General features: G+C 38.2%; 7 protein-coding genes, 2 non-coding genes and 1 pseudogene across 14 annotated transcripts in view; 6 read left to right on the top strand and 4 right to left on the bottom strand.

Moving 5' to 3' along the window:
* The window catches only part of LOC149812757 (uncharacterized), a 14,328-nt gene extending 13,171 nt beyond the window's left edge, over positions 1 to 1,157 (top strand). The window contains exons 7-8 of the mRNA XM_089992069.1: positions 1 to 41; positions 884 to 1,157. The exon at positions 1 to 41 is cut by the window's left edge and continues 51 nt beyond it. Of these exons, the coding sequence (XP_089848195.1) occupies positions 1 to 41; positions 884 to 1,017 (175 nt within the window). The 3' untranslated portion in view covers positions 1,018 to 1,157. The remainder of the gene's footprint in view (positions 42 to 883) is intronic.
* Positions 1,158 to 2,924: 1,767 nt separating this feature from the next.
* Positions 2,925 to 5,937, top strand: LOC149812756 (putative L-type lectin-domain containing receptor kinase S.7 pseudogene; annotated as a pseudogene). Its single transcript, XR_016428366.1, has 3 exons — positions 2,925 to 2,955; positions 3,813 to 3,935; positions 4,647 to 5,937. The product of XR_016428366.1 is annotated as a putative L-type lectin-domain containing receptor kinase S.7 pseudogene (transcript).
* A 22,334-nt stretch (positions 5,938 to 28,271) lies between these two features.
* LOC149812755 (sister chromatid cohesion protein PDS5 homolog A-like) lies at positions 28,272 to 84,134 on the top strand. 3 transcript variants are annotated; one of them, XM_089990953.1, is made up of 32 exons: positions 28,272 to 28,460; positions 42,985 to 43,188; positions 43,356 to 43,537; positions 51,582 to 51,708; positions 51,806 to 52,024; positions 54,932 to 55,148; positions 55,249 to 55,394; positions 55,515 to 55,660; positions 55,771 to 55,920; positions 56,042 to 56,090; positions 56,174 to 56,365; positions 56,510 to 56,692; positions 65,626 to 65,780; positions 65,860 to 65,986; positions 66,116 to 66,262; positions 66,387 to 66,446; positions 66,591 to 66,727; positions 66,866 to 66,983; positions 67,165 to 67,299; positions 67,932 to 68,134; positions 78,968 to 79,124; positions 79,299 to 79,436; positions 79,781 to 79,867; positions 79,954 to 80,634; positions 81,331 to 81,410; positions 82,436 to 82,487; positions 82,573 to 82,656; positions 82,788 to 82,825; positions 82,911 to 82,979; positions 83,081 to 83,223; positions 83,575 to 83,768; positions 83,859 to 84,134. In XM_089990953.1, the coding sequence occupies exons 1-32, from the start codon at positions 28,368 to 28,370 to the stop codon at positions 83,892 to 83,894; spliced, it is 4,749 nt and encodes a 1,582-aa protein (XP_089847079.1). In that variant the 5' UTR covers positions 28,272 to 28,367; the 3' UTR covers positions 83,895 to 84,134. The 3 variants fall into 3 exon arrangements, with proteins under 3 accessions (XP_089847079.1, XP_089847080.1, XP_089847081.1); XM_089990954.1 differs by lacking the exon at positions 67,165 to 67,299; XM_089990955.1 differs by lacking the exons at positions 28,272 to 28,460; positions 43,356 to 43,537 and having other exon boundaries at positions 43,150 to 43,188.
* Positions 84,135 to 99,069: 14,935 nt separating this feature from the next.
* On the top strand, positions 99,070 to 105,978 carry LOC149812754 (tRNA (guanine(26)-N(2))-dimethyltransferase 2-like). Of its 2 annotated transcripts, none has more exons than XM_089992438.1 (12): positions 99,070 to 99,457; positions 100,104 to 100,394; positions 100,543 to 100,630; positions 100,781 to 100,902; positions 101,328 to 101,467; positions 101,559 to 101,631; positions 101,720 to 101,808; positions 101,963 to 102,068; positions 103,489 to 103,701; positions 104,784 to 104,978; positions 105,134 to 105,211; positions 105,503 to 105,978. In XM_089992438.1, exons 1-12 carry the CDS (start codon positions 99,317 to 99,319, stop codon positions 105,740 to 105,742), a joined length of 1,776 nt encoding a protein of 591 aa, XP_089848564.1. In that variant the 5' UTR covers positions 99,070 to 99,316; the 3' UTR covers positions 105,743 to 105,978. The 2 variants fall into 2 exon arrangements, with proteins under 2 accessions (XP_089848564.1, XP_089848565.1); XM_089992439.1 differs by having other exon boundaries at positions 99,171 to 99,457; positions 100,100 to 100,394.
* Positions 105,979 to 114,430: 8,452 nt separating this feature from the next.
* Positions 114,431 to 115,633, bottom strand: LOC149812753 (protein ROOT INITIATION DEFECTIVE 3-like). The gene has a single exon (XM_089992293.1). It carries the CDS (start codon positions 115,631 to 115,633, stop codon positions 114,431 to 114,433), a length of 1,203 nt encoding a protein of 400 aa, XP_089848419.1.
* Positions 115,634 to 116,313: 680 nt separating this feature from the next.
* On the top strand, positions 116,314 to 116,407 carry LOC149812752 (small nucleolar RNA snoR26). The gene has a single exon (XR_016428404.1). It is a non-coding gene; the product is annotated as a small nucleolar RNA snoR26 (small nucleolar RNA).
* A 114-nt stretch (positions 116,408 to 116,521) lies between these two features.
* LOC149812751 (small nucleolar RNA snoR27) lies at positions 116,522 to 116,603 on the top strand. The gene has a single exon (XR_016428403.1). It is a non-coding gene; the product is annotated as a small nucleolar RNA snoR27 (small nucleolar RNA).
* An 867-nt stretch (positions 116,604 to 117,470) lies between these two features.
* On the bottom strand, positions 117,471 to 124,701 carry LOC149812750 (poly(A)-specific ribonuclease PARN-like). The gene is given in 8 exon segments (XM_089992292.1): positions 117,471 to 117,879; positions 117,881 to 118,399; positions 118,550 to 118,820; positions 118,924 to 119,050; positions 119,149 to 119,262; positions 119,626 to 119,945; positions 123,518 to 123,648; positions 124,307 to 124,701. Coding segments are annotated over 8 exon segments (2,190 nt in total). The 3' UTR covers positions 117,471 to 117,566.
* Positions 124,702 to 127,786: 3,085 nt separating this feature from the next.
* On the bottom strand, positions 127,787 to 128,617 carry PSB27 (photosystem II family protein). Its single transcript, XM_089991837.1, has one exon. It carries the CDS (start codon positions 128,566 to 128,568, stop codon positions 128,038 to 128,040), a length of 531 nt encoding a protein of 176 aa, XP_089847963.1. The 5' UTR covers positions 128,569 to 128,617; the 3' UTR covers positions 127,787 to 128,037.
* A 7,889-nt stretch (positions 128,618 to 136,506) lies between these two features.
* LOC149812748 (protein C2-DOMAIN ABA-RELATED 11-like) lies at positions 136,507 to 142,766 on the bottom strand. Of its 2 annotated transcripts, XM_089990951.1 has the most exons (4): positions 142,705 to 142,766; positions 139,153 to 139,300; positions 138,445 to 138,540; positions 136,507 to 137,125 (listed from the first exon to the last, which is right to left on the bottom strand). In XM_089990951.1, the coding sequence occupies exons 2-4, from the start codon at positions 139,261 to 139,263 to the stop codon at positions 136,799 to 136,801; spliced, it is 534 nt and encodes a 177-aa protein (XP_089847077.1). In that variant the 5' UTR covers positions 139,264 to 139,300; positions 142,705 to 142,766; the 3' UTR covers positions 136,507 to 136,798. The 2 variants fall into 2 exon arrangements, with proteins under 2 accessions (XP_089847077.1, XP_089847078.1); XM_089990952.1 differs by lacking the exon at positions 138,445 to 138,540.
* Between the last annotated feature and the right edge of the window lie 1,413 nt (positions 142,767 to 144,179).

Below are 144,179 nucleotides of genomic sequence, written 5' to 3'. Positions count from 1 at the left end.
TGGAATTTTCCCTATCCTAAAAGGCTGCAATCTAAGCGAAGGTGAGTGTCTTAATTTCATGGTAGTGGATTGTTTCTATCTCAAGGATTACTAAATGCCAAAGAAAGAACTGTAACTCAGTTAATTCAGGCTAACTTAGCGAAGACCAAGTGTTGACTGGCTCCAGAGAAAATCACAATTCCAAGTCAGATCACATCAAGTTTCTTAGATAGGAAAGTGCTTCAGTCACTTCCAAGCTATAGATTTCAAAAATTCTTCAATTTTGAAATGAAGACAGAATAACTCTACATCAAGTTTCTTAGATAGGAAATTGCTTGTCGCTTCCAAGCTATAGATTTCAAAAATTCTTCAATCTTGACATGAAAACAGAACTCTGAGCATATATAGTACAAGTTGCAGAATCTCAAAATGGGTGGATCATCAGTTATGAATCCTGCATACCATAAGCCCATGAGGGCTCTGCTCATTTTGTAGGGGTGACTCGCGAATGTCACCAAGTTGACGGGACATAACGTATTTGAGTCCTATTGGTGTGTATCCCTTGCTATGAGGTTGAAGCTGGATGTACTCCCTGATGGGCAGGGGGACCTAGTGTTTTATTATGCCTATGCACTTGGTGAGTGAGGCAGTTGTTTTCCGCTCCAAGAAAAAAAAACCCACATCATATGCCACACCGATGAGTGTGCATATTATCATTATTTTTCAACACTACTGTCAACATTTCGATCATCATCCTCAGCAATGGTCTGCAATGCAAACAAGAAGCCTGATCATGGTGTCAAGGTCCTGTTGATCATGGTGTCACATCTTAATTTTCCCTCCTTTTTGATGAGTTGGTTATAAGGAATAATCATTGAATATTTTTTTTCCAATATTTTTACAGTTCTTGGAAGCAGTTCCTTCAGCAGGTATCGTGATCGAAATGGGCGCAGCGAAAGCGGTTGTTGGTTAAATGATAGTTTCACTCAGCAAGAAGAATATCAGTATAGACTTAAAATGGGATACATAAAATTGTAAATCCGCCATACTGACATAGTTTCATGCACTGAAACTACTGTCATGTCATTATCATTGACTAGGCGCATATGATGTTGTATAGCCACCATTCATAACATAATGAAGAAGGGATCTTTCTAGATCTTGCTTTTTTAGCAAAATTTACATGTCTCCATTCTTTACTTTTTCCCTTTTGTTGAGGAAAACTGCAAATTACATGTTCTAAAAATTCACATGAGGACCACAATGAAATGGATTAGATAATGCTGTTTCTCTGTTGAGATCAGATAATTCATAAGATTCCACGCTATGGATTTTTAAAATCTATGCTGATAGTGAATAATTTGCTTCAGTTACCGGATGAAGATTGTGAACATGGTGCTTCTGCATTGTCCATTTTCTTATAAAATTCCATGTTGATAGTTCTTGGTAGGCCCATGCTGGTACTAATGCCAATTTTCTTCATATTGTTAGTTCTTTGTATCACTTATCAGTTCTGTAACAGAAAAAGTCACTCAGACAAGGAACATATGCTGACTAGAGGAGAATGTTCATCAGTCTGAAGATAAGGACTATTGTCAATGGTGGTTCATTCACTAGTTGAATTGAGACATTTGGGGAGAGAGAGATCTTCTGCGGAGCCAGTCACAAATATCGTTGATATTTTGAAAATATTATATGGAAAAAATGTGATATTTTCAAAATGTCCGGTTCTGAAAATATTGTATTTTAAAGTATTTTTTGCTTAGTTGTTAAAGTATTTGTATGCTCATTTTTATTATATATTAGATTTATTTTATATATTTATATATACCGATATTTTCCTGATATTTTTCAAATTTTTGTTTTTTAAAATAAAATTGTAATTCAATAAAAAAACTAAAAATGTGCTAATGTCATGATAAAATCGCTATATCATAAAGTAATGCTATTTTGAAAGCATTGCATTTTTTTTTTGAGATTTCAGCATTTTCTTATGTCATATTGGTGACCATGATCTGGATCCCGATCTGGTAAGATCTCTTCCTATCCAACACCAGACCGATTGGATTTTATCTGTCTATCTGATCATGTAGGATTCAGTATTCCCAGATCATCCATCCGGATCTTGACCCGTTTATATTTGTACGTTATAGGGGTATTTTAGGCATTTCAATATTCAGCTGAGGACGTTCTTGCAGTCCCTCGTGATATGCGATCCGTACGATCGCCAGAGATTCGCGAACGAATGACGTCATCAATCTTGACTCGTAGTTTGACTGCACGTACATCGCATAAAGGGGTGTACGCTCCCTTCATTGTTGATGACGAAAATACCCCTATGATTCTGGACCCTTTTGGACCTGGATAGTGCTGTTCACCGTAGTCAAGAATCTCGTTCCCGGGATAATATCGGCGAGAAAACATATCGCGATATTTTGAAAAGTATAGTATAAAAGTAGTATAAAAGACATTACAAAAAGTGTTTTGAAATTCTGATGTTTTTGGAAATAAGTAATATTCTGAAATTATCACATTTTTTTATGTATAATATCAGATTTTGAAAGTAGGGTGATAAACTCAAGGCGTTGACTAAGCTGGCCCAGTCTTTCCACAAGGCTTTGACCGGACTGGGTCTGATCGCAAACTGAGTCTATGGCATTCAGATTTTTCCTTTAAAATGCCACGATGTAGTTAGGGATGCAAATGGGTCCGATCCATGATGTAGGTTTTGTAAATTTTGGCTGTTCGGGATTGGGCTCCCCTATATATTTAGTTGTTCTGGATCTGAACAGTTTGCATCCCTAGATATAGTCACAACACTTTCAGTTTGGATAGATGAGTGAATCCAATTTCCAAACATAGCATTCATCGGAACTAGGAATATAAACAGTTTGGATTCGGGTTCGATGTGATCAATACAGATTAAACAGACCGATGTTGGCAAAATGGATCTTGATGATGAAAAGCTCATACAATGTGTGGTAATTTACATGTAACCAGAATCGAGATATCCATCAAATTTGGGTATCCATCAGTTTTGGTAACAAAATATCAAAACATATCTGCATCTGATTATAATCACATATACTTAGACCAACCAACTGAGTCTCCGCTTGTCTGGTAGGAGCAGCTAGTGCACGTCACCTTGTGTTGGGATGTTGCAAGTTCCAATCCCAATGGTATCAGTGTATAACTGATAGGGGTATAACCCCAGCTTGCCTTTCAAAAAAACATATACTTAGACCAGGAGAATCGTGTCCCCCCAATCGAGTCGTGTCAGTTCTCACAACCTTGTTTTACTCCGAATCACTTAAACTAAACTTTGAAAAAGTATCCAAAAAATTGATCATGTCTTTCGAAAAAAGAAACTGTAGACTATAGGGGTTTGGCACAGTGGGATTGGGCGGGCAGCCTAGGTTCAAATCCCATAGCAGTCACTCCCTGCTTGAGTAAGCCCTCAGAATTTCCTGCTGACAGGACAGCGACTGTAAGTAAGGCAGGATGAGCCAGGGCGACTAGGTCTCGGCGCTTGGGGGCGGTTTCGCCAAATAAAAAAAAGTAAGGTTGTTATCGTAATTTCACCTTATTCAAAGCGCCACCGACCCCACCTCCCAGTTTCTAACCGTTTAAACCTTTTTTTCCAAAACTCATCCACTGAATTCTTCTTTTCTTCTTCTTCTTTTTCTTTCTCTCTCTCTCTCAAATCTGAGCGAAACCACTTATGTCTCTCTCCTACTGATGATCATTTTCTGCTATGAAATCTCCTGCAACCAATCTCTTGCTTCCCTTCTTTCTTTTCTCTCTCATCTTTCTTTCATCCCCTTCATTTGCAGACAACACAAGATTCGATTTCCCCATCTTCACCCTTCGGAACCTCACCCTTCTCGGAGATGCCTACCTCCGCAACGGCACCATCGGCCTAACAAGAGACATCAACGTCCCCGATTCGAGCTCAGGTAGCGTTCTTTACAACTCCCCCGTCAGATTCTTCGACCCTGCGTCGAATTCCTCTGCTTCTTTCCTATCAAGATTCGCCTTCTCCATCTCCAACGTCAATCCAGGCTCGTTCGGCGATGGGTTTACGTTTTTCTTGTCGCCGGACAATCAGACTCTCGGGAGCCCCGGCAGATTCCTGGGCCTTGTGAACTCCAGCTCTGCAGATGACAATGAGTTCATAGCAGTCGAATTCGATACGTTCTTGGACGCCGAATTCGGCGATCCGAATGCCAATCATGTTGGACTGGATGTTGGAAACCTCTCATCGATCCGAACGATCGATGCCGGCTATGTGGGGATCGATTTGAAGAGCGGGCATTCGATCACAGCTTGGATTGAGTACAGGAATGACCTGAGTAAGCTCATGGTCTGGATGAGCTATACGAGTTTCAGGCCTCTGAAGCCCCAATTTTCGGTGGATGTCGATCTTTCGAAGCATTTTAAGGAGTTTATGTATGTGGGCTTTTCGGGTTCGACTGAGGGGAGCACTGAGCTCCACACGATTGAGGAATGGAGCTTCCAGACAATTGGGCTTCAGTCGAGGCCATTGCCACGTCCTCACAGCGTAACAACGGGGCCGGAGGACAATCCTGTGCTGAGTTTTTCTCAGCCCAGATGCCAGAATCGACAATGCTGGAGTAGAAAACTGATTCTTGGTCTTGAAATCGCAGGATTGAGTTTTATGTGCTTGATCATGGGATTTGTCAGCTGGGTTCTTGTGAGGAGATGGAGAGTCGCAAGGCCTGAGAACAATTTCAAGCAAGAAATGCTGAAAGGTCCAAGGAATTTCAGTTACAGAGAGATCAGAACTGCAACAAGATGGTTCCACAAGGGCAATGTGGTGGGGCACGGAGCTTCCGGTACCGTTTACCGAGGTGTTCTTCCCGGCTCTGGAATCACTGTTGCTGTGAAGAGATCAAAGCATGCTAATCAGGGTATGAATGAGTTCATGGCAGAGCTTTCTGTTATAGTCTGCCTGAGGCACAGAAATCTTGTGCAGCTTGAAGGTTGGTGCTGTGAGAATGGTGAATTATTTCTTGTATATGAATTCATGGCCAATGGAAGCCTTGACAATGTCCTTTACAAAGAAGATGAGAGATCTGTGTTGAATTGGTCACAGAGATACAATATAGCAGGTGGCACAGCATCTGCTTTGAACTATCTTCACCACGAATGCGAGAAACAAATTATTCACAGAGATGTGAAAACCAGTAACATAATGCTGGATGCAAATTTCAATCCGAGATTGGGTGATTTCGGGCTAGCGAAGATCGTTGAACACGATAAGAGCCCGGACTCCACTCTTACAGCCGGAACCATGGGTTACCTTGCTCCTGAATATCTTCAGTATGGAAAGGCAACAGAGAAAACAGATGTTTTCAGCTATGGGATGGTAGTACTTGAAGTTTCTTGTGGCAGGAGGCCTATAGAAAAGAAACCCGAAAGTGGGGTCAGTAATCTGGTTGATTGGGTGTGGGAATTGTATGGTGAAGGCAGGCTCCTGGAAGCCGCAGATCCGAGGCTGAAGGGTGAATTCAATCAAGTGCAGATGAGGAGAATGCTGCTGCTGGGCCTGAGTTGCACTCATCCGAATCACGTAGAGAGGCCGACAATAAGGAAAGTTCTGCAGATTCTCAATGGAGAAGGGCTGGTTCCTAATTTACCGGCTGTCAAGCCCGTTGTGAGCTTTTCCTATAACCTGCCTTTGAGCATTCAGGAAATCTTATCTGACAATGAAAATAGTGCGGTGTTGAGCCCTTCGCATGTATCACAGGAGATTGATTTTGGAGATTCCTCATTTCCCTGAGGTGGCTGATAGTTCCTTTTCTCTAAGGTCTTTTTGTTCTTCTCTACGTTCAGTTACCTTTTTCATTTGTTAGTTGGTGAGAATAATATTTTAAACACTTCGATCATGTTTTCATGATGCTGCAGTTATTGATTTTTTATATGAGACATTGACCTTCCTTTTGTTTGTTCAAATCAATCTTTTAGAGAGAATGCTTCTTTTCTTTTGCTTACCCATTCACTGGACGTTCCCAAAATGGGTACTATCGTGTCGGGTTCCATATTTAGATTTGTTGCTTCAATGTGAGCTGTTAGTATGATGTCTAATTTGCTCAAACTTGTGACTTTGCACCATCCGGTGCTAGCAAGCTACTGCCACTCAAGCTGTAATTATATTGACTTCTGAAGTTAAAAAACTTGAAATCTAGATTAGAGCATGTTATAGCTATTGATCTTTCAAATTTGTCACAAGAGTGAGTTTGCCTTCTTTGAGAAAGAACTCTTTTTATTAAATTAACTGTTTTACTTTTTGTATTTTTCCTGATAACCTGGAATATTATTTGCTTAGAGTATAGCAAATTTCGGTATTGTATGTGCACTTTGCATTCAATTGCATAAACTTAAGCAAGATAATGTGTTTTAGTCGACCAAAGCAACTACCATACTGAAAATGGCATTGCACCATTGCTTATTTCTGAAATAACAAAATGTGAAGTATTGCAATTGTTCCCTTGCGACTTAGAGTCTGTTTTGCTTTTGTTGAGTCTGATGTAAGTTGTCCGGTTCAGGTGAATCAATACCTCGAAGGGGCAGCCCGTATACTTGAACTGTAATAGCCTGCGGGCAAAATTGTGAATAAAGTAAATGCGTTGAGCTTTCTTTTGTTCACCCTCGTTGTGATTGCTTCTTGTGATTGCAATTTCTCTGCCTCTATTCTCTCTTACTCTCTTGCACTCTGATTACAAGCTTCCGCGATCGGCAAGCGAGCTGACAAGTAGGCTTACGGCGGTGAGGAAGGACCGTCGTGCCGCGCTGGCCCATTGAAGGAAATAGGTCCGTGACAAGTGGTACCAGAGCTCATTTTCGTGCAGGGGAAGGGACTCCGGAGTCGGTGTCGACAGACACGCCGACAGACTGCGATTTGTGAGCAAGACGTCGGGGCGCCTTATCAAAACTTGCGCAACACCAAAGGCAATGCAATTACTGAAGCTGAGGAGATGGGTTCACCTCGGGGCCAAGAAGAGTTGGTTGCAACTGTTAACAAGCTGGTGGAAGACGTGACTTCGCATGAGGAAGCGATTTCACGCGCATGTAAATCATTCAATGGACTGAATGATGTGGTGGCGAGCCTGCAAGAGCAGATAACCTTATTAATGGGGCAGGTCACTTTGTTGACGACTACAGTGGCCGACTTGCAGACTGAAGTAGGGGAGCTTCAGTTGAAAAACCATACGTTGCAATGGACGGTGACCCTAAATGACAGAAATAGTGAGAGGTCATCAAGGATTGATGTGCCAAGACCCGCAAAATTCAACGGTTCTCGTGACAGCAAGGTCATTGAGAACTTCTTGTTCCAAGTAGAAGACTACTTGGATATCCAGAATGTGACCCTCGAAGATCTGAGGATTAAGGTTGCAACGACCTTACTTGATGGAGATGCTATCGTTTAGTGGAGGCGGAAGCGCAATGACATGGAAAGGGGTCAATGTGTGATAGACACTTTTGATGACTTCAAAATGGAGTTGCACAACTACTTCATGCCAAGAAATGCGCAGAGGCAGGCTTATCGGATGGTTCATGAGCTCAAACACACTGGTTCGTTGCAAAACTATGTCAGAACGTTCCAGAAGCTTATGTCGGAGATACCTAACATGCCAGAAGACGACATGCTCAACTGGTTTATTATGGGACTTCAGCCATGGACACAGTCTGAAGTGGAAAGGAGTAACCCCCATATTTTGGAGGATGCATGTGGCGGTAGAGCGCTTAGTTGACACTCAGCGCAAACCTTTCACCCCATCAACCAAAGTTGGGAAGAAGCCGGATCACGGAGGCAAGAAGGATGAGCAGCGCAATGATAAAGGTGAGGCGTCGACACGCCATCAATCCAAAAAGAAACAAAACTTCACAAAGCATAACAACAACAACAAGGGTGCAGTTGTGACATGTTGGTTCTGCGGTGATAGACATATCACCAGGCAGTGCCCAAAGCGCCTTGTAAAGGATGACGGGCAAGCCAATGCTGCACAGGAAGAATGCAGCGATACTGAATGCAGTGACACTGAGACCATGCAACCAAGGATGTGGGTCATGCGATCGATTAACACAGCTAGAAGTTACGCAGCTAAGAACATGCAGGTCAGTAAGAAACTTATGTACGTAGAAGTCATTATGAATGAAAAGTCTACTTCAACAATGATAGACTCCGGGGCCACACACAACTTTGTCTCGCGGGAAGAGGCAGAGCGGTTGGGCTTGAAAACTGGGTCAAAGCAGTGGACTATCAAAACAGTAAACTCTGAGGCCAAGCTCATCCTTGGTGAAGCAAGAGATGTGGCTATTCAAGTGGGGAGTTGGGTCGGCAAAACCAACTTCTCTGTGGTGTCCCTGGACGATTTCAAGGTGATTTTGGGTATGGAGTTTCTGCGAAGCCAGAATGTTATGATGTTGCCAAAGTTTAATATGTTGACGATCATGGGGTCAGACATGTCCCACACAGTACAGTGCCTTACGCAGAAAGACAAGTCTTCAGTGTTATCTGCAATGCAATTAAAGAAGGATGTCAAGCATGGGGAGCAGACATTCTTAGTTGCAGTGCGTGCAGATGAAGGGAAGGTAGAAGCAGCAGTGTCGCAGACCCTAGCCCCACTATTGAAGGAGTTTCGAGGGGTGATGCCTCCAGAATTGCCAAAGCGTCTTCCGCCAAGACGTGAGGTCGACCACAAGATTGAGTTGACCCCGGGAGTGAAGTCTCCCGCAATGGTTTCATACCATATAGGGCCAGCTGAACTGAAAGAGTTGCGCAGACAGCTAGACGAGATGTTGGACGCAGGCATTGTTCGTCCATCAAAAGCCTCATTTGGTGCCTCAGTCATTTTCCAGATGAAACATGATGGCTCTAAACGGTTATGTGTGGATTACTGTGCTCTGAACAAGGTCACGATGAAGAACAAGTACCCATTGTCATTGATAGCGGATTTGTTCCATCAGTTAGGCAGTGCCCATATCTTTTCCAAGCTAGATCTGCGATCGGGTTACTGGCAGGTGAGGATTGCCGAAGGTGATGAGCCGAAAACAACTTGCGTCACCCGCTATGGTGCTTACAAATTTCTAGTAATGCCATTCGGGTTGACAAATGCTTCAGCCACGCTCACGACTTTAATGAACCAAATCTTCTACCCTTACTTAGACAAGTTTGTGGTAGTCTACCTGGATGATATCGTGATCTACAGCAGCAACATGGAGGAACATGTCGGGCACTTGCGAACAGTGTTTCATGTGCTGAAGAAGAATGACCTTTGTGTCAAACGAGAGAAGTGTCTCTTCGAGCAGAAGGAGATCAACTTCCTTGGCCACGTTGTGGGGCGTGGTGTGCTGCGTATGGATGGGCAAAAGATAAGGGTCATCCAGGAATGGGTTCCGCCAAGCAAAGTGTCAGAATTACGATCATTCCTCGGTTTGGCAAACTATTATCGGTGTTTCATCGAAGGCTATTCCCTCATTGTTGTGCCCCTCACAGATTTGTTAAAGAAGAATTGGGTATGGCTCTGGACAGGAGCGTGCCAAGATGCCTTTGATGGCTTGAAGAAAGCCTTAGTGAGGGAGTCAATGTTGCGACTGCCTGATCATTCGAGACCCTTTGAAGTCCACACAGATGCCTCAGACTTTGCCATTGACGGAGTTATTATACAAGATGGTCATCTGATCGCATATGAGAGTCACAAGCTGAAAGATACAGATAGGTGTTACGCAGTACATGAACATGAGATGACCGACATTGTGTATTGCCTCAGGACCTGGCGACACTACCTTTTGGGTGTCGAGTTCGTCGTCAAGACGGACAATGTGACCACGAGCTATTTTCAGACGCAGAAGAAGTTGACGCCTAAACAAGCTCGATGGCAGATGTTTTTGGCTGAGTTTGACTTTGCCTTATAGTACAAGGTTGAAAAAACCAATGTTGTGGCGGATGCCCTAAGCCGTAGGGCTGAACTGGCAGCTGTGCGCGCGCAGCCTTCTGAAGTGCATTTGGAGGGTGCATTGCTTAGCCGCATCCGCGAAGGTACGTAGCAGGATCCGACTGCACAATACTTTGTTTCGCTGGCACAGGTAGGGAAGACTCAGCGATTTTGGCTACAGGATGACCTCCTTGTAACAAAAGGGGGGACGCATCTTTGTGTCGCGGTGGGGAAGCCTTCGTCGAGAGCTACTCAAGGAGTGCCATGATACACTATGGGTCGGTCATCCTGGTCAGGAGCGGACCTTAACACTCCTTGAGCGCAGCGGCTACTATTGGCCGCAGATGAGAGACGACGTTGAGGGGTATGTGTGGACATGCCTCATCTGCCAGCAAGATATGGGGACAAACCAGAAGGTTGTCGGTCTCCTTGAACCTCTACCAATTCCATAACGTCCTTGGGATAGTATCTCTATGGACTTTATTGTTAGTCTGCCGAAGGTAGAGGGCCTCAGTTCTATTTTGGTTGTGGTGGATCGTTTCTCAAAGTATGCCACCTCCATCCCAGCTTTCAAGGAGTGCCCTGCAGAGAAGACTGCAGAGTTGTTCGTAAAGCATGTGGTGAAGCACTGGGGCATACCAAAGAGCATTGTGAGTGATCGTGATGCTCGCTTCACGGGCAAGTTCTGGCGTGAAGTATTTCAGCTACTTGACTCTGAGTTGCTGTTTTCAATAAGCTTCCATCCGCAGACAGATGGGCAGACAAAGCGCATCAACGGGATACTAGAGCAGTACCTTAGGCACTTTGTTAGTGCCAATCAGAAAAATTGGGAGAAGCTCCTTGATGTGACACAGTTTTTTATAATCTGCAGAAGAGCGAGTCTTCAGGCCACAGTCCGTTTGAGATAGCCACGGGGCAGCAGCCACTGATCCCGCACACTCTTGCCGCACAAGAAAAGGGAAGGTCATCATTCACCTATCAGTTTATTCGCGACTGGCACGAGCAAAATGAGTTGGCGAAGGCATTCTTACACAAAGCGGCAAAGAGAATGAAGAAGTGGGCGGACAAACACCGTCGGCCCGCAGGGTTTCAAGTTGGGGACCAAGTGTTGGTGAAGTTATATCCTGGTCGCACAGGCATCTTCCGCGGGCGGCACCGCGGACTACTCAGAAAGTATGAGGGACCCTTCACCATCACAAAGAAGGTGGGCAAGTTGGCATACAAGCTGGAGTTGCTCCCAGACTTCAAGGTGCACCCGGTGTTCCACGTGTGCAACCTCAAGCAGTTCCATCCAGATGATGGAGACCCAGAACGAAGTGTGCCACAACGCGCTTCCATCATGCAGAGAGCCTCGACAGCACAACGGGCCGAGAAACACCTCTGTCAGATCCTTCGCCACAAGGTCAACTACTTGGGGCAAACGAATAAATACTTGGTGCAGTGGGAGGAAACAACGGAACCAACGTGGGAGCCTGCATTTCGAATGAACAGTCGCTACCCGGCTGAAGTCAGGGCTTACCACGAAACAGATTGCGCCGAGGACGGCGCATGATTTGAAGGGAGGAGCATGTTCCCTTGCGACTTACAGTGTACAGTTGCGCTTAGAGTTTGTTTTGCTTTTGTTGAGTCTGATGTAAGCTGCCTGGTTCAGGTGAATCAATACCCCGAAGGGGCAGCCCGTATACTTGAATTGTAATAGCCTGCGGGCAAAATTGTGAATGAAGTAAATGTGTTGAGCTTTCTTTTGTTCACCCTCGTTGTGATTGCTTCTTGTGATTGCAATTTCTCTCCCTCTATTCTCTCTTGCTCTCTTGCACTCTGATTACAAGCTTCCGCGATCGGCAAGCGAGCTGACAAGTAGGCTTGCGGCGGTGAGGAAGGACCGTTGCGCCACGCTAGCCCATTGAAGGAAATAGGCCCGTGACAGCAATATTGCCTCATTTTATGTCTGTTTGAATAGAGTGTTTTCTTCGTTATAAAACTACAATTTTTGCAGTCATATATCCATTTAGAGACATATAAGGTTCTATAAATGTGCTTGTGCTTATGTAGTTTGTTATTTTAATTGTTTAAACATCTCCTACATGCATACACCTGTTTGACTCTGTTTGGTTAATTTGCCCTGATTTCTGTTTTCGATATGACATGAACTAGAGCTCACCCAAGCTCCAGCATTTTCTGGTTTGTTGTACCATCAAGTTTACGAAATCTTTCTAATTCAGGAAAGCATTCAGTTGACAGAGAGGTGCAGGGATAAGAGTAATAAGAATTCAGATTCAATATGGGGAGATCATGATCATACAAGTTCCATAAGCTACCATCTTTGGATCATAATAAAATGCGCATATCTCCTGTACTTGGTAGTTTTTCCAACATGGACTGTATATTCAAAGGCAAATTCTTTTTTCTATTCATTCCAGAAGTGAGCGTTTCACATTGAATTCATCCCATTGTGTTCTTCTCGTAGTTCCTAAAATGTATTTTAGGGGGAAGGGAGTTAACCTGTCAGTCTTGAATTCACCTGCAAATGTATGTCCGGATTCATCTGTTGTATCTTATGAATTGGAAAGGTTTTTTTCATGGTGTGTGTGTGAAGCTTGATACTTTTGCATTTGACAGTGATCCTCATAAAAAAAATTTTGAATCGTGCACTTATTTGTCTATCATGTGTGCATGTTGTGAAGTGTGCATACGCCCGCACTTGAGAGAGAGATTCTAACTGCAAAGACATTTCCTAGTACCCTAATTATAACAAAGAAATGAACAAAAAATTAGAAAATTTTAAATGGAAATACCTTAAAAGATTGAGACAAAGGGCAAAAGTTAATCCTTCCTGAAATCTGTTGTAGTGCCAAAGAACTCTGATCACAATTTTTTCTACGAATTTGAAAACGGAGATAGATAGTTGCGGACCGTCAATCTCGGTACGGACGTTGTAGATCACGTGCACCCTCACGATAATAGCTTGAGGGCGGGGCTCACTTTACTGAGCCTCATAGCCTCTACGCGTGTCATGATGAGGCAAGCCACAAAGGGACTCGGGTGTTTGAGCGAACCTCCGCACGAGATGGCAGGTTTAATTACGGAAAACTACCTATCTTTTCAATATTTGACGATAATATCCTTTTTGTGCCGTTTTACCAAAATATCCCTAAGATATTTGACGTGCATCCTCACTTGCAGTTCATGTGTGTGTAGGGGTGGCAAAACCTGACACGACCCGCCAACCCGCCTCTTAGGCGGGTTCGGGTTGGGCTTAAGCCAACCCGTTTAATAAACGGGTCAACCCGCGTAACCCGTTTATTAAACAGGTCGGGTTCGGGTTCGGGTTGGGGGTATGCCAACCCGCCAACCCGGCTGACCCGTTTAATAAACGGGTTAGGTGGGTGGGTCAACCCGCCAACCTGACCCGCCAACCTGAGAACCGGTTTACCTGACCCAACCCATTTATTAAATGGGTTGGCGGGTCGTGTCGGGTTACCCGTTTATTAAACAGGTCGGGTTCGTGTTTGCCACAGCCGACCCGTTTAATAAACGGGTCGGGTTCGGGTTGAGGTATGCTGACTCGCCAACCCGTTGGGTCGACCCGCCAACCCGACACGATTGCCACCCCTATGTGTGTGTGTGAGAGAGAGAGAGAGAGAGATTTCTACTTTTTTCATATGGCAATTGTGAAACTGGGCCTACTAAATCAAACTTTGTGGGTATCAGTTTCAAGAATCATTGAACTTGTATTCACATGTCTATGTCTGGGTATCACAGTTGGACTTAAACATGGTTTTAATTTTCACCTTTATTTTGGCCTTAACTTCATCATCATATTCTTGAATTATGCAGGGTCAGTATTTGAACACTTTGGAGCTCATTGATGTGGTCGCTGCAGAGCTCAAAGCTAGACTTGGTTGCTAAGAAATTATAATCCTCATCCTTAATTTGGTTTCTCTCACTTCATATGAATTAAACCCAGGAATGACCCCCTGCTGCTTAGGAAAATATTTTTTGTTTCATTTGTTCTTGTCTGTGTCAATTCATGTTTGGTTGCGTGCATGCCTACCCCCCAGTCAGGTTAGAAACATAAAGCATTTTTTCTCAATTGACAACTTAGATTCAAAATTCAAGTAAGTGTACAACTCTCAATTATTGAAGATATAGAGCAGAGCTGCCTTTGTGGGACTTTTCTTTTATCATTAATAGTTGTTACATGCCAAGCTTGTTGAGTTTGCTTTCTGCTTTTCAATTTACTTATATCTTTTGTCTCTGTTTGGTTATTACTAGAAATCCATTTTCCTGATTTTGCAGGATGAGATTTCATGAAGTTATTGTTAACTTAGAAAGTTATTGATATCTCTTGTATGTTCGGCTTGATATGGTAATGTTTCATGCCATCTTAAGCGGATTTATCTTAAGTACGCTTATTCTTTGATATAGTGCTTCTTGGATCATGAATATCTAATCTGTTGTCAGGAAATAATGGTATTAAAAATGTCATTTTATAAAGTTTTAACATTTAATTAATATGCCTTCGTTTGTCATAGCTGGTTTCCTATACTAACGTTCAATTGATTAGGATACGAAGTTGAAGCATTGTACATTCTTATATGCTTGAAGTATATCTCAAATTCATTTGTCTTGTGCAATATTTCTAACTTTGTCTGCTATGTGAAATATTAAATATACAATGTCAGGGCAATTATTGTAACAACCCCAACTTATCCTCATGAAAAGTAGAATATTTTTTAAAACAATTGTGAAAATCAAACCCAAGGATCCAGGACCTCGCAGACTTAACAATTACCAAACCACAAGATATCGTGTATTGAATCAACAAAGGAAATAATCAACTTTATTAACCAATAAAATGAATGTCATGAAACAGAAATAAATAAAGTATGTAACATAGAGTCACTTTGTCAAAAACATCAGAAACAGGTCACGCAAACTCGCAGGCTCCATGTAGCAGTCACCCCCATCTCTAAGCTCCTGGTCTTGAAAAATATTTTGAAATATCGGGTAAGAACCAAAGATTCTTTGTGTGAATTCCTTTAAACAGATCCAAACATAAAGAAAAGAGTATAAATGAAATTCATGAACAAATTTAGAAAAATATAACAATAAGTTCATAATCAATTTATCATTCAAGCATTTAAAAGTATCATATAATAACAATTTTCATATGAGGCAGAATAAGTATGAATACATGAAATAATGCAAAACAATAAGGATGCATGATTCAATGCACATGTATAAATAACTTATTAAGTTATTATCAGAGTTTTCTTTTGTATGCATGTCTTTATTAAATGTATACAATTTCAGTTTCATTTTTCATTAAACCCGCAGATACTCAAAACGGGTACAATAATTCTCGAAGTCTAAGATATGTTATCAGTTGTAGCTTAATACACAATTTGTATTTTATTACTAGGTTTCACACTTGTTATTTGACCGATATCAGGAATCAATATCATCCATTGAAACATTAAAAATCAACATTTAATGTCGGGACATCAAAAAAATCAACATTCATTTATGTCACTTTCTTGGTATACCAATAACAACAGTTGTGTCAACAATATTATCCCCAAGCAAAGTGGTTGAAAACTCCCTAAAATCGTGGTTGGGAGGTGAACCACCACATCGGGTTCAGGAGCATAAATGCACACGGAGTTTTAGTATTCTTATTGTTTTTCCAAAACCATCATCTAGCATTTTCACACTGTAGAATGAACATCCAGGAAGATAATTAATTACATCGTTTGTCTCTTTTAACTTTTTAACAAAAATCAAGTTCTTTACACAAGAACCATTTTACAAATCAGCATGCAAAATCCATCTCGGGACCTGGCCCACTACCATTTTAACAATGTAATTAAATTAGAAAGCCAATAATTCTATAATAAATTTTGCAATGTATAAAAATAATTTTTGGAGCAACACATGCTTCTGGCCCAAATGGCCTACAGTGGTTCACATATGACTACAAATGCATTTTATGCAAAATCCTTAGTGAACATGCACACACAGTTGTTTAAAACATATCCACGATGCGCATTCAATTACACACAACAAGAATGCACATATAAAATAATTTTCATACGCATACGAATAGATGCTTACAACATACATTTTCATGATATATTTTATGCATAAGTTCTTAAGCATGCATATGATCATATTCATGCATATAACAAAATAAACTTTATAGTTTTCCATGCATGTGACATAAGCATTTGCAGCATGATGATTGAATGAATACATATTCAATACAAGTACTCTATAGTACATACAACTTAGATTTGAACATAACTACATTGTCCATAAAATATGACATACCAACTATTACCAAACTAATCAAAAACCCCATGCCACACACCATGGAAATTGAGTCAGCTTGGATAAGAGTCGAGTAGGGGTAGACCTGGTTCAGATTTTCCTGGACCAAGCTCCAACCGACAGGCCATGCTTATGCTACAACACATGCATAAGACAACATGTTGCCGCTGGGCATTGGCCTCTTGTTGGCAGCATGTTTCTACTACAGATTCATGTGGCCACATGTTTGGGACAGCAGACAGTGTTGCACAAAAATATGCAGCACTATCATGCCCTATAAAAGCTCACAATAACTCACAAGTACAACACATTAATCATCACTTATAACAGACATGACAACATTGAAAACAATTTAGTATTCAGCCAATCATGACAACATAAAGAAAATATTCCAACATAGTATTGACAAAGGTTGTCAACCACTATCTCAAAGCTATTTTGATGTCAATCCATATGGCAACATCAAACAACTTTGTTGTCGGACATATCATAGATAAAACATAACATCAACAACCTGCTCATAACTCTCACAGAGGTCAATTTAATGTACTCATTCCATATCAATAAAGAATTCAGGAAAATCGGCTCTAATGACAGTATGAACAAAACTTTTATTTTATTCTAGTCTATTTTCATTTTATCAGCAACCAACTGATTATCCTATATATAAAATTTTTGGACAGCCTTCCCACAAAGAAAGTCTAGTGGTCAAGTCAAATTTGATTTCAAAGAAAATCGAATTTGAGGACCAACACACTATTGACAGTCGACCAGGCATCAAATTTAATAAAATTTGATTAAATATGACATCAGTCGATGTTAAGACTAGAAGAGTCCAATAACAGCCTATAAACAGTTTGGTAACTTCTTAAAAAAAAGATAAAATTACAGCAATCACTGTGTCGACATCAAAACAATTTTGACAAGCCTAATGACATCAAATACAATCTGATATCGAACAGTTTAATGGCTTCAAAAAAACTTTAATATAAAACTATGATAATGCTAAAAAAATAAATTTGTTATTCCTTTTAACAAAAATTGGATCTTCTTTTCTTTAACAGACAACAATTTCAGCACATGTGCATGTCTTAATGGTAATTTCAAACACAGCCTTATAACAGTTTATAACAGTTTATAATCAGCATGTTGGGACCTGCGATAGGCATGGTTTGGATCATATTTGATCCCAAACAAGAACCTCGATGGGTCATCCATATACTTAGTCAATCCACACACACACACACACACACACACACACACACATATATATATAGGTGTTGTTGCTGGTTTGGATCAGATCTGATCCCAAACCAGAACCTTGATGAATCATCCAGATTCATGGTCGATCCCTATATATATGTATGTATATGTATTCAACATGTTGTTGCTAAGAAATCATCAATTTAGACATGGAGTTATACATAAATAAACAGGAAAAATGAGGCAGGCTTTCATCAAAATCGAATTACATGTGATCGTACATCAAGGCGTGTGTTTGAATATGTTTTAAAAATCAGGTTTATTATTTTTTTCAGGTAGAATCTCACATGAATTTGATTTAGAACTATTTTCCCCCATTTGAATCAAGAGAGGAACCCGTACCTTGGATTAGAAACAGAAAAAGACTGAAAAATAAGTCGTCGGATGATCGGCACGGGAAATGGACTTCCTCATCTCCTTCTTATTCCTCTTCTTTCTTTCCTTTTCCCTTCTCTCTCTCTCTCTCTCTCTCTCTCTCTCTCTCTCTCTCTCTCTCCCACAAGTTTCACTCTTTCTCTCTCCCGCTCTCTAGAATACCGATTATAGAGGAAGGGAACAATTTTCAGCCCTTATATAGACTTTCTAGATTTTTTCTTATTCTTTTTTTTATATATTTTTAATGGGATCCTCTAGAGGTTGACGCCCCTCTAGAGTCTTTATTCATTAGATGTTCTACAAGTGTAGAACTCTATCTCTCTCTAACTACTTCTCGTTATATTTTTTAATTTTTTTATCTTAACTACTTTTGGGATCTTTCTAGAGGGTGATGCCCCCTCTAGAATCTCTTTACTAGGTAGAGTTCTATAAATGTAGAACTTTACCCTAACCATATAAATAAAATTCAAATTTCTTGATTAATATATTTTTATTAATTATTTAATATTTAATTATTAAATAATAAATTTTAAAAATATTCCAGAGCGTGTCTCCCCCCTCTGTAAGTCCTCTCATAGTAGAACTTAAACTCAATTTAAGCTTTAAATTGATTTTAGAGCTTTATATTGATTACTATTTCATATCTTGATCCAGATCCAAGATACAAATTCGTATTCAAAATCGATATGGATCTCAACCTAGACCCGATCCTAGTTAATATAGGTTTTAGACTGGGTCTAGATCCACATTAACTCAAATCAAACAGATCCAATCTGATCCAATCTAATCTAAAAAATGATAAAAATAGAGGTGGATCATTTTTTAAAAATGCATTTTTTGGCTCAACCATGATCCGATTCCAAAAAAATGAAATATCAGTGTTTTTAAAATTACGGGACACATCTAATGGTATACTTACCCGATTTTTGCCTCCAAATTTTGCCTAAATTTAAACTATTTTTTTTAAAGGTTAAAAATAAAAAGTTTCTTAAATATTATTTGTCTCATTTTAGTCTTATCAGTGGACCTTGGGCCACGCTCAGACCCAGCTGACATCATCTAAAATTGAGGATAATTCTCATGTTTTTTTATCAATTTTATAAAACACTTAACCAAAATTCCAAAAATTCAAATTTTAAGACTATGAAAAAACACACAATATTACAATTATAGCTTTGAATCTTCTATGAAAGTCCTGAATATCTAGAGAAGGTGGACGGTCAACAATTTTGCTTTTTGTAAACATTTGACATCAAATTTTTTTTATAGAAAGGAATTATATATACTTACAAGTTCATGTAGAATGAGATATTGGTCATCAAATGCCTATATATATACATGTTCAATGTCTTGCTACTAGGTGATCCCTCCACTGCTAAATCTCAGGTTAGTAAAGATTTTGAAACTTATAGGTAGTCCATGTTCTAAAATTTTGGGTTGATTCCTTTTAATCTAAAATGATCGATTAAAGTGGTACAAGTCATTCCAATAAATGGTTGCACTGTGTGTTTGTTTTTCTATAAAGTTGAATGAAGTAAGTAGAGTGTAACGTGTGTTCTCACTGATTGAATGCTCTTAGTCATATCTATCTTCATGGACTTCATTGAGGTCACTCGACCTTGATCTGTTTACTTCTAACAACTCTAAAAATATCATTGTAAAACCTGTAAATTTTTTATATTATAAATAAATAAAGAGATTCACTTTATTCTCAAGTTAGAAATGTGTTTTTATCTTTTAACTATCAATCATGGGTATTTTACATTCTCAATTATTATTTTTTTGATTAATAAGGGTAAAATAATTATTTTAAGAATTATTTTAGATAAAATAATTTGTTAAATACTTAAATTATTACTAAAACTGTTTATTGTAGAGAGTCATGAGTTACCAATCTTTTGAAGTATTTTAAGCCTAATTAGATGTATTTTAGTGGTTTTTAGAAGAAAACTCTAACGGAGGGTATTTTAGTTATAAAATAATTTCTAATAAATATTTTAAACAAATAAATTATTATTTTAGAAAGTACCCAAACCCTAAACTATTTAGAATTAGTATAGTTATTTTGGCACTAATAAGATAAGAAAAATGAATTTTAGAAAAAATTATCAATTTTAGAATAGACCTAAAGTCCATGAAGGTTTGGACCCAAACAGATCGACCCAAATTAAAGTTTTTATGGGTTTTAAAATAATAAAATAAAATTATATTTATTTTAAAGTCTAACTTTAAATAAAATAAAAAATAGAAAAAAATGTGTGAATATAACAATTATGAGTATTTAGTTTTTCATTTTCATTTTTAGAAAAAAAATAACTCCGCCTGTGTATAACTGTTTAGTTATACACTGCCGGTCCCAAGCCCGGATAAAGGAGAAGGGTTGCGGTAGGCCTGTGACAGCCAGCATAAAAACTTTGTCATATCCTATGAAAATGAACCAATATGAGAATTTCGTTGGGGCGTTCCCTACTGAGCGACGTGCTGTACTCTCTAGGCCCGGAGGCAGTGATAAATGGGCAAGGGTTGCTAGGTCGTCGCCCAGAAGCGACGCGTCACACCGGCGCCCGGGTGTGGTGTCAAATAGGCAAGGGTTCCCTCACTTTGTTGGACGGGTGGGGGTAAAGAAGTTAGTCCAAGACCATAAAATTAGGTTAGCCACTTGGAACATAGGGTCTTTAACTGGTAAGTTGGTAGAGTTAGTAGATGTTATGTGTAGGAGAAAGATTGATATTTTATGTCTTCAAGAGACCAAATCGGTAGGTGAGAAAGCTAAAGTGATAGAACCTTGGGGATATAAGATTTGGTATACAGGAATAAATAGGAATAGGAATGGAGTAGGGATTGTTATGAGTCGTCAGTTTATAGATAATGTAGTTGAGGTCCGTAGGAAGGGTGATAGAATTTTACTTATTAAATTAGTATTAGGTACGGATATTATTAATATTATTAGTGTTTATGCACCTCAAGTAGGTTTAGATGATTCCATTAAGCATCAATTTTGGGAAGATTTAGATGGAGTAGTACAAGGGATATCTTATGGAGAAAAGTTTTTCATCGGCGGTGACCTTAATGGACATGTAGGCATTAGTAGGGATGATTTGAGAGTATCCATGGAGGCTATGGTATAGGAGAAAGAAATGAAAGTGGAGAAAGGATTTTAGATTTTTGTTTGTCCTATGATATGATCTTAGCAAACACTTGGTTTAGGAAGAGGGAGTCTCACCTAGTAACATTTAAAAGTGGGGTTAATACGAGTCAGATAGATTTTTTCCTACTTAGAAAGAGAGATAGGGGTTGTTGCATTGATTGTAAGGTTATACCGGGAGAAAGTGTAGCTACACAACATAGAGTCTTAATTTTAGATCTTAGAATTAGACAATGCCGCAAAAGGGATAGACATAGGATAGATCCTAGAATTAAGTGGTGGGCACTGAAAGGAGCTAAACAAGGAATGTTTGTAGAGCAGGTAGTTAAGGAAGCTGATTGGTGTCTCGAGGAGGATTCAGAATCAATGTGGAATAAGATAGCGAGTGGCATGAGAAAAGTGGCTAAGGAGGTATTGGGTGAGTCTAAAGGCGGTGCACCACTAGGTAAGGATACATCATGGTGGAACGAGGATGTCAAATTAGCTATTAAGGTTAAAAGAGAGTGTTATAGAAATCTAAGTAAGAGTAGTGATAATGAGAATTTGGAGAAGTATATGATAGCAAAGAAGGAAGCTAAAAAAGTTGTTTGAAACGCGAGGGCTAAGGTATATAAGGAGGTTTATGACAAGTTGGATACCAAAGAAGGCGAGAAGGATATTTATAGGCTTGCAAAGATGAGAGATAGGAAATCGAAGGATTTGGGTATGGTTAGATATATCAAAGATGAAACGCAAAGGGTTTTAATCAAAGATGAGGAGATTAAGGAGAGATGGAAAGATTATTTTGATAAGCTATTTAATGATAGTCATGCTCAAGATCTTGGAGACTTCTCTATTTCTTTTCATGAGATAAATCGTGATTTCATGCGCAAGATTCAAAAGAAAGAAATTGCAGAGGCTTTGAAGAAAATGAAATCAAGAAGGACAGTTGGCCCAGATGGTATACCTATCGAGGCTTGGAAATGCTTGGGAGAGAAAGGTTTAGAATGGTTGACAAATCTTTTTAACTTGATTTGGCGAACAAATAAGATGCCTAATGAGTGGAGGAAGAGTACTTTGGTGCCTTTATATAAGAATAAGGGTGATATACAAGATTGCACAAACTATCGTGGTATAAAACTCATGAGTCATACTATGAAACTTTGGGAGAGGGTGATTGAGTCTAGGTTGAGGAAGGTTGTCACGATATCGGAGAATCAATTTGGTTTTATAACTGGAAGATCAACTATGGAAGCTATACATCTTCTTAGACAACTTATTGAAAGATATAGAGAGAGGAACAAAGATTTGCATATGGTTTTTATTGATTTAGAGAAGGCATACGATAGAGTACCTAGGGACGTTCTCTGATAAACAATGATGAAGAAAGGTGTTTCTCTCAAGTACATTAATATAATTAAAGATATGTATGTAGGAGTAGTAACCAATGTCCGCACTTGTGGAGGGGTGACAACCAATTTTCCGATAACGGTTGGGTTACATCAAGGATCTGCTTTAAGCCCTTTCCTATTTGCGATAGTGATGGATGAGCTTACGAGATCAATTCAAGAAAATGTACCGTGGTGTATGTTGTTTGCTGATGATATTGTTTTGATTGATGAGTCTAGAGCTGGGGTTAATGCTAAGTTAGAATTATGGAGACAGACATTGGAAGCTAGAGGTTTTAAGTTGAGTAAGAGTAAGACTGAATATATGGAATGTCGGTTTAGTAAGCAACGAAGTAGTGATGGGAGTGTAGTGAAGCTTGGTGAGCAAGAAATACCGGTGAATGATTATTTCAAATATTTGGGATCCATCATTCAAAAGTATGAAGAAATTGATGGAGATGTAAATCATAGGATAAAGGTTGGGTGGATGAAATGGAAAAGTGCAACTGGAGTGTTGTGCGATCGTAGAATGCCATTGCGGTTGAAGGGAAAGTTTTATAGGACGACTATTAGACCCACTTTACTATATAGTACAGAATGTTGGGCTGCCAAGAGACATCATATTCAAAAAATGAGTGTAGCTGAGATGCGGATGCTTAGATGGATGTGTGGAAATACAATAAAAGATAAGATTCGGAACGAGGAGATACGTAAGAAGGTAGGTGTTGCACCCATTGAAAATAAGATGCGAGAGAATCGTTTACGGTGGTTTGGACATATTCGGCGAAGGCCTAATGACGCTCCAGTTAGAAGGTTGGAGAAATGGGAAAATAGATTAGTTAAAAGAGGTCGGGGTAGGCCTAGGAAGACTTGGATGGAGATGATCGGAAAGGATATGAATGCTTTGAACCTCACCGAGGACATGGCATTGGATAGAAATGATTGGAGGAAAAGGATTCATGTGGAAGACCCAAAATGAATTTCTTTTTTGGTTCATATCGCTGACCCCAATTGTTTTGGGATGAAGGCGTAGTTGTTGTTGTTGTTGTTGTATTTTTAGAAAAAAAAATCAAACTAGTTTCTTTTTTGGGAAAATAGGATCCAAACTGGACCTGGTTTGGATCCGATTTTGGATTTTCACAGAAAACAAAAGGTCAACACATGGGTGTGGCCCACTAGGGCACCTAACCCTTCCTTAGTCTCTCTTTCTTTCCCTTATTTTCACTCAGTTGAACCCTTCTCCCTCTTCTCTTATTTTTCTCTCTCACCTCTACAACTATTCCCACCAAAGTTGATGCCACCCTTTACCAACGACATTGTTATTCCTTGCCTCTCCCCTCTTGTTCTTCATGCCACCACATTTTGTTGTATTTTTGTCACATATTTGTGTTGTATTTCAACAAATTTCTCATAAAATGTGCAATGTTGTAGCACTCTCCCACTATCAGAGGATGTAAAGCTGACCCTTATTGTTGTGCTTTATTTGGTATTGTGTGCCACACACCAAGTGTTCAGTGAATTACTTAAGCGGTGATTCATTGTGGTTTTTGCAGGACCTTTTAGTTTTTCGGGTTCTACTACTTATTTTCATCGGATTACTAAGGTAGGATTTCTAAACTAAATATGTAGAATATATATTCTTGTTGTTTGATATTAATCTAATATGTTTTAGTGTTATGTTGCTTAAGCATTATAGTGTAATGTCATAATTAGCGATTTAGGTTTAGAAATGCCTAATTCGATGATTTTTGTATGAAATAAATTAGTTAATCTATTAGTTATGTTATTAGCATAATTAGTTTAGCTTAATAGCATTGTTGACCATGGTTTATGATTTCAAAAATTGGATTATGATGTCGGCGTTTCGCCACATGCTAAGTGTTCGGTAAAATACCAAAGTGAGACTAGATTTCAGGTTTGAATGTGGTTTTGAATAAGGTTTCAAAAATATTTTCAAAAGTTGAACATGCATGTTTGAAACTTCGTTTTGAAGTGAGTTTTATATACTTTATAAATATATTCTTGATTATGTAATTTTACATCATTAACATACACTTGAGTGTGCGCGAATATGCATAGTTAACCATGGTAACATGCACATCTCTAGTACGGGATTCGCACGTGCACGTGCATAATTAGTGCTCACAAATGAAAAGTGATTAGAGACACTTATCCAATTAGTTTTTAATAACATAAATGTGTAGGATTATGTATTGAAGTATGCAAATTTATTTGCAGTTACTAAAAGAGAATAAGATGATACTTAATTGCTAAGTATTGTTTGCGGCTAGAAAAGTTATGTGCATTGAATGTAATGCAAATTGCAAACCGGGTAAACACCCGTGGTAAGTGTATGTGATGCAAATGCATCACACAAAGTTATTTTATTGTATGCAACACATACGTGCGTTCATACACCACTTAATTGTAGATATCTAGGACTATTGTGTTTGTAGTCCAGAGATCATGCTGAGCATAATTTGAATGTATGTGAATAGAAGCATTTTTCTTGTTGTGGTTCAGGAGATCATGTTGGTCATGATTTTAAATAGTAGAATATGAAATGTGTTTGTTGCAGATACATGCTTGAGCATGCATTATTGAATAATTGTTGCATACTTGATTTAATGCCATGACTATTATGAATGCCTGTATGAAATGATATTTTTGTAAAGCATGTCATTTATGCAATGAATATATCATAAATGTATATTTTTAAAATAAATGAATCATATATGTGAACATGAATGAGTTCTAACATGTATTTTGTTTGAGAGTTGTCTTATGATGTGACATGTATCATGCATGAGAAATTGAATTATATATGACATGTTTCATACATAAAAGTATATATGGTTAAATCATGCATAAGGCATATTATGAATAGACCATGCATAAAAGGATGTTATAAATTAATCATGCATGAGAACATGTGTAGATGAATTATGGCATGATAGGATTATTCACAAAAGCATAAATAAATATGTCATGTAGTATGCATGAGGATATAGTTACAAGATGACATATAACATGCATGAGAGCATGTAAGATTAAATCATGCATATGAAATAAACATTTTAATCATGCATGAGGGCATGAACTTTTGATATAATGCATGAGGGTATAAAAGGGTTATCTTGTGAGGTAATGATACTAGAATGTGACCTATGACTTAATAATAAAGACAATCCTAGATCATAGGTCCATTTAAAGCACCGGTGAAGTCGAGTTCTTAGAGATTGTTGGGTTTCGTCTCGATCTCATGAGATGGTTGGGTTAGTCAAGATCTCTTTGTCCTCTTGGGAGAGGGAAGGGTGGTATAAGCCTCATGAAACATATTAAGTTTTTGAGGGTTGAAGGTGTCTATTGTTCTCATCCCATAGAAGTTAGGAGATAGGTCTATCAATGAGTCTTAGGTGGTAGTATCACAATTCTACAAAATTAGAGATGTATGCCCGACTTTAGTCCGATGATAATTAGACTATATAGATGTGAACATGTAGATGTGAACATGTAGATGTGAACATGTAAAGATTGTTAATGTTTGTATATGTCATTGCATATGAATTGTACATATAAATAAAAAGGACATGTTTAGCATGATGTGATTGACCTGTTGATGCAAGTTACAAACTTGTTTGATGCATGTGAGGTGCTTGTGTGTATGTGAGACACACGGGAAAGGTCAAATTAGGGTATATTTCTTATATAACTTAAAATGCAAGATTGCATTTGATGTCCGGGGAAGGGACCTCATAATTTGATAATTGAAAGAATGCATACCTTAGTCACAGGTTGGACATTTGTATGCTCATTTGAGAAAAAATAAGGTAAATGCGTACATTTTTATGGACTGTTATATCTTATTTCACTTGAAAGCATACACGTATCAAGTACGCTAAGACAGTTGAATAAATCTTTGACCTATTGTTTATATGCATTTTTTTAGAAGCATATGCTATGTTTGTGAGAAACTTCAATGTCTTAAATTATATGAGAAGCATGTACGTGTGTTTCACGCTGAACACAGTCAAATAAAATTTAGCCTAATTATATTCATGCAAATATATATGAATTGCTTATTGTTATTCATTTATGTGAATAAATGCCAATGATATGAATAATGCAATTATGAATATGAATAAATGTTATGTGAATGCTTAGATATTGATTCTCTTAACCCTCTTTTTATAAATAATGTGAATCATACTTTGATTGTATCATAACAAACTTGATATATATTCAAGTTTAATTTTGAGTTTTCTAAGGATACGTGATTGATGCCTTACAACATTATAGATACCCTCTTGAAAGACTGAGGTGAAGTGTGGGTTGTTGCATGGCTGAAGGCTACACTATTACCTATTACGGTCTCTTGGAGATTCAGACATTCTCAATATTTTTTTATAAACTTGTAAACAGTTAAACCTTGTTATTTATAGATCTTTGCATTTGAGGACTTGTAATATTTTGGACAAGAATCCTTATGAATGCTATATTTTTTCTTATGTAATGTTTGCATATATAATTTCAAAATCTCAAATCTTTATATAACTTCTCAATTGTCTTAAACTTTAAATGAATTCCGTCGACTTTCGCATTTTCTTATGTGTGATGATCCTTATAGTAATAACCTCAAAAAAGTTGTGTTTAAGGTTGATTCCGTACTGAATCTGATATTAAGAGGCTAATATACGCTCATGCTTATGCTCAGGTGGACTATTCAATATTTGAAATGGTTGGAATATTACTATAGATGAACTTGTTGACACATTACTCTCGAGAATCATACAATTTTTCTAACGAATAAAAAGTTTTAAATTTTCTTAAAATTTTGGGTTTGAAAAAGTTTTAAAAATGTTGATTTTTTTTAAAGTTGTTATAATCATCTTTGATAAAAGAAGCTTAATTGTTCTCTTTATATCACTCATTATTTTTTTTATTTTTTTGCAGGTTTATAACCTGTAACGATGAGATCCTTGTCTCGTCATTATAGCCTATAAAAACGAGTCAATTATCCCTGTTATAGCCTATAATGATGAGACATGGGTCTCGTCGTTGTAGCGACGAGCCAAAAATCTCAGTGTTATATCTTATCTCACCGTTAAAGATTGTCATGCCACTATTGGTGTTCTCAATTCCGATGAGATTCATTGTTGGTGTTGGTTCATCCTTTAAAGGCAAGATATAAATGTCGTTATTATTACCAACACATGCTATTTTTTGTGGCGAGAAATCTCGCCATTATAGGCTTATAGTGGCGAGATATATCACCGCTATTGACCTGCATCCTTGGAGTGTATATATTTTTAAGTATAATATATAAAGAAAAAAATACATGAAAAATATATATGTAAAATCTAAACTATTAAGTTTAGTACATAATATATATATTTCATGTAAAAATAATATGCTTTTTTTTTACACAAGTTAAATCGTGTTTGGCTTGAGCTAGGCTCGGCTAAACAAGAGCATGAGTCGAGTCCCAAGCTCGGTCCACTAGTAAATAAGCCAAGCCTGAACATTCCTTGTTAGGTTCACTCGCCTCATTTACCAGCCCTACTGCTCGGCTTGACTCGCTGTAAAATTGAGTAGGTAAAGTTCATTTTGTTCTGCTGGTTTATCAGCCTTAGCTTTCACAACCGAAGAAAGGGCACTTTCGTCATTTCCTCAACCAACCGTGGTCCGTGGAGCCTTGGTGAAGTCACGTCATTTCCTAAAAAGTCTACGTCCTTTTTCGTCATTTGGTTAGCGCTCTGCTTGCGGAACTCGAATGCTTCGGACACGCTACATTTAACTCGATTTTACCCCTTCTTTCGATTCCGTTGCTCTCTCTCTCTCTCTCTCGATTCTGCAATGGCGGAAGAGCGGAGAGGGTCGTAGTGTGATCTCAGGATTGGAAGAAATCGAGAGAAGAAGAAGAAGAAGAAGAGAAGGAGAGGATAGATGGCGCAGAACCATCGCCAGACGCTCAAGGAAGTCGTTTCGAAGCTCGAGAAGCCTCCTCACTCTAAGGATTCTCTCGTCAAGCTCCTAAAAGTAAGGTTTTTCCCCTCCTTCTCGAGCTCCTCGTTGAATTTTTGGCCGATTTTCGCGTTTTCCTGCGAAATTTGCTCAGTTTTCCGCTCCTCGACGACAGCGAAGTCGCGATTCTATCTGGTGTATGCTGAATTCATCCGTTTTCATGATCAATTCCGCTTATCCGCGGGTTTAGTTCTTTTGCTAAGTGTAGATGTTCTTTTTGCTTTGTTTGTTTCTTTTTGTGAGACAAGGGATTAATTTGCATAATTACTTCCTTTTTCTTTTTTCTCCGTGACGATAAAGTTTGGACTCGTTCTGGCGGATGTGGATTATCCTTTATCTTTTTCGAGATTCCGTCCTGATTTCTTCTTTCAAATGGAAGATTTTCGGAAAGTTTGCGGCTTTCGTCGTTCTGGATGATCACTTTGCCCGCTGTTTCCTCTTTGTTGAAAAGATTTTATCTTTAGTTCTCATTACTTTTGCTCTTTTTAGTGGGGAAAGAAGTTGGTCTTGTTATTTTTCGGACAAACAACAAATTATGTGCAAAGAATTAAGTTACTTCTGGTTATTTTCAGAACTTATCTGAATTGCAATAACAACATTAACATTAATTCATGGTTCCTATTATTATCATAATGTCGTTATGACAAACAGATGAATAAGCTATTTTCGAATTTAAGAAAAAAATTGTTAAATTCAATTGGCTTCTTTTTTTTTCCTGAATTTAATGCAAAAATGGACGTATGGAATGATCAAATTCTCAATCAACAGCGTCCTACCTGGGTTTAATGATCGAATTCTTTTGTTTTTCCTAATGATCTGGATGTCTGACATAATATGCTTCCATCAGCTATCTCAACCAACTTGGAGAACGAATAATGTGTCAGTATATTTTCTCAAGCAAGATCACCAAGTTGGCGGAAGGATGCGACGAGCTTGTGCATGGGATATATTGGTGGTTATTATATCTGCTATCATCTCTCAGAGCTAGTAAACTTGAATTTGGCTCTGATACAGTGATTGAATTTGGAAATTTAAAGAGAAGAGTATTTAAGATGCTATAAAAAGAAATATATACTAGTACAAGGACACTTATCGTATCCCGAAAAGGTTCTAGGCATCCTTTTCTCATGGTAGAAACAAATAAATAATCCAACAATAATAAATTCTCTTGGACAAGATTTAAAATTAGAGATCTTGCAGGAAATAGAAAATCCCAAATGGCACTTGAAACAAGTTCAACTATCGCTCTGAAGGAAAGGTTAAGAAGTGATTATGGAAATTGTCAATTGAGATTTGGAAAGAAGTTAAACCATATTTAAGTACCCGAATAACAGTATTAGGTACTTGTTATATGTTGCTATATACAGTATTTCTTGTGATTAGAAAAACATATTTTGGCTGCTCATAAGGGGTTGGATTTGCAGATATAAAGGAGACCTTTTGGCTTATTATAGCTAGAAAAAATGAGAATATTCTCTTGCTTGTGTTTGCATTAATGGTTCTAGAGCCAGATTTTATGTTGATCTCGATCAAATTTGGGAACTTGATAGCACCTCTAATGAAGTATGCGGAATTGTAGGAACAAAGTGCAAAAGCACATACAAGTTCAATAGTGGATAATATAAGGGCACAAAGGCGCAATATAAGCACGAAAGTGCAAGAACACAAGTCCACTATGGGACAATACAAAAAGCCAACAAAGGGAAACACAAAACAAGTAAAAAATATATTCTTGATTGAATATATGCTTGGAAAAGCATGAGAAGAATAAGGGGAGATCACCCCTATATATGTACACAACAAAACAAGAGAGAGAGGGAGACCTTGGGAGCTCCCAACGACTCTATGGTCTGAAAAGACCATAGAGCCCCTATTAGTCTCCCTTAATTACCCCTATTAGTCTCCCTTAATTACATATAAAAAGATAAAAATGCCCTTATAAGAAAAACTATTACAATACAAATTTTATATATATATATATATATATATATATATATATATATATATATATATATATATATATATATATATATATATATATATATATATATATATATATATATATAAAACACTCCCCCTCAAACTTACAGAAAAATGATCGAAAGTTTGCTAAGGAGAAAAATAAATCGAGGAGCAAGAAGAGCTTTGGTGAAGAAATCCGCCATCTGGTACTTCGATATGACATACGATAACGTAATAGTTTTTCTCATATACTCATCACGCACATAGTGACAATCCATCTCAATATGTTTGGTTCGCTCATGAAAGGTGTTGTTGCTCACAATATAGATTACACCCTTATTGCCACATTACATCTTCAAAGGTGTTGAGATGATTACTCCTATATCACTGAGAAGACTTTTAAGCTACACAAACTCTATTGTTGTAGTAGTCATTGCACGATATTCAGTTTCAGTTGAGGATAATGATATTTTTTGTTGCTTCTTGCATCTCTGTGAAATCATAGAGTGACCTAAAAATACACAAAATCGGTAGTTGAGACTCTATCATTGAGATTTTCACCCTAATCAACATCAGTATAATCATGTAAATCTAATGAAGAAGATGAGAATAGAAAAAAACCCTTTTGTTATAGTATTCTTGATGTATCTAACAATTCTCAAGACAACACTCACGTGCACAGTGGTGGGAGCATGATAAAACTGGCTGACCGAGTGAACTGAATGAGCTTTGTCTGGTTGAGTGATATCTAAGTAAGTGAGCGACCCAACTAGTTGACAGTAAGGTGTTTCTATCTTCTTATCATCCATAATGCCAGACTTAGTACAAATATCAACAACAAGTTACATTTGAGAAAGAATGTATCTTCTAGGAGAGTACACAACTTCAATACCTATGAAATATCTTAAAAAACTTAAATCAGACAAATAAATTTTTTTTTTTAAATATTTTTAATATCACTAATTCCTTGTTTGTCACTTCTGGTGATAATCATATCATCTACATAAAGTAAAAGAATAACAACCTTAGAACCTGTACTTTTAACAAAAAGAGCAGAGTCAGTTTAGCAAGAATGAAAACTCAGATGAGTCATTACATTACTAAATTTATAATCTCAAACTTTAGGAGCTTGTTTTAGACCATACAATGCTTTTTTAAGTTTAAGAATTTTACTTTTTTCAATACAAAACCCCGACGGAAAATCCATGCAAACCTTCACATTTAATTCACCATTTAGAAAAACATTTTTCACGTCTAATTGGTATATGGACCATTTTTTAATAGATGCAATGGCTATGAGTATCCTAACACTAGTAATTTCTAGCTACTGGGGCAAATATTTTTCATAGTCAATTTCATATTCTTTAAAGTACCCTTTAGCCACTAACCTAGTTGTATATCGTTCTAGAGTCCCATCATTCTTGGTTTTAACCTTAAAAACCCATCTACATCCTATAGATTTCTTTCCTATGATTTATGAAATTAATTTTTCATGTTTTAGCCTTTTCAAGAGCTTTAAGCTCTATATTCATTGTTTCAACCTATTGTGGAAGATTTTTGTCTTCATTATAATATGATGGTTCATGATAGGAATGTAAAGCTAATAGTCTTGACCTATACTTTGGTGTCAATGTGTCATAAGATACAAACCTACTTGGTGGGTTAAAGACACGATTGGATCTTCTAAGAGAGGTTTCTTCTAACGATGAATTTTGTGAATATTTTTCTAAAGCATTTGTAGAATTCATTTGCTCACGCCGGATATATATTTTTATGGGTTTATCAACAATATCATTATTTCTTATAGATGATTCCACATTTTTATCAATTGAGTGCACATTATCATCACCATTTTCATTATCATTCAAGGTATTATCATTGATATCATTCAAAGAATCATCACAAGAAGTCAACTCTTCTTATGGCAAGAGATCAAATAGAAAAGTGTAATCTACTTCATTGTTTTCCTTTGTTCTCTCAAAATCATTTTCATTTTTCAAAAAGATTACATCTTTAGAAATATATAGTTTGTTACTCTTAAAGTTAAAACATCTATATTCTTTTTGGTTTTCTCCATAACCCATGAATACACATTCAATGCCTTTTGGAGACAATTTATCTCTTTTATGTAATAGTACAAAACACTTACAACAAAAAAATCGCAATTGCTTGAAATCGAGTGTTCTTTCGAATAATTTTTTATAGAGAGATGCATTTTATAAGGATGATGAGGTCATTCTATTTATGAAATATGTTGATGTTAGAGCGGCCTCATCCCAAAAACATGTTAGAATATCTTTAGAAACAAGTAATGTCCTAGTGGTTTTTATAATATGTTTATGTTTTCTTTTGGCTAATCCATTTTGTTGGAGAGTTCTAGGATCTAATAATATAAATGCTGCAATCATACGAAATTTCTTAAAGAAAGAAAACACATCGGATTCGAAATTAAGAAAGTAGATCTATACATATCTAGTGAAATCATCAATAAAGGGAACATAATATGGATATCCTCCTTTTGAAACGATGGGAGAAGGTCCGCAAATATCCGAATGCACTAATTCAAAAGGTCTCTTAGAGACAAAAGTTCTATTAGGAAAAGTAATAGATTTCATCTTTCCAAAGATATAATCTTTGCAAACTAAATCTTTTTCATTACAAAATTTTTTCCCAAAAGGAAGAAGATACATCTTTGAGTAGCTCAGGTGTCCAAGTCTTTTATGCTAAGTTTAAATATCTTTATCTTAGGCATAGTTAAAAAATGAATTTGGAGGAAGATTTAGATAATTCATGAAGTAGAGATCTTCTCTTCTATGGCCTTGCCCAATCTGCTTCCCGGACCGAAGATCTTGCACAAATCAACCCTTAGATGAAGAGATTTTACATTCATGATCGAAAATTTGTGAAACGAAAATGAGGTTTGAATTTAGTTGAGGAACAACCCAACTTTTGGCACAAAAAAACTTTGAGAAGAATTTAAGATTCCAATACTTTTAATTTGCAAAGATGTAACATATGAAAATTTTGAGTTAATGCATAAATTAGATAGACCATTTTCATGGGGTGTCATATGAAAGGAGGTCATTGAATCAAGGATCCAATAAGACATACCAGGAGGAGAAGACGAGGCATGACACCCGATGTAGATGGAGATTTGAGTAACAGTTGAAGTGCCTCCGATGATTGATTCTTCCTTGGTGCGGTTTCTTTAATGAAAACCACTTTATTCTTGGGGGTGTCATATTACTTGGGACAATTGAGTCATATATAACCCGGTTCATGACAATGATGACAAATAGCCTTTTTTAGTCACCATTATAGCTATTTTGGCTCCCAAAGTGTGGAGTCTTGTAAGTTTTCACATGATTATTGAGTTTGGACACAACCAACACTTCATTTCCTCCTTTTATTATACCAAGAGTCTCTTTTTGGCATATTTCGGCAACGACGTCTTCCAAGGGAATAAGCTTAGATCTATGAAGAAGAAAAGATCTAACTTGCTCATATTCCATTTGCTCTCTTCTTAGTTCAACATCTTCACTAGCGACCTACTTAGGTTGAAGAAGTGATAATTCATCCCATAAGGGACCAAGAGTACTAACTAATTACGGACACTCATGTCCCCTTTTTTTATGGTACACATTTTTTCTTGTAGAAAGAATTGCCTTGCAAGGTCATTTTGTATATAGATACTTTTCATAAAAAGCATGTCTTATTAGTCTTGTGGAACTTAGCAATGTTGGCACATATTTTGAGCTCAACATTGTTCATAAACCATGCAATAATTTTTGCATGTTTACTTTTCCAATCTTTTATCTTGGAATGATGGTCTTTAATAGCTTTTTCTTGACCTCCTTCCAACTTTGTGAGTTTGAGTTGAGGTTCCGGAATAGAGTCCGTCATATATCCCCAAAGCTTCTTGCCTTTGAGGTTATTTTCCATGGCGGATGCCCACATCATGTAATTGGTACCATTTAATTTGAAAGAGAGATCAATCTTTTCCTCATTCTTTATTTTTGCTTAATAGAAGATGAAAGAGCCCCTCCACTTGAGTTACCGCAAGCATCACAATCCTCGAATCAAGATCTTTCAATGGTCACTTTTCAAGAGACCAAGAACACTATGGCTCTGATACCATGTAATGAAGTATGCGGAATTATAGGAACAAAGTGCAAAAGCACATACAAGTCCAATAGTGGATAATATAAGAGCACAAAGGCACAATATAGGTACAAAAGTGCAAGAACACAAGTCCGCTATGGGACAATACAAAAAGCTAACAAAGGGCAACAAAAAACAAGTAAAAATGATACTTTGTTGAATATATGCTTGGAAAAGCATGAGAAGAATAAGGGGAGAACACCCCTTGTAATGAAATATGCGGAAATAAAAACAATGTTCTATAATGGACATTCACATATAAAAAGCAAAAGAACAAGTCCAACAAAGGACATACACAAAAGCCAACAATGGCTTGCAAACATAAATTCTTATAAATGCAAGAAAGGGCTAGAAGAAGCCAATACTTTACAAAGGGGGATACCCCACTTATTTATAGGCAAGAAGGAATGAGAGAGAGAGGGTGAAAAGTAAGAGAGAGAGAGACCACATTGGGAGGCCCAACGACTCTTAGTTGGGACCCCCCAATGTGAATGCATTAAATGCATAAAACAGAAAAATAAAAGAAAGAAAAAGGAAAATAAGAAAAGAAAAACAAAAGTGAAAAAGACTACAATGTCCCTATTGGACAAAATTATAGGAATACCCTTATCAGGTAGGATTGAATATATATATATATATATATTGATTACATGTATTTTTACACCCTCCCTCAAGCTTTACGGGGAGATAACCGAAAGCTTATTGAGAAGGAACATAAAACGAGGAGCAGCAAGGGCTTTAGTGAAGAAGTCCGCCAACTGGTATTCGGATGTAACGTAAGGCAGTGTTATGGTTCCTCTTAGGTATTCCTCACGAACGTAATGTCTGTCCATCTCGATGTGTTTAGTATGCTCATGAAATGTGTGATTGCTTGCGATATAGATTGCGCTTTTGTTGTCACAACACATCTTCGAAGGATTAGAGATGACTATGCCCATATCACTAAGAAGACTTCTAAGCCACACAAGCTCCATGGTTGTAGTGGTCATTGCACGATACTCCGCTTCGGTTGAGGACAATGATACTTTGTGTTGTTTCTTGCATTTCCAAGAAATCATAGTCACCTAAGAAAACACAAAAACCGGTAGTTGAGACTCTATCGTTGGGATTTCCTCCCAATCAGCATCAGTATAAGCAGTTAAGTCAAGTGATGACGAAGAGGAAATAAAAACTCTCTTAATTATGGTGTTTTTGATGTATCTGACTATCCTTAAGACTGCACCCATGTGCACAGTTGTAGGTGCATGTTGAAAATGACTGACTAAGTGAACTGCATGGGCTATGTCTGGCCGAGTGATAGATAAGTAGGTCAGAGACCCAACAAGTTGGCGGTAGGGAGTAGGATCCTCGAGGAGTGTTTCATTTTTTAACCTTAACTTTGCATTGATAACTTCAGGGGTTTCTGTCTTCTTATCGTCGGAGATGCCAGACTTGGAACAAATGTCAGCAACAAGTTTCATCTGAGAGAGAATGTACCCTCGGGGAGATTACACTACTTCAATTCCTAAAAAATATCTTAAGAAACCAATGTCAGACATGTCAAAATTTTCTTTTAAAACTTTTTTAATATCATTGATTCCTTGCTCATCACTTCCAGTGATGATCATATCATCAACATAAAGTAGTAGAATAACTACTGAAAACCCTGTACTTTTCACAAATAAGGCAGTGTCAGTCTAGCATGAGCGAAAATTCAAACTTGTCATTACATTGCTAGATCTATCATGTCAAGCCTTTGGAGCTTGTTTCAATCCATATAATGCTTTGTTAAGTTTGAGAATTTTATCTTTACCAATACTTACTCTTGGTGGAGGATCCATGCAGACCTCTTCATTTAATTCACCATTTAAGAATGCATTCTTAACATTTAATTGATAAATAGGCCATTTTTTAACTGACGCAACCGCAATAAGAGTCCTAACACTAGTCATCCTAGCTACGAGAGCGGAGGTTTCTTCATAGTTTATACCGTATTCTTGAGCGTATCCTTTTGCTACCAACCGGGCTTTATAGCGTTCTAATGACCCATCACTTTTAGTTTTAATTTTGAAAACCCATCTACATCCAATAGATCTCTTTCCAGTGGGTAAAGAGGTTATTTCCCAAGTTTTTGCCTTTTCAAGGGCACTAAGTTCTAAGTTCATGGCTTCAACCCACTGGGGAATGTTTTTGGCTTCATTATAATGTGAAGGTTCATGAAAAGAGTATAACGCAATTAGACACGCTCTATACTTTGGTGTTAGAGACTCATAGGAAACAAACCTATTAGGAGGATTGGAGATTCGACTGGATCTCCTTAAAGAGGTTTCTTCTATGTTGGACCCTTAAGAATATTTTTCTAAGGCACTCATGGGAACTTGTTGACCACGCCTAACATAGGTTTGGATGGGTCTATCATTTTCATTTTCAATATTGTTAAGAGGAATATCCTCTAGATCATTCAACAAATCATTAGAGATTTCCTCTTCTTGAGGAGTCACATCTTCTTGAGAGAGAAGATCAAACAAGAAAACATATTCGCTTTCGTCAATGTCTTTAGTTTTCTCAAAACCATTTCTATTTTCTAAAAAGGTTTATATCTTTAGATACATATAGTTTGTTATTTTTAAGGTCGAAGCATCTAAAACCCTTTTGATTTTCTCCATATCCTAAGAAAACACATTCAATAGCTTTAAGAGATAATTTATCTCTTTTATGTATAAGGATAAAACATTTACACCCAAAAATTCTTAATCTATTAAAACCAGGTGTTCTTTCAAATAGTTTTTCATATGGAGATCTATTTTGTAAGGATGAAGGTATCATTCTATTAATCAAGTAAGTTAAAGTTAAAGCGACTTCGGCCCATAAGTTCTTTGGAATTTCTTTGGAAATAAGAAGTGTCCTAGTGGTTTTCAAAATATGTCTATGCTTTCTTTCGGCTAGACCATTTTGTTGGGGAGTCCTAGGACATGATCTTTGATGACAAATTCCATTTGTTTCCAAATAATCTTGAAATTCATTTAATAAATACTCTCCACCCGAATCGGATCTATGAGTAGAGATATTACTTGAAAATTGATTTTTGACTATCATATGAAATTTCTTGAAGAAGTCAAAGACTTCGGATTTTAAATTGAGAAAATAGATCCACACATATCTAGTGTAGTCATCAATGAAAGTAACATAAAAGGAGTATCCTCCTTTTGATATAGCCGGAGAAGGCCCCAAACGTCCGAATGGACTAACTCAAAAGGTCTTTTGGACACAAAAGTTCTATTTGGAAAATGAGTGAATTTCATTTTTTCAAAAATACAATTCTTGCAAACAAAATGTTTCTCGTTACAAAATTTCTTTCCAAAAGGAAAGGAGTACATTTTTGAGAAACTTGGATGTCCAAGTCTTTGGTGCAAAGTTTCAATATTTTTATCTTGGACATGATTACAAAAAGAGTTAGTGGGAAGTTTCAAGTTGCTCATGTAATAGAGATCTCCCCTTCTATGGCCTTGCTCAATCTGCTTCTCGGACCGAAGATCCTGTATAGAGCAATCCTTAGTTGAGAAGGAGATTTTATATCCATGATCACATATTTGAGAAACAGAAAGAAGGTTTAAATTAAGTTGAGATGCCACTCTTACGTTTGGCACAAAGAAATCTTTGGAAAAATTTAAAGTTTCAAAACTTTTTACTTGTAAAGATGCATCATCGGCAGTTGAAACATAAGAGTTTTTAGAGTTATTACACAACTCAGAAAGCCCATTTTCAAGAGGGGTCATATGAAAGGAAGCTCCAGAATCAAGAATCCAAGAAGACATACCTGGAGGAGAAGAAGCTATGGCGGCACTCGAAGTTGATGGCGATTTGAGTAGAATTTGAAGTGCTTCCGATAGTTGAGCAAGAGAGAAGGACTCCTTCCCTTTGATAGTCCCCTCCTTTTGAGTAATTTCTTCAACGGAGGCGACCTTACTTTTTGGTGCTTCATTTAGCTTAGGGCAATTAGGTCTTATATGACTCGGTTCTTGGCAATGATGGCAAATGACTTTTCTATAGTTGCCATTATAGTTATTTTGCCTCCCAAAGTGTGGAGGCTTATAGGCTTTCACATGATTGCTGGGTTTAGATACGGCCAAAACTTCATCTCCTCCCTTAATCATGCCAAGACGAGTTTTTTCTTGGCATATTTCGGCTATGGCGTCTTCCAAAGGAAGTGACTTAGATCTATGAAGTAGGGAAGATCTAACTTGTTCATATTCGGGCCTAAGCCCATGTAGAAATTGAAAAAAGTGTTCTTTTTCCATTTGTTCTCTTCTTAGTTCCACATCTTCACTAGAAACCCACTTTGGTTTTAGTAGAGATAGTTCATCCCATAAGGGTCCAAGGGTGCTAAAGTATTCTCTTACACCCATTTCTCCTTGCTTAATGGTCCGAATTTTTTCTTAGAGAAAGAATTGACGAGCAAGATCCTTTTGAGTATACATACCTTTCATAAAGAACCATGCTTCATTTGCCATCCGAAATTTAGCAATGTTGGCGCAAATTTTAAGCTTCACGTTGTTCATGAACCAAGAAAGAATTTTTGTATGCTTGCTTTCCCAATCTTCAACTTTAGATTGGTGATCTTCAATGGCCTTCATACCATGCTCTAGGTGCTTGTTTGAGCCCGTAAGCTCTTTTTAATTTGTAGATTTTTTCTGGATATTTCTCATTTTCAAAGCCTGGATGTTGTTCTACATAAACTTCTTCATTGATGTATCCAGGAGTCGTTGGACCCCCAACGGGCACAAATGTGACCGTTGGGGGCTCAACGACTCCTTGTTGGCCCCCCCAATGCCCACTCCTTCCTCCTTTTTCTCCCGCTCTCTTTCTCACTCTCTTGTCTATAAATAAAGGGGTAGACCCCTTTGCATTGTAAGGCTTCTTGAAGCCCATTCTTTCATTTATAACATTTTTATGTTTGCAAGCCATTTTTGGCTTTTGTATATGTCCATTGTGGACTTGATCTTTGCATTCTATGTGTGAATGTCCATTATAGGACATTGTGTGTATTTCCGCGTATTTCATTACAAATAGGTTCATGTACAGAAAAAAACAAATAAAATTTCATTTCTATCATTGTCATTCCTGTACACCACTAATTTTCTGTGGGTAGAAATTAAAAATATGAAGCTAAACACATGCAAACTAGATTGTACTTTTATTTGTATGTGCGTGTTGGTTGTTGGGATGGGGGGGTGTAAGGTGGTTTTGTGGGGTGACTTGATTGACTCGAAGAGAATGGGCTAAACTCATTGTGTTTTCAAACTGTAGGCATGCAAAGTGAAACAAATTCTAGGATATAAGCTACTAAATCTTTGAGATATGAGGACCCTTAGTAGGAAAAGTATTAATTCGTTGATTAGAAGGCTTGGTTGGACTAATGAGGTTGATATGGAGAAAAAAAAGTATTAATTCCTTGATTTGAAGGCGTGTTTGGGCTAATGAGGTTGATATGGAGAAAAAGAAAAAAAAGTATTAATTCCTTGAAAGAAGTGCAAGACTAGGGAGACATTTGTATGGTAGAAACAAAATGACATGCAAACAACATCTTCCCCCCTATATTTCACGTGGATGCCCATTTCGAAGTCTCCCTTATCTATTATTCTAAATGGAAATTGCTATAAGAATAGCAATATACCATCACCAGTAGTCATATCCATGTGACACAATGTTGAGAAAAATCTGAATGGAGTCACTTGTAGAAGTCTTCATGACCTAAACCCACCACTACTTCGAAGATTGGCAGTTGAAGTGTTAGTACTTATTCTTGAAAGAAAAGATATGAATCGAGTTATTTTTAGGTTTTTCTATTGACCAAAAATATAGAAATTTGTAAATGTTTTTGAAGTTTTCAGATCAATCTTGTGTGAGAAGCTGTGGCAGTCTTTATAATTGTGTTTCCTTCAATGAATTTCAAATGATGAAAGCGTGTGCCCCATGAAAAAGCATTTGATATGTTCTACTTTGTCAAGGGCATTTAGTCATATTATGGAAAATAGCGAGGCAATCTATTTGTTTCTTGTTAAAGATGGGATAACTATAAAGCAATGGAAGTACTTATTACTTTTTATCTATGCCATTTATGAATTTTCCAATTTATCTGCAGTTAGACAAATTAAAGGCATGGGTCTTCACTTTTAAGAAAATGATGAAACCTCAAGACTATGTCTGTTAGCATTTAGAACATACTAACCAATTAGGAACTGTGATTCCTGTTGATGGGAGTCGTGCTTACCATGATATGGGAATCCCAATTCCTTTACACAAGAATCCTGATTTCTATATCCTGAAATCGCGGCTCCCTTAGAAATCTTGATTCTTTCAGGAATCCTGATTCATGTGCTCATACAATTTGCATATCGCTTCTTAAATGATCCCCCCTCACTGTTTGCTTCCCAACTCTTCTAAAATTTTGAAATGATCACTTCATGATTCCGATTCCCGCACTGACAACTGTGGTTTATTCATCCCACCCTTTTGCAGAAAGGATTTTCAACAGGGCTGGGATTGGAGGTGGTTTGGACTTGTTTTGCACAAAAAGAGGCTCCATGCAGACCTCCCTTTTGCAAAATGAAAATATTCCACAAAAGTGCATGAGTGAGTCCTCTCCCTTTTCCAACAAAAATCTGGCATGGACTCTGCCAGAATTCGGGGTGTGTGGCATCATAACTCTTGGACGATGCATATGGTATCTACTCTTGATAGTATTATATTTTACTGAAAGGGTAGCAGATTGTCTCTTTATATTTTAAGAATATTGTGCATGGGGATAACTCTCATGCCTTTTCCATCACAAAGACCTGTATAGATTTCATTACACAGTACAATTCGCAGCAGTTGTGCTGGTTTCTGGCACTGCATGTGCATGTTTTGCTCTAGTAATGGGAGATCATGTACTCATGCTCCTTCATTAAGCACTTAAGCCTCATGAGCGTGCACATGTGCACCTGTTTGTGTATATGACTATTGGTGTTCAGATGATATTGATAGCGCTATTTCTAAGGATATGTGAAATATTTTGCCTTTGGAACATATTGACAGAATCTTGGCTAATTTTATGAAATAATTGATATTTGAGAAAAATAATAACTTTGAAATTTTCAATAGCATATCGTGGTATTAGTAGGTTCATATCGCCGACCCCAATTGTTTTGGGATGAAGGCGTAGTTGTTGTTGTTGTATATCGTGGTATTAGTAGAATAAATTTTAACAGGGGATACTGAATCTCTTCTAGTTTTAAAGAACTACTATTTTTTTCTAAAAAATATGGAAAATTAATATCTTGCCAATAACGGTGAGTGTGCATGCTTGTTCTCTCTCTTTCATCCCTCTTATATATATATATATTCTCATGATGTTCTGGACCCCAATATGCTTTAATGGTTTTTAGCCATTTTGTGCTGGAAACCAGTTGGTCTGGAACATCAGCTTTAAGAGAAACTCTCCTTCTACCAATATGCAGCATTGTCATGCCCAGGAGCTGGTGACATTCACATGGATAAACTTTGTTTGTGTTTGGGTCTATCTTGCACCGCAAGTGCCTTCACATTGCTACATGTGCCTGAAATGACAAAAGTTTTTTTCTTTTTGTCATGACATTTTGTATTATACTCCTTGCCTCCTTTTCTTCCTCCTCGTCTTCTTTCTGAGGTCCTGAGCCATCTAATGGGGCAGCTCTGTGAATCCTACTTAAAGCTAAAGCCTGCGTCACACTGCTAAAGTTTTTCATGCCCCTACTTATTGGCTATCTCAAAGTCTTTATTGGTTATCCTTCTTCTGAGTTCTTTTGACATGCAGATATTACCCTTTCATATTGGCGTGGATAATGTCCTTGTTGCATGTGATGAGCAACAGTCCTCTTTTTTCATGACATTTTACATGTAGTTATATACAAGGTATCAAAGAGACAGTAAACATGCATACCTCCCATTTATACATGCATGTAAATGAAAGAATCCATCCTCTTTGTTTACTTGATCGAACTAGTAAGTTGCATATCTAGGTTTGCCAAGAACCTGAATTACCAAATTATGTACAGTATATTAGAATTTGAAAGTTCATTTTGAAGTTCAATAATTAGTTTTATCTTTTTATGCTTAATTTTTTATATTTTTAATGAAAAAACTGACAATAGATGTAGCAAATTGAAACTTCTGATACAAAGTCTTTGTCCAACTTGTAATCTTGGATATTTGGATTCAAATAGATCGCCATTGTGCTATACACACATAGACACTGTTTTACACACAACATTTAATCTGGCACAATGAACAGCTGTTTTTGTACTTCATGTGTGCAATTTTACATTACTCTATTTGGGCTTGTAGTGTTTAATATGAAAATATTTGTTTTTTGCTTGATGCTTCAGTCTGATGTATGTTGTGTCACTCATATGTATAGGAAGCAGCAAGCTGTCTTTCTGAGATCGACCAATCACCATCAAAGTCACTGTTAGGGTCCATCCAATCATTTGCCAATGCAGTAGTTAAGGCAGAACTTCTGAAGCACCAGGATAAGGATGTCAAACTTCTGGTAGCGGCTTGCATTTGTGAAATAATGAGGATTACAGCACCGGAGCCTCCATACAGTGATGATGTGTTGAGGGTAATTTTCTATCTTTTTCCTCAGCCAAGGTTAATTGCCTAAATAGGTTTTTTCTATACCATGGTGGTCTTATGTTGTAGGGGTCTTTGACGCAATGCATGCTCAAGATACATGATTATGCATGGGTTTTGACTTCATCTGATTAGAGGTTACATTCATTTTGGCAGGACACATTTCATCTGATTGTGGGGACATTTAGCAGTTTAGGTGAGATAAGTAGTCCGTCTTTCGGGAGAAAAGTTGTTATTTTGGAGACTCTTGCAAAATATAGGTCATGTGTTGTCATGTTGGATCTTGAATGCAATGATTTAGTGAATGAAATGTTCAATACATTTCTCTCTGTTGCCAGGTACTTTCAGAGCTCTTCTCTTGAATTAGCACCAAGCAGTATATTAATTATTTTATTTTGATTAGGGTGCATATTATTAGAATATGGGTTGGATATGGATCCATTTAATATTGGATCCATATCCATTCCCAGGCTTTGTATTTTAATATAATGAGTTACTTATACAAGGGCATTTTTGTCCACGTGTGAACTATTGTAACCCTATTAAACTAATGATGTATTAGCGCAGACCCGTGAAGGAAAGTGGCTGCCGATTCTCAACAACATCAGAGCTCTCTCTCTCTCTCTCCCTCTCGTCTTTGATTTCTGCAGGTATTCTATTATGGTATCAGAGCGGTGGCAGGTCTGGGCATAAAGCACGATCCTTCAGCTTCTTCAGTCAGCCGAGTCTTTCCCATTCAGCATCGGCTCCATCTCTTCTTCCAGTTAGCCGAGTTTTCTTCTCATTCAGGGGCTGAAATCATTCAGCCGAGTCTTCTTCATCTTCTTCAGCCACATCCAACAGTTGACCCTCATCTTATCCAGCGTAACGTGCAAAGCACGATCCTTCAGCCGAGTCCTGACATTCATCTAATCCAGCGTAACGTGAAAAGCACGATTCTTCAGATCGAGTCCCCTGTGCCGAGTCCCCTTCACCACTTCAGCAAATCACCTTCTCCAGGTCGAGTTCCCTGTGCCGAGTCCCCTTCATCCTCTGCAGCAGATCACCTTCTCCAGGTCGAGTTCCCTGTGCCAAGTCCTATCTTTCTAGTTTCTAGTTTGACAGAAAAAGATTACCTATCTTTCTAGCTTCTGCTGTGAATATCTATTGGTCGAAGTTTGTTTTTCAGTTTTCCTCTAATATTTCTTCTTTCTATTCTTTAGTTGTGAAAATTTATTCTTTAGTTTCCTGTTGATTCATCATATTTAACATCTTATATTCTTATTTCAGTAAAATCGAGTTCCCTGGTTTTCCAACCAGGAATCTGTTTTGATATCCTCATTCCTTTTCTGTCAAACTTTCCATACCCTAGAGCTCTTATTTTCCTTGTCGTGACATTGTGCCGATTTCTGCCAACTGTAATAAAACAGCTCAGTTTCAGTCACTAGTATTATTTCTCTCTCCAAAAAAAAAAAAAAGGTTTGTCAACAAGCCTACAAATGGATACTTCAACCAATTCGGGTCTTTCTTCCAATTTCTTGGGGCAGCTAGTTTCGGAAAAGCTAACTACAAACAACTATCTGACTTGGAAAAGGCAAATTGCTCCTTTTATTCGAAGTCAAGACCTTTCAGGTCACTTGGATGGCTCCATTCCTATGCCCCCAGAATCCATCATAACCGAAGCCAAAGAGGATGGAGGATTGCCGAATATTGTTCGCAATCCTGCCTTTGTTTCTTGGATGAAGCGCGATCAGGCACTTGTCGCATACATCACTTCCACGTTATCACAAGAAGTACTGATTTCCATTCCTGATGATTGCACATCCAAAGTTTTGTGGGAGGCTTTAGCTCAAACCTACTCTCAGATATCGGAGGCCAAAGTGTTGTTTCTCAAACGCGAATTTCAAATGCTAAAAAAGGGGGCAATGAGCATCATTGAATTCTTAAATCAAGTCAAAAGCATCACAGATCAGTTAGCCATGGTTGGATATCCAGTGTCAGATAAAGAAAAAGTGCAGCAGACACTGAATGCTTTGGGACCAGAATATCATGTTCTTGTAACGTCTTTATTGTGTCTACCTACGCTACTCAGCTTTGAAGAATTACGTGCTAAACTCTTTCAGTACGAGATGACTCTGAAAAGCATGTCTGATGCTTCAGCAGGACAATCATCTACGCATGAAGTTCTTGCCACAGGAATAATAGTTGATCGTTCACGAGGAGGACGTGGCAGAAGCATGGGAACTCCAATCCAGGGTGGACGTGGGTTACTACCTACACCAAATCCTAATGTCAGTACTTCAAAGAATGTTCCCACATGCTACCAGTGTAACAAACGTGGTCACATCAAAGCCAACTGCTGGTTCAATCCACAAAATCGGAATAGAACACAAAATAATAGAAATGCTGTTACATCAGGAACTGCAGGTACATTTCGAGTCAGTGATGATGCCAAGGATCTTCTCTTATCTGCGATGGCCAACTTGAATCTAAAACAGAGTGATGATGGAATATGGTATGTTGACTCTGGGGCAGCAACACATGTCACTGGCAATGCAGGTAAGTTCTCTGCGTTGACTCCTTATCTTGGTAAATCTAATATCGTAACTGGAGATGGGACTCACCACCCTATTTCAAACATTGGCAATGTCCTCATTCCTTTGTCTGAGTCATCTATTTCTTTATCTGATGTTGTTCATGCGCCAAATATAAAGAAAAATATTATCTTTGTTTCTAAGCTTGTTGACTCTACCAATTCATCTGTGGAATTTACTCCTACTTCTGTCTTTGTCAAGGATCTTCAAACGAAGGAGATGTTCGCTAAAGGAGAGCGACGTGGAAACATGTATGTCTTCAATGAAGATTCAACCTCCAGTGTCCTGAAGCCCAAGTCCGATCATATCTCCAAAAGCGTCTTAAGTATATCCAAATGTAATAAGCCAGATCTCTGGCATTCTCGTCTTGGTCATTGTAGTCAAGTCTTTATTGAAAAGTTAGTGTCCAATGGTTTTCTTTCAGAGTATGTTTCATCTTCATTGAAGGATAAAATGTGTCCCAGTTGTCAGGTCTGCAAAAGTCATGTACTTCCTTTCCATCAAATAAATAAAAGAGCCTCCATGCCCTTTGAAATAATATATTCTGATGTTTGGGGCCCAGCCCCCAATCCTTCCTCTTCTGGAAGCAAATATTATGTATCTTTTATTGACAGTTTCTCTCGTTTTACCTGGATATTCTTTATGAAACACAAATCAGAGGTTTTTTCCATCTTTCGTCATTTTCATGCCTATGTTAAAACTCAATTCTCCCAAAACATTCAAATTCTCCAATGTGATGGAGGTGGTGAGTATTCCTCCAAAGAATTTTTAGACTTTCTCCAAGATAATGGGATACATCGTAGAGTTTCTTGCCCGTACACTCCACAACAAAATGGAATTGCTGAACGTAAACATAGACATATTGTGGAAAGTGCAATGAGTATGATGCATGATTGTAACTTGCCCATTAGTCTTTAGACAGAAGCTTTTCACACTGCCACTCATGTGATAAATCGTCTTCCTATGTCTATCCTTGAAAATCAGTCTCCCTATTACGTTCTCTTTGGTGCACATCCTGATTATGATGAGTTACGAGTTTTTGGATGCACATGTTATGTACACATTGATAAATCCATGAGAACTAAATTTCAGGACAAAGCCTCCATATGTCAATTTGTTGGTTATGCAGATGAACATAAGGGCTACAGGTGTTATGACCCTGCCAATAAGAAAGTCAGGATTTCTAGAAATGTTGTTTTTGATGAAAATAGTTTTCTGAAAAGTAAAGCAAATCACAATCGAGAACACGGTGATGCAGCTGGTAATTGGTATGATCCATGGCTTAGTGCTGAACTTATTTCACATATTGCCGAAGATACTATTTTGATCCCTGAAGACGTACATGGTGAGACAATTTCAGATGATGCATCACAAACAGCATGTCTGAGATACAAAGGTAATGTGTATACCAGGAGACCCAAAGAGCAAACAAATGTACCTGCTGAAGAAAACGTTGCATTGCCTGATAACAAAGAAGCACCAAGAAGATCAGGTAGGATAAGACATCCTATTGAAAAATGGGTTAGTTATGACAACTTTTCTATGGACTTTCAAATTTTTCTATCCAAGATTGAGAAACATGATGAACCACTTGGTTTTCATCAAGCTGTCCAATCCAACAAATGGATTGAAGCGATGAATGAGGAGATCGAGGCACTTCATGAGTGTCAAACATGGGAGATAGTTGGGCGTCCTCCAGATAAGAATGTTGTTGGTTCCAAATGGGTATATAAAATTAAATATAAACCGGATGGTAGCATTGAACGGTACAAGGCACGTCTCGTAGCCAAGGGTTTCACTCAAGAATATGGTCAGGATTACGATGAGACATTCAGCCCAGTGGTGAAAATGGGAACTATTCGCATCATACTTGGCTTGGCAATTGAACATGGCTGGACCCTTAGTCAACTTGATGTTAAAAATGCATTTCTTCATGGAAATTTAAAGGAAGAGGTCTACATGGAGCAGCCTCAAGGTTATACAGAGGGAGACCCAAAAGAGTATGTATGCAAGTTAACCAGAGCCTTGTATGGTTTGAAGCAAGCTTTCAGGTCATGGTTCGAAAGCTTCTCCTTAGAAATTCAGAAACATGGTTTCTTTCGTTCCCAACTAGATCATTCTCTGTTCATATACAGAAATGATACCACCCTGGTTTTCTTACTCATATATGTTGATGACATTGTGATCACTGGTAATGCTCCAGACCACATTCAACGAATTAAAGTTTTATTGAGTATGCAGTTCAAAATGAAAGACCTTGGGGAACTGAGATATTTTCTTGGTGTAGAGGTGGACAGACAAGATAACAAAATGTCATTAACTCAACACAAATACACTCTTGATCTTCTGGCTAAAGTAGGAATGACAGATTGTAAACCTCTACCTACACCCAGTGTTGTCAACCAAAAGCTCAGTATTTGTGATGGTGAGTTATATCCTGATGCAGTCAAGTATCGCAGTTTAGTGGGTATGTTGCAATATCTTACCTTTACTAGACCAGACATTGTATATTCTGTTAATCAAGTATCTCAGTTCATGCATGAACCAAAGACTGGTCACATGGATGCTGTCAAACGCATCCTTCGCTATCTAAAAGGAACAGTAGGCGATGGACTTATGTATATTCAATCTTCATGGAAGTTCCCAAAACATAACATACTGTCCTATACAGATGCAGACTGGGCAGGGGATCCAAATGAGAGGAGGTCTGTTTCAGGATACTGTGTTTTCATTGGAAGAAATCTTGTTTCATAGAGTAGCAGAAAACAGAAAGCTGTGGCAAGGTCTAGCACAGAGGCAGAGTATAGATCTATGGCAGCCACCACTGCAGAAGTGACCTGGATTAGGCATCTACTTACAGAAATGGGGGAGGATATTTCAAATTCGACACTTATGTGTGATAACAAAAGTGCTATACAAATTGCATTCAATCCCATTCATCACAGTCGAACTAAGCATATTGAGATTGATCAACATTTCATCAGACAAAAGATAGCAGACAAAGAGATTGAACCAGTTTATGTGCCTTCAGAAGATCAAATTGCTGATATGTTTACCAAAGGTCTTACAAGTCAACGTTTCTGGTATCTGAAGAACAAGTTGCACATGGTTCACTCCCATACACAACTTGAGGGAGGGTATTAGAATATGGGTTGGATATGGATCCATTTAATATTGGATCCATATCTATTCCCAGGCTTTGTATTTTAATATAATGAGTTACTTATACAAGGGCATTTTTGTCCACGTGTGAACTATTGTAACCCTATTAAACTAATGATGTATTAGCGCAGACCCGTGAAGGAAAGTGGCTGCCGATTCTCAACAACATCAGAGCTCTCTCTCTCTCTCTCTCGTCTTTGATTTCTGCAGGTATTCTATTACATATATATATATATATATATATATACACACGTGTGAACAACCTACTAATCTCTTTAGAAAGGATTGGGCATGTGGTTTCTGATCTTCATGATCTCTGTGTGGCAGCTGCCCTCCTCTTCCCTCTTTCCCTCTCAAGGCCTACGCAAGTGCAATGGAGGCTGTTAAAGTTGGCCTTCTTCAAAAGCCACTTATGTCTATATGTCTGAGATCTATACTTAATAAATTTCAAAAATTTTATGTGCATATGCATGTGTGTGTATTTACATGAATCCACACATGTACAAATGTATGTTATCATGTATGTGTGTGCACACACACATGCACAAATGATCTATTTGTTCTACATATTCTCCTGCAATTAAATTTCAAAAGCTCTTAGAGAATAAGTAATTTTTCTGTTCTCAAGTTTCAGCAATATACAAAATCTTTTACTTAGTTTTAGCAAAACATTCTACTAGCATAATTGAGGGGCTCATCTCCATTTTCAGAGTTAGAATCACACTTGAGTTCAAGAAATGAAAATTCTTAAAAAAAATTATAGTATTTTGAATTCTTATGTTTTGAATCAGTCTCAAATTTCGCTGGTAAAACAGAAAGAATTGGAAAATTTTCTTGAGATGATCTCCAACAAACCTGAAAAGATATCTCAATTCCTCTAAAATCAAGTTCTAACAAATGCAAACAGATCCAAACCTGATCTGTACATCATTTGTCCAGTTGTTGCAAATATAGCGTTACTTCTAGTGGGAACTACTCCTTAAAAAAGAAAAAAAGAAAAAGAAAAAGCCTGTCCAAATACAACTGCAGGTGGTGCAATATTTCAAAATAAACCCTTACCAAGATTTAGGTCCTCCTTTCTTTTAAGGGCACGTTTGGAAGCAAGAAAAATTCTCATAGGCAAAGAAAAATTTTCCTATGAGAAATTTTGATATAATAATTTTTCTAAATGAATTTTTTTCATTTGTTTGTGTAGCATGAGAAAAATAAAATGGAAAATTCTAGAAAAATGAGAGAGAGTAGGGGTGGGGGAGGTGGTGGAGCAGCTTATCCACCATGGTTGCTGCCTTCATCTTCATCCTAACAAATGATGATGATGGTGATGTGGATGATGAAGCAACTTCTCCTTCTTCATCGCTGCTCGACGTATATGAACTAGATGATGATGATGATGACCCATCATCACTACACTCAACAACGTGATTCTCCATATCTCCACCCACTGAAATGAAACCACCCCTAACCCCAACCCCATCACCACCACCATCCTCTTCAACCACCTTTTCCTTCATGCGAACCAAAACCTCACCATTTCTAGCTGATTCAGTGTAGTCTTCGATCTTCATCCTCCTCAAAAATCCGTCAACCTCATCAGCTCTCAACACCACCCCAAAGTTGTCCCCACTACCTCCCTCCCCAACTCCAGAACCCGAAACCAGCTTCTCGGCAATTGGGTTTTCAGCCACAAAATGAGGGCTTTCGCCTGCCAGCTCATTACCAAAACCCGAAATTGGGTCCTTCGAAAATGGATTTTGGACGAATTTGTGACAGTATTCTCCCGCCAAAGTGCAGTTAACTCCAGAACCTGAAATGGGGTTCGCTGCAATCAGGTTTTTGACGACTCCGGGAGGGTTTTCATTGGTAGCATGCTAGAGGAGTCTTATTCCAGGATCCACTTGTCGATAACGTCGAAATCGGGAAATGGTCGATCAGGGGAGGGGAGAGGCTACCTGTAGACAGGTTCAGTACGTTGGAAGGGTCTGATTGTGAGATGTTGGGCTCTTCTCTATTTTCTTTTGGTAGGAAACATTCCTCCACCTCCCCAGGTGAAGGAATTTTCCTATAAAAATTTGTACATTTTAGAAAAACTCTTTCAGAGAATTTTCTCTCGTTTGGAACGGTGAAAATCTGTACATTTTTCCTTCCTACCTTTACTTTTCCTACATCTTTCTCACTTCCAAACATGCCCTAAGTTTCTCCGCTACTATCTTAAGATCTGAGAAGTGTGTATAACACATGCACACACACACACACACAATGGGCCTAAGCTACATTCTTCATTGTATTTTTGGATGACGTACATGATAATTGATACCATAATTGCTATCGCATAATGAAGATCAATTTAAAAGGATGAGAACGCCTTCATCTTGGATATATGTGACTTAGAAATAGCAGAAAATACCCCTATACAAAGTGAGGACAACTGATGGTCCTATAAAGTGTGTATATATGCACTCAGATATGCACTAAATGCTTTCACGAATATTACATCCTTAATGTGGGATGCTGTTTGACTCTCCTTGGATTGGATTTGCTACTCCTTGTGATGCATTTGATGATTATAGTTGAGCTTAATGGAAATCAATTCTTGGTTGAAAACATTTTCCTTTTGCCTTCCTATTCTTATGAATCTTTGCATGTGCAGTAATGATCATCCAGAAGCTGTCCTTATGTCAATGCAGACGATTATGATCCTATTAGTTGATGAGAGTGAGGATTTCAAGGAGGATCTATTACTTGCTTTATTATCTGCACTTGGTCAACGAGAAAGAGTAGGTTATGGTTAGGGTTTGGTTCAACGTGTCTTGCATATTTTGATATTTCTGAAATTTTTATATAGCTGATTCTATGGAATTTTGTGGATACCAGGATATATCCTTGGCTGGACAAAGGCTAGCTATGAATGTTATTGAACACTGTGCAGGAAAGCTTGAACCCTACATAAATCAGTTCCTTGTATCAACAATCTCAAGGAACACTAGTTCTCAAAATAGTCATTTTGATCATCACGAAGTTATTTATGATATTTATTGTTGTACTCCTCATATCTTACGTGGAGTCACTCCCTACATTATTGAAGAACTACTGGTATTTTCTTGTTGCTTATGTGCACTTTTATTTGTTCTGTGAATTATTTTGAAGATCTGCTCATTTGTCTGTTCATTACTGGCTGTTGGTACCTACATGAACATTTTTTTATGAGCTTGCTAGTGAGGGTGGATTTTATCTTACATCATATTTTGATTGTTTGCATATGATGCAATAGTGCAATAGATTTTATCATAGAACAAATCCCTGCATGGCATGATACATCCCCTTTTATTGGCAATGAGCGGGTATTTCTTTGTATTGAACCATGTCCTACAGTACAGTACTGTTAAATGATGTATCAATTAATATGATTCTTTTTTTGATATTTGGAACCTGAACTTTAATGGATGAATTATTATAAAATTTTCATCCATTTAAACAACTTTTCTTAATAACTATGGATTTGTTAAGGTCCAATAATTGTATGTTAAACCAGAAAACAACAGTCTTATTAGCTTATTGTAGTGAATATGTTGGACTTATGATATTTGGAACCATGGTTGTACGTATCGTTACTTTTGTGTTTTGCGATATGATACACCCTCGTATAGTGTGTATTGTATCTGTATCGAGTGTATCGTACGATACAGTGTCGGCGCACTTAAAAAAGGCCGAAAGTTGTTTTCTTTTCAATGAGTTTAAAAGGCCTCTTGAGGGCCGAGTTTTCCATATGTCTAGAGTTCGTTAGAAGGGAACCCACGCACCCTAAGTTTTGTAAGATCGATTTGAGGGCTGATTCATGTGCAAGAGAGAGGGATTTTGCGATTTTATCAAGAGTGCATTTGCACCATTTTTTCACTCAAGGAAGTGGGTTAAGGTACAAAATCTCTATTTTTTGTTTCTTATTGAGTGTTTTTGGGGAAATGTATGTTTGGTGCTTCTTATGTTTTGCTTCTTATTGAGGTTTTTAATTTATTTTGTTTTATTTTAGATCTTTCGATGTTGTATTCATGTTCATGTCATATTAGAGATGATCTTGCATGGCAATACTATAAAAGCATTGATGATGTACCATGACTAGGGTTACCATTGAATTTAAGATGTTTGTTTTGTGATGCTATTATTAGAGGTGGGTTGCATAGATTTAAGCAATATATTGCAGGTCAAGATCAAAATGTACGTCCATGTCATTCTCCATTTATTCCTGCAACTTTTTGTGCTGATGTTATTGCTGAAATAGAAGAAATTCGAAGAAGAAGAATTTTGCAAAAGTGCAAAGATGAAGGATTTTCAATCATTGTTTCAGATTCTGAAGATGATGATGACGACCCACTTGCCAAAAAAATGACCCAACACAAAAAGTTCATTGAGCGACAATTGGATGCAGAACTGAGGAAATACTATCTTGATGTTTGACAATAAGCTTTAGAAGATGGTTTAGTTTTAGGATATTTATAGTTTAACATTAGAGATGAAAATTGGCATGTAAGACGTTGGTTAAATGTAATGTTTTTAGTTATCATGAACTTTTATGGTTAAATGTAAGGCTTTAATTGCATTTAAAATTTAAATTATGTAGTTATTTTTTATTTATATTGTCACTTATCATTTGCATGGTTTGTTATTAATTTAAATTATATAGTTTCCTTCATATGTGAATTTATGATTGTATTTGGTTCAATTCATCATTGTTTTATGTGCTATGATTTTTTTATAATTTATGCTAATTTTTTCTCATTTTTCTAGATTTTTCTGAAAATTTTGAAATTTTTTTATTAAAAATTTATGATACGTTTACGATACGATACGGTGTTACTTTGGGCTCGACTGATATGGGTAACGATACGATAATTACAATCTTGTTTGGAACTTGAACTTTAATGGCTGATTTTTTCTAAATTTTTTTCTACTTAAACAAATTTTTTTTTTGGAATATGGATTTGTTAGGCTCCAATTGGCCCTATTTGTGAACAAAAAAGCAAACACCTTTTTTTTTATTAGCTTACTGTAGTGAATATATATGACTAGACATAGCGGAAAAGGAGTGAAATGATTATGGAGAATAAGGTTCATCATTTCATTTTCATTTTTATTGTAGTTGGTGAAGATGATCAATGAGAAACATTGGTAAACATTTTCTTTCTAATTATTTGATAGGTTGGTACCTATTGAACTTGTTAATTTGAGGGGGTGCTAAATGTATTTTGGATGAATACATTTTGGATAGAGTTGGATACTTCTGATTTTGTCACAGCCACATTTTATGCCTGGAAATTCATGCCAGCTCACATTATCACATATATGTGAGCAAAAACCAACCAGATGGGTTAAACTTGTGAAACGTGGTAAGTTTTAGAATGGTTTTATCTAAAATACGTTTTGAGGGTCCAACCAAACAATCCAATACTTGATGGTTTTGGTTTGTTATGTCCTGAAAATTTATTCTATTCCTATGTCTCTGTTTTTTGGGTAAATTTTTTAATTTTATTATGTTATTATTGTAACTTTTTACATGAACATTGTCTTAAAATGTTATGATTTGATATTTAGATCAATTTTTCTTAAAAAAGTTTTGTTTTTTTCCCTCTATGTTGTGGTACACATACCTTATGCCCTTCACCCCCTTTCTGTGCATGATACACTTTTTTGTGACATTGTTTATTTCAATTTATTTCCATGAATGATGTCTTAGTAAGAGTAGATAATATCATATGTGAGCTATACAAAACAATATGTTTTGGTTGCAGTATGGAGTATGTTATGGTTGTAGCATGCAAGTCCAAGTGACCTTTTCTTTTTTCACTGGTGAGAGAGTTCTGTTAGGGTGAAATGAGGCAGAATCTAGTAGTCAAGATTTCATTCTTGTGGTGCCACACGTCTGTTGGTGTATGTTGAAGATGCTTCAATTTGTATTATAAATATTAAAAAAAGTGCAGCTGAATTACAAAGTTTTAATTTTTCCAGGCAGATCAACCTGATGTTAGGCTGAAATCAGTGAACTTGCTTGGGCGCATATTTGCATTATCTGGGCATGCTATCTCTGAAGTGTTTCAGCCTCTCTTTTCAGAATTTTTGAAGAGGCTGACAGACAGAGTGGTTAAAGTTCGAACTTCTGTTGTTGGACATTTGAAAGCTTGTCTGCTATCTAATATTTCTAGACCTGAAGCTGCTGAGATTATCTGTAAGAAGGAACTTTTTGAGTTTGGCTTTTCATCCGTATTTGTGAAAAAATAATTATATTGGTTACCTTGATTGACCTTGAGGGTGATCAACATTTCCAGCTGCCCTCAGTGATCGGTTGTTAGACTATGATGAAAGTGTCCGAGAACAAGTTGTTGCTGCAATCTGTGATGTAGCCAAACATACTTTGGTGTCTGTTCCAATCGGGATTATTAAACTTGTTGCAGAGCGCCTTCGGGATAAATCTGTACTTTTCTTTTCTTTCTCTTTTAACCCTTTTTCAGTTTTCTTAAATTTATTTGTCTAGATGTAGGATTTTGATGGTACAACATATTGGAGGAGTAACCTTATCATCCACAACTTTCAGATAACTGTTAAAAGGTATACTTTGGAGAGGCTGGTGGAACTATACAGGCTGCAATGCTTGAAGTGCTCAGATGGTTCAATTCATCATGATGAGTATAAATGGCTTCCTGGGAAGATTTTGAGATGCTTTTATGACAAAGACTTGAGGTGCTTGTTTGCTTTTGTGTATTGTGATCTTGCTTTTGGATTTTATGTTTTATGTAATGCTGATCTCCATTGAAGAGTTAGGTTGGTGTAACTGCTTTTCCTTTCCGCAGATACGAAGCAATGGAAATTTTTTTACTGAACTCATTGATGCCCACCGAGATCTCAGTGAAGGATAAAGTGAAAAATTGGATTGCAGCTTTCTCTGAGTTTGAAAAAGTTGAAACCAAGGCCTTTGATCAAGCTCTTCTGCATAAACAAAGGTTAGGCCTTAAATGGTTTATATTTCCTTGTTATGAATGTAGTCACTGACTTAAAGAGCCCATTTTTTCCATTTCTAGTAGGCATTGGCCAGATTTTTAGGGGTTTCTCCTTGGATTGCAGGTTGCAGAAAGAAATGCAGAGGTACCTAACACTTAGAAAAAAATACCAGGTTTGTTAGCTCCTTTGTACATCTGATGTTGAAATGTTAAAATGCAGTGTACCACATCAAGTTATGATCTTGTTTTTATGCAGGATAATAATGCTACTGATATCCAAAAGAAAACTTTAGGGTGCACCAGGACAATGGCTCGGTCATTTAAAGATCCTTCTAAAGCAGAAGAAAATTTTCAAATCCTTAATCAATTAAAAGATGTTAATGTTTGGAAGATTCTGATGAGTCTTCTTGATGTTAAGACTAGTACTGTACAAGCTTTGGCAGCCCGTGTAGGTGTTTTTTGCTCTTCTGGTGCTTCAGTCATAGAAGTTCTATATGATTCTGAAAGCAGATAACTTGTCTCTTTTCATGTGCATCTGTAAATGAATCCACATGACTGAATATTTGTAATGCCAGCTGATACAATTTTGTAGGATGACTTGCTGAAGATCCTTGGTGAGAGACATCCATTGTTTGATTTCCTGGGCACATTGACTACCAAATATTCTTACATTCTCTTCAACAAGGAACATGTTAAAGAGATTCTTGATGAGCTTCTTCTCCACAAGTCTGCCAGAAATGAAAAACTTGTTTTATCATGCTTGAATTTACTTCTGGTATGCTGTGTTTTTTGCTCCAAATCTGTTAAAATTGTAATTCTTCGAATAATGCACTATTTTCATGAACTTTTTTGTGCTTATTTCCAGTAAATTGTTGTGCAATGTTTTTTTTCTTGACTCCTATTGACCCTGAAGGTTTTCATTGTCTGCTGCTGCAGTCACATTCCTCCAATGTTTTTCTCCATATCTAATGTTTTATTGTACCTCACCTCAACCTCAAAAAATTGTCACTTTCATTTCTTTCCATTCAAGATTTGATTGGAGTTTGAAGCTTAAGGAATATTGGGTTATAATTTGCAGTATGGACTGCAGTTCTTGAGTTCTGTAGTACAACATCAATCAGGGGGCATTTTTTTTTTCAGCCCAGAACAAGGGAAAGGCACATTTTCGTGTGAAATGGGCCTCTTTCCCATGGGCACTAAAAACGTATCCCCTGCAGGCTATGTCACATGGATATGGGGATACAGCCACTTTTATGAAGTTTCCAATATGACTTGTATATAAGAGTTATAGAATGGGAGTCGAAATGGAGTATCCATGTGATATAGCCTGCAGTTAAGCACCAATGGAGCTTCTTAATAAATAAATAAATAAACAACATATATAATTATATATATATGGTTTAATCTAACATTAAACTAGTTGCATTTAACATTAGATGGTTCAACCTTATTAAAACGACTAAAATACTCTTAAAAGCATGGTTTTAAAACCTGGTGGCTCGTCACTCGGCTCGTCCTTGAATGACTCGGTGACTCGTCCGGGTCATGTTCACTTTATATTTTTTATAAAATATATAAATGTATGTATATATTATGATTATTATCTATATTTTGTAGTATTTTACCAATATATTATATATAATATACATTATATGATATTTTTTATAATATATTTACATATATAATCATATTTTAACATATAATATACATAATATTTATATAATATTTTATATAATATATGTAATTATATATAAAATATATTATATATGTATATATATGCATGACTCGGCTGACTTGCCCATGACTCGGCCGAGTTTTGTTAAAGCTGAGTTAAACCTGGTTTTTGACCCGGTGATTGGGCGATCCGGGGCGAGTCACCAGGTCAACCCGACGAGTTTTTAAACTATGCTTAAAAGAATGACATTTTTTAAAATGCATGATTACTTTTTGGGCATTATAGGTCTTTTGAACTTGAGGGAAATGAAAAGTTAAACACCTTTTTCAAAAAAGTAACTTTATGAATCTATCAGAGTTACTTTTTTAACTTCAAAAAGTAACCATGCATTTTAAAAAAATGTCATTCTTTTAAGTGTATTTTAGTCATTTAATAAGGTTGAATTCATCTAATGTTAAATACAACTATATATATATATATACTTTTATGGTGTTGTACCACTATAAGCTATGGTTGTAGAGACTTGATTTACATGGATCTAAGCTCTAAAAGAAAAATCTAACCTTTGAATGATGTTTAGCATGTTCTATTTACTATTTTCATGTTAAAATTACTCAAATATGATGTTTTATACCATTTTTAAACCATCCTTATTTTCATGAATTGTGAGCCATTGATTTTTCACTATTTCAAAAATGAATCTTGTGGTGTATTAAACATGATAAAACCTTCAAATATAGTAAATAAACCTTGCTAAACACATCTTTACGGTTAGATCTACCATTTGATGGCTAGATCCTTACAAACAAAGGTGTGTACCACCATAAGGTATCATGGTACAGAACCACCATATATTTTCCCACATGCATATATGTATGTATATATTTTGGGTGGGGGAGTTGGTTCGCAAGAAGGGGCATCCCACACATGGCTGTGTAACAAAGGTTCACTTGCATCATTTGTTTTTTTGCTAATATGAATTCCCATTATTGCTTTTATATTATCGTCCGATTAATTTCAGGATTTTGGTTTTCTTAATGAATCTGTGCCTGGAGCATGCATTGAGTTGCTTTTAAGCTTTAGGAATTACCCTGTCAATTATTCATGGTGTATCTGAGGCAAATGAAAATGGCGACCTATGTTTCAAGTTACTAAAGATTTGGTCAGGCTAGCTTAGTCTTTGATGTTGCATGATTGTAGACCTGTCACACAGGTGACTGGGTGATACAGCAATTTCAAAAAACTTAACTGCAGGGGTGTGGAGATACCATAGTCACAAATATCGGTATCGGCTATATCTTGGCGTGGCTATTTATCGCAATATTATAGGTTTGGTGATAAATCTCGGGGCTTAAAAAATATAAAAAATAACAAAAACAAGAAAATATCATGTTTAGACAAAAAATACATAAATAATAAAAGAAAGAAGAAAAACATATTTAAAATGTGAAAAAATAAATAAAAACAGTAAAACTAATTGATAATATCGTGATAATATCATAATATTCTCGTGATAATATTGTGATATTATCAATTTGGTGATATTTTACCTATATTATCATTTGCTGAATTTCCAGCGATAATATCACAATATTTTGAAAATATCGCCGATATCTGTGACCATGGGAAATACATACATACATAAATACATACACACACAGATTATATATATATTCTCTATAGAATGCATTTGCCATTGTACAATTATTAAGTTTTTTAGGTTTTTAATGTTTTTTAAATTTGGATATTTTGGAGTCTTGGACCTATATCGCATAGGTGCGGGTGTCACAAGGGTGCTTTTGGGGTGCAGAAGCACCCATATTACATAGTTGTAGACCAAACCAAGTATGGAAGTGATGGAACATGAAACATATATCGTAGCAATTAAGCGATTACATATAAATCTTTGATCCCTTACCAAAGACCATGAAAAAACTTTTGCTCATGTATTCTCCAACATGCTGATCTTTCTTTTAATGATTCTTAGAGAAGGTCTTACACTCTTTGAATCAGGTTGCTATATGAAACGCCCCAATTTTGATGATATTGGAAACCCAAGAAAGAGTGGGAGAGGAGATTTTATTTTTTCAAGATCAACTGAGAAAATATGATCAGTGTGACTTTATCAATAGTGAAAGCTATCATATTGGGAAATCAAATTTGACTTCCTAGAAACATTTGATTCCTTCAATGGGTTAATACAATATTGATTGTTACATTTTGATTGCCCTTTTCTCAAAATGGAGCGAATCATAATGTGTTACTCTACAATGACAAATTATAATGTATTGCATAACTCAAATGATATTGAGACCATCATGTGCTTTCTCAACACCGTTGGGTCTAGAATTTCAATTATGATTTATGTCTGACTGCACTTGTGTTGTTAAAAAATGTAATATTCATATGTAATGTATTTGTAGTTCAGTTAGAAACCAGTTAGAATTAGGTTAGGATTTTTATTTGGACATGTTACTTTTTTACCATAGTCAAAAAGCAACATGTACTATTAGAGCTGTTGGGCTCCCAACGACTCTAATTAGAGTCGTTGGGGGCCCAACAACTCCCTCCAGCTCTTTCCTTTATGCTCTATAAATATGGGGCTATTCCCCTTGTAATACTTACTCTTGAGTGTGGGTTTTCCCACTTTAATGTTATATATTTTTTCTTCTCTTGTTGTGTATACTCTTTTGAGTATTTCGGTTATTGTGTGTTGAATGAACCATTCTGTTCATTGAGAGAGATCTTTTGTGACCTTCATTTGAAGCTTCGTTTGTGGGCTTCATCTTCTTTCATGGTATCAGAGCTATGGTTGTTATCAAGCGATTTATCTTGGTGCATTGGGAAACATGCCACTCTAGTTTTGAAGAAGAAGAGACGTTCTTTCTCAAGTATTTATAAAAGTGTGTTCAAGCAAAGCTTGGATGTGTGCTTGTATCTACCATTCGTGGTAGAGTATATCTCTCTTCTCTACTCTTGTTATTTTCTTCATTTTTCTCTTTATTAAGCCTTGTAAAATGGATGACAATGATAACGTCACCATTAAACCCATCAAGATTAATGATTCAAACTACATCACATGGGCTTCAATTATGAAGCACCTAATATGGGGAAAGAGGTTGTGGGGATTAGTAGATGGAACCGACTTGGAACCTAAACTAACCCTCATAAATATCGAAGGTGAGAAAGAAATACCTCTCATGGAGGTAGAAAAGATCAAAGCTATTACCACTTAAGAGAAAAAGTGGAAAGAATGGAGGATGGGACATGCCAAGATTATGTCTTGGCTCATAAGTAGCGTGAACATCAAAAAATGTTCAAGTCTTGCAAAGTTTGAACGTGCAAATGATGCGTGAGACTATCTTAATAGAATGTACTCTCTTAAAGACATTGCACACGTGTGCAATTTGCAACATTAAGTTCGAAATATGGTTCAAGGGGACAAAAATATTAGAGAATACTATAATCGTTTGTCCGAATTATGGAAAGAGTTGGCTCTTCTCGAACCAAAGTGGCATTGCCCACAAGACAGCGAACTCTGCCAAAATCAAATGAATGCGAAACACTTTTTTCAATTTGTCAATGGTCTAAGATCGGATTTTGAAGTTACTAAATCCATTCTTCTTCATCGAGGAAAGGTTCCCTCAATAGAGGATACTATAGAAGAATTGAGCATGGAGGAAAATCGATTCAAAAGTAGAGTTGCCAAAAGTGATGATGACTCGGTTCTAGCCGTATCTAAATCGGAGAATCATGTTCACACCTCCAAACTATAGAAGAACGAATGACGGAAATGATTTTGAGAAGAGAAAAGTGATTTGTTACTATTGTCGTGAGTCAGGACATGTAAAAACTTACTGTCCAAAACTAAAAAAACCATATGAAAAGAAGGTTGCTTCTTGAAGAAACCATATGAAAAGAAGGTAGTCTCTGTTGGACCTCCGCAAGAATCCAATGAATCTTCCATTAAAAGCATCTCTAGCACAACTAGTGGAGGCACCTCAACCACTGCTCAAGGGAGCGTCGCCCTCTACTGGAGCTGCAATCTCTTTCGTTAGTACCTCAAATCCAGGTAAATCTTTTTGCCTTCTTGACTCAGGTGCTTCTTTTCACATGACCCAAAATATTAATGTCTTATCTAAATGTCATAACTCAAATGGGTCAAATGTGTTTACTACTGATGGAACATCTCTTGAAATTAAAGGAATTGGGAATTTCGAAAACTCAAAAAGGTTTTGTATTACACAAGTTAGATATATTACTAAACTAAATTTAAATCTTTTATCTGTTTCACAATTAACTGACCATGGATGTAATGTTTCTTTCTCCTCTCGTGAATGTCGAGTGCAGGATCACCAGTCACTAGAGCTGATTGGGGAAGGCCATAGAGAATGAGGCTTATACTACATGGATGTTTTGGACATACCTAAGAATACATTGTGTTGTAATGTTCAAAAGGTTGACTTAGACTTATGGCACAGGAGACTTAGACATCCTAGTGTATCCAAGGCTCCAAGCTCCAATTATTTTCAAAGATGATTTTTTTTTGTAATTTTGAAACTTTTAAATGTGAAAAATGTATTCTGGGAAAAATGAAAAGATTACCATTTCAAGAAAGAACATTTGTTTCTTCTCAACCACTAGAATTAATACACTCAGATGTATGGGGCCCTGCACCTATTAGCTCCGAAGGTGACTTTATTTATTATGTAATCTTTGTAGATGATTTCATGAGACACACTTGGATCTATTTTCTTAAACACAAATCTGAAGTCTTTTCACACTTTCAAATATTTCATCAGTTAGTTAAAATTCAATTCAAAGATGATATTTCAATTTTTCGCACTGATTCAGGGAGAAAATTTTTATCTAAAGAATTTAAGGATTACTTAAACTTGCATGGCATTGTACATCAAAAATCATGCCCTTATACCCCTCAACAAAACAGGTTAGCAGAAAGAAAGCATAGGCACATTATAGAAACAACAAGAACCTTACTTATTACACATCAAGTACCAAAGGTCTTTTGGGCCGAAGCCGCATTAACAACAGTTTATCTTATCAACCGGATGCCATCATCTTCCTTGAACTACATATCTTCTGTTGAAAAACTTTTTAAACAAATCCCAGATTACTTCAGGTTAAGAGTATTTTTGGTGCAAATGCTTTGTTTTTTCAAACAAAAATCACAAATTCTCTCATTGTGCTATTTCATGTGCCTTTTTAGGGTATAAAAGTCATAAAAAAGGCTATAAATGCTTTGATCTCAGCACAAGAAAATTATACGTTTCAAGGAATGTATCCTTCCTGGAAAAAGAAAGTTTTTTTTTGAAAATATAAATTCTAAGGAAATAGATGAAAATTCTTTCCTATTAGATCTAGTTCTAGAAATTGTTGAAGATGCTATAGAAAAAAGTTTTGAAGAACAACTTGATATGACAAGTTCAGAAATTTTTAGTGACCCTTTTTATTGCATTCGGTACTCTAGGCGAGATAATTTAGAGAAACCTTAGGCTCTTGAAAAATACACTAAAGAACAAGAACAAGTATCCACTAGGAAGTCATCGAGAGTCTCTAAAGCTCCCAAAAAATTTGTGTCATACAAGTCATTTTCACCAAAGTATCAAGCCTATATTGCTTTGATACACTTCTACGTAGAACCCTCTAACTATGATACAACAAAAGAACAATCTGAATGGGTCGAAGCAATGACAGTAGAATTAAGAGCCTTAGAAAAAGCAAATACTTGGACTATCCAGGATCTTCCATCAAGAAAAAAGCCTATCAGATGTAGGTCGGTGTACAAAGTGAAAACCAAGAGTGATTACACTCTTGAAAGGTTTAAGGCTCGACTATTCCCAAGAATATGGAATAGACTATGAAGAAACGTTTGCTCCGATTCCTAGATGACCATAGTTAGGATCTTGATAGCTCTAGCATCTTCAAAGAAATGACATATATACCAAATGTATGTTAGAAACACGTTCTTTAATGGAAATCTAGTAGAAGTATATATGGAACCACCACCTAGTATTAACACTCCTAAAGGAAAGGCTCTTCGATTAAACAAAGCTTTATATGGGCTTAAGCAAGCCCCAAAAGCTTGGTATGATAGATTTAGCCAAGTTGTGATTGATTTTGGTTTTCAAATTTGTCTTACTGGCACAACGTTGTTTGTTAAGAATTCTAATGCAGGTATTATCATTCTTCTTCTCTATGTAGACGACATCATCATCACTGGAAGTAACAAGTAGGGAGTTGATAACATTGAAAAATTTCTCAAAACACATTTCAAAATCAGTGATTTGGGTTTTCTAAATTTTTTTCTTGGTATAGAAGTTGTTTATTCTTTCAGAGGCTATTTGCTAACTCAATCTAAATTTGCCATGAAAATTGTTGACAGGTCGGTATCATGGACGAAAAGCAAGTTGACACTCCTGAAGTTGTAAACATCAAAATGAAGATCGATAATGGAGATTTACTTGAAAATCCAACACCTTATAAACAATTTTTTGGAGCACTGTCTTACCTCTCTATTACCAGACCTGATATTGCACATGTCGTCCACACTACGAGTCAATTTAAGTATGCTCCTACCACTGTTCATATGGGAACCATTTTACGCATTATTCGATATATCAAAACTTTAATTTTTCGAGGACTTTTTTTGTCTGCTTCTTCCTCTTTTTATTTGACTGCTTATATTGATATAGATTGGGGAGGTGATCCCAATGATCGATACTCAACTACTGGGTTTTGTGTATTTTTAGGTGAATTATTGATTTCGTGGAGGTGTAAGAAGCAACAAAAGTCTCTCTCTCGTCAATTGAAGCTGAATACAGGGCAATGACTACAACTACTATGGAAGTAGTCTAGCTAAGGCGTTTGCTTTATGACATGGGTGTTGAAAGTACAGAAGCATCAAGACTATGTTGCGACTACAAAAGTTCTATTTATATTGCCAGCAACCGGACATTCCATGAACGCACCAAGCATATTGAAATGGATTGTCACTACGTACGAGGGGAGTTCTTACATGGCACCACTGATCTACCATATGTTTTCTCAGAATATCAACTGACAAATTTCTTTACCAAACCTCTCTCTGCTCCTAGATTTCACTTTTTCTTGGACAAACTTTCGGTTATCCAACCGTAAGTTTGAGTGGGAGTGTTAAAAAATGTAATATTCATATGTAATGTATTTGTAATTTAGTTATCTTTTTTAGTTTAGTTAGAAACCACTTAAAATTAGGTTAGGATTTTTATTTGGACATTTTTGGACATGTTACTTTTTAACCATAGTAAAAAAGCAACATGTACTATTGGAGCTGTAGAGCCATTGGGAGCCCAACAACTCCCTCCAGCTCTTTCCTTTATGCTCTATAAATATGGGGCTATTCCCCTTATAATACTTACTCTTGAGTGTGGGTTTTTGCAGTTGAATGATATATAATTTTTCTTCTCTTGTTGTGTATACTCTTTTGAGTATTTCGGTTACTGTGAGTGTGTTGAATGAACCATTGTGTTCATTGAGAGAGATCTTTTGTGAGCTTCATTTGAAGCTTTGTTTGTGGGCTTCATCTTCTTTCATGTGTGTGTGTTGTCATCTTGGTGAGTTTGACATCAGAGAATGTACCATGTAGGATAATTATAACTTGTACACCATACTGGTTCCCATTGATGTTGAGGCCATGAATTGGTGGGCTTGATATTGTCCTAGTAGGTTGTCTTCTCTGCATAGCTCAGGCCTTCCTGTGGTTGGAAACTGGTGGAGACTGCTGATTTGGTTGGATATCCCTGAACATAGGTGGATGGGTTTTAGACCTTGTTTTGCCACCACTGAACCACATCATTCTGGGTCTAGCTTGCCCAGAAACTGATGTGGTGGATGATGCTTTTATGCTTTCATGCATTCAAACATTGGTGTGTAGGTCATTTCTAGACCTGGCGTTGACCATTTAATATCACCTAGTAACTGACACTTTCCAGCCAAACTGGTGCATAATTGACCCTCTGTCATTTGCTTTTCAGATTCTTTCTAGTTTCTTTCCACCAATTTTTAGAGGAACAGAAGAGCAGCTGGTCCTTCTTCTTAAAGATGACAATGAAACAATTAAAGAAGGCATAGTGCATGTTCTTGCTAAGGCTGGTGGAGCTATCAGAGATCAACTTCCGATGTTAGCCAGGTACCACATCAATATCTGCACTTCATGAGAGTGAGCTCTTCACTTAAATCTGAGTTTGATATATTTAGTTTCATTGCAGATCAGTAGACCTTTTGTTAGAGAGACTATGCTTAGAAGGTACACGAAAACAAGCAAAGTATTCTGTGCAAGCTCTTGCTGCAATAACAATTGATGATGGCCTTAAGTCACTTTCTCTGCCTTATAAGGTTTACCTGCCCTTAATTCTTAATCATGATTTAGTCTACACCATATACCTAAATTGCATTTGAGTTCAGATGCAAGCACTCTGTTACATTAGTTCTTACATGGGGTGGTGTTTCTTACTTGAAGTTCAGCACCTGGTGGATATGCTAGAGAAAAAAACGCATCTGCCTGCCATATTACAATCTTTGGGCTATATTGCACAAATTGCTATGCCAGTATTTGAAACCAGGGAGGAAGAAATTGTGGGATTTATATCAAGCAAAATTTTGGATCACAGTGTATGCACACATAACTAAATCTTGGACATATATATATAAATATATATACACACACCCACACATATATATTATATTTCTATTGGGTATTTTTTTTCAAGCGGTGTGTTGCTTGACCCTTTATCAGATTGTAGAAAATATTTCTGGAAGAGACTGGGATGAAAGAAGTGAACAATGCTTGCTGAAGGTAAGTCTAACTGTGGAAGCCTTTGTTTTGTGATATGTAGGATGTAAAGGATATTGTGCAGTAGGTGTAGGATCTTGCACTTATTAATCTAGATAGCATCTTATCATCTAGTTAAGGTGATTAAATGTTTCTGGAAAACTGCAGATATTTGCTATTAAGACCTTGGTAAAGAGTTACTTACCTATTAAAGATGCTCACCTGCGTACTGGAATTGAAAGACTTTTGCAAGTACTTAAAGGTCTTCTTTCTTTTGGGGAGGTGTCACAGAATGTAGAATCAAGGTATACCAGTTTCTGTATGCAACTTTATGAATTTATTTCCATGCAGAATGTTACAAAGGTTTTCTGTTATGTATGTCATGCATTTCTACAAGTTGTGCAAGTTTGAAGATTTACCATTTGTTATTGTTTCCCCATCAGCATTGTTGATAGAGCTCATCTTAGACTTGCTTCCGCAAAAGCAATCCTGCGGTTGTCAAGGATCTGGGACCATAAAATACCCATTGATGTCTTTCATATGACTCTAAGAATCTCGCAGGTGCGTTCTTTCTGTTTGAAGTTTGTGCTGTTATATGGAGGACTTTGTGGACATGAGGTGCTTCAGTTTCATCTTGTGTTTGATCATGTGTTTAAAGACATGATGGTCACATCATAATTTAGTTTAAAGGTTTTGCCTTATAGTTGTTCAGATGGTTGCCTAATGTCATAATAACACCCAGGATGCATACCCACAAGTTAGGAGGCACTTCCTTGCCAAAGTGCACCAATATGTAAAAGATCGGCTTGTGGATGCAAAGTATGCTATTGCACTTCCAATGGGCATGCATGGAATGGCTGAACATGAATACAAAGAGGTCAATATTCTTTTAGATCTTTTCTCAAAAGCTTTTGGTGTCTCTCTTATGTCAGTGCATCTTATCTTTAGCATAGTAATGAAAAAGATTCCGCTATGTACGCACATAACTCCATACATACTATATATATTATGGGTAATGTATTGTTACAAATGTTTATATGCACAAATGCCTCTGGATCTCCATAGCATATGTTGTTTTGATCCAATCAGACCTCATAGATGGATTCAGCATGTCCAAAATAGTGGGGATTGGCTTTTGAATTGTGTTTGTTTGACGGAAAAACACAATTTTATGGCCCAGGAAAGTATCACACATATTGTAGGCTGTTGATTTTTGAAGCCTTATGAAAAACATGCCTATGTGTCATAATCAGAAAATTTAAGAGTGGATTCCCACTAAAAAAACATGTAGATCACATCTGTAAGGTAGTTTCATAAAAAACAAAAAAAGAAACAGAAAAAGAAAAAAAAGAAGCATTTGTACCTATAAACGACAGTAATATATATATATATATATATATATATATATATATATATATATATATATATATATAAGCATGCATCAGTGCATGTATTTATGCATAGGCTAATGTCTTTTTTATCCTTCCCATTGTGCAATTCACTCTACAGTACAGGCATCGTCTAGTGGAAACTATTGAAATGCTTTACCGTGAAGCAAGGTCACGAAAGCTTTATGCACCATCTACCCAGAACTTGCTATCAGATTATCCAGTGAATATTCTTGCATATTTTATCCATGCTCTTGCACATGATGATTCATTTCCTAACATTAATGAACAACCAAGTGCTGAAGTTTTTGCGCCAATTTTCTGGTATGGTTAATTCTTCCACCTCTCTTTAAACACAATCATTTCTTCTGAGTCATTTTGGTTTATTATAGTTGTCGTGAATAAGTCCTTAAAACAGTATTTAGTAGTTTAGAATTGAACATGGATATGCCAATCCTAACAATGTATGGATCATGGTACATTATTTTGCTAGTTATCATATGCCTCAGTTGCATTTTCATGGACAGAAAGTGTGGTACATGCATGACAAGCACATGAACAAGCAACATTACTATGTGCTGCTGTATAGATTGGGAAAATTTTCAGCATTATGAACTTGCATAAAAATGAATGACATCAATTCATGTGTTTGCAATGAATTTGATAGACCTGCAATACAAGAATATGACTTCTTTTTTGTGATCAAACTCTCAATATATGAACATAAGATATCGATAACATGTTGAAGATGTGTCTTTGCCATTTTGATGAATGGAGTATAAAACCTGTGCAATGGGACCTAAGAACGATATGCATAACCAGCTTGTTGAGTGCATATGCTGCTGAGATCAGCCAATCCTGTACCAGTAATATGAATATGTTGGTATCGGATTGAGTAGCTGGAGCATTATTTATGCAAAGTCATGCAGTGCTACTGACTCCATGTCCAAAGAAAGTAACGCTTAAGGCACCCTGTTGTGTTGAGTTAATCCACAGGAGTAACAGACCAATCTCCCCTTTGTTTATTTAATCTCTATTTGAGAAAAGGATAAAAACGAACTGTGAGATAGATGCTCTTGACATGCTTTAAATGAGATGAACCCATCCATTACTATTGAAAAGTCTTACAGCATTTGTGGCCTCCTAAGGTTATCCAGCACAATGGAAGAAAACTGTAGGTATGCCTAATAAATCAATGCAAATTTGAGATTCTAATCCAGATCGTTCCCAGACTTGTCCATCTTGTATGTGTTTGAAAATGATTTATTGTGTAATGCTACCGTAGTAGTGTTGTGAATATAAACAAGTATTTGATGCTGAACCAAGATACCAGGCTAACCTGGAATAGTTATGGCTTGATTTGACGTGACTAACAGTAGTAATTGGTCAAGTTTCATGCACCTGCACTTCTTTCCTTTTCTTTTTTTTCAGTGTTTGTGGACTGGGGTTTTCAAGTAGACCTGCGATCATATGGCTGCAGAGCTGAATGGCTGAGCACAGGCTGCTAGATCTGTCCAACTGGTTCGACTCTTCAAAATCCAGTGGGTGGTTTAAATTGTTAGCCTGATTCAAGACATTTAAGTGGCTTGGGGTTAGTTGAGATAAAAGTGACTTAGCTTGACCTGGGACACAAACTAAAATAGACTTGGGCTTTATATATGTCACATGGGTACAGGTACAGAGGGTACAACATGGCAATTTCAAAAAATATGGATATGTGGACATGACTACGATGTACATTATATATATTAAATCACATAAATACAAAATAAATTCGAAGAATCAAATTTCATTATTTCAACAAAGCAACAACATAAATTAATTTAACATTTAACAACCAACTAAACTAGTAACAATTTTTATTCAAAATTCAATAACAAGAACTGAGATGCAACAAGCTACAACTAACAAATTAACAATTTAAGAAATAAGTTATAACAAGCTAATTAATAATTTCAGATAATACCTTACAATAAGCACCTAACAAACAAAAATATAAAAAAATATCACAGTATCAACTAACAAGTTAAATAAATAACAAGCTTACCAAAAAGACAAAAGTCCAAAATTCCAAAAAGGTCATAACAAAAAAGCCATGGCTTATATGTTCCTTCATCACCCATATCAATGGATGATGAAAGGACAAGATCTTCTAATTCCATGTTCAGAGTTTCAAAGTCATGATCTCCTTTTAAGTCAAAATATTTAACATTAAACATCCAAAAACTTGGTGCTCTCTTGCCTATAAAGAAATTAAATCATTATATATTAGATATGCAATAAAAATTGATATACAAACTACAAAGAAGTAAACACAAAAATCAAATTATAAATTGAAAGTACTCAAAATTTATAATTTGGATACCCATATTCATCTTTGCTTCGTTAAAGCAATCAGAGGTTAGAATGCACAAACACCAAATCTTCTGCATGCTTGCTAGTAAGCTTATTTCTTTTAATTTTGTGAATTTGTGCATATGTACTCTAATTTCTTTCACAACAAGAAGATGTAGTAGGTTGCGCTAGTAGCTTAGAAGAAAGATATTGTTGTACAGGATAGTCATATCCATATGTGACCCACCATATAAGAAGATAATCATCATCTTTATCTATTAACCCCTCTAAACCATCAAATAGTCTATAGAAAACTTTGAAAACTTACTATGCACTTTCATATTTTGTTATGCATTCCAAAAAATCCTATTAAAACAAAAAACCCTATTTCTTGTTAGCTTTGAATCCTTATGAGGTGGCATTCGACCAACATCTTCACTTAACCACTTTTTCCCATAGTACTTTGGATTCAATGAATGAGTCATGCACTGAAGAGGGGTGTTTATCTTGTCCCTTCAATATTGGCTCCTTTATTAAAGCTGCAATGAAATTTATCAAAGGGGCTTGTATATCAGTTCACTCATCAAACATTTTGAAAATATCACTTTCAGCCCAAAAAAGCTTTTTATACTCCAATAATTTATCAACATTCGTTCTCTCCTCTCCAAAAATGATTGTTCGTAACTTCTCAAAATTAGGAAGCACATGTTGAGAGTAAGAGGTTTTTAGAGGTTATTTGAAATTTTAAGTTAATAAGGGACGTATATGTAATTTCTCCTTTTTAGCATCTCTCTATTTAACATAGAGAGTAGCCCTAATATGATTCACGAGTTCTTTTTTCTAAACAGCCGTCTCTCTCTCTCTCTCTCTCTCTCTCTCTCTCTCTCTCTCTCTCCCTACCTAGGGTTCGGTGCTTCTCAAATATTCTTGAACATGGTATCAGAGCACTGATCTCAGGAGCGTGATCAATCTGCAATCGAGACCAGGTGTGTATTATAATTTTTTTTTGTAAGATCTGTCATCAGATCTAAGAGACATCGTGGGTGCGTGCCTTCAAGTCTGGCAGCCTTAACCCTTGAGCCCTCGATTTCCATCATCGAGTTCCACTAATCTTCTTTGAAACAGTTGCCGTGATTTTTGGGTTTGGGAGCAGCGAAAATCTCTTTTCATATGCTGCTATTTGTGATCGAGCTCGAGATGTGCTGCTGTTGGTTTTTTTTTGTCCCCTGAAGTAATGAGATTCCTCTTTGTGGCTGTCGTGCTTTATTTTTCTGGGAGCATCAACTGTCGTGATTTACAACACCTGTCAATATGATTTCAGATGTTGTGATTTTTTTTTATGTTGTGAAAGAAGCATGTTCTGTTGTGTTCAAATCGTGGCAGCATGCGTGATTTCCTGCTGTGTTGAAAAAATGTCCCTGGTTATGTGAAAGTTTTCTGCTGTCGTGGTGTGTTGGAAAATATCCATGTTTATGTGCTGTGTTGAAAAAAAAATGTCCCTGGTTATGTGAAAGTGTTTCTGCTGTCGTGGGATTCTGTGTTGGGCAGCAGGCGTGATTTCCTGCTATGTTGAAAAAAAAAATGTCCCTGGTTATGTGAAAGTTTTCTGCTGTCGTGGGATTCTGTGTTGGGCAGCAGGCGTGATTCCCTGCTGTGTTGGAAAATATCCATGTTTATGGGCTGCTGTCCATTACTGTCTTTACATTTTGTGTTGGGTACAGCTGCTGGTTGACATATTGGCTGACGCGTGATTCAAAATTTTTTTGTTCAAGTGAGTGTATTTGTTTCTTTTGCAGTTGAAATAGTATAAAATCTTCAGTATGGCTAAAACTTCGAAGTGTGATTCCAAAATTGAACATATTGGGGAGTATGAGGCTTTTGCCAATCCCTTCTCGTACGGTTCTTCTGTAAGGTTGAATGAAACTAACTATGCCAGGTGGTCCAGAACTTTTATGATGTCGATATATGGACATCGTAGAAAACATATTTTGTTGGAAGACGAACCCACTGAAAAAGTGGAAAAATATGTTACTTGGGATGAAGATAATGACATAGTTATGTCATGGATCATGAACAGTGTCGAACCTCATATTGCATATGGTTTAATTTACTATAATACAGCCAAACAGATGTGAGACAATCTTCGAGATACGTACTCACAAGAGACTAATGTGAGTCGTGTCCTGCAAGTTGAACATGAGATATATAATTTACAGCAGGGAGATCAGACCTTGGCCCAGTATTATGCCTCTGTCAAGGCTGCGTTTGAAAGACTCAATGCTCACAGGCCTCTTTGTTGCTCGAAGCAAAAGGATCATCAAGAACAAACTATGGTTGCTCGGTTTCTTACAGGTCTATCCTCAGAATTCTCTGTTGCAAAAGTTCAAATGTTGACTGGATCAGATGTACCTACTCTTGCTGATGCATATAATCGTCTGAGTAGACTTGCGATCTCTCTTCCACAATCTCAACCTGTGACTCAGTCATCTGCTCTAGTTGTCTCCTCTGGTTATGGGCGTGGAAATCTTCAGAATTTTAGAGGACGAGGTCGTGGACGAGGTATGGGAGGCAGAGGAAAGCTTCAATGTACATTCTGTGGAAAATCTGGACATCTAGAAGATCGTTGCTGGGATAAGCATGGTCGGCCAACCAGTTTTTTATCAAAGTCATATGCTCCTAAAGCAAATGTAACTACACTTGAGGCAACAAATGTACATGATAATGTCTCTGCAAGTGACAGTATCACTCTCAGTCGAGCTGAATATGATGAGCTGATAGCTCTTCGCCCCTTGAGCTCCGCCCCTCCTGCAACCGGTGTTGCCTACTCAACAAGGAATCATCTTCCTCCAAATGACAATAAGTGGATTATTGACTCTAGTGCATCCAGACACTTGTGTGGAAATTCGCTTGTTTTTTTCAGATCTAAAGGATATTAATGTTCAGCGATGAGTCTCATTAGCCGATGGAGTTCCTCACCGGTTGTTGGTCAGGGAAACATTTCTATATCCTCCTTACAGTTGAAAAATGTTCTTCATGCTCCCAACTTTCCTCAAAGTTTACTCTCTGTTAGCTGTCTTACAAAAGAATTAAACTGTAGAGTGATATTTGATCCGATGGGTTGTCATTTTCAGGATTTGCTGACGGGGAAGAAGATTGGTGGAGGCTATGAAGAAAATGGAGTCTACTACCTACATCATTCACTGGGGACTGTTCATGCGGCAGTAGAACACTCATCCAGTCCTGTTCAGTGACATCAACGTCTTGGTCATCCTTCATTGTCAAAGCTTCGTTCTGTCTTTCCTCAAATTCCTTCCACTATATCATTTCAGTGTGAAGCATGTCAGTTGGGCAAGCATCATCGAAGTTCGTTTCCTTCAAGTCAGAGTCAGTCTAGTCATAAAGTCTTTGAACTTCTTCATGCAGATGTATGGGGTCCTAGTAAGATTCCTACTAGGACTCAATGTCGATATTATCTTGTTATTGTTGATGAATTCTCTAAGTTGTTATGGGTGTTTTTAATAAAGGAACGATCTGAAGTTCCAAGTATTATCAAATCCTTAATTCTTGAAATAAAAACTCAGTTTGAATCAATTGTCAAGATTGTTCGCACTGATAATGCTCTTGAGTTTAAATCAAAACTTTTGTTATAATTTTACCAAGATCATGGCATTCAACCCCAAACGTCCTGTGCCTATTCATCGCAACAAAATGGGGTGGCTGAGCGAAAACATCGACACTTGCTTTATGTTGCCAGGATCATTATGATTCAATCTAATGTTCATGCGTTATATTGGGGTGATGCGATTACCACTGCTTGTTATCTGATCAACCGCATGCCTTCATCTTCTGTGGGTGATCAAATTCCATTAGATATCCTAAAACCTAATGCCCCACTCTTCTCTTTCTCACCAAAAATATTTGGATGTGTTTGTTTTGTACACAAACTTGGTCCTGATCGTGATAAATTATCTGCTCAAGCTACAAAATGCATATTTATAGGTTATCCAAAAAAATCAAAAGGGATATCAATGTTATGATCCTATTTCTCGCCGAGAGTATGTCAGTGCGGATGTATCTTTCTTGGAATCCACTCCATATTTCTCTAGTTTCGGTTCCCCGTTGCAGGTTGGTCCAACTGACCCTTTTCCCTTACCTATACCTCATTTTCCTTTGGAATCTGTGCCCTTGGTACCTAACCAAACTTTATCCTCTTCACGATTTAATAATCCTCCATTGGTATATGTACGTAGAGCTCCATCTCTGCCCGTGCCTCCACCTTCCTCTTCTCCTGAGGTAAGTACTACTGACAACAGTGATCTTCATGATGATGATAACAGGCCAATTGCTCTACGCAAGGGGACACGGCAATGTACCTTATATCCCATATCTCATTTTGTCTTCGATGTCAGAATTGGAAATCAGATGAAAAGTTTTATTTCAGCCCTATCTGCTGAAACGATTCCTCTGAACTATCACCAGGCAGAGCTAGATAACCATTGGAAGCAGGCTATGCAAGAAGAAATTGATGCTTTAGTGTCTCAACATACATGGGATTTAGTTGATCCCCATTGTTGTTCTTCAAATGGGTATATACAATAAAGTACAAATCAGATGGATCTATTGAAAGGTACAAGGCCAGATTAGTAGCAAAATGATATACTCAGACATATGGTATTGATTTCTTTGAAACTTTTTCTCCTGTTGCACGAATGGGCACCATTCGTCTTGTTCTCTTTGTAGTTGTTCATCATGGTTGGAGCTTATGTCAATTAGATGTGAAGAATGTGTTTCTATATGGGGATCTATCTGAGACTGTTTTCATGCAACAACCTCCAGGTTTCGAGGTTGAGGGGGAGTGTCAGAAGGTGTGTAGATTGAAAAAGACAATTTATGGCTTGAAACAAAGCCCTCGTGCATGGTTTCAAAAGTTGTTTGAAGTGATGTCACGCTTTGGCTTCAACAGGTCAGCAGCAGATCATACACTATTTATCAAGAAAACTAACTCAGGCATAGTTGTTATGGTGGTATATGTGGATGACATCATTCTTACAGGAGACGATGTGGAAAATATTGAAGCCACTAAGGCTCATCTTCAAAAGCACTTTGTTATAAAAGACATTGGTTCACTCAGATACTTTCTGGGTATAGAAGTTGCCAGGAACCGTGAAGGGATGGTTTTGTCTCAACGGAAGTATGTTCTTGACTTATTAAAGGAAACAGGAATGTTGGGAGTTAAACCAGCAAATATTCCCATGGATCATAAAGTTCAGTTGTTTGAAGAAGGGTCAAAACCGGTTGATAGCAAAAGCTATCGCTCACTAGTAGGGAAGTTACTGTATATAATTGTTACAAGGCCAGCTATTGCTTTAGCAGTAAGCAAAGTTTGCCAGTTTATGGATAAACCAACTGAGGTACACTGGAATGCAGCTATAATGATTCTCAGGTATTTAAAATCTTCTCCTGGAAAATGGTTATTGTTCAGGAAAGGTGGTAATCTGGAGATAGTGGCCTATTCTGATGCTGACTATGCAGGATCTATAGTGGATAGAAAATCTACCACAGGATTCTGTGTGTTTCTGGGAGACAACCATGATTTCATGGAGAAGTAAGAAGCAAATTGTGGTTTCTAGATCGAGTGCAGAATCAGAATATAGGGCTATGACCCAAACAACTGCTGAATTGATGTGGGTTCGTACTGTTTTTCATGACCTTCAGGTGAAGGTTTCCTCTCCTATGACCATGATGTGCGATAACCTATGTCACATGGGTGCGGGCGCGGGTGCGGGTGCGGGGATTCGGCACTTCCAAAAAACCTGAGTGCGGGGGTGCGGCAGTGGCAAAAATGTAAAAATATATATATATATATATATATATATATATATATATATATATATATATATATATATAAAAGGGAGAGAGAAAATCCTTTACGAAAAAAGGATTTGAAAAGCAGCTGTCAGCAGCTGACAACTCCTGTCAGCAGAGAAAACCCTTTACGAAAAAAAGGAGCTGACAACAGCAAAAAGGAGCTGTCAGCAGAAAAAAAATTTAAAAAAAAATTCGCAGCTCAGCTGACAGCTCCTGTCAGCAGAGAAAACCCTTTACGAAAAAAGGAGCTGACAGCAGCAAAAAGGAGCTGTCAGCAGAATTTTTTTTAAAAAAAATTTCGCAGTCCATTTCATAGGGCAATTTTTTTTTAAAAAAAAATTTCAAAAAAGAAAATGGATCTAAATGATCCTGGGTGCGGTCAACGCACCCAAAATCGGGTTGACTGCACCCGGTGCCGCACCCGCTCCCGCGTCGAGTCGCGTCGACGCGGGTGCGGCACCCTGCTAGCCGAATCTCTGTGACATAGGTGATAACAAGTCTGCCACATATATAGCAAACAATCCTGTCTTTCATGAGAGAACAAAGCACGTTGAGGTTGATTGTCACTATGTAAGAGATATGGTTCAAGCTGGTTATATCTCTACCAAATATCTAAAGTCGGATGTCCAAGTTGCTGATATGTTTACAAAGCCTCTTGCTAGACCAAATTTCTGAAAATGTTGTGACAAGCTGAGCATGATTGATATCTATGCTCCAGCTTGAGGGGGAGTGTTGAGAGTAAGAGGTTTTTAGAGGTTATTTGAAATTTTAAGTTAATAAGGGACGTATATGTAATTTCTCCTTTTTAGCATCTCTCTATTTAACATAGAGAGTAACCCTAATATGATTCACGAGTTCTTTTTTCTAAACAGCCGTCTCTCTCTCTCTCTCTCTCTCTCTCTCTCTCTCTCTCTCTCTCTCTCTCTCTCTCTCTCTCTCTCTCTCCCTACCTAGGGTTCGGTGCTTCTCAAATATTCTTGAACAATACCCACTCAAGTTAGAATTTGCTAATGATGTAATTAGATTCTTCCAATAAAGATATCTAGCTACGTTTGAATGATATGAAACTTGAAAAAAAAAGAATCTGCTGACTTTCCTATCCATCTATTCCCTTTCATGTGCATTAAACGAGCCTTCAATTGATTTTTGGCTAACATCCAATTTTGTTCTCTTCATAATGATATTAGTGGCATCACCACTCTTATGGCTAGATGGTTGTATGTTATAGACTTTCTTTTATTGACTTTTTCTTGTTTCTTCCTCAACTGTTTAAGTGTGACTGTGACATCATCAATATGAGAGCAAAAACTAATACCTTGTTTTTTAATCTTCAATAGATGTGCTTTTACTCTTGTGTATAATCCATTAAACACATCACAAAGATTATACTTAAATAACACATTTTCCCCTCCTCAAGGATGTTTTCCCAACTTTCTTATACTGGCCCACAATGGTTGATCATCAGGTACCACACTAGAAGCACAGGTTGACCTTGTTGTCTCACTGCTACTAGCACTTGTAACCAGCCATCCTATCACACAATCAAACAATTCAAAGCAAAATTACCACATAAGAATAAAAATTAAATAATATATAAACTAAAAATATAAACAGAATATATCTAAATTATAAACTGAAAATATATACTGAATACAAACTGAATATAAATTTAATATAATCTAAATTCTAAACTGGATTATATAAACTGAAAATATAAATTGAATATATATCAAAATATATATTGAAAAGAAATTGAATACAATCTAAAACCCCAAACCGCAAAAATACCACAGAAGAATAAAACTGAAAAATATATAAACTGAAAATATAAACAAAAAATATCTAAATTATAAACTGAAAATATATACTGAATACAAACTGAATATAAATTTATTATAATCTAAATTATAAACTGAAAATTATAAATTGGATTATATAAACTGAAAATATGAATTGAATATATATCAAAATATATACTGAATAGAAATTGAATACAATCTAAAACCCCAAACCGCAAAAATACCACATAAGAATAAAAACTGAATAATATATAAACTGAAAATATATACTGAATATAAATTTAATATAAACTAAATTATAAACTAAATTATAAACTGGATTATATAAACTGAAAATATAAATTGAATATATATCAAAATATATACTGAATAGAAACTGTACAATCTAAAACCCCAAACCCTCATGAAAACACCTTAAAATGAAAAAACAGAGAAAGATGGTCCTACCTCTTCACCGCCCACCGAAATGTCGCCAGAGGTGAGCTCCTTCAAGTAACCTCACAGTCTCTGAGAGAGACAGAGAGAAGAGGGAAACGAGATAGAGAAAGAAAGGGGGGGGGGGGGATAAGAGAGAGAGGGGAGAAATGAGATGGGGAAGACGAGAGAAAGGGAGAAACCAAAATCGAGAGAGAGGGAAATAGAGACAGGGGGGGAGGAACGAGAGCGAGAGAGAGGGGGAAGTCGAGACTAGACTAGAGAGGGGGAAGTCGAATCGAGACCATAGAGAGAGAAGAGGGAAGTCCATACGAGAGGGGAATGGGAAACGAGATCAGAGAGAGAGACCAAAATGGCCCGCTAACAAAAAGTTGGTTTGGGTTGGACCCGACCCGGACCAGTGCAAGACCCGACCCAGGGCGTACCCACACTGAGTCTGGTGCCCGTACCCGTGTCGTGAAGTGTCGACACGGGTACGGCACCCATACTGGTGTCTATATATATTGAACAGAAAAATTATCATTATATTTTTAAAATATCACCAAAATAAAATATTTTGAATATAATGCATAATATTACTAGTTTTTATTTTTTCTTATTGTGTATATTTAAGTACGATTTTATTATTCTTTATCTTTTTATATTTTTGTAAGAAAGAAATTTACTTAAATCAATCTGTTTTTATTGTCATCTTCATTTACTAAATCACATTATTCTCTAGGAAGTTACACACATTTCTTTCTGTGCTGGTACATCAAGATGAGGAAGGGAAATTTGAGACTGTTCGCGCAGAGGTACATGATAGAGTCCGTGCCATTGTCTCAGTCTTCCAAAGTGTCAACCATTCTGAAGATGTAGTAGATTCAACTAAGTCAAAGGTGGGTTATCATTTCATGAGGAGCCTTATCCTTAGCTTTAGCAGAGAAAGTGAAAACAGATGCCTTTCCAAATATATGAAATTTATGTCTTTGTTCTGTCCTTCATGTCACAATGCAATTTTCTTTCAAGATCTCTAATTTATTTTTTTGATGGTTCCATATGAATATTTGCAGAATTCACACGTAGTATGTGATCTTGGGTTTATGATTATCAAACATTTATGCAATAACCAGCCAGATGTGGAGTTCATTCAATCGATCCCGCTACCATCAGTACTTTATAGCCCAGTTGAAAAGAGTGACAATAATGTGGTAAGCTCCACTTTATATCACATTGTTCAAACTCTCAGAGGATGTGATAAACCAGTTGGAAGTAGCTAATATTTCTTCATCTTTATGCATAATCGTCAGATCCTACTGGCCTCCAGTGTGTTATTTTTAATATCTTCCCTGCAATTGTGTTCCATACCTTCTGAAAACCCTTAAGGCTACCTATTAATGTTTCCTCTATGCTATGAACTTTTATGTGAGGGATGAAAAATGAATATGCAATACTTTCACTTTAGCAGTTTTTCTTTTTTTCTATTTTTTATGGTGTCTTCATTTGAGACCTTGAGTTGTCTTCTATTGGCTTACTTCTATTTCTTTATGATTAGGTCAACAGAGAGTGTTCAATTTCATGGTTGTCTAGGGATGATCTGTTTGTCCATTTTCAATCATTGAACTTGCAAAATGGGGCAGGAGTAAGTTCTCAAATCCTTTGCTGTGCTCTCTCTCTCTCTCTCATATGTTGCACTTGCTTAGCATTGTCTTGCGTAATAACTTTCAGGTTGAGCCTGTATTTGTCAATGATGAGAAGAATCTTGATTCTAGTGACAAGGATGGAACGGAGTTGCCCCTTATGAAGATGATGGAAATGCTAAAGTCAAAAAAATCCAAGAAAAATAAGGTAGTCATGACCACTACATCAGATAAAATAAAGAAGCAAGAAGATGACCTAGATATCCTGAGTATGGTAAAAGAAATTCATTCAGAAAATATTGCCAGGGATGGCAGCTTGGAAGTTCGGGGACTTGCGACTGGTACCACATATTTGGAGGGGGAAGAAATGATTGATAATAGCAAAAATAGGGGTGTGCCTCTGTCTCAATGGAAGAAAACGACAAAAACATGCAAGGGAACATATGGGCGTGGTTCAAATTGTAAAAGAAAAGCTTCTGATCACGATGTATCAACATTATCTGACCCTTTAAAGCCTAAAAAACAGAAAGAAAAAGATCTAGGTGTAGGATTTCACAATACCACTGTTTTAACATCAGAATCAGTTGGTATCGATCAAGACTCTAATAATTTAGAAGGTGAACTATCTATCCATAAGATGGGAGTTGAACCAACTAATAGCACAAACTTGCTGGAACCAACCTTGCACACAAAGAAGAAAGTTCCGTCAAGTAGTAAAAGAAAAGATGAATCATATGTTGATGGGGAGGCCAACCACGATAAAGATGAGGTAAGCTTTCTGCAACAGGAAGTTCATATGCAAGTTGTGATATATTGTCCGAAGCCTTATTGTGTGGTTTTGCAGTTTTAAGCCAAATTGACTCTGTATCCGGCCTTTGCAGAATTCATCCTTATTTGATGAGTTCTCCAGTGCTATAGGACCTGTAAACCTTCCATTCAAAATATTCTTAAGCTTATAAACCATGAATTCAATATGAAAATGGGTCATCAATCTGAGATTTGTTTGAGTGGGTTTGCTATTTTACTGCTCTTTGGAATAGATTTTAACAATACTATGTCATTTTCACAACTAAAGTTATTCTTTAAAACTGATAAACAAAACAAGCCACCAAAAAGTATCATAACGTTATGTTTTCTGTTCTCTTTCTCTCTCTCAAAGCATGGGTGCTCAACAGGTGTGTACTAACTTTCAATTTCAGCTTTCATGAGATTATTATGTTGCTTGATTCAACAATGCAGGAATACACTTATTTTTTTTATCAGTGTTAGGCATTGTCAATCATTCCCCATTTTTCCTACTACTTGATTTGATAACTGACCATGCCGGAACTGGTTTTCTATTCAAGGTTCTTTTTCAAATGCTGACTTCGAGTTAGTTTATCAACCCATGAATATTTTATTTGTTTCCATTTCCTACAAGTGAAATCATGTGCCACAAACCGATCCTTTGTTTACTTTTCTGCAGTGTTCTTTCAAGGAAGCTAGCAAAGACAATTTGGAGTTGATCGGGTGCAGAATAAAAGTTTGGTGGCCAATGGATAAATGGTAAGTTTTATTTCTTTTTGACAGATTTCTAACTATAGTGTCTGTTGTATTTTGGCTGCCATCTTGGGTATAATGCAAAATTTGTCTGGCTTGTTCATTTTAGCATCTGCTTCTGTACAACGTGAAAACTTCAATTATTAATCCTGGTCTGCATGAATCAGTCACCATGTATGGAATAACTGTGGATTTTAACTGTTGTATCTTAATGATCGAGAATAACATGATGAATTTCCATCAAACGGGGCTAAGTGTAATGTGTGTCACCATCACACACACACACAGAGTCTTCCTTCAGAGGTTGCCACTGCATTTCATACATGTCAAAGTTTCTTGCAGAAGAATTATTGTATATGTAATCAAATTTTCTGGGAAAAAGTTGTCCCAGAAAATAGGCTACATGACTGCATCTTCATTTACTTTTTCATGTTCTGATTGTCCACTCTTTGTTTTTTGCTTATAAAAAATCTGATTTTAAAGCTTCCATTTGCATGTGCAATACTTATTGGCAGTTGACTTTGCTAACTTGAGCAACGTGTACTTGTATCTGTAAGCCAACTTATGCAAGTTACATAAAATAAGAAACTTCTAAAAAGTTAGTAGATAAGAAAATAAAGCAGTTGGTGAAATTGTCTTAGGCTAATAAAATAGTTGATAAGATTTTTCTCCTCTGCACAGGCCGTGAGCAAACAATAGAACTCTAGAATAAGAGATAAGTCATAAGTGCGCATAATCGGACTTGGCATTGAACTACTTATGGCTGTTGAGCCCATTTGTTAGTATAATCAGGCCTGCAGGTCGACGTATGGTGGAGCATTCCATACATCGTGGGCCAAGTTTCATCCCCATTTAATTACTTTGGATGCCCAAAGGAAGCCAGATGATTGTTGCTAAAACCTTCTGATAGATAATACAGAGTTAACAAGTTGAATGTACTTTAAATTACTATCCTAGCTTTAAGAACTGCACTTTTCTATATCATAATGGCCCCCATTTATTCACAATGTATTTGTTTGCTTTTGTCTCAGGTTCTATGAAGGTGTTGTGCAATCTTTTGATGTTAAAAAGAGAAAATATCTGGTAATCTGAATGTCTGAATTTTCTTATGAACAAGTGAAAATCCTTAACCTTGGCTAATGTTTATGCATGCTATTTTGTTTCCAAGATACTGTACGATGATGGGGATGTTGAAACACTTAAGTTAGAAAAGGAAAGATGGGAAATAATTGATGATTTTCACATATCAAAGGTCTTATTCTCTTTAATCCAGATTTGGAGAACTGCGTTTTGATTTGCTTCCCAAGGAAACTATTTTTCTTGGGGTTCGGTTCTTCTCATAGTTCCTAATTGTGTCAGTATTTTCCTTTTTCTTTTTTCCAGCAACGACAGTTGCCAAGCCCATCCACCTCTAAGGAAAGGTAAGTTACTGTGTTAATTTAACTTATTTTATGGTTCTTGATTTTAGTTCATTATAGTTACGATGATCATTTATTGGTGTTTCAGGTCACCAGGAAACAAAACAGTTCCGAAAGACCACAGTATTTCTACAAGGAAAAAGCGCACTGTCAAAAAGTAGGCAATTCGTTTGTATTTCTTCTCTTTTTATGCAATTGCTGACCTCGTTATTTGTGCATTGCATTTTTTAACCAAAATGTTGGTCATTTTTCTAATAGAATCAGAAAGGGAAACAATTGTAATTCGGTGAAGCTTTCACATGGACCATACAAGGATAAGGGAACTCATGAAACTGAGAGTGGAGATGCATGCAGGGATTCTCAACAGCATGCTCAAGATGGTTCTCCTTCCGACAGTGATGGTGAGTGACTTCTAATACTTGGTATTCAGCTATTATTTTTGACGTTTATTCTTTCTGTTTTGTGCCTTTAAATCAACTCCAACTCCATCCTTTTCCACATGATAGGATCAGTTACAAAAGCTCTCTCTCTCTCTCTCTCTCTCTCTCTCTCTCTCTCTCTCTCACACACACACACACACACAGGTATACACGCTTTAATTAATTTGCCTGGTATTTTCACCAGTTAAGCAAAACAAGTGACTGTCGTCTCTCTCCCACTAAATGGAAGAATAATCATATAATAACTAGTTGTCAGATTAACTTATGCATTCTAGCAATACTGATGTCAGTTCCCAACTTACATATTGACAGATGGTGTAGAGGATAACCGACATGCTTCTTCTGAAGTACTGTCTGAAGCAGAGAACAGTTCCGACGATCCGATGGATACAAATAAGGAGAGCATTTTTGAGGAAGACATACCTGGTCCATCTAACTCCCAAAGTGTTGAAGATGCTGATGACAGGCAGAAGGGTTGCAGTGACGATTCTGACGATGAGCCTCTCGTAATGAAGCTTCTGGAACCCCACCATCAATCATTATTTATATAGTACATTTTTGCCTAAAATTAATATTGCTTGCGTTTCAAAATGCAGGGCGCTTGGAAATTACGGTCCAGTAAACCAATCTGAAGAGGGTACTGCAATTTTGACTGAACTTTAGCATCATTTAGGGTGAAATTTTCTTTGTTTGTTTCCTGAGCATTAATTTGTATCTGGTGCTCACGTGTAAGTTGCAATGTAAATTATAGTTAGTATCACCAATAGGTTTCCTCACATGATTAGCTCTTGTATCACACGTTTATTGCACTCTAGTATACATCTAGCCTCAGGGGGTAACAACATTAATGAACTTTTTGGTTGTTTTTATTATCTGATAATGGAGTAGCAGCAGCTTGTGGGTCTGTATATCTCTGCTAGGAGCTGCACAGGAAGTATTCACTTAGGAAGGGAAGCAGCAGCTAGAACATCAGTGGTTAAATTTTTTAATGCCTAATACTCATTTTGAGGATTGGTTTTTGTGGATGTGGATACCAGGGGAGACAAAGATAGAAGATGAGAGTTTTTCTCTATATCGTATTCCAACTGAGTTATATTACAGCACAATCCCATGTATCGTGGGAACCAAGGAGAAGAAAGAATAAATAAAAAGCAAACAACAAAGAAAATATTACAAGGGAAACTAACAGCTAACGTGATCCTTCTCATATGAGAGGATTGCAATCTCGTGAATAAGTCGTTATCCTTGTGAGAGATAAGATACCGATATCATCTTGACACTCAAACTAGAGCATGAAGATCTTGAATACCCAGTTTAGAAACTAGTTTTAAAAGTTCTTTTTCTAGAGCTTTTGTGAACAAGTCTGCCAATCTTGCCTTGTATTTTATTGTGTATTTACTTGCATCTTATGAGTTTATTCTCCTCTAGAGCACGGATTTCAGCAGCCATAGACTCTCGCCAACAGTTTTCTTTGATGGATTGACTAAATGATACAGGTTCAGACTCTGAGGAAATAGCTAACAAAAACCTTCAATGAAAAGGTGAGAATTTTTCAAAAGAGACAAAGTCCACTAAAGGGAATCGTGTACCTTTACCTTCACCTTGCTTTGATAATGAAGCCAGATGGGATGAGAATTGAGCAACAAAGCAGTAAAAATCCTTTATCATCACAGGTCTACGATCTCTTAGAGGATCGATGAGGGACAGACAATGTTGTACTCAGTTTGAGTCATCTAGGGTTTGGTGATTGGTGTTTTCCAGAGGGTAATTCTGGAGTTGGTTCTGTTTCAGGAAGGTCATGAATTTCTTGGGTAATAGAAGTTTCAATTACTGGAATGGGTAGAGCACGGGTTCGGGCTCCATCTTGTCTATCTCATGAAATGGGAAAACATTGAAATGAAACAACACAGCGCAACTGTTGGAAAAAAAATTGACACTAAATCATAAACCCTGTATGCTTTTTTACTGAAAGGATAATCAAGAAAATTATATTTTTTTTGCTTGAGGATTAAATTTGGATATGTTGTGATCTATATTGATAGCATAGCAAAGACATCAAAATACACAAGTGAGACAAGTTTGGTTTTTTTCGTTAAACATGTGTTCAACAGGAGTTGGGCTTAAGAGTCCTATTAATCAGCTAGGCATCCATTAACAATTTAACACGCATTCTCTCAAAACTATGTTATGCTATAATACTAAACCTATCTACGCTTCTGATTGAGAGACAGAGGAGGTGAACATCTATGAGGTCAAATTGATGAAAAAAACTCTCACATATCAGTTTGGGTTAGAGAGAGCATGGTAATCTCTAACGAGTTCTTCATAAAAAAAATATCACATTTTAAACACAATATTTATATTATATCAACTACTTGTAATGAAAAAACTATGTGGTTACTCTTTAAATATTTTTTATTTATATTTTGTTATAAATATATTTTTATATTTTTAACTTAATTTTTATTGATGAGAAATTGCAGAAGAAATGCAAGATTTTCCAAAAAAAACTCAATTTCTTGCAAGTTTTGGCTGTCGATATTTTGCCATTTATAAATTTTGTCACTATGTTAGTCAGTACTTTCCTTTTTTTTAATATATAAGCAACAGGGAAATGTCTATGTTTAAAAAAGGTCTAAAAGGAGAGAAAGCAAAATATAACTATAACATACTACCATTAAAATAACATTTTTTAGATTTTATGATTCTTCTACATTTTGAATAACATACTACCATTAAAATAACACAAAATTATATTTTTTAGATTTTTAATAAATAACAAAAAAACTTGATGTTTAAAATATTTAAAGGAGAAAGCAAAGTGGCACATTTAAAACGGTTAAAGGGCTATCTTAACTGGATGCAGAGGCTTTTATAAAGGGTCAGCAATGCAATGCACATAAAGCTGCAAACTTTTGCAACACGTTAAATAAATTCACTGCTTATACCATTAAAGAAAAAGGTTTCAAAAATTAAAATACTGGAAAAGCATTAGAGAATAAAAAGTTTTAAAAACATAATAATATCTCGTTAATATCACGTAACTAAAATTTTTGGACCGAAGGCAAATCAGGTCATATCCAACAAAACCTATCACCGCAAGTTCTTAGTTGTGTGAATCCCACTTTTTGCAGTTACCAAGTGGGGTTTGAGTTTTATATAACCGATGATCAGCGATGCACAAAAATCATAAATTGATCTGCGCTTCTGATTGAGATCCAGATGATGTGAACATCTATGGGTAGGAATGATGGCAGTGGACCGAGGGAAAACGGGGTCCCGCCCTGCCTCCCCTCTTTGGACCGAGGATGGAGGGCATGAAACGGGGATGGAGGTTAAAATCAAACTCGTGTGGAAATGGAGGTGAGGATGGACTCATGCTTTTCTCCGCTCTGTCTCGTCCTCATCTCCAATCTGCACCTTGCCCCGCTCCGATCTTTCTTTAGGGATGGCAGTGGACCGAGGGAAAACGGGGCACCGTCCCCCCTCACCCTGTTTGGACCGGGGATAGAGGACATGAAACGAGAATGGAGGTGGGGATGAAGGTTAAAATTAAAACCCGTGCGGGGATGGAGGGCAGGATTTTGAGATGGTGCGGGGGTAGAGACCTTGTCCCCCATGTTGGTGCGTGTGGCCATGAGCCTTCACGTTCATGCTTATCCATGAGAAGGCCTGCTCATGGATAAGCAAGAGTCGACCTTTTGAAAACACAATCATTTTTCAAACTCACAAATTTATCTCTAACAAAAACATTGACACCCCTGATATTTCCTCAACCGACTGTTACGTCGAAAAGAGAAAATCCGGGGGCCTATAAATAGAAAGGGTCTCGGCCCCTATCAATATAGCAAGAGAGCTACAGTGTGAGAAACAAGGCCTTCGAAGCAAACCTCGAAAAGCCCTAAAATTCTTCTTCTTCCTTTTTCTTTTTATTATTCTTCCTCAAGTCTGAAGTTTCATCCACCGCCTGCCGTCGGAGTAGTTCTGTTGCGCCTGCCCAACACCCCTCTCCCGCCCTGGTCCACCTATGCGCTCAAATTGATTAAAAAAACTCACATACGAGTTTTGGTTAGAAAACATGGTATTGTAACTGTGTAGTCATCATAATAACAAATCTTGTGAGACTTATAAAATTCTTGAGAAAATATCATGAGAAATTACCCGAAAGTTAAAAATGGTAATTTCTCATGAGTTTTTTGTCAAAAAAATAAATATCATGTTTAAACTCAATATTTTATATTTTATCAGCTATTTATCATTATCCTTGTGGGAGATAAGATAACGATATCATCTTGACAATTTTAGCAACAGCTAGTCCCTGGGAGGGGCAGATTACCAATCACACTGAAATTGTACTAAGTAGGATGACACAAATCACGTGGCAGAAGCCGAAGATCACCAGATTTTGGCAAGAATTTGCAAGACCTTGCAGGGTGCATAGTTTGGAGGGATTATGTATATATGTAACCACTAATAATTACGAAAGATCTGCTCTCTTCGGTTGCTCCTCTATTACCGTCATACCATGTAATGGATTCTTGTTCGAATCATGGGATGGTATATGCTTGAATTTGCCCAATTGATAGAAAAAATATTTTTGTTTCATCTAATTTAGGTAATGAATTTCCATAAATGCATTAAGACTGTAGGTATGTATATGGTGTATCTTGATGTTTGGTGGCATTTTTTTTTATGATGAAGGAAACACCTCACCAAGAACTAGCTCACTTAATGGGTCTGGGTCTGCCTCTTCGAGGTAAAATTCTGGGTTGAGGACATGACCACCCAGCCTTATGTGCCCCAACCATGCTAAAGCAACAACAGCTTCCATGTGCCAGCCGACCCCACTGATCACATAGGTGACCACCGTGTATTAGTGTTTTTTTCTTTGGTGCTAAGATAAGCAAAAACCCCTCATGATCGGCCTTGCATTGGCAGGCCTCCAGTTGGTAAAGCCCTTGAGGTCCCCCTTGCACACCAGGGAGTACACTCAACTTTGACCATTCGACAAGGGTTTCCCTCTAAGGGTGTTAGTGACTAACCTTGTAGGCATTGTTGGATGCTATGGGTGTTGTGAGGCAGCATCATTGGCATAATCAGTCATGCAAGTGATAGAGAGCACTCGACATTTAAGTAGGTGACAAACACATTTGGTAGGAGATGTGTATTTTTTGTCCGATGTTGCAAAGGTTGGAATGTGGCAAGGAAAGTGTGAAGCACCATTGAGTGAAAAATATATCGAGCGTAGTAACAAGCGGTATGCATTGGGTTTTTCGGTGATATGCAGTGGTAGCATGGCATGCGATGAGAAATGGTATCGGCATTAGTGCAATGATGTATGGCGGCATAGACATAGTATGTTTTTTTTTATGTTGTATTGGGCTAACATACTAGAGGACGCTTTTGGAGGTTGGATGAAGTACCTCTCAACTCAGCATAATAGTAGCTCATGCGTAGCGTTTGATACATACGGAGGTATGTGTGGGTTAGAGCTAATTTCCTCGACAATCACATTAGGTGGTCCCAATCGTACGTAGTGGTATAAGTTCATGCAAGTGAGTGCCTAGGCATCGATGAGTGACCTGGGTAGCGTTACTCACAAAGATATACAGCTATCAACTAGCCGCAAGGCTAAGGTGGGCAATGACCTTTCTTCAGTTGTGAAGTACTTGTAGGTCGCATGGGTCATGCTTTTATGAGATTGCATCGCTATCTTGGTGGCACAACGTTGTTGTTCATTCAAAGGGGTGTGAACGTCGCTCCCTCTTCAAAATTTTGAATGATAACTACTTCTACATATTCATGAAGAGTAATGTGGCATTGTGCATAAGGTCATGCATAAAGTTGTGGTTTGGGTTAGGTCGTTGTGCATGAGATGATGCATTGGGCTGAACATCCGTTTAGGTAGCTGCACATGGGGTGATTATAGTGTCAATGATCATTTCAATAGCCGCACATGGGATGATGTGTAGGGTCTAGGGCTACTAGGCTGATTAGGTTGGGTTCGCCTAGCGTCGCAGGTGCTCACAAAGAATTAGCCTGTGACAACTGGTATCAGAGCAGAATGATTAATGATGACATTGCCGATGACTCAGTAACATGTTATGCACTCTGATGTGGTGTGGTTTCAGAATTTCTACATTGGATGCCTATGTGGTGGACGTGAAGGGATGCTTGTGAAGTCTGCAATGTGGGAATTCGATGAGTGGCAGAAGTGAAAAGACCTATATCTTTGATCATGCTTGCGGAGGAGCATCAAATCAAAAGTTTGCTTGGGGACTTGATATCACGCGTCGAGCCATGGGCATGTTATTGAGGTACGAATGTTTTGGTGCTAGTGTATAGAGTTGCAGAGCAGGTTGTATGTTCCCCCCGCGAACACGGGGCCGCATGTTCGGGGGGTCCGAATGAGTGCCACGTTGGCACTCATTCGGGAGTTATGTAAGGAAGAATATCTTGGGATCCGCAATATTCCTTCGTACACACCCAAACTGACGAATGAGTGCCAATGTGGCACTCATTCGGACCCCGAACACGCGGCCTCGTGTTCCAGGGGAAACATACACCACCCTCTCCCTTTGTTGGGAGTGGAACAAACCGTGACACTTTGTTGATTGCACTCATGTGATGGCCACTGGACCTCATATGAGCGTGGTTGGTCATGCTTCCTGTGAAACATTAGTTGAGGTAGTCTTGAAGTGTCCAAAGTAGTGATGAGCTCCAAAACAAGACAAAGTCAATGATTAGCTTCTTTTCTTCCATGACACAGGTAGTCATGAAAAGTTAGAGGGACAACTTAACTCGTGAGCAGACGGGGCCCCCAAGTCAAATGAGCCTCCTTGATTGGGAGTTTAAAGGATGTTAAATATGATGAAAATTGAAGTTGATTGTAAGAAAAAATTGACAAAAGATATGAGACCCTTCATTCACATTGTTCAAACTTGGACAAGACGTTGAAAAGTTGGGTGAGGGAGTGCATTGCAGATCAGTTTTGTAGCATATAATACAAATACTCATGATATATGTTATACAACAAAGTGTATTAATTACCAATGTGATTATAGTTTATAAGCTTTCTAATGCATGCATAAGTGACAAATTGATGTAGAAAAGGTGTAATACGCTATCTTATATGCTATAATACTAAACCTATCACTACAAAAAAATAGTTGATTAGCGACGGAATTTAGCGACGGAGTTATATCGTCGCTACTTAGCGACAGATTAACGAGAGAAATGAATCCATCGCTATATTTGTAGAATTTTACGAAACTAGCGACAGAAAACATTCCCTCGCAAAATCCGTCACTAAGTAGCGACGGATTTTGCGAGAGAATGTTTTGTCGCAATAAATACGACAGTTAGCGACGGAATTGCGACGGCTAAGATTCCGTCGCAACATAGCGACGGCCTAGGCGACGAAATATTTTCTGTCGCCTTTTTTGTTTTTTGAATTACGATGGCTTAGCGACGGAATTAATCCGTCGCTAAGCCGTCGCTATATGTCGCATTACCCCTAATCCCAGCCCTCTTTTTCCTTTCTCCTTTCGCTGCTCCCGCCCGCCGCCCTCTCCCTCCTGCCGCCCTCTTCCTTCCGTCAACCTTCCGCTGCCGCCGTCGCTGCCCGGAGCAACCGCAGGTACGTAAATGGATTGGAGGTCGACCCCCTGCTTTTTCCGGCAGGGGGTCGACTCTGCCAGGCGGTCGACCCCCTGCGTTTTCCGGCAGGGGGTCGACTCTGCCAGGCGGTCGACCCCCTGCGTTTTCCGGCAGGGGGTCGACTCTGCCAGGCGGTCGACCCCGGTAGGTGGTCGACCCTCTGCCGTGTCCGGCCGGGGGTCAACCCTGGTAGGGGGTCGACCCCCTGCCGTGTCCGGCCGGGGGGGGGGGGGTCGACCCCCCGCCATGTCCGGCCGGGGGTCGACCCCCCGCCGTGTCCGGCAGGGGGTCAACCCCGGCAGGGGGTCAACCCCTTTTGATGTCCGGCAGGGGGTCAACCCCCTGCCTTGTCCGGCCGGGGTCGACCCCCTTGCCGTCTCCGGCCAGGGGTCAACCCCCTGCCTTGTCCGGCAGGGGGTCAACCCCTTTTGATGTCCGGCCGGGGGTCGACCCCCTGCCGTGTCCGGCCGGGGGTCGACCCCCTGGTTTCTTGCTCTTTTTTTTCTTTTTTCAGAAATTAGGGTTTTTATTTTATTTTTATTGTTTAGTTTTCTTTGATTTTCATTGATTAGGATTTTTTATTTTGATTTTCATTTATTAAGCAATTGAATCAAATTTCTTAAATTAAGGCTATTTGTAGTTAATTTAATTAGGGTTTTTTATTTGATTTTGTTTTATTAGGGCTTTGAATCAAAATTTAAAAATTAGGGCATTTTATAGTTAATTTGATTAGGGTTTTCTTGGATTTGATTAGAGCTTTTATTTTTATTTTCTATGATTAGGGATTTGAATCATAATTTTTTTAATTAAGGATTTTTAGTTAATTTGGTTAGGACTTTAAATCAAAATTTTTTAATTAAGGCTTTTATAGTTAATTTGATTAGGTTTTTTTTATTTATTTAGAGTTTTTATTTTTATTTTCTATAATTAGGGATTTAAATCACATTTTTTTAATTAATACTTTTTAGTTAATTTGATGAAGGATTTTTTTGTATTTGATTTTGGCAGGTTTTTTCCTTGTTTGATTAAGGTTTAAATTGTGGCTTTTTTATTTAATTTTATGGTTTATTTTTCTTATAGTTTATGATGTTTTGGTTTATTTATAATTTATTTTCTTGTATTTTAAGGTTTTATGATTTAATATGGTCGAATAATTTCATGGTGACTTCATTTTAAAACATCATTTTTTTTTGCAGATTTCTCAACAGAACTTGCTTGTGCCCCGCCACCCGTGGTAAGTAAGTGACAAAAACAATGCAAATCGGGTAAATACCCGTGGTGAGTAAGTGATGCAAGCGCATCACATGTTATTTAATTTATTGAATATAACACTTTATTGTTCACACACTCACTTAGTTGTTGATATCTATGACTACTTTGTTGGAGTTCGAAGATCATGCTGAGCATGATTTTAATGTATGAATATGGAAGTGTTCTTATTTTTGGAGTACGGAGTCCATGCTATGCATGGTAGTAGTTAGTGGGATATTGAAGTGTGTTTGCTGCAGGTACATGTTTGATATTTGTTTGATATGAATTATTTCGATGTATTGCAATGTTTGATGTGATTGTATCCATGCTTACATGTAGTTACTTTCAATTTGATTATGTCTTCCATGTGAAATTGTATACTGAAAGCATGCTTCAAATGAATGTATCGTGTCATGAATAGTTTGCACATGAAAATATTAAGTTATCAATGCATGCATCATAATTCTTGTGATTGTATGACATCATATATTGCATGATAAATTTGATATTTTCTTCATCATAGTATTCTGATGGTTCTCTTTTAACTGGTTAGGATACTATTCGTAACATCATACGACAGAATGACTGCAAACCGTGAATGGATGTACCGTAGGATAGTAGACAATGAGTTATCGCATGAATATATGGATGGTGTCGACAGTTTTATTGAATTTGCAACGGCAAGTGTCAGTACGGTAGATCCCACAGGTCGGATTAGGTGTCCCTGCAAGATTTGTAAGAATAATCGATTTGTAGAACCTCATGGCGTTAGACATCACCTATACAGGAAGGGTTTTGTGAGTGATTATCAGAACTGGACGTTTCATGGAGAAGAATTTAGAAACGATTTTGATGCACGGGTGAATGTGGTGCACGATAATCCATATACGAATTTGATATTTGATGCTGCAGGAACAGAACTGGGTTCTGCTATGAGTTCTAGTGATGTAAGAACTGTCGTAGATGAAGAATCACCAAACGATGCAGCTAGTAGATTTTATGATTTACTTAGAGATGCTGATGAGCCACTTTGGAACGGTTGTGAGAGTCACACTATCTTGTCTGCAGTTCTTCAACTAATGAATTTGAAGTCCGAGTATAATTTGAGTCAATCATGTTTTGACCGTTTGTGCATGATTGTGAAGAGTATGTTGCCTAAAGATGAGAAATTGCCACAAAATTTCTATCGTGCGAAAGTTATGGTCAACGCTCTAGGTATGGGTTACAAAAAGATTGATGCTTGTCCAAATCACTGCATGTTGTATTTCAAGGAGCAGGAAAACGACATATCATGCCCGTCATGTGGGCATCCTCGGTTCAAGCCAAAGACAAGAGGCAATGGTAGCACGAGATCAAAGGAAGTTTCATACAAGTCGCTCCGCTACTTTCCTATCACTCCTAGATTGCAGCGATTGTATATGTCTTCAAAGACAGCTAAACACATGAGATGGCATGCAAATAAAGTTCGACACGATGAAAACAAGATCACGCATCCTGTTGACGCTGAAGCTTGGAAGCACTTTGATCGTACTCATCAGAACTTCGCAATGGAAGTGCGAAATGTTAGACTCGGTCTATGTACAGATGGATTTAATCCATTTGGGGGTAGATCAACTCCATACTCATGCTGGCCAGTATTTGTAACTCCATACAACCTTCCACCAAGCTTGTGTATGAAACGTCCAAATCTTTTCTTGTCTCTGTTGATCCCTGGTCCGACCTCACCTGGCCAAAATCTTGATGTATATCTAAGGCCATTGATTGATGAATTAAAAGTACTGTGGGATGACGGTGTTACCACGTATGATGCCCACAAAAAACAAAATTTCAACATGAAGGCCGCTGTTCTATGGACAATCAGTGACTTCCCTGCATATGGTATGTTATCTGGTTGGAGCACACATGGGAGGTTGGCTTGTCCGTACTGCATGGAGGATTCCAAAGCTTTTAGATTGAGGCATGGAAGGAAGCCTTGCTGGTTTGATTGCCATCGTCGATTTCTACCCAGCGATCATCCGTTCCGACTTCAAAAGAATGCATTTACTACTTCCAATACACCGTCGCCCCCTTTCTCCGAAATGAGATCAAGGCCGCTGTTCAGGATAGGGGATCTTCGATTCCAGGTCCCTCTCAGGTATAATCACATATATAGTTTTTTTGACTATCTTAAAGCACATCTGAGCATAGTAGAATCACATATAGAGTTTTTCTAGATGCCTTAGAACACATATGAACATGCTATAATCACATATTCAATTTTTTTACTGCCTTAGCACACATATGAGCATGATAGAATCACATATATATATATTTAACTTTTTGTCTGTCTTAGAGCACATATGAGCATGATAGAATCACATATAAAGTTTTTTTTATTGCATTAGAACACATAAGCATGCTATAATCACATATTCAGTTTTTTTACTGCCTAAGAACACATATGAGCATATTATAATCACATATTCTGTTTTTTGACTGCCTTAGCACACATATGAACATGCTATAATAACATATAGAGTTTTTTAACTGCCTTAGAACACATATGAACATGTTATATATCATTTATGATAGAATCACATATAAAATTTTTGGCTTTGCCTGCCTTAGAGCACATATGAGCATGCTATATTCACATATTCAATTTTTTTACTGCCTTAGCACACATACGAGCATGATCGAATCACATATATAGTTTTTTGCTTGCCTTAAAGCACATCTGAGCATGGTAGAATCACATATAGAGTTTTTTTATATGCCTTAGAACACATATGAACATGCTATAATCACATATTCAATTTTTTGACTGCCTTAGCACACATATGAGCATGATAGAATCACATATAGAGTTTTTTTATTGCCTTAGATCACACATGAGCACATGATAGAATCACATATAGTGTGTAATTTATTTCATTATATTTTGTTTATCAATACTGACTGTTCTTTTCTTGTGTAGGCTGCTAGCGATAATCAGGGTAGTGGAGCTGAAGGGACAGATAAAGACAATGAACAAGAAGACGCACAAAATCTTGGCGATGATTAGAGGACTGTGTTGAAGAAGTTCTATTTTTTTTATTTTTCCTAATTGTAATTGTTGAATTGTAAATAATTAAACTTTTTAGTTTTAAGGTGGAACGATTAATTATTATAGATACTTGTTATATGAATTTTTTTGTGTGGTTTGTTTTTTATTTACAGGAAATATAAATTGTACAGGAAATATAAATTGTACAGTTCTCCGTAATTAATTTTTAAATAAATTTTTTTTGATTTTTTTTCGTTTTTGCGACGGATTAGCGACGGATGATTCCGTCGCTATTCATATTAATCTAGCGACGGCTTAGCGACGGAATTAAATCCGTCGCCACGCCGTGGTCGCCGTTTAGTACCGGCGGATTGGCGACGGAATATAGCGCTCGTTATTCCGTCGCAATTAGCGACGGACTTGGCGACGGAATAATTCCGTCGCCAGTTAGCGTCGAAATATTCGCGACGTAAGCATACTGTCGCCGCGTTGTCGCTAATCCGTCGCTAACATGGTTAGCGACGGATTAGCGACGAAAGGTGGTCGTCGCTAATCTACTGCTCTGTTGTAGTGTATCTACGCTTCTGATTGAGAGTCAGAGGAGGTGAACATCTATGGGGTCAAATTGATGAAAAAAACTCTCACATATCAGTTTGGGTTAGAGAGCATGGTAATCTCTCACGAGTTCTTCATTAAAAAAAAATATATCACATTTTCAACACAATATTTATAATTTATCAACTACTTATAATGAAAAAACTGTGGTTTCTCTTTAAATATTTTATATTTATATTTGGTTATAAATATATTTTTATATTTGGTTATAAATATATTTTTATATTTTGTTATAAATATATTTTTATATTTTTAACTTGATTTTTATTGATGAGAAATTGCTGAAGAAATGCAAGATTTACCAAAAAAAACTCAATTTCTTGCAAGTTTTGGCTGTCGATATTTTGCCATTTATAAATTTTGTCACTATGTTAGTCAGTACTTTCCTTTTATATATATATATATATATATATATATAAGCAACAGGGAAATGTCTATGTTTAAAAAATGTCTAAAAGGGTAGAAAGCAAAATCTAACAGGCCAACAAAGTGATCCAAAAGAATTATGATTCTTCTACATTTTGAATAACATACTACCATTAAAATAACACAAAATTATATTTTTTAGATTTTTAATAAATAACAAAAAAACCTTAATGTTTAAAATATTTAAAGGAGAAAGCAAAGTGGCACAGTTAAAATATCTTAACTGGATGCAAAGGCTTTTATAAAGGGTCAGCAATGCAATGCACATAAAGCTGCAAACTTCTTCAACACGTTAAAGAAATTCACTGCTTATACCATTAAAAAAAAGGTTTCAAAAATTAAAATACTGGTACTGGACCGAGGGAAAACGGGGCACCGCCCCGCCTCACCCTGTTTGGACCGGGGATAGACGACATGAAACGAGAATGGAGGTAAGGATGAAGGTTAGAATCAAAACCCGTGCGGGGATGGAGGGCAGGATTTTGAGACGGTGCGGGGGTAGAGACTTTGTCCCCCGCCCCGGTCCACCTATGAGCTCAAATTGATTAAAAAAGCTCACATATGAGTTTTGGTTAGAGAGCATGGTACTGTAATTGTGTAGGCATCATAATAACAAATCTTGCTAGACTTATAAAATTCTCTAGAAAATATCATGAGAAATTACCCAAAAGTTAAAAATGGTAATTTCTCACGAGTTTTTTGTCAAAAAAATAAATATCATGTTTAAACTCAATATTTATATTTTATCAGCTATTTATCCTGAAAAACCGTGTGTGAGGTGTTTTAAATATGTTTTATTTATATTTCCTTAAAGAAAATTTATTTTTTATTGCTAAGATTTTGCCAAAAATGCAATATCTCGCATCATAAAGTTCATTTGTGCTAATGGTAAAAATGTTCTACAAATTTTAAAAATAAAAAATTTTGATATTGGGGGTTTGGCAAATTGTGAGGTATTTTCGAAATCGCATCATTTTATAAAGATAGTACGGTCATTTTCCATTATCTTTGCACACGAAATTCAGTTCCATTCATCCCCTATGTCATCTCTATCTTCGTATCTTATGCAAGTTGTTTTTTTGTCAAGTCCAACCCCATTGATGTGATCTCATGTTGTGATTGCTTATCACTATAAGTGAAATGTCTATGTTTAAAAAACTTTTAAAAGGGGAGAAAACAAAATATAACTGGCCAACAAAGCAATCCAAAAAAATTATGATTCTTCAACATTTTAAATACCAGGTTAATACTAAAATAACACAATTATATATATATATATATATAATAAATTAAAGAAAAATCTTGATGTTTAGAAGATTTAAAGGAGAAAGCAAAGTGGCACATTTAAAATGGTTAAAAGGCTATCTCAACGGGGTGCAAATACTTTTATGAAGGGTTAACAATGCAATGCACACAAAGCTACAAACTTATGCAACATGTAAAAGAAATTCATTGATTGTGCCATTAAAAAAAGTTTCAAAATTTAAAATATTGAAAATATCGCAAGAAATTACCCGAAAGTTAGAAACGATAATTTTTTATGAGTTTTTCATCAAAAAATAAATATCACGTTTCAAACACAATATTTATGTTTATCAACTATTTATCATGAAAAACCATGTGTTTTTTAGATATTATTTATTTATATTTCCTTATAAAAATAATTTTATATTTTAAATGTATTTTGTATTGTCAATATTTTTCCAAAAAATATGAGATTTTCAAAAAAAAATGAATTTCTCACAAGTTTTTTGCTGCCGATATTTTGCCATTTTTAAAATTTGTCACTATGGTATCCAATACTTTCCTTTTTTTAATATATAAGCAAGAAGGAAATGTCTATGTTTAAAAAAGGTTTAAAGGAAAGAAAGCAAAATATAACAGGCCAACAAAGTGATCCAAAAAATTTATGATTATTCAATATTTTAAATATCAGGCTACCATTAAAATAACACAAAATTATACTTTTAGATTTTTAATAAAATAACTCATGAGGTTTTTGTTAAAAAATAAATATCACGTTTTAAACACAATAGTCATATTTTATCAGCTATTTATCATGAAAAAATTGTTTGGTTTTTTTAAATATTATTTATTTATATATTCTTATAAAATTTTGTATTTTAGAATTTTTGATTATTTTTTATTGCAGAGATTTTGCCAAAAAACAAGAATTTTTTAATTTTATAATTCTCACAAATTTTTGGCTGGCGATATTTTGACATTTTTAAATTTTGTCACTGTGGTAGCCAATGTTTTTTTTTACTATATATGCAATAGAAAAATGATTATGTTTAAAAAAGGTGTAAAAGGAAAGAAAGCAAAATATAACATGCCAACAAATTGATCCAAAAAATTCATGATTCTTCAACATTTTAAATATGAGGCTACTATTAAAATAACACAAAATTATATTTTTTCAGATTTTTAAAAAAATAAAAAATCTTAATGTTTAAAATATTTAAAAGATAAAGCAAAATGACACATTTAAACAGTTAAAAGGCTATCTTAACGGATGCAAATGCATTTATAAATGGGTAGCAATGCAATGTACACAAAGCTACAAAATTCTCCAACATGTTACAGAAATTCATTGCTTGTACCATTTAAAAAAAGTTTCAAAAATTAAAATATAAAAAAAACATTGGAAAATAGAAAAATTACATAACTATTTCTTTTATATCGACTGATCACTGCACGATCTCAGTTGTGTAGGTCCCACTTTATACAGTTACCATGTGGGATTAGAGTTATATATAACCGATTATCAGTTATGATTAAGAACCGAAAACCCTAAACCCTATTTCTATGAACTTCCCTCGTTTGTGGCAGAGAGAGAGAGAGAGAGAGAGAGTAGATTCGCCCTGATAACGGCGAGAGAGAGAGAGTAGGTTCGCCCTGATAACGGCGGGGCGGGGGGGGGGGCGGTGTGGGAGGGGCGTGGCGGTGGAATCGATCTCGAGGGTTTTGTTGGTTCTCCGATCGATCGCAAGCCCTGGAGGTATCGGATCTATCGGGAAACTAGGGTTTTATTTGTTCTGTCGTGAAAGCACGGTCTCCCTGCATTCCTTGCCGGAGATGGGCGACGAGTGTGCGAGGAAAAATGCGAACGCGAAGCTGAAGGCGCCCCCGAGCGACCCGAATGAGTACAGTATCCTTAAGGAAGGGGAGGCCGAGATTCTCATGCACGGGAACGATGTCTTCTACAACAAGACGCAGGTGATTTTTGATAAAACTGGCATTTTTTCTGGTCGAATTGCAGAGACTTTGTCAAAAAGATGGAATTTTGATTCGTTTAGCAAGTGGGTGGCTTGTAAATTTAACGTAGTGATATCAGTATTCTTTCAGCATAACAATTGATTCCCGATTTGTCTCAGATTCTGTAAAGGTTAAGTGTATCTTAAAAACCCCTTTGCGGTATCTACTTATCCGGAAAAGTGGGATAAGTTGGGATATTGCAATACGGAAATGAACGTCTGATTGTGAATACATTGCTATTACTTAGGGTGGGATTTATATGGAAGTTTTTTTTTCCTTTTTTTATGGGTGTTCTGACCCACACATTTAACAGAATAATGTGAACTTGCGTTGCACTGCCCATTGCAATTTCCCTGCTTATCCTGCTCTTTTTGGGTGCCCGCTTATTGAGAAAAGTGGGATAAGTTGGGAAATTGTAGAAGGGTGACCTTTTAGTTGCAAGATTGATCAATGCTGGTTCCTTGTGGTATCGTGGGTTTACCGTTTATGTTGTTCTCTTTGTTATCAGGAGTCTTAAGTTAGCTAACAGTCCATTCCATTTCCTTTCGTGCTGGTTAGTGCCATTATCGTTCACCAAATTAATTCTGATTACATGATCAATAGCCAGGTAGTTAACAGGGATTTGTCGATCGCTGTTCTAAGGACGTTTGTGTCCAAACGTAAAGAAGAGCAGAGTGCAAGGTGGAACAAAAAGGTAGAAGTAGAGCAGACTGTATCTGAAGATGTTAAGTCTGAACTGGCGTCGGAGCCTGAAGTTTCACATCATGATGAAGAAACGAATGGAGAACATGAAGTCGCACAGGTTTCATCAAAAGATAAACCGGGTGATGGCTCTGAAACGACCAAACCCATTGGCAGCAAGGAACCGAAGGAAGAAAAGCCCCTGAAGATTCTAGAGGTTTAATATCTTTCCTCTGTTCATAGTATTAAATCACGTCATGTAGGATAAATTTCTTGCAATTTCAGGCTTTTCCTTTGTGGCATATTTCTTTCTTCCCTTTCTTTATCATGCTCTGTGATGCCCTTGTCATCATAATGAAATGCAGGCATTGGCTGCCTCTGGATTAAGAGCACTGCGATATGCACGTGAAGTTGAAGGGATTGGATCAGTTATAGCTGTTGATAATGATAAAAGTATCCTCCTCCTCCTTTTATAAACATATTATTGCAGTTTTTCACTTTTTCATATGTTGGTTGTTCAGTTGTTGTCCGGTTAAGTTTAGATGAAATGCTTGGTGAATGTCACCTGAACTGAACCATCATTCTAATTTTGTCATGATGCAGTGGCTTTTGAAGCTTGCATGAGAAATATAAAGTTGAATGGTACTGTTGCTTGCTCAAAAGTTGAGCCACAGCTTGCTGATGCCAGGGTCTATATGCTCACCCACCAAAAGGAGTTTGATGTGGTAATTTCCTTTTCTGCTTGAAAAACCCTTTGTTACAATATCTGAATGTTTGATTGTAAATAAGAGGGTTCATTCTTAACTAAAGAAGCATGTTCTTGATTGTCACTTGGATCAGTAGAAAGCCGAAGACTTGCACTGTATATTTATGTGCTTTGCCACTTGTTTTCTGTTTCATCACTCTCCAAGTTGCTTTTGCTAAGAAGCCTAATTTTTTTATGACCTTTTGAACTTTTTTTCTTCCGAAACCTTAGGTACAATCCTTGTTTATTATGATATTCTCACAATAATCCATCAAGATATTTTCAGGAATCTCTCTCTCTCTCTCTCTCTCTCTCTCTCTCTCTCTCTCGTGTGCACGCTGGAATCTCATTGTGTTTTATTTATACGGCAATGGAACAAATTTCAGTTTATTTATTTGGTTCCAGGTTGACCTTGATCCATATGGGTCACCTTCAGTATTCCTGGATTCAGCAGTTCAGTCAGTTGTTGATGGTGGGATGTTAATGTGCACAGCTACTGATATGGCTGTTTTGTGCGGGAACAATGGAGAAGTCTGCTATTCCAAGTGAGATTAATCCCAGAATCCTTCATAGCACATTGTTATAGTTTAAAATTTGCTTCCCTGTTGATTTTTTTGTGTGGAAATGATGCGTCAGATATGGTTCGTACCCTTCAAGAGGGAAGTACTGCCATGAAATGGCTTTGAGGATCCTCCTTGCCTGTATCGAGGTAAATCATTGTATCCTCAGAGGGGCGCTTTTAGTATTCCAAAAGTCCTGTCCCCAGAATATGCCTCTTGATGTTCTTTGAAATGCAGAGCCATGCAAACCGCTACAAACGTTATATTGTCCCTGTTCTTTCTGTGTCGGTGGATTTCTACATTCGGGTCTTTGTTCGCGTATACACGTGCGTAAGATATTCCTTTTATGTCCTTTTACACTGATTATCGGGTGATTTTATTGATTTATAAACTGCTTCTTTTCTGTAATGTCTGTGAAATCAAATTATGTTTCTTGGTCAGTTGACTCACAGTTCATTCATTTTCTGTTTGTATAAGCAGTTCTGCTAGTGCAATGAAAAATACCCCTCTTAAGCTTTCGTACGTCTACCAGTGTGTTGGATGTGATTCATTCCACCTTCAACCGCTTGCTCGGGCTGTTAATAAGGTATCCTTCTTTTTGCTTTTATCATAACATTTTTATTCTGTGTCAAAATTGTTACTAGGCCTCACATCTATGTCATATGGATACAGCTACATACACAGGGATATAACCGTTTTATGGAGTTCCCAATACACCTAGTATATACATGTATATGGAATGGGAGCCAAAATGGGGCATCCACGTGGACATATTGTTGACCTAGGCAACCAGAGTATCTCTTGGTTGTTAGAAGCCTATGTCTTGCAAACACTTTCCTTAGCATGTTTATCTTGTGTTGATGCCATACGGCGCTAGACATGCCTTTACACTTCATGGGGACAGTAACCATATAGTGGACACCATGTCAACCAAAGTGTCACCTAGTTGTTAGAAGCCTATATCACATAGACACTTCCTTAGCACGTGTATCTTGTGTTGATGCAACACGACACTAGACATGCCATGACACTTCATTGACACAGTCTAATGTGTTGGACATGGTCAACATCATATCCCTAGATCCAATTATTTCTTTTGATGTCTCTTGTTTATTTATTGGATAGTTATTTTTCTCTTTTTATAATTTGCCTTGGTTGTGTCACGTTCCAATTTTCATCTGGGATTTATTTTTTAATAGTTATTAATCGTAATGACTTGGAATTATCATTCAAGAATTTGCACTTAAGATAGTATTCATGCTTGATTGATTAAGAATGTTGAGCATATGTAGTCTCACTCACATTTGCACGCGTGTGTGTTTGATACAAGCTGAGGTGCTTTTGGAGTGCCGAGGAGGATAGCGGGTGTGTTGGGGAGAGTTGGGTGTACTGCGAGCACCAATTTATAGGTGGGAATTTGGGTCAAATGGGTTGAGTCCGTGTATGGGGCTTCTTAAGTTGGGACTGGTAAAATAGGAGCTATTATAAATAGGAGTGTGTAACCATGGAAAAGGAATAAATAAGAGTTAGCCTTTTGGCTTGGGAGGTTACTCCATCTCGAGGGAGCTGCTTCTTTTTCTCTAACATCCCCCCTCACCTTCACTCGCCCACATCACTGCGCTCTTGGTCAAGGTCATCTAGCAGCCTCCCTTGCCGTGCCCCATCACCCACTGCATGCTCATCCTTCGCCAATCACATTCGATGTGCATAGCCCACGCACATGTGTTGTGTCTTTGTGCCCATCATGCGGCTCACATTACGTGTTTAACCCCAATCTATGTGATGTATAACATGCATGCATGCACGTGATGCTCTTTTGTCTCTCCATGTTCTAGTTTGTTGTACCCAGTGTGATTGTGTCGTGGCTTCTACCTGTGTCCATGTCTCTGTAAACAGCTGAAGGAAACATGCATAATATAGTCTATATGAAAGTTGATAAGTTTCTGTACATTTATGCCATTTTTGGTTGAAGGTGACCCTGTTGATTTTTTTTTCCTCTCTTCAAGAACAACAGTGTTAGATATGCACCAGGTTATGCTCCTGTTGTACCTCAAGAGTGCACTGACTGTGGGAAAAGGTTCAACTTTGCTGGGCCTATATGGTCAGCTCCAATTCATGATCAAGATTGGATTTCATCTATCTTATCAAATGTTGTATCATTGAAGGACCGATATCCAGCATATGAAAGGATATCTGCAGTTTTAACTACAATATCTGAGGTACTCCATACAATTTTCTTAAAATAATTTCCTCTTATCTTCTTTGGTGTCTGTATAAATCATGCTAGATTTTTCCTTTCATTTTTGTAATTTAAGTCTGCAACTTAAGAAGTTCACCTTGTTTCTTTGGCCTTAATGATTCTTAGAATTTCATGGTGATTCTTTGTTTCTGTTGGTTTAACAAGGGATATCGCAGTAAATTTATGGAAATATGTGATTGTGTATGCTTTTATGCATGATCCCTTTCAAGTAAGGAGTACAAACAGGAAAAAATGATTCATCCTTTATTAGTCATTTTTTGAGCTATTTTGATGGTGCTCTATGTGCAAGATGCAACCATGCTGGTTGCCATCTTAGTAAATCTAGGGAAAATGGATTGCCTTTGTGTAGGATTCCTCTTAATGAAGAAGTGCAGATGGCAAAAAGTGAATAGCAGTTCAGTAATTTTGTTGAAATTTAGCAGTACTCATCCCTGCAGGATACCACCATGTTTTAGTATTTTATGAAGTTTTAAGGCCTACAGAATGTGGGGAATTTTGTTTTTCTATGCTATTATGGAATGACGAGGTTCTGAAAATTCTGGTGAACTTGTTAACGTCCACTCCAGCTAATGAAGCTTTGTTGCGATAAGCAACTCATGAAATACTGTATGGTTTCTTGGCACCACCTATGGTATTTTGGTGAGGTTTTGGTATGTGATTTCTTTTACTCAGAAGTACAACTAGAAGTACTAATCCTTTCATTCTATTTATAGTTTTAAAAATGTCTTTTGTGATTACAAGTATACAAGGGGCTGCCATTATCTTCTAGATAATGTTTGGTAAATATTTATTAGACTTGTTCATGTTCACCAGATAAGTATCATTTCCATATTTGAACTGTTGAAAAAAAAAATCAGCCATAAAATTCTGACAATGTATAGTTAAGAACATTTTTCTTTGTGAACCCTGTTTTAGTCTTCATTTTTATAAAAGGAAAAAAGCGCTCTCCACAAACATTAAATTTTGTGTTAAAAAATATATGTTCTCTATTTGAGTTGTCTGTGGAACTTGTGTTGATACTTTTGATGTTACTGCCTGCAGGAGTTGCTTGATGTACCTCTGTATCTCAGCCTACATAATCTGTGTGCAACCCTTAAATGCACGTCTCCTTCAGCTGTTATGTTTCGTTCTGCAGTAATAAATGCGGGGTATCGCATATCTGGGACACATGCTAATCCACTGGGACTGAAATCAGATGCTCCAATGAATGTCATCTGGGATATCATGCGTTGTTGGGTAATAATCAGCTTCATCTGCATGTCTTTGTGTGCATACCTGAGAGAGAGAGAGAGAGCATCTAGTACAACAGATGGGTGTGAGAATTGGAAGCCCATTTGATCAACCTCAAAAATCTTGAAAATTGTGATCTCTAACCTCATCTTTGCGTTCAGGTAAAACTTCATCCAGTGAAAGCTCAGGCACCAGATCAATCAGGAAGTGTGATCCTAACTAAGGAACCGACCATCCAGGTTTGTTTCACTGTTCCTCATGGATATGTGAATTATCGTAGATTATTTTATGAGTTTTACTTAATTTGTTTGTACTTGGGTCATGTTGGTGACACGCCTAAACTAAATAATCCTGACTGGCTCATATCATAGAATGGTTTAGCTCTCTTGAGTGGCATGTAGCATGACTGCTTAAGTTTGTTGGTCGATGCCAAACAGTTGTAGTTATCTCATGTTTGTGTTTCATGTTTTTCTTTGTATGCGAAGGTTGTGCTTCTGCTTATCTCTTTATTTCTTTGTTCAATTGCTCAGGTCAATTTTGCTCGCACACAATCCTCACTGAGCAAGGCACAAGCTAAGAAGATTGCACGGTTCCTCCCGAATCCTGAGAACCACTGGGGGCCTAAGCCAAGGGCAGGCAGGCAGATAACAAGCAAGCATGCATCTTTACTGGGGCTAGAAAGGGTTAATGGGCCCAATGGGCATGATCAAACAAGTGAACCTGAGGCAAAACGGCAGAAATTAGATCATGGCACTGATTCAGAATCGTGACAAACGGGAAGCTTGGTGAAGGCCAGAAACTGCCCATGCAAAGCGGATTGCCTGTTTAGTGGCTAAAATTATCCTTTGTGGGAGATGATAGAAGTTTTGATTATATATGTTTTTTTTTGTGGAGACATAATAATATTCTCCAGTAGCCCAAAAGTTAATGTCATTGTGACAGTATGTGAGTCTTTAAGTTTTGTGAGTGCAATCTTTTTCTTAATTTTTACCGTTCCAAAAAACAAGTGAATTTCTCTCTCTCTCTCTCTCTCTCTCTCTCTCTCTCTCTCTCTCTCTCTCTCTCTCTCTCTCTCTCATATAGTACTATCTGGTCCAAATCCTGGGTAAGCATGCCCAGTTTCCGGGCTCAAAATGGGGTTTGATATTGGTTTCTAGGCATCACAACCATGTTTTGTTTTTCGGATAGCCAAGGCAAACCACCTTGCTCATGTGTGAGCTTGATGGTGTAAAAACTCCAAGGGAGGGAAAGTGCATCCGCAGGTGGAGAGGTATGGACCCATTTTGACAGGAAAGCTGTTTTTTTTCATCTGTTATGTGGTTCCTATCTTATATTTTCCAGACATGTTTCACTCTTTGTTGGAAAGAGACCTTATGAAAGAGAGTATCTTTCATAGGCAAGGACATGAAACAAACGGAGCTAAGTCCTCCTTGACTCCTTAGAGATCCAGCTTGGACCTTGCAGTAAGGGATGCACACCTTTGAGTTTCGAACTCATGATGTCCTTTCCGCTTGGTGACATTTACAAGTCATCCTATACCTGACTAGATGACCTCTTGTGAGCAAGCCATCCTATCCATATCATGTTCATGGTCTCGATTCTCGTATCAAAAAAATATCTTGCAGTAAATTAAAAAATATATCTAGTTTGCAGTAAAATGTTACTCCACTAGGCTCAGATCAGGTTGAGCAGGGTCCCATTAGAAAACCTTTTCTTCCCAAGACCAGCGAAGCCTGCTCTTCGGTTCAGCATTGGGTCCAGAACTTATGGAGTTTTGGGCTGATAAGGCATCCCAAACTTGGCCCACCTTGGGTATGCCCCTTGCGCATGCCGAAGAAAGGCGGCTTCCTGGGGACAAGGGGTGTGCCATGGGTTTACACGGTTGAGAAAGGAACCGCGCATAGCCAGTGTGACTAGGTCTCTGATCCCGGGAGTGGTTTTCTGGTTCCACATGAAAAAATGCCCATAAGATATTTGACCCATCTCATATCCCTAGCTCATATAACTAAGTTATGTTTGAATGCCTCTGTGGTGCTGATGTGTTACAGGCCCCACACCAATATCTGAAGCGCAGGGTTGGACAGGAGACCCGAGGATCTCTCAACCATATTTCGTTTGGTGTGATCCAACCATTTAGGGCATGATTGCAATGCTTTGTGTTTAGTAAAAGTTCTTAACAAGATTAACCTTGTGACCAACAATCACAGGTTGAACTTACTCAGTTGGGATTGTCTATCCCACCTGTGACCAAAACAAACATTCCCTTAGGGCACATTTGGAAGTGAAAAACTATAGTAGGAAAAGAAAGTTTTACCTATGAGAGTTTTTTATATGAGAACTTTTTCAAAAGAGTTTTTAGCTTGTTTGTGTAGAATGAGAAAAGCAGAGTGAAAAAATATGAAAAACTGAGAGAGAGAGGAGGAGGAGGGTGGGTGGTGATGGTGAGATGGGTGGTGGGGAGTGTAAAATTAATTTTTTTCTTGGTAAAAAACATTCCTGCACCCCTCCCCATAGAAGAATGTTTCCTATCAAAAAGTGTATTTTTTAGGAAAACTCTCTCTCATTTTCTCGGTAAGGATTTTCCATTTTGCATCAACATCTTTCTGGCTTACAAACGTGCCCATATAGTTACAACGGTTTTTTCCAAAATCATCCCTGTCTTGTAAGGCATTTCCAAATTCTTCCCTGCCTTATTATGTGTCATTTTATATGAGATTTTGATAAAGCCGATATAATAAAAAAGCACGATATTTCCGAAATAGCACCTATATTGAAAATATCACGTTTTCTAACATGATATTATCGCTTTATTAATATGCTAGTCATATTTTTTTATATTTGTAACCCATGTTCCTATACGTTTACATATTTTTTTATATAAATTTTGAAATTTATATACACCAATATTTTTCTGAGAAAAATAAAAATGTTTATTTTATTACTAGATTTTCTCTTGCCCAAGAAATCCCAACAACAAGATCTTTTACTATGACTATATACAGAGATAGAGAGAGCACCTAATTTCCCACTATATTCTAAATTCTCAAAATACCCCTTCTTAATAAGCATTAACTCAGCGTTCTTTTTACTTCCTACTTTCTTTAATGAAGCAGTTTTTTAAAAAAAGTAGGTTGGGGTTATGTCCCTTAGCCTTAGAACCCCTGCCAGTTATACAACTATACCATTGGGTTTTGAATCTGCAACGTCTCAACACAAGGTGAAGTGCACTAGCTGCTCCTGCCAGACAAGCAGATCTCCCGTTGGTTCAATGAAGCATCTTTCTTTCAAGGTGCATTTGATTACTTGTGATCTCTAGTCTGACCTCCCCCCTCAATCGGACTAAACTAAAAATCTATGGTTTTAGAAGGTTTTTGGCCTAAAACCTCAAGACCTGGGTTTTGAGATCGTCTGTTTGCATGGAGGACCATGCCTGGATCCACAAAACCTCGGGTTCTTCATAGATATCCGATGTAATCAAATGCATCCTCAATGACACTCCCTCAAGGAACAAAGTAAGGGCATTTTCGTCCTATTACTAAAGACTCGGTTATTTCCCACACCCCACGTTCCCATACAACTACAAAAGAGGGCCCATAAAACCAACTTTAACTACCTCTCTCCTCAATCCTATCCTTTCTCCATACCCCCAACAACAAAGCCTCTCTCTCTCTCTCTCTCTCTCTCTCTCTCTCTCTCTCTCTCTCTCTATATATATATATATATATATATATATATATATATATATATATATATATATATATATATATATATATAACTACCTCTCCTCAATCCTATTCTTTCTCCATTCCCCAACCTCCCTCAACAACAAAGTCTCTCTCTCTCTCTCTCTCTCTCTGAAGGCAATGGGGTCTCTTTCAGCAGCCAGCATTAGTGTTCTCTTCATGATCATGTTGAGTATGATAAGCCTCTTGGCCAGTGGACTCGAATTCAGGGTGGGTGGGCCCAGAGGATGGGTGGAGCCCGCCGGAAACGACACCGATACGTACAACGAGTGGGCCTCCAAGAACCGATTCCATGTGGACGACTCCCTCTGTGAGTTGTCTCTTTGAGATCATCTCCTTTACTTTGTTTTTGTTACTTTTACAGTTTTTTTTATTGTTTGTCATTTGCAATCATCTTGTGTTTCTTGGGTGTCTCTCATTGTTGGATATCTTGTAAAAACTTGGGAGTCGCTCTCTTTTTCTATTCATTTAAAATCGAGTTTTATGTAGTATTTTTTTTTTAAAAGAAAGGAAGGATGAGGTTTATGTAGTGCATGCATATTGGTGTTGTCACTAGAAAACTGTATCCTGTTCGTTACCTTTTTCTTCTGATGTTTCTGACTTTTCGTAATTTAGTTTCTCTAATTATTTCTTTTGATTTGGTTCACTGAGAAACCACTCTGATCAGGATCAGAGACTTAGTGGCGTTGGCTCTGCTGTCCTGTTAATTAGAGTAAGCAGGAGTGACACCCATGAGATTTGAACCTAGACCACCTGCCTAGCAGCGTAAGCTCCACCCATTATGTCAAACCCCTTGGGCTCCATTCTTCTATTTTTGCTCTTAATGAATTAATCCATGTATATTGCACATTTGAAAGGAGTTGAGATCAAAGGAGCGGTTAAGTGACATGGCTAAGTGCCATAGCCAATCACATGATAGCATTGCATGGGGCCCACAGTTATAGAGTGCAGGCCCCACAGGAAATGCTGTCATGTGATCAACTATGGCACTTAGCCATGGCACATAGCCGCTCCCAGGATCCACATTCCATTTGAAAGTACTGTTTGTTTGTTTCTTTTTATTCTGTAATTCGATTCTTTTATTTTTTGCTCTTAATTCATAAAGTATAAAACCAAGGATTGTTGCTGTGTGTGAATGACATTTATCAGCAAAGTAGTGGTACATAGTCATGTAGGTTATGTTTGGTAGCCTTAAATCAGTGGTTGTGTTGTGATTTCCACCATACTTTCATACTCTCTTGCTGTTTGGGAGCAGAGTGGTGTTGCTGAAACAACGCACTGGGAATGGTGCAGGCAACTCTATTTCTAAACATCATACATTGGCAAAACAATATTTTGGCAACACAATGAAACTGTATTTTCATCCCATTGCAAGGTTTCCAAACATAGCCATAAATTTACTATAGTCGTTTGTACTGGGAATCTGAGTAGAAAACTTTTTGTTTTTTACATTTACTTTTTTGTTAGTAGATGTGATCTATATAGTTTTTTAGTAGAAAGCAGATTTTCAATCATGTTTTTGCAACAGGCAAGTTGATTTTCCAAGGGTTTCAAAAATCAACTTCCCAAAATATACCAAAATTTGAACTCATGATATCATATTTTTTTACATTACAAAAAAGATAATTTAAAGTGCAATAGCTAGAAAGCAAACCATATTGAACAAATCTATATGAGGTTCGATAGCGTGGATACAACCTGCACCTAGGGGTGGCAATCGGGTCGGGTTGGCGGCTCGTGTCGGAGGGTTGGTGGGTCAGCATACCTCAACACGAACCCGACCCGTTTATTAAACGGGTAGCCCGACACGACACGGTTAACCCGTTTAATAAACGGGTCGGGTAAACGGGTTGGCAGGCTAGCGGGCGGGTTGGCGGGTGGGTAGGGGTCGGGTAAACGGGTTGGCGGGTTAGCGGGCGGGTTGGCGGGCGGGTTCGGGTAAACGGGTTGACCCACCCGCCTAACCCATTTATTAAACGGGTCAGCCGGGTTGGCAGGTTGGCATACCCCTAACATGAACCTGACCCGTTTAATAAACGGGTTAGGCGGGTCGACCCGTTTAAGCCAAACCCGAACCCGTCTAAGAAGCGGGTTGGCGGGTCGTGTCAAATTTTGCCACCCCTACCTGCACCTATATTGTAAAAAGATGCATAAGAAGGGGAATTATATAGGGGCCATTTTTTCCTCTTCTATATGCTTAACTTAATAGTCCAAAATCTTTGTAAATTTTTTTAGTCTTCAAATATCATTTTTTTTCATAGAAAACACATGATCCAGGTGTGAATTTCTTGTAAATTGACGATGCCCAATACATTTATGGGGTGGGGTCGGAACAGTGAAAAAAATACTGAAAGGGAGAAAAAAACATTTAGCATTCTTCATTTAGCATGGACCCATCTCTCTCTCTCTCTCTCTCTCTCTCTCTCTCTCTCTATATATATATATATATATATATATATATATATATATATATATATATATATATATATATATATATATATATATATATATATATCCTTGCAATGGTTTATATCATGATAAAAAAAGATGCATAACTGATGATGGCATTAACCCAAAGGGAGGTTTGGTGGGTGTTGGGGGTGGGGGGGGGGTGACATTGCTGTTGGTAAGGTTTACCATGAGTGTCAACATCTTGTATTAAAGAGGGCAAGGGATAAGCCCTTGTCAGCCGAAGCCTGGCTACTCTCTAGGGGCTTGGAGAACGCCACGGATTTACAAGGTCGGGACAGCAATCATAAGTATGGCAGGCTTAGCCAGGGAGATTAGGTCTCTGATCTTGAGGATAATTTTTCCATCCTTCACGTTTGGAAGCCAGAAAGATGTAAGAAAGGTGATGCAAAATAAAAAATGTCTACCGATTTTCAGACTCTTCCAAACGGGAGTGATTTTTTTGCTGAGTTTTTCTAAAAAGTACACTTTTTTTAATAGAAAACATTCAAAACCAAGAAAAATTTTATTTTTACTCTCCACCACCCATCTCACCGCCACCACCATCTTACCATCACCACCGGTCCACCACCCTCCTCCTCCCTCTCATTTTTTCATATCTTTCCACTCTACTTTTCTCATGCTACACAAACAAGCAAAAAATTTTCTTTTCAAAAACTTCTCATATCAAAAACTCTCCCAACGCAAAACTTTCTTTTCAAAAACTTCTCATATCAAAAACTCTCGCAAGGCAAAACTTTATTTTACTACGAGAGTTTCTCTTTCTTAGCCCTAAAAAACTGACGATGGCATTACTTCTCTCTAGATTTCAAGTACAAGAACGACTCGGTTCTGGTTGTAAAGGGCAAGAACTACGAGCGCTGCAACGGCTCCTTCCCCATCCACAAGTTCGATGACGGCAATACCCTCATCACCTTCCACCGCCACGGCTTCTTCCACTTCATCAGCGGCAACTTCACCCACTGCATGAAGGGCCAGCGTCTCATCGTCCGAGTCATGCGCCACGCTGACGCCCCGGCCCCACAAGCAGCCCCTGCCCCACAAGCAGCCCCTGCCCCACAGGCAGGCGGTGGAGGTGGTGGGGCCGGCACCTCGAGCCCCACCCCGCCACCTCAGCCCGACTCCGCTACCATGCTAGCCGCTACCGGTCTATCCCTCGCGGTTGCAGTAGGAGGCTTGATTGTCATTTCTGGATTCCTTCTCTAGTCTAGCTAGGCTACGTAGTCGTTTAATTAAACATGATTAGTTTCTATTTTTATTTGGATTTTAAATGTTATGGTTTGTAATATCCTATAGTTATTTCGTTTATAACATTAATTTAAGGTAATTATTTTTCTTTTTCATGGTGAGTATTTTTTTTTTTTGTGATATAGTGTGGTGGAGTGTTTTTTTTTTTAACTTGAAGAAACTGCTCCTGGTGCGTAGGCTTAGCCACGCTGGCTGAGCCTGACATACTTACCGTCTCTGTCCATGTCAGCGTAAAACTCCAAGGGCTAACCCTTCAACCCCAAAGAGTCATCAACTTTTGGCTGACAGCCATGAGATTCGAACCTAAACTGCTCGTCCGTCTAATGCTCTATCCCACTACTCCAAACCCCTTGTGGCGGAGTGTTGTTTATATACAAAAGGGCAAAGTGTATAGGTGTGTTGGTGTGTATGATTGTATTAGGTTGCATGCATCATGTATATGGCATAGTGACAAAAGTTTAAAACGGCAAAGTCTTGTTTTTCAAAAACTAGGGAGAATTTGAAAGAAAAATCATAAATCTTGTATTTTTTTACAAAAAAACTCGCTAATAAAAAATAAATTTTAAAAATATACAAATTATTTTGTATAAGAAAATATTAATAACAATTATTTAAAAATAAAAATACCTGGTTTTTCATGATGAATAGCCGTTTAAAAAGTAAATATCATGTTTAAATTGTGGTATTTTATGTTTTTTCATATATCTCATGATATTTTGAAAATCTCACGAGAAATTGTCGTTTTAAACTTTCAGGCAATTTCTCGTGGTATTATCACGAGATTTTCATAAATCTCGCAATATTTGTCACTATGGTATAGTGTTGTAACTCGTATTGTTTGAATCAATGAATTGAATATGTCTGACCAAATTTGATTCCGTTTAGTTGCATTTGGTAAAGCCAAAATCATGGCTGATTATAATTGGATGCAAATATGATTTTGGTTTTTGCTATTGAATCCAACAAATATTTGAACATGATGGATACCGAATATGTTTATATGCAAAAAAAAAAAAAACGGATCTGGCATGAGCTTTTCACCACCTGAATTAGAATATGTTTAGCCATCATCCCATTAGTGGAATATGGTATCTGACCACATCCGAATCCAATCCATTTACATTTCCAAATGATATATAGCTTATCAAACTTGGACAAATCTAGGAAAAGCAAATGATTCGACCCGATCAGCTTTTCACCATCGTCAGACAAGATCATAGATGAATTAGACAGAAAAATCCATACCAGATCCGACATTGTAGCGTATCGGATCTAATAGATCCAGAACGTGTCTATTGAATTTGATGAATGTCAAATTTGTTAGTAACCAAACCCGATCCATTCACAACCCTAGTCACATCACAGAACAAAGCCCATATTTTGTCAGACCAAAAACAAAAAGGTAAAGACGAGATCGGGTCAGAGTGTACTTTGACGGTATTCCGTCAGAGCACTTCTAGATGCCGTTGATCTCAAGATGAATGGCACCAAAAAACCTGTAGAATGGGATGTGCATCAATTGGATGAGTCCCATTCTTTTTTCCTGATGTTCATGTTTCAGATGAACGGCATCAGAACGGTTTGAAAATGAACGGCCAGCAATGAACCTATTCACTGTTTTGACGGTGTCGTATCAATTTTAAGATGAACGGCATCCAAGGCACATCTGACGTGAAAAGAAAACCTATGAAATTTTTACGTACACTCTCGCCCCATCTCAAAATCCAACCCTCCATCCTGCACGGGTTTTGATTTTAACCTTCATTTCCGTTTCATGTCCTCCGTCCCCGATCCAAACTGGGCGGGGCCCCGTTTCCCTTCCCCCCGGTCTACTCACCAGGGGCATATTCGTCATGTTATATTCAGAAGTGAACCTACGAAATAAACGCCGTGCGTCGCAATGACACTAATCACCCTGCACAACTTTTCATAAACAAGAAATCTCAATTTCTAAATCGACATCGTTAAGGGTACTTTTGTTATTTGAACCCTTCACCGTTACCTCTCCTGACCTCCGTGAGGAGCATCGTCAGCAACTTCTCGTACGTGCCGATTGCCGCCTCGAGCGTGTCGACGGCCCTCCGCCACCTCCCTGTATACCGCCTCCATCTCCGGCACCTCCGCTACCCGCCGTAACTCCGTCACTCCGGTCGAAGACCGCCACCCACCGCCCATCCCGGACGTCGCTCCGCGCCTCGCTGCAGCCGCCGACGGTACCACCACCACGTCACCCACCCCTCCCAGCACGTGCGAGAACGACTCCGCCACACGCTTGGCGTCCACGTCCAGAACCTTGATCTTCCCCTCCTCCGACGCAGTCACAAGGCTCCGGCCGTCCGCCACCTCCACGGCCGAAATCGCCCCCCCGTGCTCCGCCACCACCTCGATCTGGCCTCCGTCTGGCGGCGCGGCGGCGCCGTAGACCCTACCGTCGGACCCTCCGGCGTAGACGACGCCCCTCCCGGCCGGGTCCACGTCCACGCAGGACACGTGGCAGGGGAACGAGATCGTTCCTAAGTGGGTCCCGTTGGACAGACACCAGATTTTACACGTGGCGCCCGCAGAGCACGAGACGACCGTGGTGCCGGAAGGGCAGACGCCGGAGACGGGGGCAGAAATCCGGTGGAAACACAGCGGCGGATAGCCGGAGTCGGCATCGAGGAAGTGGAGGAGCGGCCAGACGGCAAGGACGCCGTCGTCTCCGCCGGAGACGAGGAGCGACCCGTCGTCAGAGATGGCGAGGCAGGAGACGGCGGAGGGGGAATGTGCGGGGAAGGAGCGGAGGAGGCGGCCGGAGGGGATGGCCTGGGCGTGGATACGGCCGGAGATGCCACCTGAGAAGAGGAATGCGCCACCTCCGGCGGAGGCGAGGGCGGCGACGGGCTCCGAAGTGGGGAGGGCGAGGAAGACGGAGGGGGACCACCAGTTCCAGAGGGCGATGGAGCCGGAGGCGGTGGCTGAGGAGAGGCGAGTGGCGTCGATCAGAGAGTTTCCAGCGAGAGTGACGCCGCGACGCGGGGCGCGGCAGCCGGAGAAGGTGGAGCGGAGGGCGCCGGTGGCGAGGTCGTAGGCGGTGTTTGTGTCATCGTCGCCGTCCGGGGCGGAGCTCACCAGGAGAAACTCCCGGCCCGACGAGGCCATCTCGTCCGGAAATTCAGGCCGAGTTCGCCGGAAATACTCCCGCTCCGCCCTGTCGTTCATTTTTAAGATATTTAGAATCAGTGGGTGAATTTCATACAATCTAAAAATCAAGCCCTCAATGAACTGTGAGCACATAGTTCTGGTTTCTTCAATATCGAAAATGCCCTTTTGTTGAGCAGAATAGACTGAACTGCGTTTCAAAAAATTTCAATTTACTTGGGGCTAATTTCGTAAACTAAGTTCAGCATGAGCTATTTATAAACCGCATGAACGTTGGAAGCCCTAACCCCAACCCTTTGTGATATCTGCCCCCAAAACCCTAACCCTAATTTCAACCGTTTTTCTCGTGAGTCATCTGTCCCAAAACCCCAACCCTAGCCCCGAAGTCTTTTACTTTTTCCTTCGGTGCGGCCGTTTTTCGAAACCAAATCAGGGTTAGGGTTTTGCTATATAATGCTGATCCCTAAATCTCAAAAGTGTTGAAAACCCTAACGATGACTCTGTGCCAAAATTTTCGAAACCCTAAATTCTCTTGCTTCCCCATGGATTCAGCAGCAGTTCGAGTCCTAATCGATTCTAATTCTGATTTGTCATTAGAAGTATATTGATTGTTCCCCAATACTCTACCTGATGTTCTTCGATCGTCAAGTTTTTTTGTTTTTTTGTTTTTTTGTTTTTTTGTTTTTTGGCTTCTCCGATTTTTTCAAGTAGCTTATCTGTTTCGGAATCCCTAACCCTAATTTGCATCGATGATGTGAATCATTAAATTGTTATCCTTGCACTTTGATTTTCCCATGAAGAAAATTCTCGGGGGAGAATGAAACTGAGATGCTTCCTTTTTTGCTTTCTAGGGTTCTTCCTTTTTTCTTCTTTTTTGAGTTTTAACTATTGGATTTCTCTTTTCTTTTTTCAGTTGGATGGTTCTTGGAATTTCACATGAGATAGTGTTCCGGATCAGTGATGTCATTCAGAGAAAAAACTGCGTTATCTTTCTGAAATTGCTGATGTCTTCCTCTGACTGAGATCTGGAATTTTGTTCATTTTTCATTCTCTGTTTTGCTTGACTTTTGGGTTCTTTTTCCCACACCATTATCACTTTTTTCCCTTGCATAATTTTCGTGTGCAATTAATTTTTGTTTCCTGTTTATCGCTTGAAGCTGTTCAGTTCAGTTTGATTTATTATTCCATTGTTACTGATGGAAGCAAATTAGTTAAATTGCCATAAATTAGTATTTTTCAATTCCAGCTTGTTTTAGCTTATTTCAATCATTCAACCCTTCTCAATCCCGTTTAAATCGTTTAATTCATTTGTATGAGTTTTGTATCCACAGATTTTTCAAGTTTTTTCTATTCACTCCCCCATCGTTTAGCAGTCTTCAAAGAGAGAATCTAATTGAAATTTATTTTTAACCATTTTAAAATTATTAAAAAACGGTTTTTAACTATTTTAAAATTTTACCAGATCAGGTCAGTTTCATATGGATTTTCTGCTGATACAATACGAATTACCTGATTCAGGCCGATTCGCAGCTATACTGACAACATTGGTCTAAAGTGCCGCTGAGGGAATCAGATTCTTAACTTCAGAAGTCCTAGAGCTGTAACATTGGATTAGATGATGCAGAACCAATGATGGTGAACAAGAGGGTGGGTTAATGATACGTGGGACGGAGTTAGCTGTGGTGGTGGTGGTGGTGGTGGTGGTGATGGTAGTGGTGATTTTCTGGCAACCCGAGATACAGACATTTGAGAGTGGTGGGCGTGAAGAATGTAAATAAACAACTATAATAAACATAAATAGGAAAAAAAAGCCCCAGGTTGATTTTAGAATTGGGCCATTTTCTATTTACTTCCAATAGAAATTATAAATTTATAATGTTGAATAAACAGAATGAATACATAACATAAATGAAAAACTGCTACTCAAATACATCTAAAAGCCGCCTCAAAACTCTTTAAAAAAACAAAAAGGTGCTTATTAGAATTTCAATGTTCAAGTCTTCAATCTCTTTCTCAGTAGAGACTTGGAGGCAAGCAGTGCATCCAAAACCTGCTCACCAGATAGACAAGAATCTGAGTCCCCCAGTGATGCTTCATTCCTGTGTATTACACTTTTTTCAACTGAAACTGAATCGAGCATTTCCTCAGCATTCTCTGTGCTGGCTTTCTGTTTTTCAGCTTCTGCTGCATCCTCCATCTCCAAATTTGTTTCCCATGCGAACCCCAAAGTCTCCGCCTGGTCCGCAAATAGAAGCCTTGAAGACGAAGCACCGCAAATCTCTTTATAAACGTCATACCTTGCAGCTAGTCTTTCCCCCTTCCAATAACTTTGTTAGCGGATGCAGAACAGATAACAGATCGTTACTCTTCTCCAGAGTGTCTTTTAAGATGAGGAAATCAGAAACAAGTTCTTCCTTGCTAAACTGAACAATTGCAGCAGAAATGTCCACGAAGAAGACGGAAGTGACGGCAGACGACCCGAAAACCTTTGATATGGAATCCTGCAGCTCCCTTGGTTTGATGTTTTTCTGAAATCCCCAGATGAGGACGATGTTTGAGAAGACAACCTTAGGATATCTCTGTTTGTGAATCGGTTGAGAAAACTTCATAACGCTCCCATCACTTAGACATACCATAATTCCTGGGTCCAAGCCAAGGTACAGTAGATTAACATGCTTCTGAAGTTTTTGGTTCTCAACCAGATCTTTCACAGAATGAGCCTTGAATTCAACACTCAAATGCTTACAGGCCTGAGCAAAAATGCAGCCGGTCATGAATGCGTCATAACCAGCTTCATGCTTGGCTCCGGAATTCGAGCTGGATGATCTGCAGCAAGAACTTTATATCAGAATCATAAACTATTTGAGCAACCATCACAACCAAATCTGAACAAGAATGGCTGGGTTACGTACTCTTGGCAAACAAGTGCAAGAATGAAAATCAATCAATGTATCACTAACATGCTTGAAAACAAACCTTGTTTCATCCGTTTCAACTTCAACTTTAATGCCGTGACTTGAAGACAAGCTTGGATCATTTGAATTCAGAGCTATATGTGGACAAAGGTATGCAAAAGCTGATGATAATGACGTGCTGTTCTTCTTCAATAACCTTTGAAGTGTAAGTTCGGCCCTAAGAAGGTTCTTGGTGTCAATAATGTAGGGAAAACTCTTGTGGATATTCAAAGCAAATTCTTCTAGCGTTGGAGGAAGGGGGCCAATAAACTTGTTGTGTACATGTGCAAAGTCTAAGCAATCAAAAGAAACAAAACTACACTTGAGGCTCTGAGCAAAGTGTTAATTAGTTGACACATAATAAATAAATCAATGAACAAAGAATAGAGTATAGACCTAATAAGCAATTGTGGCCGATAATCAATTTTTTTTCTGCAGCAAGAAGGTCAATAACATGGCGAAAACCGATGGCAACCTCAACCTTGGACTCTCTTTCCTTTCTCAAATCCTTCCTGATTTCTTCCTGCATGAAAAATATCCACCATAAAATAAACAAAGTCCTAAAATGAGAGGTAAAACTTGTACAGGTCTTTTTGTCATGTTTCTTTTTTAATTTCTTACCATAAGAAAGGCCTTGTCATCCTCAGAATTTGTGTACATGACTATGCTTTCCCCATCAGATCTATTATCATATGAGCGGACGTATAAAAGGTCTTTGAAATTCTTTCTTATAACCTATATTCAGTCATCTGTCAGCAATAAATTCATGTTGCAGATGTGAATAACATTGATCACAAGAAAAATGAAACAAAAAACATGAAAATTTTCAAGAAATATGAGCAAATAGTTGCTAACAGCTAAGATGATAGTATTAGTACCATCTGACCAAAAGATGATAAACTTCAAAACCATAAACCATAACATAGTTCAACAGGAAAGCACGAAGATGCCTGTAGTGCTGTAAGTTTTTAAAGAGTGTGTTTAACAAATAAAAGTAGGACAACACACTGAAATTTTTCTAAAATAAATATAAATGAAAGTTGCATATTTATAGATACATCCAAATGCCACCTGAGAGTTAGCAAAGAAACAGAATACCGGTTGAATCAACTTTAGTTGATGAGAGGTGAACTCATTCAATAAAAGAGATGGCCGCATCTTAAAGAAAATAGTTTGCAGTTGTGTTTTGCGGTCACCAGAACCTTCTCCAAGCTGATCTGACCAAACTTGGGAACCTAGCAAACTGTCACGCCATTCACTAAATCTAAGCCTCATTCTCTCAGTGAAAAGAACATCGGCTGTTCTTATTAATGGTATATATTTAGCTTCTTTAGGACAATCCCCAGATAGATAATCATCTGTGAGCTTGAAACGCCGTAGAACTTCAACCACTTGTGCTCTTGATAAATATGATATTCCTTTGGTCAACAAAGCCAGCAGAAACATTTTAAGTGCTCTACCATAAAGTTTCAAGACCCTGTGAATGAACTTTAAAACACCAGATATCATTCACGGTTATTGGACAAGGCATGAAGAGAAAGCATGCCCCGATGAGTGTGCACAACATAAATTTTACTGGGAACCAACACTAGTGATGAAGACGCAAATTCATAAACAGAAAGAAAATGCCCCTAAACCAACTATTTATAAAGAAATAGCAAACACCTAACACCTTCCCTAATCACCTAACCATCCTAACCACATAAAAGAAACATAGTTGCAGGTATTTTTTGCCTGATCAAAACTACTAGGTGTGTTTATCTGTCACGGGCATAGAATTTTTCGCAATGGCCAAGGCCAAAGGCCACACACCAACACTTTTCCATGTATTGAATCATTTAATTGGCGCACCACCTCGTGCACAACTAACTAGCAAAAGTTGATCAAGCGCATCTTAAATTGCGTATTCTATCTAATCCATGTCAGTTAGTACATAGTCATCCCATACCAGCTATCACTTCTGAAAATGACACAAACTTGCCTTAACCTTACGTGTCATGAAGCGTACTGCGACTTCATGCGCATGCTACAACAAAACCTCGCCACTCAAGGAACAACACCTTGTGGCCCCCGATCCGAAGACCAGTTAATGATTGAACATCATAGCGAAGAGCACTACTCAGACTCATTCACCGATGCTTAGGCATTCACTCGCCTAGCCTCAAGCCACCATACTCGATTGGAATCACCTAAGGTAATTCCTGGGGGAATTATCCCTAACCCACACGCATCCTCGTGCGTCCAAACGCTATGCATGAAAAACTTCTGCAAGCCGAGAGGTCCTTAACTAAATCTTCAAAGGCAACATCCTCTGATCTGCTAACACAGATTAACCAAACAATGCTCCATGTGTGTGCCACCATACAACAATACACTAACGACGATATTGGTGCCTATCGTGTATCGTGTTATCATTGCATGTCATCGATCAAGCCAACCCATACCGCGCGTTCCTACAATCGATGCATTTTTCACTCTCGAAGGCTTAGTTTGGGACATTCTCCCCACCCAAACCATTGTCGTCCTCAACAATGTCGATGCAGGTAAGAACACAGTTTTAACTGATATGCCAATTTCCCTTTGCACTTATCTTTGGTCTATTTTTTGTCTTCACCTTACTCAACTTATTTTGGTTTTCATCCACTATCGCCGCAACATTTAACACGTCAAGTCTCATTCCATAACGCGTCTTCGATCACTTAGACAGTGGTCTTCCGCTCCATTAACATCGAACATTCTTTATTCGTGAGACCCCAGCGTAGTCCCATACACAAGCGGATTATCATCGCCCGCAGGACAAACTTGTCATCTTCATGCTCATGGTTGGGGTGCCTTCTGACCCCAACAAGAGCAATACAAAGCCCTTCGTGGTCCTCGCAGAGAAGGACGACCATCAACGCATGCCACAGGGATATCAACTCTCTTAAGGCACCAACTAGCGATTTTTCAATGGTCCAAACTAGTCCTCAAGTGGGGGACGCCTACTTGCATATCACCCCAAAGAGGTCCTTCAAAGCGTCTTCACAGGCACTCGTCCACACAAGGGCCCAATGCTGCAACTCTCATCCAGAGCCAGCAAAATGTTCCCGCAGAAACCAAACCGATGAGCCACGAACAACAACTTTTTTCGCACACACAACCCACTGAGAAACTGCCAACTCAAGGGACCAAAACAATGAGAATTCTGCTCAAGTTGGGCATTCCGCTAACCCACATTCTTGGGAGAGAATACAGAAGTTTAATTGAGTCTCTCATACCCAAATGTGCAAATCCATCTAGCTGAATCCAACATACATTCTCTGCATGCACAAGGCAAACGCCACGCTCTGTTTGCAAGCCTAACGCACAACTGGTAAGAATTTTTAGCTTATCAATGTTCTCTTAGCCAACTGAACAACAACCGTACACTTCTCTTAGCCAACTGAACAACCGTACACTTCTCCTTACCATTGACAAGATGACTCATACCACCCTGTCAATATCTTGCTTCTGTGTTTGGTCAACAACACTTCAGCTGCGCAAATCTGTGTAACCAGGATAAACCATCATTGTCCCCTTCAGTGTCGCACTCAATGAACAATAAGGTATTTGTAAGTCATTATGCTCTGATACAAATTTGTCACGGGCATAGAATTTTTCGCAAACCCGTGACATGCTAAACTGCCCAGCCTAATGGCCAAAGGTCACGCACCAATATTTTTTCATGTGATGAATCATTTCATTGGCTCTGCGCACCACCTCATGCACAACTGCCTAGCAAAAATTGATCAAGTACATCTTCAAATATGTATTCTATCTAATCCATGTCACTTAGTGCATAGTCGTCTCATACCAGTTATCACTTATGAAAATGACACAAACTTGTCTTAGCCTTGCGTGTCATGGAGTGTATTGTGACTCCATGCGCACGCTACAACAAAACCTCGTCAGTGAAGGAACAAGACATTGCGGCCCCCAGTCCGAAGACCAGTTGATGATTGAACACCATAGCGAAGGGCACCATCCAGACTCATTCACTGGCGCCTAGGCATTCACTCGCCTAGCCCCGAGTCATCATACTCGGTTGAAAACACCTAAGGTGATCTTTTGGAGAATTAGCCCTAACCCACACGCACCCCCATGCGTTCAAACGCTACGCATGGAAAACTTCTGCAATCCAAGAGATCCTTAACCAAATATCCAAAAGCAACATCTTCTGATCTGTTGGAACTATTTAACCAAACAACACTCCACGTCTGTGCCACTGTACAACGATGCACTAACGACGATATCGTCACCTATCGCGTGTCGTGCTATCACCGCACGTCACCGATCAAGCCAATGCATACTGCATGTTCCTACATTCGATGCATTTTTCACTCGGTAGAGCTCCGCACTACACCTGACCCATTTCGAAGGCTATCATTGCTTATTTATTTAAAAAGAAAATAGTTCATATCAAATCAATTTAACTAGAAATTTTGATTTTTTTCGTCAATCTATCTAAAAACACATCTAATCTGGAAAGGCACCTCATCCAATGGATGTTTTCTACTCAGCTACGTAAATAGATCTGTAAGTTAAGGTTAAGCAGACACCTAACATATGCTTTTTTAAGCTGTTAATGATTGTTAGGAGATAAGATTGTTTAGGACACATACATGTGTGCACTTGTGCACACTTACACACATATATTCCTAAAACAGACATATGCTGTGTATATCAAGAAAGAAAAGATAAACAAATGCCACGAGTTTTTTTTTGAACATTTTTGTTTTTCTCCAAAGGTGAAATATAAACCCGAGAACAGCAATTAAATTAGACAGTTTCACTTCACAATGAGAAAAGCTCAAATACCCTCACCTTCTCCAACCAGCAGTTTCACTATCTACAAGTATGAGAAAGTAACTTTGTAGTAATCCCACATCAATAGCAGGCTTACCACTTCATTTACAACAAACAAGAAATGGACAGACCAATGACAAAATCAATTCTCAGATTACAATTTTACCTTCGTGTATGCAAGCATTGAAATCAAATTGGTGTTTTGCTAAGAAGCCTATTGAACTTGTTTGGCAAAGGAATTCGTACAAAGGAAAATCGATAGAAAGCTCTTTCCGTGGAAATACATAAAAGTTGTGCCTGAAGAAGAACACATGTTAGTGTTTCTCAAACATTTTCATATATACATGAAACAGACAAGTCAAATTCCCAAAACAAAAGGAAAAGAATTTCAACAAGTTCAAAAGGAAAAGAAGAACACATATACAAGAACTCCCTCTCTCTCTCTGTATTCTTTTTCTTTGAGTAATATTAATGCTGTGGGTCAAAACAAGAGTTCAGTTCCATTGAAGAAGTTGAACATTCCATGAACCAAGGATTCCCTTAAAGGTGTGTTTGGATTAATGGAGTTGGGTGGAATCAGAATCCAATTACTTCCAAAAGTCTTTTATCAAAAACAGAAGAAAGGGGGATTCTGATGAAACTGGAATCTAATTCAACCTAATTCCGCAAATCCAAACGCACCCTATAGTTTATACACAGAATTCTATCTCTAACAAGCGAGAAAAATGCACATTTGAGGGAATGCTTGATCAACAATTGCTCTCTCTTTAATAACGGTGATTATGTCTACATGTTAATCTCTCCCATTGCTGATTTCCCTGACTTCCGTTGATTTTCTCTCACGATGCGAAGGATATCAATCTAAAAGAGGGAAGAACAACAATTGGGTATCAAAATGCACAGAAATTTGCGATTATTTTGCCGCATAATTGCCCAAAAAAGGAGGAAAACTTACGGGTAAGCAACGAGGGTTTCCTTCGAATCGTCCCATCTGAAGGGGCAGACCCCGAACTGAACGACGGCGAACCTCTCCGCCGAGTCCTTGAGCTTGAGGTAGCGAACGTCGGGGCGGTCGAACTCGAACGATTCCCGCCACGGCGCACTGGCGACGCCGGTCATCTCGAGGTCCAGAGCCACGAATTCGGCGTCTCTCACCGCCGCCCGGAGGCCGGAGAGGGCGGCGTAGAAGTTCTTCCTGGTGACGTTCTTCATGGCGAAGGCCGGAGGCGAGGGGGAAGACGACGACGACGGAGAGGAAGAGAACCAGGAGGAGGGAAAGGGGGTTAGGGTTAGGGTTAGGGTTTTGGGGAGGGAAACCCTAATAACCCTAATGGGCCATTTCCTCAGCATCGCTCTGTTTCAGACTCACTCCCGTCACCATTTTTCCTGTTGAGAAGGCGGGGAAAAGAAGCGCGAGTGAGGCTTTTATAGGTTTTACGGCAATCCTATGTCAAAAAGATACGGGTACGACCCGACACGTTACTTTGAAAAAATTGTTTTGAGAAAAGACACGTCTAATTTACAAGGTCTTTCTTTTTTGGGGTTAATATTTGTGTGCTATTGAAGGTATGGAACTGTCGAGTATAAATCAAATTTTTCCTTATTTTTTTAGTTTTTGTTTTTTTGTAAATGGGACTTTATGGATGATCTACAGGGTTTTTTAGTAGAAAATGAGTTTTAAATTACTTGATTTGTGAGATGTAAACAAGTTTTGGATTCTCAACCAAAAGAGAAATCATACCCATATCTTACAACGATTACATTGAATCAGACCCAGTAAAATATTTTTTATTATTTTTACATTAAAAAATTAAGGTTCTTAGTTGAAACTCAGGGGGAGCCCGGGTTTGGTATGAAATTTCACAAACCATACCTTTCAAAAATAATAATTTGAAAAATAAATAAATATATATTTACAATAAAAAATACATATAAAATATTCAGGGCCAGTGTTGGATATTCAGACAAAATTATATTGCAATTCGCAAGACTGACCCACTTGCTAAAGGGTCCATTGGATCTAACCCAATTTGGATCATGACAACAATGCGATATTATCAAGAACAGAGTTCGAATTGGTGTCGTACGTGGCAAATACCAGATCTGATTAATTGGATGTTGTTTAAACAGACTGCGGTTCGGATTTGGACTCAGATGGTGAAAAGCTAATACCAAAACTGCCTTTTTACATATAATTGGATTTGAATATCCATCAGATCTGGATATCCATCAAATCCAGTAGTAAAAAGTCAAAACCATATCCACATCTGATTACAATCGGATATGGTTTTGTCTTACCATATCCCCCACTACTTAACCAACAGTCACTAGAATGTGTTAATTGGAAATATGTGAACTCGAATGTGAATTAGGCATTTCTGACACTTGGTTCATTTGCTAGAAATTGACTCTTGGATCATGTATTTTTGATAAAAAAAATAAGATTTTAGCTGTTGGTTTCAAGCATTAAAAAATCTTTTTTAATAAAAGAGTCAGTTTCTATAAAACCAAACATCTAGATAACAACTGAGGGAGGACATGAAATGGGGCTGGAGGTTAAAATCAAAACTGGGATGAAGGAGGAGATGGACTTGTGCTTTTTCTCCACCCCGTCCCTGATCCTTCTTTAGGGATGGCAGTGGACCGAGGAGAAAAGGGGGCCCACCCTGCCTCATCCCATTTGGAACGAGAATGAAGTACATGAAACAGGGATGAAGGTTAAAATCAAGACCTGTGCAGAGATGGAGGCAGGATTTTGAGACGGAGCGGGGGTGGATACCTTGTCCCCGCAACTGCCCCGGTCTACTGTCATCCCTAGGTAGACCCTTACCAGTTATTATGCAACGTACCGCAGGGGTTTAAACCTGCAACGTCCCACCACAAGGAGATGTGCGCTGACAGCTCCTACCAACCAGGTTAGTTCATAGGAAAGTTAGGGAGCATTCACCTTGTTTCCCTAGTCTTGGAGAAATCAAACAACCTTTTCTCATCTGTCCCTTAGGGTATGTTTGATGGCTTGTCCAGGGTTGGACGAAATGAACAAAAAGAATGAAAGAACATTGGTTATGTTTGTTCCATAACAACTGTTCCAAGTCCAATGTTTGTTTGGATCATACTCAAATGCTATGTTCCAAGTGTTCGTTGTTTGATGACGATGCGCAGACAACTTCAACAATGAAAGAGAAAAGAAGGGTGAAGCTGAGGACGAAGATGGGGAAGTAGTAGCGACGTGGGATTCCCTTCAATTCTTCCTCTTCATCGAGTAATCCTTCCTCTTCGATGGCGGGGATTTCCCTTCGAGCAATCCATCGGAACAGAGAGAAAGAAGAACAGGGAGGGCCTCACCCTCCCCTGCTGAAATAGGGAGACAGGTGCCCCTCCCCAATCAAAAAGATAGGGCAGAGAGGGCATCCCCCCCCCCTGCCGCAACAGGAAGACAGGGAGGGGTTGTGCCCCTCCTTTGTCGAAAGAGAGGATGGAGAGAGGGAAAGAGGGTGGGTGCTCGGCACCCTCCCTATGGCTCTAGCTCTGGCAAGAAGGCGTTGCTCCGGCTCTGGCAAGAGGGGGAGGCGCATGGAGACAGGGAGGGGTTGCTCCCCTCTCCTATCGAAAGAGAGGACAGAGAGAGGAAAAGAGGGGGGTGCTCGGCACCCTCCCTCCGGCTCCGGCAAGAGGGGGAGGTGCAGGGAGTCAGGGAGGGGTTGTGCCCCTCCCCTGTCAAAAGAGAGGATGGAGAGAGGGAAAGAGGGGGTGCTCGGCACCCTCCCTCCGACAAGAGGGGGTTGCTCTGGCTTCAACAAGATGGGGAAGCACAGGGAGACCTTGTCGGCCCTGTCGTTGTGGTTGATCCGTTGAGGTGGATCGAAAGAGAGAGAGAGAGAGAGTTGGCGCCCCTCTGCCTTGCTCAATCGACAGAGAGAAGCATCGATGGGTACGACGTGCCCGTTGATGCATTTTTTTTATGTTCTTTAGTTCTGGTTCTTTTTGTAACAGGAAAGGGTGAAGTAAAAATTACACATCAAAATGGAAGTGGTGGACGCACGGAATGCCATCCGCCGCATCCAACATGATTTTAGTCTGAATCACGCTGGGAGCTGTGCATCAAACGTATTACTGCACACTAGTTCATTCGAGGAACATAATTTGCAAGAGAAGACCTAAGACCGAATCAGATATTTAGTAAAGGAAGATTCTAAAAGAGGAAAATGGGTGACTGAATAATCTGCATAGTGGTTTAATTCAAAAAAAGAATATGCATGGTTGAAGGAAATACTCGCTTATTGAGCATGGATTTTCATTGATCGGATCATTTAAAACAGACAACTTTAAATGTAAATCCTGTTTGCTTGTCAAACTTTAGTATCTTACCACCATTATATGTCCTTATCTACTCCATGATCTAAAAAAAATACTAACAAGTAACAAACCACGAGGGGGAGAATGTATATTATATAACCTTGTTTGAAATACAAATTTCCATTAAAATTACAGAAAATAATAGGAAATTACATGAGTTTATTGGTGCAAGAGAAGCAAAACCGAGGGGGGGGATCCAATCCATTCTTCTCCGATCCGATCCAAAATCACTGGGAGGAAAAGAAACAAAGATGGTGTGGTCCTCTCACACTCAGTCAAGTGTCAAGACTCACCTCACCTCATCACATGAGTCGATCCGAGTGAGCAGGCTCACCTGCCCTTGAGGAGGGCCTTCTCGGCGGTGTCCATCTCCTCGAGGATGCGGGACTTCCGCTTGGTGGGGATGGGCGCGGTGGGCCCGAAGCTGATGTAGTGGCCGGACACGGCGTTGAGCGCAGAGTACATGTCCCTGAAGGAGGCCCGACCCAGCAGCGCCTTCTCCCGCCGGAACTTTGCCACCCACGAGTTGGACGCCTGCCGGAGGTCAGCCACCGACGACGAGATGTTCGGGTCCGACCGCTCCATCGTCAGCGTCGCCCTCACCTTCCCGATCATCTCCGTCGTATCCCTCGTGTACTCCTCGTCCGCCGCCTCGGCCGCCGGTGGCTGTCCGAGCAGCAGTAACAGGGCTGCCGCTGCCGTGGTCGTCGTCGTCGTTGTGAGGAGGGTTCTCCGGGTTAGGCGGGTGGCCGAGGCAGTTGGGCGGAGGAGGGTACGAGGGAGGGTGGTGGTGGTGGTGGTGGTGGGAGGGGGGAGTTTGAGGTGGGGAATTGGGGTGAAGAGGGAGTGGGTGGTAGACATTTTTCTCAGAGAGACACAATGTGTGCTACAGGAGAGAGACCCCTTGATTGAGAGAGAGAGAGATTTTGGTGGGCAGAGGAAGACGAATGAGGATGATCTCGTTGCCACGTGGCTTATCAGCTTATCCACTTCCTCTGTTATGCTTGGGCGTGAGCGTTCCTTCAGTTGTGAGTATGGGTCAGGTTTGACCCGGACATACCAAACCCTATAGGGTCAGGATTTAGTGAGTAAACAAGAAGGCCCGATTAGAATCCGGATGGGATATATTGAGCACGGTATGGTTTGTGGAAATTTATAACCGACCTGGGTCCGACCCGAGTTTTTATTAAGATCCATAATTTTTTTAAGGTAAAAATGATAAAAATATTATTTGACCGGGTATGGTCCCGGTCTGGTTCATGCATGGTTTTAAAACCCATGAACTTGTCACTAGGCTCGTCCTTTGAGTGAATAAATATAATCTCCTTTAGAAATTTTGGTGAACTGTTTTTTTTCATTTTCAAGATTTCTTTTACAGCTTCCTTTTATTTGTTTTTTTGCAAGCATGTCCTACTTTAAATATCACCAAGTTGTGATGGGATAGCACAAGTTCGAACCCCGCAGGAGGTCACATGTCCCTGGCCATGAGGTTCAAAATGGGTGCACTGCCTGCTGGGCAACGGGGATCGGATCTAGGGTTTTACATCAATGAACTCAGTGACTGAGGTGGGTTTTTTTCTGCTATCCAAATTAAAATATATATATATTTGATAAATGAGATTTGGTTTTACCATTTCCACACACACACACCCCAAAAAAAAAAACCCACTGATATGTTGTATGTTGGTATATTATTTCACCATGATATTGGAATCATGATATTCATACATCAAGCATTGTTCCATATATGTGGGATATGTAGGCATATTGGGAACAAATTGACGAAATTACCAAATTATTTTTGCTTTAAGATATATATTTTAATATATTTTTAGCTTTATATATTCTTTGACTTTTATATATATATATCAACTTGCTCTTTTAATATATGCAGATGAGTCGATTGCAATTTGCCTTTATGTTTTCCATTTTTTATTCTTTTAAAAATTCCTCATTGCTTTTAATTCTAGACAATAATTGCCTATAATTTCCGGAGATTCTATTGGTATCTTTTTTTTAAAAATTTCAACAGTAGCGCGTGCCATATAACATGACCTTTTGTATTCAAAGGCAATATTTTAATGTAAACTAATCCGGCTAGCTTTCTTTTCCTTTTTGTATTCTTCTCATTGCAAATTATTTATAAGCATAAGGTCTACGTATCATCCAGATCTCATTGCAGCATATGGTCCTCAAGACAATGGTAGATGGAGACATGCAATGAAGGTTTGTCATATATACTTTTGAGGATAACTTATAGTTCAATATTTTTAATGTCAGATGATTTTTTTCCTTGGTTTTGTATGTGCCAAGATCTCATAGTTGCTTTTCTTTTTTCTTTTTTTGCCACAGATACGCTCCCATTGGTGAAAGAAGAGATTGAAGGTATGTGTAGTGTTGACAGAAGATAGAGAGCACAACCCAGCACAGGCAAAATGGATTTTGCTTTTGAGGGGAGTGTGCTCTTTATTCTTCTGTCACCATGCTATAGTGTTCAATTCAAAAATGAAAAAGTGAATGAATTGGTCCTAATTACTTTTTGGGATGGAGTGGAAGAAGGGAAGAGATTCTAGAACGAGAAAAAGGATTCAGTTCCTTTGAAAGAATTGAATGAGTAGTAATTCTGGAGAGAGATCATAAGAATGACTTATCTGTCAACTTTTTCACTCACCCCCAAAAAATCAAACTCTGCCTTATTGTGTGTGATCACATGAGGGTATATGTGCATATGTTTTCATGCTTCTGCTTATGCATACATGTGCATGATGAAAATTGATTGGGTTCTATTGCATATTATGCAGTGCATCACATGTCAGATCTTAGCTGTCCAACCGAATGCATCTTGGTTATTCACACTCACCCTTTTGTGCATATGATCATAGCCTTCCATACGTGTGTGTGTGTGTGTGCACGTGCAAATACACATGGAATCATGTATGTATTCAGTTCAATCAATATATTCAGTTCAATTAATCTGTGTGTATCTGTGGCACAGGGAAACTAAAACTTTCATGGAGGAGAAGCAAATGAATTGCTTTCATAAAAAGTCCTCGTCTACGTGCATATGGATGTATGTGATATAGCCATCCATGTGTTCTTCTACCCATGCACATGTCAGGGGTATTCGTGCTTCTGCTCATGTGTGCATGTGCATGCCTGGGAACATGTATGTGTGTGTGTGCATGTGTGTACGGCCACATGCCTGCACAAGCTTGTGCGCGCTTGAATTAAACTGTATGCACTGCACATCTGCACATATGATGAAGGCAATGTATGTGCATCTAATGTTTGCACATGCATGTACGCAGATGTGCATGTGTATGCCTGCTTCCCCTCATGTGTACATGTGCATGGCTGAGAGAGAGAGTATCTATACTTATTATATGTCCATTTGAGCGTTGAACATTATTATTATTATTATTATTATTATTATTATTATTATTATTATTATTATATATATATATATATAGAGAGAGAGAGAGAGAGAGAGCAATGGGTCCATGCTAAACCCATTTGGTGATAAATCGCATGCTAAATGAGTTTTTCGGGCTTTTTTTCATTTTATTTTTGAATTCTGACTGTACAGATGTGATCCATGTAATTGATTTTATAGGGATCAGCTCTTAAAGCGCTTGATTCCAACAAATCAACAGTCCAAAATCTTTGTAAATTTTCGAGGCTCCAAACATCATTTTTTCATCAAAAACACATGATCCAGGTGTGGATTCTTAGTAAATAGACCATGCCCAACACATTTATGGGCCCGAAACTGCATAAAAAGCACTGGAGAAACCCGGAAAACCCATTTAGCATGTGGTTTAGCACCAAATGGGTTTAGCACACACCCATTTTCCTACATATATACAAGTGGTAGAGCACAAACACAGTGGCGCTCCATCGCAGCCTTGATGGACGGCAAAAAAAGATGCTAAAACCTGTTTTTTTTGCGTTTTAGACCCTTTAGGCCCCATCGAAAAACTGGGCCTTTAGTGACGGTATTTTGACCGATGAAGGTCCTATTTTACACTGGGGTGTCGCTAAAGGGTCTAAAACACGAAAAAAAAAACACATTTTTAGTTTCTTTTTCACTTTTTTTTTTGCCGTTCATCAAGGTTGTGATGGACGGCCAGCAGAGTCCCATAGGTAGATGTGCACCTAAGGGTTGTGCAGCTACCAAGAGAAAGAGAGAGAGAGAGAGAGAGAGGTTATGGGGGCTATTGTTCCTGGACTGTGTACTGGAAAAGGTGAATTTAGTAATGCCCAATTGTAGCAGGTTTTAAGGTTCTTTCTAAAACCTTCATTTGGTTCTCTTTTGTTGTATCAGACTTTATTGATATTCTACTTGCACGCATGCCCTGTAGCTTTTTATGCACATCACTCACTTTTCCCTTTTTTTATTGAGCCCAGAATTTCTTTTATATTCAATAAAGAATCAACCAGTGACTCGGCCAACAAGGTGCATCTCATTTAATCACTCTGTTAGTCCCTCTTTCAGTTAACTATTTCTTTAAGAATGAGTGTGGTTGTGGTCCTCACAGGGTTCATTCTCCAAAATCCTTCCCTCCAATAACCTCTATAGATGTGATGCTGGACCACGTCATAAAGTTTTTAATATTTAAGTTGATTTTCAATAAAACCTACATTTTGTGTTAAAGTTGGCCGTTAATTTTAATTGTGGGTCCTGTTAACAATGTCCTCTTGAACATAACTCTGTACTTGAGAAAGTTTTTTTTTTTTTAAAGGCAATCTGAGGTTAGGACAGTGTTGTGAGAGGTGAACGCCTCATTACCTGAAGTGTACGCCTCAGAGGCGAAGCGCACGCTCAAGGTACTAAGGCGTTGGAGTCTCGAAGCGCATGCTTCACATGGGTGAAGCGCACGCCTCGCATTGAGGCGTGCATGCTTCACATGGGTGAAGTGCACGCCTCGCATTGAGGCGCGCTTCGCTTCTAAGGAGTATGCATCATGTTTGAGGCCTGCTCTTCTGTGCAAAAACACTTGGTTCCACATATTTTTGTTTCATTGAGTTGCCTACCAAGTTCTAAACTTGTGTGGCATTGAAGCTTACGCCATAGGACATGAAGCTTACACTTCAACGCCTAAACGATTTACAACGCCCTAAAAAAGAAAAGAAGAAATGAAGGATCATTCAGAAGAACCCTAGCAGGAAGTGAAACCCTAGCACGATGAGCCAGACGATGTGGATGAGAAGGAAAGCCTGACATTGGAACGCGTCATTTCTGCTGTTGTCGGCCTTGCAAAACCCTAGCTTCGCTACGTCGGTGCCGGAGCAGAGCGCATCGTCTGGCCGCACCAATACGTTACGTCGTCAATGCTGCATACGGGATCGGTGGTGAAGCAGGCCACCGGGCAAGAGACCGACGGCTGATGATGATCGGAGGAGTGTGCGCCGAAACTTCCCTCCGAAACAGATCGCCGCAAAGGAAAGGTCAAGCTCGCACGTGGACGGACGAAAAACGACGGAGATAAGCAAGAGGGAAATGATCGAAAGCCGAATGTGGTCTGCCATATCGTCGGAAAATATCCTGGCATGATTTATTTTCAGGCGGGCGATAGAATTGTTAGCCCGAAAGGAACAAGGGAAAGAAGAGGAAAACAGGCGTTAATCGCTTTCTGTCCGAAGAAACGACCATTGCTTTTTTCATGACGAATATACCCTTGTCAGTTTTTGAGAAAAATCGTTTCTTTTTTACTCGGATTGGTGAACCGGGTCTTGTGTATATGGACTCGGGATGTCCTATGGCGTTTGGAACCTTTGTATGAATTCACCTTATCCAGGAAAAGAAAACAAGATAAGTTGGTATCTTGTGTCCCCCACATGGCTAGCAGGGTGGCTCTGAAGGGTTGAGATGATGGTGCTCTTGAAGCTTACGCTTTAACGCCTCAAGGCTTACGCCTCGCTTCGCCTCATTGCATTTAACAACCTTGGTTAGGAGGACCCCTACCAGTTCAAACTATATTTTCTATACAAAATCACCATTTCATAAGAGGATGCCGATCTTTCCATGATTTGTGCACTCCCCTCTTGCTAACTTAACTAAGTGTGTTCCAAAAAAAAACTAATTACAATAACTGGATCTAATCTATAGTCTTTCAAAATTGTACAAGGTGTTAACAAGTAGTGAAGGGACACTCACCCTAGGTCTCCTTCCTTCTAGGATGTGGGCTATGCTCCTTGCCACATCGGTTTTTCTTGTCTCGAAGATCACCTTCCCTGATATACCTAAAGCCTTAATGGACTCAATGTCATTCCTTTGATTTTTTTATTGAAATTTTAGTCTCCAACATAAAAATTACATCGACCAAGTGGTCTTTGAGGACCCCTGCAATCAATTTGAGAGCCCATCTTCTCCCCAGACTCCTAACCTTCCAGGACATTACTCTCATAGATTGGGGTTTGGGGACTGATAATGAGGTCCTGGTCATATAGGCCGACCCCTGCACTTTCTGCTGTCATTTCTTGGTCTCTGAAAATTGCAAATTAATCATTTATGTTATTTTCGAGAAAATGCTGAAGGCAATTGTTTTAACAAAAAATGATTGTATTGTTGTTGTAAAAATGGCATGGTTCCCGAAATACCTAGCAATTTGACAAAATCTCCCCTCCCTCGCAAATACAGTGCAACTCTTACTTGTGACTGTCCCCAAAACATGTGAATCTCCAAAAAAAATACAACACTGGCATGAGGATGTTAGCAAATACAGTATGACATTCGTAACTCCATGATTGTGAATGTCATCCTAACTGTGTTGTTGTTTTTTTATGAAGGATGTTCACGAGAACATTTGGCCACGAGAACATTTGGCCTTTAGCGACATCACATGAACTTTTAACGGCATTTTGAAGTGTCCCTAAAGGTCCCAATGGAATTGAGACCCTAGTGATGCTTCAAAAGCGCTAAAGCATCCTTTTGTGTTTTAAAGTGCTTTTGCGTGCTGACTGTCCATTGGTCAGCAAACATCTGTTTAATATAGATTAAGCAGCTACCACTTTTTCGCAAAAATGTGAGTTTTTTTTTTTTTTGAAAGGCAAGTCTCCTTTGACTGAATACTCCCATTGTGAATGTCCCCAAAATGTACAACCCTCCTCTAACTACACATTTGTGAATGTCACACATTTGTGAACATCCTAGTAAAAAAAATGGCACATGAAGGAGGACATTCGCAATCAAGAGTGGTGAAGGTCGTACTGTATTTGCGGAGGGGTAAAAATATCCTAAAAAATCAAAAATCAAAATTTTGGATATACAAAAAAAATTGTCAAATTGCCAAAGTATTTTGAGAAATGCACCATTTTGCAAAGACAGTGCGGTCATTTTTTATGTTTTAATTATAGAGATTTTAAGGGGTAAGTGACCATTGGCTCTGTTTGGAAGACTTGCATTAAGTTGAAATCATTATTTTTGCATTAAGATGAAAACAATATTTTCATGTGTTGTGAGAATATGGTTTTGTCAAAATGTAGGGAAGACAAATATGATGTTATGAAAATGCCTGGACTTTTTAAAACATTTGTAAATGGTGTTGAAATGTGGTGCTGGAGTCTCCAATTTCATCCCCAACACAGTTTGTTGGCGACATAACTGCTTTCAAACAACAGATGCTGACACCACTCAGCAAGCAGCAAAGAGTGCCGAGGAAAGTGCAAGTCACCTTGAATTCAAAGCTCCCAAATCGAGCCTAAAATGGATGGTAACTCCTGTATTATGATATCATAATGATGTTTCGTCTATGGTGATGGCCCTACTTATGAACCTTGATTAGCTGATATCATTGGCTGTGGATTAAGAGCAAGGCTAGTCTCCTGCAACTGTCAAGATTTTGCAAACATGTGCAGAAACGGCCTAAGTGAGTGAGTCCTGAAAAAGGCCACTGGACCATCTCTAGCCTGTCCCTCTCCCAAACCCTAGAATACAGGGCCACGCCCGGTATGACCCTTTTTTTTTTCTTTTTCTCGAAGTATATATTAAAAATAAGTTACATGGTAAGCCTATTACTTTATCTTATTTGCAGCTATAAAGCAAATCCATGTGTTCTAAAGTAGTTGCTATTGATAGGAATATTTACTTTCAACAAGCTAATTATCCATGTATACATATTCTTTGAAGTATGCTCCAATATCTTTTTACACACCCTTCAAGTATTAGCAAGCACATCTCTCTCTCTCTCTCCATGTGTTCTAAAGTAGTTGCTATTGATGGGAACATTTTACTTTCAACAAGAAGCTAATTATCCATGTACATATATTCTTTGAAGTATGCTCCAATATCTTTTCACACCTTTCAAGTATTAGCAAGCACATCTCTCTCTCTCTCTCTCTCTCTCTCTCTCTCTCTCTCTCTCTCTCTCTCTCTCCTTGGTGTTTTGGCATCTGTTAGCCAATTTTTTGACAGTGCTGTTACCCAATTGGAAAGACAAAATGATCAGGGGTCACCCGCATGGCCAGCGGGGTAGTTGTCAGAGTGCTGAGATGAAAGCACTAGATCAAACCCCACTGGCGCACGGGTAGCTTTCAGAGGTGGGCCGCGTAAGGCAGGATAGTTGTGGGGCCCCACCCAGGGTTTGTCTTGCTTCAGCAAGGGTTCCTCGTCATTAAAAAAAAAGATTGCTTACATGCAAACATATCAACAAATAAATTTCTAGCTAGCTTAAAAGACAAGCATATCAGCAAATCAGATTTATCTCAATATCTCAAATGATTAGGACACCCCAGGCTAAACTTTATCTAACGCACTCATTTGGCTCTGGAGCTCCCTAAACTGCACATCTCACAAAACACTTTAATGGAACATTTCCTTCAAAATATATTCTGAACTCTATATACCAGAAAGCTGAGTATTTGTCAAATACCACATTCCTTCAAAGCCCTCAAAAAGATGTTGGGACCAGTTAGAATGTTGGAGTCTTGGAGACGAACAGGGCCCTACATCAAAATGCAATCTCACACAACACTTGCAGCCATGACATGCACATGGACAACCACATGCATTCACCCATAAAGATGCAAGATCTTCACACACACACACACACACACACACACTAATCCAAACTATTTCAATTGTAGGAATACACTACTGCTTAATTTTTTGAGGGGAGGTAGGGTCTGTAGGGCTACTGCCATCAACCCACCTTAACTTGAGTTCTAACTCCCCTGACTCAACGTCACACAGCCTCAACCACACATCCTGAACAATCTCCCCATCTACACATCTCACAAAACTATCCCTAACCAAACAGTTATCCTTCCCTGGGACTACTTTGCGCATATTGGTCTCTCCAGCTCCGGCCGTGCTCTGAAGGACTCGGCGCAGCCTCGATGCAGATACAATTGGATGCAGGTTCACATGTGCATGCCCCATCTTGTCATCTTGCTTGAACCGGTCTTTGTCCATTACCTCCTGTTGATCAATGGCACAAGATTGGCAAAGCAATCATTTCCATGGGCAAACTTTCCACAAAGCAATCAACCATGCTGAGTGGATCAGATCCACAACACCCAGGTGGATTTGGCACTCAACTTAGGTCCAGTGGGACTGATTTTGGTGGGCCCATTCGGCGAGCCCACACATTTACTCACAATGTAAGAAATGTGTGACCCATACAAGGCAAAATCTAGAACATGAAGGCCAACGCTCAGCATTTATATGTTGTGTTTTATAGCAGTAGATAAGGAGAAACAGGACAAATTCATGGAAACCACGCATATAAACTTTGTTTTGTTGTGAAAGCTCTAAGTAGACCAAGTGCTTTCCATAAAGAATACAGCTCTTCAAAATGAACATATTAACAAGCAGTGCAAGTGTAATGAATTACTTTTTCCAGACATTTATAAAGAGTAAGAATAAAAAATTCTTGAAGTGGAGCCAAAACTATGCTCTTGGTTTTCCCTCCAACATGAGATCAAGAATGGAATATTTAAATTGAAAATGGTGGTAGTTTCTTGTACTTATAAATCAATATGAATTGCTGAACAGCAACTGGAAACTATAGGAGAATGGGGAATACCAACACTATACAAGCAGATAACAGAGGATGAAACCAAATAATGCAGTGTTAACGGGCAATTAAAAAAGGTGTATCCAAAATTGTGCAGGTCATCCAAATACCCAGTGTGATCCCATATTCTGGGGTGCTGGGGACAAGCGGACTGGAGATGGTCCTAACCTTCTGCCTTATGCCAGAAGTGGACGCACCAGGACTCAAACCTGTCATCTCTCACTGGAAACCCAAGCACTTTACCATTGCACCAAGCAATGGCCCTCTAAGGCCTTCAAAATACACACCTGATACTTCCATCAAAACAAACAGGGAATTGCAAAGGGCCAGAAAACAAATGCAGTTCTATGAGTGCAACACCTTGGACAGCCTAAACAGACTACAAATCTGAGATTACAGAAAAAAGAGACTTTAGGAGTAGAGTAGATTTTATTCCTATTTTACATCTTGTGAACACCCTTGACTATACATGATGGATTAGGTAGAAAAACATAAAGCAAATAATTTTACTCTAGCGTACGGAAGAAAGCATCGAAGAGAAAGAAATACGAAGCCTATCTGACAAGGACACCAGTAGTCACATATAAATAAATGAGACAGTCATCATCCACATTAACTATCATGAAGTAGCCAATAAGGACATGAGCAGGAATCCATCAATTATGCTAAAATGGAAGGAACATGGCAAAGTTTTAAAAGGTATGAAAAGAGAAAGTCTTACCAAATTTAGAACTCCATCAGGATTGGTGACAGAGAAAGTGAATTCCTCATTCCAGACTGGATTAAGGGAAGAATTTATAACCTTTGTCTTTAAAGTCTGAAAAATATTATCAGAAATCACAAGTCAAACAAAAGAGGAAGAAATACGCAAACACTGCCTTTGAAAATCAATTTAGTTCTCTCAAAATAAAAACTTCCCAACATGACACAAATTTCTGGAAGAAAAAGCAGGTTGGACAAATTAGTGGACACACATACACGTAAATTAGTAGCTCATAATTCATAAACAGTTTGATTTCCTAACCATCCTAACCACTTCAAACAAACATAGTTGCAGGCATGTGCCCCTCTTTTCTTTTAGGGCCTGGTGGGACCAAAGATTCTAGATCTCATTAACAACTACATCATCGCCTTATACAACTGAAAGCATGCACCAGTAGCATCAATGAAGTTTCACATGGAAAGAACACAATGTCTGGTGCTATCTAATAAACAGACAAACTGATGCAGAACTGATTACTTATACAAAATCCCAAACTGAATCTTTCATTGAGATTTTGGTTATCAAATGCAGAAAGAAGAAATCAACAAAATTACAGGGATGTTCAATTCAACGAAAGTAAAAAGAAAACTGTTGACAGCAAAGGAAGACAAGGTAAAAACTCGCACACGTAATAAAAAGAAGCAACAGGAAGACAACAAAATTCACCTGATTTTCCAGCTTGAGAATAACATAAGGATCACTGCTTGTAAAATCTCTAATCACCAGCCTTTTTCCTTGAACAACTATGACTTTGAGAAGCCCAATGGTCTCCCCCATAGAGCTACTTTTGGATATCTTTTGGCTTATTGTAAACCTGTCACAGGGTTAAGTCATCAAACTATACCAAGCAGATTTCAAATTGAAAATGACGAGAATGCACTAATAACTCACAAAATGATCTAATCTGTAGCCAGAGATGGAATGGACATAAAAAAATCCAAAGTTCCACAGTCATGCTTGTTTCATATAAAATGACACCCTAAAACTGAAATTAAACTAAATTAGACAAAGAATCGAACATAACATACACTCCACGGAAGGTCCATCACTTCTTTAAGGTCATGGACCTTAAAGAAGTAATCCCCACACGTTCTCTGTGTTCCCCAAGAAAACTGTCTGATAGATAGACAGACCTGCTTTTAACAGTAGGAGACTCGAGATACATCTTCAAGCAATAGTAGGTGCAAAAGATAAAATAAAATTCACAAAATATCAACAGAACTAAGTTTCTAGGAGAAATAGATGTTCTTGCAGCAAAGTTGATACAGAATTTCACACCTCTTATTCTTCCCCTCCTCAACCATACATGCTACACAGTAAATGTGCGGCCCAAAGTACATAGTGATAAAACACCATGCAAATTGAAATCATGCTCAGTGCAAATAAAAATATCAACTATCCCCTGTAGGAATCAAGCTAAGACCCCATGCAACTCTACTGTCCAGCTATCACAGTTATGCAGCAAATCAATTCCATATCCACGGTACATTGACCTTTTATGAGGAACAAAATCTCAAAATTCAGTAGCTCAAAATCGCAAGTTTCATTAATAAAATTTCTCACTTGGCTACAGAAAAGTAGTAGCAGTGGTATAGAAAAGGTTTGTTGAAATATATAAAAGTAAATTAATAATAAAATGCTTGCACCCATCCAGGAAAGCCGTTAACACATATACATCCCAGATTTGAACGGGCTCACAATCAAACCAGAATAAAAAGAATGAACCCACACACGCAAGTCATTTAATAATACAGATACAGCAAATATTTGACCACACTTAGAATAAAGCCATGTCTTTATATGAATAAACCAATCACGTAAATGCATGTGTGCATGCTCATAAACACATGATACTCATGCGCTCACAACCAGAAAGAATGCATGATTTATCATGATTAATCAACTCATTTCTGTATTTTCAGTAAGCCTGGAAAGCTATCAGATCTGGAAAAACACAGACTGGCTGAGGATGCGACAATTTTCCAAGATATTTGTTTCTATCATTTTAATTTTATTTTCCGTTTGGAATAAGCATCCATAGTATTTGAATCCAGAAGATCCCTTGGATCAGACAACATGGTCTAGCCATTGGACCACCAAGTCCTACCACAACAATGTCAGATGAACATAAAAGAAACACTGATGGGGAAGTGCAAAACCATGACGGATCATAAAATGCAGTTCATCGATCTGTGTTACTTGCACAATCTTTATCATCAAATTGGTGAAAATACAAAATGAGGCATGATGGCAAGGTACCCATACTACTGATAGTAAGAAACTGTGATAAACGATTGGTTTCCTGCAATATGTGGCCCACATCCATGTGCCTCTTGTGAATGCTTTGCCAAGAAAGGACAGGGAGCACACGGAGATGAGGCCCTATGTCAAGCAGAAGTAGATAGAAGCTCTATTTGCTGAGGGAAACCTACACCATCATGACTCTTTCCATTCATGGCTTCAGCATTTATCCATTTACAGTTAAATGCAATAAAAAAGTTTTAAAAAGAATATATATATATGAAGAGTGCACATTATCATGCTTCCACAGTAACAAAAAAAAGGAAGAAAAGCAAAAAAAAAACTTACGAGCATACAAATACAGAAGATCAAGCAAAAGAAAATAGTCTTCTGTCAAAAAAAGCATAAGAAAATAGTCACCCGGTTTCATGCTCACATATTTAATAGATGCAGATATACAACATTAACCACAAGTGGCCTCAGGATTTCTTGCGTAAACCCCGAACCAACAGTCTTAAACCCTTCCATTTCACAAAAGGAAACAGCAAACAAATACAACTGATCTTCCTATTTAAAGGAATAAGTCTTTATCACAAATAACAGATTCTAATTTTGGGACAAGTTCTTATGTTTCTAGTTAAAAGAAACAGAAATTCTCCCACAGAAAAATTTGCAGAGTAAATCTGCCCCTCACACACCGTACATCTCCAAATGGTAGAAGAAAAAACCCAAAGAACAGGAAAAGAAGACGCAATTCTGCCACAAAATTCTCTTGTTAAGAAAGAAACAGCAATCGACAACTCAAAAACCTTAGTTCTGACCCAAAATCTCATTTCTTTCCAGAAATGATCACGAATTCAGAGGAAATGAATCCTCCGATTCCTAGAAACAAAAAGAATAATCGTCCGATTCCTACAAACAAGAAGAATCATTCTGGCCAATAAAAGAAATCTGGCATTCTCTCATCCAACTAGAGGGAAAAAATTCACACAAATACGACAACACATTGCCTTCAATCTCCAAATTTAAACAAAAAAAAACCTCAAACAACAGAAATGGAACTTTTTTTTTACATAAACTGGGGAAAGAGACCAGAAATTCTATGAAGAGAACGGAAATCGCTATGAATCCTCTAATTTCCTACAAGAGAAAACTCCTCAAATTTCCGTGACGTAATTTTCGACTAAGATTCACGTTCTTTCTAGGAAAAAAAGAGATTATACAGAGAGAACAGAAACTCCTTCAGTTTGCCATAGAAAACCATCAATCTGATCGCTTAATTAACGCAAACAGCCTTTTTTCTTCAACTTAAGAAAAACTAAACAACTATATACTTAAATCTCTACAACTAACTAATGGAAAAACAGATCGATATAACAAACAAAGAAAACGAATTTCTACAATCCACACTTCAAGAAAACGTACTTCCGAGCTTAAATTTTCCGGTTTTTTGCAGAAAAAACGGAAATTTCACGGAGAAACGGAAACGAACGAACACTTAAACTTCCTAAACACGAGAATTCTCATTCTGATCCATTCGAGGACCAAAACCTAAAATTTCCGAGCCTAAAATTTCCTAAACACTTCAAGAAAACGTACTTCCGAGCATAAAATTTCCTAGAAACTTCAAGAAAACGTACTTCCGAGCCTAAAATTTCCTAAACACTTCAAGAAAACGTACTTCCGAGACTAAAAATTCCAGGTTTTTGCGGAAAACCCGGATTTTTCACAGAGAAACGGAAAACCGCAAAAGCTTCAATTTCCTAAACACGAGAATTATCTTTCTGATCCATTTTTCCCCCACTTCTCATGAAAACTCTCCCACAAACGAAGCTTCCACGAGTAATCCTCCCTCCTTCGCTACGAAGATGACTCGATCAACCGTTTCCGAGAGGAAAACGGAACCCTAGAACCGCCGATCACCCCTGAGTTCCCTCAGAGACGCACGGAAGAGAGGAAGGAAGAGAGAGGCCTTACCTGAAAGACGGTTTCCCGTCGCCGGATCCCTGCCGGTTATCCGCCGGAGAGAGGCGAAACGACGACGCTTTTGTAGCCGCCGACTGAGACTCCCACCTTGTAGAGAGCGCTCATTGGCTAGTACCGGTCACCCGCACGGGGATCTCGTGTCCGTACGTATATCTGACCTGAACGTGGCGGTGGGCAGCGGGGGAATGAGCCAGCAGACAAAAAGGTGGTCTACACGACAGATTACAGAATAGCCCCCAACAAATTCATAATGACGAATGTGTTCTCAGAAAATCCGATTCGAATCTAAATGCATGTATCTCGAATCATAGTGCCACTCCGAATCTATCGAATCGAATCGGGTTAGACCAAGTTTGGATCCATCTCATATCGCTTAATCAGATTCTTGTAACCATAGTTACCGGAGCAAGAAACTTTTGGCTTTCTCAAAGGAGTTTTAGAAACTAGCTTCATAAACATGGGAAACTCAATTCCTTTTGTGGGAATCTCACTTCTTATGGTTTTTAAAATCCAATCCCTTTTGCTCTCTCCCATCTTGTCACTTCACATTCAATTCTCCTTTAACTTTTTAAGTTTTTAATATTTAAAAAAATAATATTTTTTTTATAACGAATTTCCCTGTTGGTTTTATATTTGTATCTAGATCCAGCTCTGACTTTGACAGATGTGGATCTAGATCCACTTGTGTTTCTATTCCTGAATATGAATCTAGATTCACATCCAAATTACCCAACCTAGCTTTGAATCAGTAGGGGGATTTTGATGCAGATCCAAGTTGACCTAGACTCGACCTATGGGTCGGCTAATAGACAAACCAGTGCGGTAACATGACGGTCTCGACCTGGTTCTGTCTAGAGTAGGACTATCAATGCAGCAGAACTGAGTCTGATCCGGTTGGCAAGGACCTGATTCTGACTGGTTGGGAATTGATCAGATATGGCAACGACCAGACTGAGGAAGGGTTGTATCAGGGTTGGGACATGGTTGACCTTATACTGGATCCAATTTTCAAAGAATGAGTCGGTCCTGGATCCATCGAGTCAACCGAGTCAAACTCACTCCAACTTTGTCTTCTGACCAACTCGGTAAGTTCTGAGCCAATGAGACGAGATGGATATCTCGAAAAGTTGAGCTGTTAAGATCCGAGATGGTCATTTTGTATAACATATTACGATATGTGTTGCCCCTTGACCAGTCTAGTCAAAGTACTTTGCGAGGACTCCAAGTCTTTTTATACAAGGGATTTATTGAACGTTTTGCACACGTCATCCAAAATTAAAATATCCTGGATTTTCAAATTTCCTGCTAATTCATGAAAATTTAAATTTTTTTGTTTTCTCTAGCGTTTTATCAGCAAAATATAAAACAATAACTTGATTGAAAATCAATAAAAATATAAATGATGAATAAAACATAAAAAGTAATTTTTTTTCAAGAAATAGCTTATATAAACATAAATAACATTT

This window comes from Nuphar pumila, chromosome 16 (assembly GCF_984573655.1).
Source record: "Nuphar pumila chromosome 16, dmNupPumi1.hap1.1, whole genome shotgun sequence".
In the NCBI taxonomy this organism is placed as follows: Eukaryota; Viridiplantae; Streptophyta; class Magnoliopsida; order Nymphaeales; family Nymphaeaceae; genus Nuphar; species Nuphar pumila.
The sequence above is the reverse complement of the archived record's forward strand: the minus strand, read 5'-3'. Positions and strand labels throughout refer to the sequence as shown.

What these genes read in the sequence shown, in the direction of transcription:
- LOC149812755 (XM_089990953.1), top strand. Translation starts at nt 28,368, where the DNA reads ATGGCGCAGAACCATCGCCAGACGCTCAAGGAAGTCGTTTCGAAGCTC. An exon ending in ACATTATTGAAGAACTACTG is followed by an intron (nt 52,025 to 54,931) that starts GTATTTTCTTGT and finishes TAATTTTTCCAG; the next exon opens with GCAGATCAACCTGATGTTAG. An exon ending in TTTTATGACAAAGACTTGAG is followed by an intron (nt 55,661 to 55,770) that starts GTGCTTGTTTGC and finishes TCCTTTCCGCAG; the next exon opens with ATACGAAGCAATGGAAATTT.
- LOC149812754 (XM_089992438.1), top strand. Translation starts at nt 99,317, where the DNA reads ATGGGCGACGAGTGTGCGAGGAAAAATGCGAACGCGAAGCTGAAGGCG. An exon ending in GGGATATCATGCGTTGTTGG is followed by an intron (nt 104,979 to 105,133) that starts GTAATAATCAGC and finishes CTTTGCGTTCAG; the next exon opens with GTAAAACTTCATCCAGTGAA. An exon ending in CTAAGGAACCGACCATCCAG is followed by an intron (nt 105,212 to 105,502) that starts GTTTGTTTCACT and finishes TCAATTGCTCAG; the next exon opens with GTCAATTTTGCTCGCACACA.
- LOC149812753 (XM_089992293.1), bottom strand. Translation starts at nt 115,633, where the DNA reads ATGAACGACAGGGCGGAGCGGGAGTATTTCCGGCGAACTCGGCCTGAA.
- PSB27 (XM_089991837.1), bottom strand. Translation starts at nt 128,568, where the DNA reads ATGTCTACCACCCACTCCCTCTTCACCCCAATTCCCCACCTCAAACTC.
- LOC149812748 (XM_089990951.1), bottom strand. Translation starts at nt 139,263, where the DNA reads ATGGGGGAGACCATTGGGCTTCTCAAAGTCATAGTTGTTCAAGGAAAA. An exon ending in TTCTCAAGCTGGAAAATCAG is followed by an intron (nt 138,541 to 139,152) that starts GTGAATTTTGTT and finishes AATATTTTTCAG; the next exon opens with ACTTTAAAGACAAAGGTTAT. An exon ending in CTGATGGAGTTCTAAATTTG is followed by an intron (nt 137,126 to 138,444) that starts GTAAGACTTTCT and finishes ATTGATCAACAG; the next exon opens with GAGGTAATGGACAAAGACCG.